This window comes from Panulirus ornatus, chromosome 73 (genome assembly GCF_036320965.1).
Source record: "Panulirus ornatus isolate Po-2019 chromosome 73, ASM3632096v1, whole genome shotgun sequence".
Taxonomy (NCBI): Eukaryota; Metazoa; Arthropoda; class Malacostraca; order Decapoda; family Palinuridae; genus Panulirus; species Panulirus ornatus.
The window spans coordinates 3026051-3165975 of NC_092296.1; the positions used below are offsets into that span (position 1 = coordinate 3026051).

The 139925-nt window shown below is 38.6% G+C and overlaps 4 protein-coding genes across 13 annotated transcripts in view; all 4 read right to left on the reverse strand.

The window, feature by feature from the left end:
- The window catches only part of LOC139748347 (large ribosomal subunit protein P2-like), a 4892-nt gene extending 2526 nt beyond the window's left edge, over nt 1-2366 (reverse strand). Inside the window, exon 1 of the mRNA XM_071661418.1 lies at nt 2209-2366. The gene's annotated coding sequence lies outside the window, so the exon portion shown is untranslated. The remainder of the gene's footprint in view (nt 1-2208) is intronic.
- A 3285-nt stretch (nt 2367-5651) lies between these two features.
- Nucleotides 5652-26239, reverse strand: bigmax (helix-loop-helix-leucine zipper transcription factor bigmax). Of its 6 annotated transcripts, none has more exons than XM_071661416.1 (8): nt 26082-26239; nt 25890-25956; nt 23293-23369; nt 15431-15520; nt 10654-10874; nt 9697-9753; nt 8115-8231; nt 5652-6557 (listed from the first exon to the last, which is right to left on the reverse strand). In XM_071661416.1, the coding sequence occupies exons 3-8, from the start codon at nt 23312-23314 to the stop codon at nt 6489-6491; spliced, it is 576 nt and encodes a 191-aa protein (XP_071517517.1). In that variant the 5' UTR covers nt 23315-23369; nt 25890-25956; nt 26082-26239; the 3' UTR covers nt 5652-6488. The 6 variants fall into 6 exon arrangements, with proteins under 6 accessions (XP_071517517.1, XP_071517514.1, XP_071517512.1 ...); XM_071661413.1 differs by having other exon boundaries at nt 9586-9753; nt 10654-10865; nt 26082-26233; XM_071661411.1 differs by having other exon boundaries at nt 9586-9753; nt 26082-26225.
- A 4049-nt stretch (nt 26240-30288) lies between these two features.
- Nucleotides 30289-100084, reverse strand: gem (transcription factor CP2 like gemini). 5 transcript variants are annotated; one of them, XM_071661224.1, is made up of 17 exons: nt 99735-100084; nt 95672-95901; nt 83609-83813; nt 80473-80588; nt 79116-79276; nt 78335-78568; nt 77544-77666; nt 76375-76498; nt 70592-70702; nt 69603-69674; nt 69348-69422; nt 64935-65045; nt 64595-64707; nt 61553-61637; nt 46902-47098; nt 38432-38624; nt 30289-36421 (listed from the first exon to the last, which is right to left on the reverse strand). In XM_071661224.1, the coding sequence occupies exons 1-17, from the start codon at nt 99754-99756 to the stop codon at nt 36299-36301; spliced, it is 2295 nt and encodes a 764-aa protein (XP_071517325.1). In that variant the 5' UTR covers nt 99757-100084; the 3' UTR covers nt 30289-36298. The 5 variants fall into 5 exon arrangements, with proteins under 5 accessions (XP_071517325.1, XP_071517329.1, XP_071517326.1 ...); XM_071661228.1 differs by lacking the exons at nt 95672-95901; nt 99735-100084 and adding an exon at nt 90892-90971; XM_071661225.1 differs by lacking the exons at nt 95672-95901; nt 99735-100084 and adding an exon at nt 90640-90962.
- A 19927-nt stretch (nt 100085-120011) lies between these two features.
- Nucleotides 120012-137868, reverse strand: CycA (cyclin A). The gene is made up of 8 exons (XM_071661491.1): nt 137523-137868; nt 131369-131628; nt 131099-131279; nt 129822-130045; nt 125817-126021; nt 123429-123527; nt 123170-123318; nt 120012-120768 (listed from the first exon to the last, which is right to left on the reverse strand). Exons 1-8 carry the CDS (start codon nt 137688-137690, stop codon nt 120720-120722), a joined length of 1335 nt encoding a protein of 444 aa, XP_071517592.1. The 5' UTR covers nt 137691-137868; the 3' UTR covers nt 120012-120719.
- Nucleotides 137869-139925: the final 2057 nt, after the last annotated feature.

Genomic DNA, 139925 nt, shown 5'->3' on the forward strand with positions numbered 1-139925 from the left:
ATTTCATATGCACTGCAGTCTCTGTTGGCTGGCAATAAAAGGAACTCGAATAATGTATAACTGGAGCTTCTAGAGGCCTCAGTAACCTGCTTGTGACCACAATGGATGGCCACATGCCTTCGCTTGGGACCTGCTGCGTCTGTAGTGCCCACCATACATACCCCCACCACCCATACTTAAGACGGGCTAATCTGGTAAATAATGTTTTTCACAAAATAGAGAGGCTGAACTCAATTCATGTTAAAAGAAAAAAACTGGTTTGAAAGTTTTGTGTGTACATGGTCATATACATAAAAATTTGCAATTTTATATACAAGAATGGACAATCCACCAAATTTTACCTTAACATGCAATGGTCATCTTAATTCATAAGAAAATAGTTTTCATATACTTTTGACATATATTCATTATCAATAAAAAGTAATTTGTTTTTTGCATCATGCAGGAAGGCTAAAAAACCAATTGTGCACAAAAGAGTTAACCCATAGCTATGCAATTCCTCAAATTACCATAAGAAAAAAAATTCTTCCTTAAACACCAACTGAATGTCTATCATATACCAATGAAGCACCAAAAATGTGATACAATTTCCTCTACGATGGTGAGGGAGGGTTTTGAATGGCCCAAAGAAGCACCACATTTAGATCCTCTCAGTCATTTACTTTTCCTTTCCTCACTCATCTTTACCACATGTCCGAGTCAATGTAACAACCCCAGTCTAATCTCTCAATCACACTGTAATTGCTACAATACCTCTCCCTTACACTGTCATCCCTAACATACTTAAACCATCTCACACCACATCACATCAGGTATTGTATATCCATCCTTTTCCTTTCTCCATTAAGAGCCCAAGAGTCAGATCCATACAACATTTCTGATATCATTATATCATCCAACATACCCATCTTTGCACTAATGGACCCTCTTCTTCCTCACACTCCTTTATGCACCAAGGACCTTCACCTACACCTTATATGAACTCTGCAGACTGTAAGGATTCAACTGGTACCAAAAAGGTTACTTTCTAAAACTGTTTTTACAATTTGACCTCATAAATTATAATGCTCCACAAATCACTATATTTTCTAAAGACTACAACAGTACTGCAGAACAAAATGACTAACTTCCGAGTTAGCAGCGATGCGGAACTAATCTCATATATTACCAGAATTCATTCTTCAATAACCATGCCCTCCTACTCATTTTCTTCTGTAAACACTAAACTATCTATATGCAAAGCAAAACTGCAAATCCTGTGGTAGAAAACCACTCATTCTGCAAATCAAAAGCAATCACTCTACAAACATAAACCAATCATTCTGCAAAGCAAAAACACTCATTCTGCAAAGCAAAACCATTCCGCAAAGCAAAACCAATCATTCCACGGAGCAACCTCACTTATTCTACAAAGCAAAACCAATCTTTCCGCAAAGCAAAAACACTCATTCTGCAAAGCAAAACCATTCCGCAAAGCAAAACCAATCATTCCACGGAGCAAAATCACTCATTCTACAAAGCAAAACCAATCATTCCACGGAGCAAAATCACTCATTCTACAAAGCAAAACCAATCATTCCACAAAGCAAAACCACTCTCATTCTGCAAAGCAAAACCAGTCATTCCACGGAGCAAAATCACTCATTCTGTAGAACAAACCCAATCACTCAGCAGTGCACAACCACTCACTCTGGAGCTATTTCTCTGGTGCGAACAAACTGGTTCCTTACATTACCTATCAACCACTACAACCTATCTACAGGAATGCACTATTAAATTCTTTCCCTGTACTATATCACTGGGTGATTCCAGTTATGGGGAACTACATTAGAATATCTATTTATCAACTAGAACGTGGGAGCCAGATTCTTGTATGTCATAAGCAGAGCTGATTGTGAAGGCCTTCGGACTGATCAGGGAAACACACTGGGTAATTTATGTTACCATTTTGAATATCTGGAGACTGTGGTTTAAACAAGCATACTGCACTCACCTTTATTACAATATATAATCAAAACAAAAATGGAATTCCGGAGTGCAACATCCGTCCAAAACAATGACGAGATGTACAAGTTTCGGGATATTTCTCGTCACTTCTTTGGCACGACTTCAACAATATTTACAAATACATACCACAACGTTACACTCAACTGCATACAAGTAAAAGTAAACACCCTAATATTACCGATACTGTAGGTTGCGACCTACCTGGGGTATTTTGTTGTTACGGCACGTGTAAGATCGTGGCCATCAACTTGGAGAAGAACTCTGAGTTCGTCAGTTTCTTTATTGCTGTACGAAAAGCCAATCACAACACCGGGATTCTAGATTCAGAAACAAACCAGGTTTGGATTGGCTAAATCTGAAAGGCAACTGTACATCTGAGATATGAGGTATATAAAAGAAATCTTATGTATTGCCATTATGTCTTCACAGTTTTGACCAAAACTTTGTTGGAAAGGTAATCATTATCTGTAGTAGAGTAAAAGTCTACCATTAACCGGCTATAGTTTTAATTATATTTAGATATCTGACGCCTGGTGTTATCAAAGAAACAATTTCGTTCTTTTAAAAATGTATTTCAATCAGATAATACAACACCACATATACTCTACTGACTAAAGTTCATTATCAACTTAACATCTAAAAGGATTTACACATTTATTAGACTGGTTAAGGGACTATTTGCGCCACGTCTGCATTAGTCTTACATCGTAATCATTTATTTGCATTATTGTTTTATTCATGCAAATTACTGTAATCTAGAAATTTACAAATTAATGATACTGTTGGTTCCATTGTTTTGTAGAAAAACAAATCATGTTCATGCTCAAATTATTGTTTAATAAAACTGCAGTTTACCACTTGGCTAATAAAACTATATACTCATACTGAATAAGAATGTAATTACTGTTACGGGCGATGACCTTTATACTCGTATTGCCCCGTCGCTTAACCTTGTACGAAACCATGTATGACCCTCCAAGTTAGGATTGCTGGTCTTAATTTTTCTGATCAAAACGGAAATACCGGGCCAGTCATGCCATCTTCTTAAAATGACTATACACCTACTTAGACCCAGTTATTCTTCATATAAATTCTCTTGCCATTTCCTATGTGCACAGTAGTAGTACTGGCCTCTCCCACGGCCTTTCCCTGTCTGATAGACCTAAATCTCCAGTTACCTCTCTTCTGCAGAACATCATCAAACTAGAACCTCTCATGATATCTTACTTCTTCCTTGGACCCATTTGTATAATGATGTTCATACTAGTCCCTTTTCATATCAAACTATAATCTCCAATCACAAGTCCAGTTCAAAGGTGTTGTCTGTGCTTATTCCAACCTCAATATACCTGTTGCAGGTGCAGGGAAGGGCAGAAACAATTTTTCCTTAAGGCAAGGAAACTGACCTACAGTAAAAAGATGATATCCATCGAAGTATCAACTTTTAAAGAGGCAAGGATGAGGAAGAGATATTATTGCAACATGAAACTGGCCACTGTATCATAATATATATTCTTTTATATTCAATTGCCTATCCTACTTTAGCAAGGTAGCATATGAAACAAATATCTAATACATTCAGTTTCTAGCTGTCACGTATAATGTACCAAGATTTGAAACTACCATCCACAGCCAAATCCCACAGACTACTCCATGATTTCTCTGACTGCTTGATGTGCTTATTTCAGCCCATACCCGCACACTGTTATCCATATGCCACATCAGTCTGTCTTTATCCTCTGGAATCTCCTAAGGCTCATATTACTACTGAAGAACACAAAATAATATATGAATTTTTCAGACATTGTAGTTTGAGCAGGAGAGTTCTGATTTTGAGTTTAAATCTGATATCAAAGTAAGCCAATCGCATTTTCAACACTGGCAATTGCAATCTATTGCTAAATGAGGTCATAAAATCTTTGATTTCATGTGCTGATGTCAAGTAATTTTCACTATTGTTATAGAATATCTAATTAGTGTTCTCATATTTTGATACTGACATCTAAACAGCAAATATCATATAATTCTCCTGATTCATATATGATTGAACAAAAGCAATTCTGCTCTGCTAACACTATGACAAGAAATTAGAAATGCACCAGAATGCCCCATGTAGGTGTGCTAACCCATGTTGGTAAAATGTAAGTTCAAAGATAGATAGCAAATTCAGAAATAGTAAATCTTGTAAATTTTTTTAGTTACATGTATTGGATTCCCTAAGGAAGACAACAGGATTATGAATGTGTGAACTATTAGTATTGGAATAGAGAGCAGATAGGGAAAATTCTTCTCTTCTTTGGTAGTTCCCCCATGGTAATGCTTCCAAGGAAAGTTGGAACCATGTGGTACACAGAAAGCTGGAAATTTACCCAGTTTTGAGAAAACTGCTAAAATAATTCTAGTTTTTGTCTGTATACTGCCAACACATTTTGAATTATTCTTTTAAAATCTTTGGTGGCTATATAGTCAGCATGTTTTATGATTATACATTTAACCAGTATGCCACATTTTCCCTCTTCCAAATGTAAACACACAGATGTACATGTGTGGGTGTGTGTATTTAGTTTTTACTGTATGGCACATTAGGCTTACAAAAACTCTCCTTCCTCTGACTCCCATTAAGCATTTATCATTGTCTATAATAACTGCAAGTATGTTACCTGTTCTTTATTCAAAGAAATGCTATATACTCTCTTCATCGTCCACTGATAAGTCTTTCTAATCTTTAACTAAGGGCATAGCTAAAAACTTTTGTCCCTCTTTCCTTTATTTCCATTCTTGTGGTACCATAACTGTCTCTTCCATAGACAAAGCAACTCTCTTTGGTTCCCATTTCTCCTCTTACTCTACCTTGGATGGCCCTAACATTCCTTTACCCCCTGATGTTCCTCTTAATAATTCTATGCCCCTTCCTGTAATCTCTTTTTGAACTGTCTGAAAAGGACTTTTCTCTCTGGACAAGAGCAAGGATAATAGTCCTGATTACATCCATCCCTGTGTACTGAAAGAGTGTGCCTCTGAACTTGCACCTGTGCTTGCTTGCTCCATCAGCTTACAGTTATGTCATAAGTGAAAAAGTCATCTTTGGCAAGGATATATTGTCAACTGATGAGGTATTACAGTCTCATTGAAGGGCTTCTCACTCCAAAGGAGTCCATTACTTTCCTCCTTCTGATTGTAGTGCCTTACAAAAAGGATCCTGAGGTTATGTATGATAATAACAATAGCTCTTGCTGCTTCCTTAAAACCAGAGTCAAAGTTTCATGCATTCAAAACAATAAATTTTTTTTTATTTTCATGATGCATAATCACTTTTTCCTACATTAACAAGGTAGCGCCAGGAAACAGAGGAAGAATGGCCAATCCACTCATATACGCAAAATATACATAAACTCCCAAGTGCATACATATACATATCAACATATAAATACACACATACAGACATATACATATATATGCATGTACATATTCATGCTTGCCTTCATCCATTCCTGACACAACCCCGCCACACAAAAAACAGCATCGCTACCCCCCCCAGTTCAGTATAAAAACATGAAAACTCTCCTCTACTAAAAATACAGTAAATTGGTGCTTACACAGAGAATTTTGATATCCATATAGAAGGTAAGAAATATATCCTTGGATTCTTTTTATCTTTATATTTTTGGGCCAAAAACCCACTTTTATTGACCCAGTATAATCACATTTCATATTTTGAAGACTGAGTGTATTTATTACTGAAAATCATGGAAACAACCTATTAGGCATATACTTTATAAAAACTGGGACTGTGTTGGTCAGATATCAACATGGATTACAAGTGTGAAACAAAAGTTTGGAAAAAAATTTATGTTTTTTACCCAGGGTGCTATGTTAAGATACTTATCACTATAGAGGCAACTATATTTGAACATCAGTACATATTGAATACAAGTTATTGTTTTCCTATATCTCTAACTGAGGCAATGCTTCCTAACACACACTTTAAATGTCAGTGAAGTGTGAGAATATGTATAAACTAATTTTTTTTTAGATACTTTTATATTCTCAATTCAATAATAAAAATGATTAGATAATCAATAACCTTAACAACTAGGCCTGATGCTATATATCAATTTGGTATGACTACTTAAAAATCTGCTTGGCATTATGCCATGGCACATAAGACTAACATATTGCACAGGTACACAAAAATATACATTTGCTTATTTCCATATTTTTTACAAATTTCACCATATACCTAATGTTAAAACCAAATGACACTAATCTGCTATGAATATCTCCAATTCTACCTTATTGAAAACTTCAGCAGCTATTTTCAATTACAAAATAAATCCAGTACAATTACTAACTATACAGAACAGGAAAATCTGCTCTAAGCATTCATCAATCTAGTTTCTATGAATTATAATTCAAAATACATATTTTTATACAAAATCTATGCAACTAACCAATGTTGGTATACATCAGCAGAATATTAACTATGACATAAAAGATGTATCTTGTCTTCCCAACTGTTGTAGAACTCCACACATAATTTCCCGTAAAATCTGGAATTTAAAAGTCATTTCATCATTCAAGAACACCACTAACATAACCAGATATAAACTCTTTCTGATGTTCTGTGGGTGATTTAGAAGTGTGATATTTTTTCCAACTGTGGTTTTAGGCTGCTAGTGTCATTTATGGATAACTGGTGGAAGCAAATGTCAGCTGAGATTTTAAAGAGACAGAAAGATTTAAACTGTCATGAGACAATGAAAGCAGTCCTATAAAGGGTGTCAGATAATAAAGGAAGAGGACTGAAAGTTACAAATTGTAGCACAGTAACAGAATACCGATATAATAAAGAAATGGACACTACCAGAAAAATAAGTTCCCTCACCATGGGGAAAACTGAAGCATAGTCAATAAACTCTGCCAAAGATAGAAAAAAGTATAGAAGTGGGTGTATATGTTGTAAGTGAAATGCTTGAGAACAGTATATGGTGTGAGGAGGGTTGACTGATTTTCAGTGAAAGGTTAAGAGAGATGCACAGTAATAGGAGAAGTATGGTTGAGAAAGCTGAATAGGTCGTGTTTTGTGCTGAAATGTTTTGAACATAGAGAGGGGATGAGTACGAGAAACTGACAAAGAAGCTATATTTGTCAGAACAGGAGGAACCAAACAGACAGGGAGACCCAACTGGAGATGGATGGATGGCACGAAGACACTGAGTAATCAAGGTCTGCACACGCAGAAGCATGTGAGGTGAACATGGAAGAGAGCGAACTGGAACAGTGGTATACATAGGAAAGCATGATGTAAATGGATTGAACCAGTGCAAATGATGTGGTTACTGGAAAAACCACAGGAAGGTCTGTGGGGCTTGGCAGTGGATATGGGGTTCTGGTCTTGACACATTAGACACGACAGATAATGAGTGCATGAGAGCAAATGAAGCCAGTATTCATCTATTCCTAGTGCAACAACGAGGCCAGTCATCATCTGTTCTTTGTGCTATCCTGCTATGTTCCTGGTGTTATCTTGCTACATGGGAAATAGAAGACAAGTTTGAAACTCTTCCCCCATTTTATCAACAAATTACTTTCTTCAGCAAATAACCTAATGAATCATACACTAATGACTCAGCTCTACATTTTCCTCATCTTTCAAACCTTCTCATCCTCTACATCATGTTTCATCACATTTACCTTATTAAACAAGATTTGGAGAGGATCTCCCAGTTGGGTAGATGTTACCTAGGTAAGTATCATTCCCATTAAAACATATTTCTTCCCATTTCTATTATTTCAAAAAAGTAACTAAGTCTTCCTCTATGAAACTAGAAGCTGTTGTTAATGTCAGATTCCCAAAACTCTTACCATTCAAACAAATGTTCCCATTACAGAAGGACTGAATCATACTTGCATGGAGACCTGGCTCTCACATATGAGACTGATTTACCTCTCCATGCTTACTTGGAAAAGCTGAAACTAAAGGATTCTGACTTTTTTATTTTGTTTTCTTCACCACAGACAACTTAGTGGATGCAATGACATCTGGCAAATGACTAACAGCAACCAAGAATAAAGGAGAAAATAATGCAACATAAATTTCACCATACCTGAGGTTTGCAGTGTTCTTCTACCCATGATATCACAGAACCAGATATCTCAGCAAAATTATTTGTAGCTACACATTGCTCAAATGACTGGTAGAGAGAGTCCATTACCGCTCGAAACTGTAAGATGATATTAGTTTTGTAAGACAACTTGACTGATTTAACAGACACATATGACAAAACCAACTGGAAATACTGCTAAAAAAAAAGATGAAAAAACAAAACTGTGTATAACTCATTTCATAATGTATTCTTTACAGGTACACCACCAAATTTCCAGCAACTGTTGGTTTGGCACCTCCTTTTGTCCGGACAAAATTTTGTGAGGGAACTTAAAATTACCACGGCCACCAGACTAGTTTAATGGGCAGCCACAGATGGCACTGTGTGTAGGGTGTGCTTACTTACATTCTTTACACAGCACTTGTTGGTGGTGATACCCCAATTCTGTGAGATTCTTAGCTTATTTTGCTTAAATTCAACCCTAGCTATGGCTTCTAAGAGATATGAAAGTGTCAGTTGTGGTGTCAAACGTAAACACCAGTTCAAATCGATCCAGATAAAGTAGAACTGTTGAAAAAAAAAATGGACCATGGTGTTTCAGTGAGTAAGCTGTGTGACATCTAAAGTATTGGTTCATCAACTGTTTATGATATACACAAGCAAAGGGAGAAAATATTGAAATCCTATGCAGACAGCGATTCCAAGAAGCAAATGATGATTAGAAAAACTATGAAAGATACTAAGAGTACTGAGCACGATTGAGTGATGATGGAATGGTTTCAACAGTGTCGGAGTGGAGTGGGCTTGTTAGGCAGCATGATAACGGACCAGGCTACGTTGTTCCACGAAGAACTTAAATTACAACATGAGTGTGACTATAGTGAAGGATGGCTTCAAAGATTCAAGAAGCGTTATGGAATTTCCATGAAGAAAGTGTGTGGAGAAAAGTAGTCTGCAAACCACGAAGGAGCTGCCGAGCATGGGGACGAAGTTACGAAACTCACAGCTGACAAGCACCTCAGTCCTTAGCAGGTGTATAAGAACCTGTATTTCATTTATTTATTCAATTTACATTTAAATTTTTTTTATTTGAATATCTAGCAGTCCATGGTATGCTTAAGACACATGGGAGATGTATAATTAGTGGATTAAAGGTGTGTAAATGAATTATTATTACATGACCACGGTTGGTCCAGCAAAATGATTAATCCAGCAAGGCTATGGAACCAAGAGTGCCAGAAAATCGATCGGTGGTGTACCTGTATCACTTTTTAAGTGCACAATAAAACAGGAGAAACTGAATTCTAAAGAGTATTTTGAGGGAAGACATACAAGAAAAAAAATATGGGTAAAAATCACATATTTCTGATAAGTCTATCTTTAAAATGCAGTATCATGGTATGCAGGAAGCAGCAGAATCAAACTTTCATAAAAACATTCTAAACGGTGAAAACAAAAAAGTATAGCATACCACTTGAAATTTAACATCATCAGAAATCTGCTTGTTGAGCTGACCAGGCTGACTCTGGTGAGCAGACACAATTTGTTCATAATTCAGTTTCATTATGGTTAAGGCTACTACCTCCTTTTGTAAAGCTGCTACTTCCTCCTCTTGCTTGCTTTTTTCTTTCTTGAGAAACTGTGGATAACATTAAATGACTTAATTTACCATTCTTCAATAAATGGTTAACAGTGCTTATCTTTTTATGTTATCATAACCATTTTTAAATAACCCCTGGAACCCTTTTCCAGGGGGTTCTACAGCTTCAAGGCCACACTATAATCATTAACAGGGAAAAAAGGTCTCCTTTGGAGCAATAAATTCTTTGACAAGATTATATCCCAATGATACTTCAATGAAGGTGCCTTTCACTGTAATCACACCAGAGTAAGTCTAGCAACACCACCTTTCTATGTACTGCATGCGTACATGCACATAAAATTTGAAAAATTATAAAAGACGATTGAAGAAAATTTGTAAGTAATCTCCAAATACAATTCAATTCTCCTCTCCCTGACTGATAACATAGATGCCACTTCCCTCAATCACAGGAGGATAATTCAGGTAAAGACAAAAAGTTCCCAGACATTTAGTTCAGTACATATCTTCACCATACATTTCAAATGATTAATAATCAGTAAACTTGACCTAAAACATTTGAAAAAATCTGAAAGTTAGCAGTTTTTCATGTATCTGAAGCAGCAATTATCCCTATGCCTACTTGAAAAAAAATTCAGTTAATGTGGAAAGATTGAGATATATAAGCAATAAATGTCCAATAAACATAAGGGACAAAGTAAAAGCTGGCAAATATGCATTATTTGGTAGATGTAAGACATACCATACATATAGCTTACAATGGTTTCATAGGTTCTTCTACTAAACTGCTCAGTCTCAAACCATGTTAATGAATTGTCTCTTTATCCTAGAAGGCTGCTATAGACCCCAGCCCATAGGCCAACATAACCATCACACAGGTCTTCTTGCTCTAAATTGATGCGGGTATACAATGTAATTAGTAATAAATCTAAGAATTACCTGGATATAATCAATGCTTTTCTGAAGAACTGTGGCTTTGGACATCTTGTAAGCTTGTCCCGGCTCTGCATTCTGACATGTAGGAACAAGGTCTTGCAAAGAATCATAACCTTTGTTAATGGCATTACGACGTTTCTGCTCAGCTTGTGTGTGTGCTTCACGTCGACGTTCCTTATAACTCATCTGACTACCACGGTCACTGTCTTCATCATCTGTAACATCTGATGTTCAAATTTTTTGAGAATTTATGCTTTATATTATACTAGCAATATTTTTTTCATAACTAAAGAAATATACCACCTGGTAACAAAAAATAATATAAAATGGTAAAACCTATACAGCTGTACATAATAAAACCCAGGGACAAACACTACCATAAGGCCTTAAGTTATGATATGACTAGCCACAACTTTCCAAACTTATGATGCTTCAGAATTAGTCATAATTGCATCAACTTCTGACACAGTGCTTTAACCTGTAACACATTAGAAAACAAAAGTTTTTTCCTTATACATTTTTAAGGTATAAAAGAATGTCCTTTTATTCATAAATATCACCATAAAGTGAGGGTTTTGTTTATTCATCATGCATATTCTATATTACAGCAAAATACATTCAATTGTGTTCACAGATACCCTATTATTTGCATCATCCACAGTAAGCAAAGACATTTTAGTATGAAAGTAAGGTTAGATACCCATGGGAGTACAAGAAATAAGGTTATCCCTTATGAGGTTAAATCAGACTTGCTTAAGAGGCTTGGTAATGATTCCTTGAACTCAGTGCCTTCAGCATAACTGAGAATGACTGATGCTAATTATTACATGAAAATTAGGAGGTAAGTGCCAAAAAAAAGACGATAGACCTCAAAATCACATAACATACATAAGAGATGAAAGAAATACTTTGATAACAACAAAAGATACAAATCCCAGGGAGACAAAAAAAAATTTCTTTAGGTTCAAGGGATGACAAGTGAGTGACACACGTCAGCATTTACAGAAAATGAAGCATGATGATGTAAGGAATGCATGAAGATAAAAAAGCGTTTCGTCACCTGTCCTGAATTAAGAAACTGGAGAAAGGGTGTGGAAAAGGACCATGTGGCATATAGATTTTCTCAATATATATTTATGTGCTACCAAGCTGAAGCATGGGGTAGCGATACTGCTTCCTGTGGGGCAGGGTAGCGCCAGGAAAGGATGAAGGCAAGCAAGTATGAATATGTATATGTGTATATATATGTATATGTCTGTGTATGTGTATGTAAGTATACTGCATGTATATATATTTTATTTAATATACTTTGTCGCTGTCTCCTGTGTTAGCGAGGTAGCGCAAGGAAACAGACGAAAGAATGGCCCAACCCACCCACATACACATGTTTATACATACACGTCCACACATGCACATATACATACCAATACATTTCAACGTATACATATATATATACAAACACAGACTTATACATATATACACATGTACATAATTCATACTGTCTGCCTTTATTCATTCCTGTTGCCATCCCGCCACACATGAAATAACAACCTCCTGCCCCCCACATGTGCGCAAGGTAGCACTAGGAAAAGACAACAAAGGCCACATTCGTTCACACTCAGTCTCTAGCTGTCATGTATAATGCACCGAAACCACAGCTCCCTCTCCACATCCAGGCCCCACAAAACTTTCCATGGTTTACCACAGAGGCTTCACATGCCCTGGTTCAATCCATTGACAGCATGTCGACCCTGGTATACCACATCGTTCCAATTCACTCTATTCCGAGCACGTCTTTCACCCTCCTGCATGTTCAGGCCCCGATCACTCAAAATCTTTTTCACTCCATCTTTCCTTCCCCAATTTGGTTTCCTACTTCTCCTCATTCCCTCCGCCTCTGACACATATATCCTCTTTGTCAATCTTTCCTTACTCATTCTCTCCATGTGCCCAAACCATTTCAAAACACCCTCTTCTGCTCTCTCAACTACACTCTTTTTGTTACCACACATATATCTTACGCTTTCATTACTTAATCAAACCACCTCACACCACATATTGTCCTTAAACATCTCATTTCCAACACATCCAACCTCCTCTGCACCACTCTATCTATAGCCCATGCCTCGCAACCATATAACATTGTTGGAACCACTATTCCTTCAAACATACCCATTTTTGCTTTCCATGATAACGTTCTCAACTTCCATACATTTTTCAACGCTCCCAGAACTTTCACCCCCTCCCCCACCCTATGATTCACTTATGCTTCCACTTTTCCATCTACAGCCAGATCCACTCCCAGATATCTAAAACACTTCACTTCCTTTAGTTTTTCTCCATTCAAACTTACCTCCCAACTGACTTGTCCCTCAACCCTACAGTACCTAATAACCTTGCTCTTATTCACAGTTATTCTCAGCTCTCTTCTTTCACACACTTTACCAAACTCAGTCACCAGCTTCTGCAATTTCTACCTGAATCAGCCACCAGCGCTGTATTATCAGCGAACAACAACTGACTCACTTCCCAAGCTCTCTCATCCACAACAGACTGCATACTTGCCCCTGTTTCCAAAACTCTTGCATTCACCTCTCTAACAACCCCATCCATAAACAAATTAAACAACCATGGAGACATCACGCACCCCTGCCACAATCCAACATTCACTGAGAACTAATCACTTTCCTCTCTTCCTACTCGTACACATGCCTTACATCCTCGATAAAAACTTTTCACTGCTTCTAACAACTTGCCTCCCACACCATATATTCTTAATACCTTCCGCAGAGCATTTCTATCAACTCTATCATATGCCTTCTCCAGATCCATAAATGCTACAAACAAATCCATTTACTTTTCTAAGTATTTCTCACATATATTCTTCAAAGCAAACACCTGACTCACACATCCTCTACCACTTCTGAAACCATACTGCTCTTCCCCAATCTGATGCTCTGTACATGCCTTCACCCTCTCAATCAATACCCTCCCATATGATTTACCTGGAATACTCAACAAACTTATACCTCTGAAATTTGAGCACTCACTTTTATCCCCTTTGCCTTTGTACAGTGGCACTATGCAAGTATTTTGCCAATCCTCAGGCACCTTACCATGAGTCATACATACATTAAATAACCTTACCAACCAGTCAACAATACAGTCACCCCTTTTTTAATAAATTCCACTGCAATATCATCCAAACCCACTGCCTTGCTGGCTTTCATCTTCTGCAAAGCTTTTACTACCTCTTCTCTGTTTACCAAATCATTCTCCCTAACCCTCTCACTTTGCACACCACCTCGACCAAAACACCCTATATCTGCCACTCTATCATCAACCACATTCAACAAACCTTCAAAATACTCACTCCATCTTCTCACATCACCACTACTTGTTATCACCTCCCCATTAGCCCCCTTCACTGATGTTCCTATTTGTTCCCTTGTCTTTACGCACTTTATTTACCTCCTTCCAAAACATCTTTTTATTCTCCTTAAAATTTACTGATACTCTCTCACTCCAACTCTCATTTGCCCTCTTTTTCACCTCTTGCACCCTTCTCTCGACCTCCTGCCTCTTTCTTTTATACCTCTCCCAGTCATTTGCATTATTTCCCTGAGTGTATATATAATTTATTTATTTATGTAAATGTAATACATATATACACACACACACACATATATATATATATGTGATGATGTGATTATTACACGAAAGTGCACTTGGGAACTTATCATGTTTCATTTTCCCCGTGGACTCATAGGAATATATATATATGGGTTGGGCCATTCTTTCATCTGTTTCCTTACACTACCTCACTAACGAGGGAGACAGCAACAAAGTATAATGAAATGAATGTATAACAATACATTATCATTATCATCATCTTTATATAGTTATTATACTTATTCACTGTCTATCGTGTTTGCAAGGTAGTGCAAGGAAACAGAATGATCTTCCATTCAGGATTTTAGAACAAGTGTAAAAACTAAAATACGATCTGTTTATGAAGCCTTAGGAAGAATATGGCAACAGGGAAACAGAGAATAACAAGAGCCATCAAAGTCCAATATAAACATAATGCAACAAAAAGCTATAAGGGAATGACATGGTCATACTATAGCTACTATAGCAGAGTAGTGTCAAGATCTATGAGCAAAGTTCAACAAGACTTTACCAACTCTGATTAAAATTCAGCAAGACAGTAAAACCAAAGATAGGATTAGGGACCTATTGGCCTGTGACAAAGTTAGCAGAAGATGAACTTTTTTCTTATTTCATTTCTATCCAGGAATATCTCTGATCCCTTGCTCCCCATGGCTACAAAAGAAAATTCCTACCTAAAATATAATACACATGTATTACATGCCATAAGTAGTAGTACTCTGTCTACCACAAGATGTTGCTCATGTTTGTTTAAAGATTACACCCCCTCTTCCATGTTCCAATAATCCCATTTATGTGGAGCTGTTGTTGTCTCAGTGAAGTCTAAAGATGTGACGCATAATGTACACATGACAATAAAAATAACAAAACGAGAAAACTCAGAATTAGTTCTGCTTTCTTAAATAATTTCATCTTTTCTTATACAATCAATTGCTTTTCCCACCTTAGCAAGGCAGCATGAAGAACAAACGAACAATGGTCTTATTTGCACGCTTTTACTCTCTAGTTGTCATTATCGTAAAGTAATAAAGAACTAGGAGATAAAAAACATAGGAATATGCATTGTTTTACTAGTTAGCATTCTTAAAAAGAATCTATTTTTGCTGACCTGTATTGTTTGCTGAAGAAGTCAAGGTATGGATGGACCCAGTCGAACTGCATCGTGAGAAAGGATACCGCTGATCAGATTCACGTTCTTCTGTGGATGGGTTAGACTACATCTTACTCTGATGTTAAGTGTAGGGCTTTTACAATTACTCCAAATTCTACATAAAACAACCTTCATCATCATACAACATGACAATGTTCAGTTGTAAAACTATACGACAGAGTATCTCAAATCATGAAACGGCCTACAAGGGTTACACGAGCAAATGAAACAATGAAATTCAATTTCTTCTATCATCACTATCTTAATTCCCATTTTCATTGGGTGAATTGAATCTTTCCTTTCCCAACCCTGCAAGCCAGCAAAGGGAAAGGATACCAAATTCAGTGGAGCAGACCTGTTAGTTTGCTCCACTACACACCATATTTGAACAATTAATACAGAAGAATATGTTTGAGTGTATCCATATTCGAAGTTATGCAAAAAATGAATATATTCAATAATATGGTAGAAATAAAAAAAGTAATGCATTGACTTTTTTTTTTTACTTGTTCGTCACTTTCTATGTAAGAGAGGCAGCGCCGGGAAATGACAAAGACTGGCCTCATCTCGGCAATTCACTCTTTATCTGTCATGTATAATGCATCAAAATCATGGCCCTGCCCACAAAAATTTATCTATAACCTGATAATTGAAAAGAATTATCAAATTAAGAATGAGTGAATAATTCGATACAAGTGTGAGAACGTCACGATATTGTGATATCACCATGGTTAATCAGTGCTTCAATGGATGGGGCACTGTGTGAGATGAGTGAGGCCGGATGATTGTGATGTATTCAATCATGGATGTTCTAAGCAAACATCAACCAAAGAGGTGGACTGAATGGGTGTGCCAATTCGATGAGGTAGTCAGAAGGAGGAGGGTAAAAGTAAAAGTGAATTACAGTATGAAGGTAATTTTTGAGGGGAAGGGAGGTCAGACCATAATATCAGTTTGTAAGGTGATGAACTGGAAATTGCAGACAAGGTTAAATATCTTAAAGTAAAAGTTTAGTAATGAAGGTAGTATGAAAACAAATCAAAAGTCAAGTCAGGCAAGGGAGAAAAGTTAAGGGTGTTCCAGAAGCTCTGGTGACTGGGAGAAAATGACCGTACAGTATGAAAAAAGATTGCATGAAGGAGTCATTGTCCTAATGCAGACCTATGGTTATGAAATCTTGGTGTATATAGGTAAAGGTAGGCTAAAAATAATGGAAAGAAGAGACAGATAATTTTGTGAGTATAGTTGGAATCAGGAAGGTAAAGAGAATGAGGATGGAAGGTGAAATGGCTATTTGGTGTGAAAAGGCAAGTAAAAAGGCTCATGGATGAAAACTGTTTATGATGGTATGGTCATGAGGAACATATGGCAATGATAGGCTGATCAAGAAGAGACACAGCAATACAGCAGAAGATACAAACGAGATAAACACTGCAGAAGAAATTAATAGATGTATAGAAAAATATGGTTAATGCAAGGGAAATCTTGGAAGATGTTAAAGAATGAGAAAGGATCATATGCACTGGTGGCAATCTCTGTATGGTGGTAGTAAGGACTGAGACACCAGTCTCAAGTGACCAATCAAGAAATTGCATTACGTGAAAAAGAAACATTTTTATTAGTGAGGAAGTTTACATTTCATTCAAACACACTGAGCATGAGTTGAGGATAAGTGAGTGATGCTAGAAAGGCTGTACACACCTGACCTACCCAATTATATTGAGAATGGAGTACTGATAACAGGTAAACAGAAAGAATGAAGAAAGATTGAATAAGAGGATTCAAGTGTCAAAAGCAGAGGTAGTGAGGAGGAGGGGAGGACAATGCAGGAAATGTTGGGATAAAATAAATGATGCTTTGAGGTATCATGGCCCAAACACTTAGGAGCGTGATTTGAATGAATGTAGTAGTCTAAAGGGGGAGCTATCAAGTGGCAGATGAAGTGGTCGGGGTATATATTCTGTGAGGCTGGGCTTTGGATAGTAGGCTCTGGTTGCAATGAAGGTAGTAGTAGGTACACAGCTAGTGACTAAAGAGGTATATTACCAGTACTACCCAGCTGAGTATCAGCAGAGTTAGTGGCAAATGATTAGTAAGCCAGCACTTTAGTGGTTGTAAAGTTGCCTTCCTCTGATCCAGGTGGCTACCTTTTCTTTCTACCTCACTAACATGTGGACTACTGGCATTCTGTCCACAAACATAAAATCTTTCCTTGTCCTATGTAACATATGACAAAACTTAAATCACACAGCTTATTCTTCATCACTAGATTTTCTTGCAGTGAGCACTATGTGCTAGCCCTACCTTTTAGCAAATTCGTAGGAGCAGTAAGTCGAAGTAGTAGGTAGGAACATTTAGGCAGAAACATTAAGTAGAAGTAATAGGTAGGAACATTAGATAGCAGTAGTCATTAGGAACATTATGTAGGAGACTCTGCAAACACTGTGCTAGAATTGCCCTCTACCAGTGGACTGTTAAGGGTGTGGCACAAAAGGCTAAGGAGCAGCACTGGAGTTCTTTAGTTATGGAGAGTCTGTTGCCTAGGCTGCCCCTCTGAGGGAGTTCCAATTGGAACAGACATCAAAGATACAAATAGAAAGGTTGCAAATCATTATATAAGGAAGCTGAGAACAGATGTGAGCAAATGAGTCCAATGTTTATGTGTTTTGAGTGCTACCTCAATAAGGCTTGAAACGTTGAACAAGAATAAAAAAGTTAGATAAATAGACAACGAGAATAAAAAAGATCAAATAACACATCAGACTCACTTATCATAACAACATTTATCTGGACAAGAATACAGTAAGTGACGAGGGAAAGAGAGTTCGTGTTTGTACAGTTAGTCAAAAAGCAAAAACCACATCAAGCTCTAAGGAATTAAAGTACCACAGAAGGCAAAAAGTTTTCACAAAGCTTATGCCTAAAGTCTATCATAGTGGCCATCTTACATGATGTATGACCAAGAAAAACTTGCATCTTATTTTCTCTAACATACTGTACCACAGCAATATTTGGTCTTCAGGCAACAGAGTTAGTACAAACTTCGGTATATTACTTTTTTGTATGCCTAATTTCTTCTCCTGTCTTAATGAGGTTAAATAAGAAACAGAAAACAACAACCTCATGAACATACATCCACACTCTAACCATTATAAATAATGTACCGAAATCAAAATCTACCATCCACAGCCAAACACCAGAGACTATTCCATGGTTATCTTGATTGCTTCATATGACCTTATTCAGTCCAATGACAGAAAACTGCCCCCACCCCTTCCATCACATTGATCTAATTCATCTTATCTCATGTACATCTCTCATCTTCCTCAGTGCTACACATATATCTTGTGAAGTAAAATTTACACTGTAGTTTCTGAAAAATTTGAACTTTTGTTTTGAAAATAAACATGGGACTATCAATATCTTTAGGTTTACTCACATACATTTTAATTAAGCATTGTTTTAAATTAATGGAAATATAAGATGCTTTTATTGTTAAAAAAAATCAATGTACCTACAAATAAAGGCTTTCTGATAAATTTCAAAATGATCACTATGACTCTTGTCTCAACATAGTTGGTAAGCATGAATGTGAGACAAATTTCCTAAAAATTATGGTAGTACAGGTACACCATTGATTTTCCTGCACTATTGGTTCCAACGCCTTACCGGATTAACTATTTTGCGGGACCAACCGTGGTCACGTAATAATTCATCAACACACCTCTAACCCACTAATCACACATCTCCCATGTGTCTAAAGTACACCATGGACTGTTAAAATTTAAATTAAACAAATTGAGCACCCTAAGATGGTAAGTCTGTCCTTAAATTGTTTGAATCCTATGGGGTCTTCTTCATCTTCTGTTGTTAGTGTTTTCCTAGGTGTGCATCACCAGAATAATAGTTTCGTCTGCATTATACAACTGCTCAGGACTGAAGTGCTCATCAGCTATGAGTTTCACAAAGTCATCCACATACTCGGCAGCTCCTTCGTGGTCTACAGACTGCTTTTCTCTACACACTTTATCCATGGAAATTCCATGATGCTTTTTGAATCTTTGAAGCCATCCTTCACTATAGTCATGCTCATGTTGTAATTTAAGTTCTTCCTGGAACAACTAAACCTGGTCCATTATCATGCTACCTGAAAAGTCCACCCCATCACTCTGACGCTGTCAAAACCATTCCATCATCACTCAATCATGCTCAGTACTCTTACTATCTTTCATAATTTTTCTAATCGTCATTTGCTTCTTGGAATTGCTGTCCGCATAGAATTTCAATATTTTCTCCTTTTGCTTGTTTATATCATAAACAGTTGATGAACCAATACTGTAGATGTCACACAGCTTTCTCAACAAAACACCACGGTCCATTATTTCAACAGTTCTACTTTATCTCGGATCGATATGGACTGGTGCTTACGTTTGATACCACGACTGACACTCTCATATGTCTTAGAAGCCATAGCTAGGGTTAAATCTAAGCAAAATAAGCTAAGAATCTCACAGAATTGCAGTATCACCACCAAGTGCAGTTTAAAGAATGTAAATAAGCACGCCCTACACACAACGCCATCTGTGGCCGACCAGTAAACTAGTCTAGTGACAGCGATAATTTCAAGTTCCCTAACATAATTCTGTCTGGACTAAAGGAGGTGCCAAACCATCAGTTGCCAGAAAATCGGTGGTGTACCTGTACCACCTTCAAGTTATCTGTATCAAAATATGAAATCATTTTAATGTTATTATGGTAAATGACAGGAAACATCTCATGCAATCAACATGTTAGCATAATGTTATGAAAGCAAGGATACTAAAGTGAGTTCAGAATAATGGACATTTCTCAAAATTTTTCATCCTTGGTGGCCTATTGTTTCAAACAAAAAGGGGTAAAGTACTGTTTTAACCATGTGCACAAGAAATAAAAATAATGCATTGATTCTTACGGGATTAAATACCAAAGGATACATTGTGTCCATTTAATTTGTATATGCAACAACTCTGATAAATATCACAATAATATTCTACAACACTTATTTCTATGCTTAAATATTCATGTAATGCTACAACAATATCTAAATACAGTGCTCACATCTTGAAATATAAAATGAGACTGATATCGCAGTAGACATTGCTAAATCTTAATGCAAGACTCAAAGAATGGTGCAACTTCAATCTTGGCACTGGTATCCTGTTTTTCTTTCAATACATTTTCCAGTAGCTCTTGAACCTTTCAGCAATACATGTCACAATTTGGTTTTTAATTACTGTGAAAGGTACACAAGTGGTTGTTCTGATTCCCTGAGCAAAGACCTTAAGAATTCTATGAAGGTAAATCATATTGCAAAAGTGGGCCCTAAAGTGTTAAAGCACATGAAAAAATAATTCTAGTAATTGCAAAGTACAAGAGATAAAATCAGTGGTAATCCTTAAAGCTGATCAGACAATTTCTATTACTGTAAAAACCAACAATCTAGCTTGTGTTTACTAACTAATACTTTGACATCCATCAATTATTCAGTTACTATAAAAATACATTTCCCTAATTAATGACACCTAAATCATTTCAAGCTTAATTCATAGTATGACAAGTGATTCTTGCACTTGAATCCCTGGTGTTGTGAGTGTGCATATATAAAATATACATATATAAACTTTTGTTTATGATTCTTGCACTTGAATCCCTGGTGCTGTGAGTAAGCATATATAAAATAAACATATATAAGCTCTTGTTTATTCAATAAAACTTTCAGAGCCACACATTCTTAAGAAATGAGACTAAGGAATCTGAAAAATACTTCAAACTTTATCCATTACTTAAGCATTAACTATAGTAAAGTTTGCACTGAAAATGCCTACATACTTTACTGATTTGTAAATTCAGTGTCATCAGTTTTTATCTAATACTTTTGTTTTTCAACTACCATGCTTATGTAATGCCTCCATCAACCTGGAGTACAGATGTAACATTCAAAGTAAATGGAAATTCAATGCAGAACAGCAGCCTAACATAAAATGAAAGGTAAATAATGATTTATGAAACCTGTGCATATCAAGATAGTATCTAGAAAGAGTGGTAAGAGTGTACAATGCATCCTATATACGATGACTAAGGTTAATGTAGTGCTATAGTAATGATGCACACTAGATATATATTAGAAGCATAAGCAACATCTAATAAGGGAGGTGCAATGTGGCTTCAGGAGAGGTCAGAAGTGTGTGGACTAAATTTCCCTTGAAGAATTTGTCACAACTGCTTGAAGAAAGAAAATGAATTGTACATGGTATCTATGGGTCTAGAGGAAATGTATGATGAGATTGATAAAGACCTTGAAGGTGTTATGAATATATGAGGGAGCTACTGAATGCTGCATATGAAGGGAAAGTGGTTCTCAACAAAGCTAGGTCTGTGTCAAGGAAGTGATATTACCAAGGTTTTAATCTCCTTAATAGCTGAGGGTAAGACAGAGGCATGCTAGTTCTTCAAGAGCCAAATACAGAGGAAAGTTTATAGAGCATATTGGGTATGGGCAGGCATGGAAGGTAAATCAGCTGCTATTTGCAGATTACATACCTCTGGTGGCAGACTCTAAAGAGAAACTCCAGAAGCTGATGAAAGTTTGAGTGTGAAAAGGGAAACCAAAAGTAAGGTAGTGAGGTGCATCAAGTTGATAAGATAGGATGCCCTAAATAAGATAGGATTGCCTAAGTGTAAACTTATGTGGAGAGGACTTGAAGGGGCTAGAATGCTTTCGGTACCTGAGAGATGATATGACAAAAGAAGCATCCTTGTGGGCTGAAATGAATCACATGGAGGAAAAGAGGGCATAAGATCTTGGCTACATTAAGAAGCATATGAAGGAAGAGGTAAGAATCTTTAAGGGCAAAGGTGGGGTATGTTTGAAGGCACTGTATTCCCAACAATGTTGTGTGGTTGTGTCTTGGGCACTAAATGCAAAAGAAAGGAAAAGGGTGTAAGTGCTGAAAACAAAATGCAGCAGGCTGATCAAGTAAGAAATGATACTCTCAGAGAAAGGTGTGGCAATGGACGTAGTCTAAGAGAGAAGGCCAAACTGCGTATGCTGAAACAGTTTGGATATATGGAAAGGATGACTTGAGAAGGAATACAAAGAGGAAGTATGTGTCAAGAAGAGGAGATAGCAATGGGGAGGGAAAGACTGAGGAGAAAGAACAGAGCGAAGGAGACTCTAAGATATCACAGTATGAAAATTCAGAGGGTTTAGAGGGATGAACTGATTAGAAAGACTTACTTTCAATGCACTTCAGCATGGCATACAAATCAGTAAAAGTAAACCAAGGAATAGTTGGAAGGGTTTGGCTTAGGATGCTAGCTTAAACATGACAAGTGGAAATTGGATGTGTGCAAATCAAACCATTATACCTTTGCTCTTAACACTACCTTGCTATAGCAGAAAAGCCATTAAGAGAGCAAAAAAATTATAAATATGAATACATTTTCTAGTTTACTTATACTCGAAATTAAACAAATTTCTTTAAAGTCTAAATCTGTCCTTTCACTTTGCTTACCTTAAATCTCTTACCAACAGCAAAAAAAAAATCATGTACTATGCTTAGAAATACATACCATCATTCGGAATCCCCACTACATGGAACAGGCATCCATATATATATATATATATATATATATATATATATATATATATATATATATGGAGATACTGAAAATTGTTTTATATTTTATATATATCTCTTAAAATTTGCTTTAAATATCTAAATAGAATTAACTGGGTTCTTGTATTATCAAATAAAAAGACCAAAACCTCTTACACTAACCTTCAATGTTTGCTTCAGCCATGACAAACCCTATAATATGGGAGGGTGTTACTTTTCTATACGACAGCCATTGCAATCTGTTAGAAAAATAACATAAATAACTTCAACTTGTAACAGACAAATATAGCAACACATATGTTTCTTTAAAAAACATAAGACGAAAAAATGGCCCAACCCACCCACATACACATATATATACATACACATCCACATATGCAAATATACATACCTATATATCTCAACGTATACATATATATATACACACACAGACATATACATATATACACATGTACATAATTCATACTGTCTACCTTTATTCATTCCCATTGCCACCCTGCTACACATGAAATAACAACCCCAACCCACTCCACCCACTTATATGCAAGGTAGCGCTAGGAAAAGACAACAAAGGCCACATTCGTTCACACTCAGTCTCTAGCTGTCATGTATAATGCACTGAATCCACAGCTCCCTTTCCACATCCAGGCCCCACACAACTTTCCATGGTTTATCCTAGACGCTTCACATGCCCTAGTTCAATCCATTGACAGCACGTTGACCCCGGTATACCACATTGTTCCAATTCATTCTATTCCTTGCACGTCTTTCACCCTCCTGCATGTTAAGGCCCCGATCACTCAAAATCTTTCTCACTCCGTCTTTCCACCTCCAATTTGGTCTCCCACTTCTCGTTCCCTCCACCTTTGACACATATATCCTCTTGGTCAATCTTTCCTCACTCATTCTCTCTATGTGAATATGCTTTTACTGGGTTAATTTAGGCAGGGTTATGTTGTTGATGTGTACAGATTACAGAGGAGCATCACATACATAATGGTATAGGTATCTCAGAAAAATATTCTTTGACTCATACAGGAGAGTAACTGGTGTAAGGAGTATTTTCTTTGCAGCCGACATCACCCCCCCCCCCACAGGAAACAGCACAAATGCATAAACGAAAAGAAAAATATAACATGTATATTCTCTTCTCTTCCCTCCTCACCAATCACCGCCCCCTGCATCAGCAAGGCAGTGCCAGGAAACATGAAAAAAGGCCACACCAAAAATATACTATACTTCTCAATTTACTCACAAAAACAAGCACCTCAAAAAGGCACAAATACTAATAGGAGAAAGTGATGAATCTGACGGGAAATACTACAGAAACAAAATATGAAATTTTTATTCAGTATTTGTATCATAGTGCATATACCAACAACTACCTGAACCATGTATCTGTGAAAAATTATCCATGTATCTTGAGGTTTAATGTCTTGACAAACTTCTCATCTACAAAACTACGCACTGTACCTTAAATCCACATATTGTATGGTCTGACTGTAATAATCCTGTGTATAACTGAAGTCGGCTGCAAAGATAATAATCCTTGCACCAGTTACTCTCCTGTATGAGTCAAAGAATATTTTTCTGAGATACCTATACCATTATGTATGTGAAGCTCCTATGTAATCTGTACACATCAACAACATAACCCTTCTAACTCTGCATTAAAATTAGTTTCGAGAAATGACTAATTAAGTTTAAAGTGCTTTATATAATTCACTGTGATAACAGAAATGCCTGCAGCGTATGTTCTGTAGCTTCTTATTTCAATGAACAATATTAAACGGCATATTCTAGTCAAAAAACACCAATCACACTCATGATTATGCACCATCAACATGGTGACTCATGTCAACAAACATATGACACAGTAATCAGCCATGCAGAACTTAACAAAAAATATAATGCTGGTACACATTTACTGTCATTTCAGCGACTGAGAGAGTGCTTCACAGGTTCCATAACCATCTTACGAGAATGCTACATACCTTTAAATAACCATGTTTTCCTAGACATACAATCTCTTACCATCTTATATCGCGCAATACAATTGAATGCTCCAAATCATGCTTCACAATTATTTCAGTAACCACAATGAATTAACAAAACCAAACTTGAGAGTAGCCACTCCCTATCACTACATTTAATGTAGAGCTAAAATAGACTTTTATCACTAAACTACGGACTTAATGATGTACTGATGAAAGTTGATATTTCACTCAATACAATACTTGAACACATTAGGGCCCTTTAAATAGGTGTCCTGGTGTAATGATAAATGAAACACTTGAACATATGAGGGTTTTAATTTCAAGTGACAAAGAATATGCACAAGTCCTCAATCTCATGACCACAACTTGGTGACCCTTGGGTATGATGAAACTTGACCTGACCTGTAGAGTCACTTCAAAAGTCAGAGCATCATACCTAACTTGATGGGTCATCCAGCCGTGCTCAAGGGGTTAAACTAAATTAATTATATAACCCTAATACATTGTAAGCTACAGTACAAGACAAACTATACCATTCTTTGTTAACACAAACAACTAATTACATGGAAACATTCGCATTTCACGTCCTCATAACCCAGGCAGGACAATAATTAATTCAATTTAAAAAGCAGTGTTCATGAAATTTACACTTTGTTATATTTTTACGAACCACTGTGACAACTTTAACTATAGCTATCATCTCCTAACACGAATATAATGCATGAAAACATTCCCAAACCATTTATTCTTAAATTTACTCACCACGAAGCTAATGGCCTTGTCTGACGACCTCGTAGTCACTTGGACGATTGTAAACAAACGCAGTTTCCTGATGGTTTATTATCATATGTAAAAAAAAAACGTATACCACAACCAATAAATGAATTATATAATAACGCCAGAACGTTAGAGATTTATTTATGAGCAGTATTATATATTTCATGCAGTAATTACCTCTAGATGTTAACTAGTATGAAAAGTGCAGTGTTATCATGGAGATAGACACAGGGGCGCAAAATTATTTGATGATCTTATGACTTCCAGAAAAGTTCGAACTATTAATATTGCTTAAATGTCTTTAGGACAAAATAGTCACCCATGAGTCCGTTTGTGGGCCACATTCTTGTTGGCAAAATAATTTCGTCACCCTACCCGGGAGAACAGGGTAGGGTGACGAAATTATTAGATTGGAGGAGCTTAGTTGCATATATTTGCATATGACTAAGAGACTTGGATTTTCTACATGTTTTATAATCCATATGCAAAGAAAAATAACTGCAAAACAAAATTCAAATTGTTCAATTCATTAGGTAATTAGCTAATAACCTCATACAAGTTCCTCATATTATCTTGAACTCCGTACCCATCCCCAGGGAATGGATCAAGTGCATGAAGACATACACGCATCTTAAGTGAAAATTAATTCCAGTTGGGACCCTAAGCCAACACGGCAGGCTGGCAAAGGATAGAGACGTATAATTCTTTGGAAGAAGACTTGCTACCCATCTACCCAATGTAATTCTCTCCAAAGTCATTTAATTTAAAACACGTCAATTGCCCAACCCCCAGAGCTGTATATTAATGTGCTCAAAGTCAAACTATAGGTACAACCACCAATCACAATTGTTGAATATCGTCTCTAGTTGTTCAAAACGAATCTTAGACCATATCCACTCTCACTGTGAATATGATCATCGTGTTAAACAAGGTTTCTTTTTGAATATTCATCTCTATGTCCAGGATTCTTATTTCATTTGGAAGCACATTGAATAACCAACCTTCCAACTTTCTTGGTGTTACTGGACTCCGCCTGCATGAGATTACACGCTAGTTTTAAAATATCACCTTTTGCAAAACTGTCAATGGACGAAAAGTAAAAGCTCATCAAAGAACTTTTCAATGAAAAGGGGTCCATCAATTTCCTGCTCCTGGATATAAGCAGCAATGAAGCTGCAGGGGACCTGTTAAAGCAGTCCTTGGGTTACATGGGTGAAATAAAAAAGGTCTTTCTTAATGGATTTGTAAATCTTTATTGATATCTTAAGTGTGTCTCAAGATACTAATGCAGACTTGAGTACTGGATGTAGCGAGCACTGAGACTGCAGCATGGATCCTCATTGAAAGGGTTGCAGGTGTTATAAGATAGTCATTTCTTATTTGATTTGTAAATTATTTTTACTGAATTATTGCTTGCTATGTTCCAAGGCATAAAAGAATCTACTGTCATTTGCTTGTCCTGAGAAATGAGATCTATTTCAAATGAAATGGAAACTGAAAAGAAATAAGAAGGATATGGAAAACTAATTTCTACGGATCATGTAGATTTGGAGAATGTACACATGGACCACCATGTGATGTAATGTGACAGTCAGAGTGTACTAATTCTACTCAGTTTCAAATTAGTGTTACCCTAAGCTTCACTTTCTAACAATTTAATTTCTTTAATTCTTCCATTTATTGTATGTTTTTCTGTTAAAAACAAGTCAGATTCAGTCCTTTACCTTTATTTCTTATCTATGTCTAGGATAATAAGGATTCACTTATATCATAGCTGAAATGCAGAGAAGCACTGTTCTGCAAAGGTTCTAAGGACCACAAATGCATATCTATCAATATTAGGTAGGAATGAAAGCTTTTGGAAAAAAAAACTGTAATGGCAAGCTAGTTTATTTGCAGGAAAATACCCATTCTTTACAGATATCTAGGAAATTCTTTACCTTTGAACTATGTTAAAGATGAAATTGAAATATAAATCTATATATGTGACTCTCACATAACATTCATATGTGTAACCAATCATAGATACTATCTATTTAGCACATAATATTCAGAAATCCTCTTCCTTTATTATAATAATCTTTCATATAACAAAGCAAAAAAGGTAGTGTTACACAGCATAAAAAATACAGAACATAACAGCATTCCCTCAATGTTGTTACTTTTGAACCAACACTAGGCAAGGACCACAGGTAAAGCAACTATTGCAAGATATAAACTTTAAACATTTAAAAAATCATTAACAAAGACTTTGTAAGGTTAGATAAGTTGACAGTAAAAGCAGAGGTGGTAATAACAGCAGGATCTCTGCCTACTGAACCTCTTAAATAAAATGAAAACATGGGTGACTTAGAGTACATATAATGAGATTTTGCAATTAGGCATAGCTAGTACAAAGCACTCATCACATATGAATGTCAAGATAATAATTGTGGCAGTATACACCTGTAATAGTCATCTTACTCTTATATCTATTTTTGTAATAATTTATGGAGCAATATCTTCCTTCTTTGTCAACAATGGTGTTACTTTGCATAATATCATGCCCTGTAACTTCTTCCTTAATCATCAGAGTATATCAAATTATAAAAAACTGAGTCTTCAGATGCTGAAGATTCTCATCTTTCAAGTAGTTACTTTAATTATCTGAAGGACTTCATCCTTGTATGGCACACTATTCTCACATCTAGAGCAGCTATAGTTACATACACATATTCAACAAACTTGAGTCTCAGTCAGTCTGATTTATCAATTCTCCTAGTATGATCCAAAACCCTATCACCTTTCTGTATACCATACTGATCATTCATCTTCCTTTCATAGATACTGCTTCATTCTCAGTCCCAAAAGGTAACTCCTTATATGCCTCTATCTTTACTTAGGGAATCCAATGCTAAGCAAGCTACTACTGCGTGAAATCTCAGTGTCATCAATGGCAAATGAGTGTTGGCTATTGTAATATATATATGTATGTTATCAGTGGACTGATCAAGGGTATGTGAGGCAGCTGAGGGAATCACAGAAAGGTCTGGGAAGATTGATTGTAGATAGGGGAAAAGTGATTTTGGTGCATTACACATGACAGCTAGAGAATAGACGAGTGATAAGGCCATTCCTTTGTTCCTTGTGCTACCTTGTTAAAACAGGAAACAGACATCTGTGGTGCAGCAGCTAGCACTCCTGACCATGATGCATTCACGGGCCTCGCAGGTTTGAGCACATAGGTTCAAATCCGGGTTGCTGCAAATTTACACAAACCATCTGTCAGTGCTTGCAACATCACCTGTCACTATATTACAAATACTAATTCAACTGATCCCAAGACTCTTTATACCTATGATGCATATATCACAAGGGCATTCAGCGCTTACTGCTCAATTATCCCACACAATGTACACACATTAATATACACTTTATAATTTATTATTCTGCTCAGCTTCTGAGCACTGCAAGAGCCCTATATGTTTAGGGATGGGATGGCAAGAGAGGTGCATGAGATTCTTAGAGAAAGCAGAGTTATGTCTGAAATCTGTTAGGGTAGGGGGTGCCTAGGAAGTGAGTCACTTATTGTTAGCTGATGACACATCTTTGATGGAAGATTCAAGGGAGAAACTGTATTAGCTGGTTTCTGAGTTAAAGAGTGTAAGACAGGAAGTAGTTGATATTTATAAATTTGTGATACTTTATAGAGGGTTTAGTAGATGTTGGAATGGCTGGTTCTTTGAGAAGTTCTTTATTCATTTTATCATTGGCAACTTCATTTTGAGAAAGATGAAACAGACAAAAGTCTCCTTTAAAGATGACTGGGGTTACACATTACTTCATCATCTAAAGTGTTCAGAATCACAATTGGTGTTACAATCAGCTTTCTCAATAGGAGGATCGAAAGCAATATTTATAGTATAGTCATCATTTTCAGCCTGCTAATCATGTGTATCACTCAAATGATTATGGATTTTGCTGGGATGAGACTCAGGTTGGTTAGGGTCTGAATAATACTTAATGATGCAATACTCATCAGCCATTGTAAATAAGCATTTTTCTTATTCTATTATTCTTGCTGGTTAACTTTGAGTGATTTGCATGATTTTCTGGCTGAAAGCAATGACTGTATTATCAATATTGCTTTCAATCCTCCTACTGAGCATACTATAATAACAGATTGTGATTTTGATGCATCAGATGATGATGTGATGTGCAAACCCAATCGACTTTGGAGGAGAGTTCATTCATCTGAGTTAGTATCAATTTCTCAAAATGAAGTTGCCAGTGATAGAAGGAAAGATGAATTTCATGAAGATATAGCAATTCATTCAACACCTACAAAACCTCCTGTGAAGTGTTGCAAAATGAGTTTGCAATGGCATCAAAATAAAATGCAGCAAGAGTGATAATATATTTATATAGCTAGTATACAATACAGTAAAAACATACATAACTGTTACAATGCAAGTGAGAAGTCACCTTCGGCAAGACTATCTTAGTCAATGGACAGAAAGGAGTACAATCTTGTCAAGAACCACCTAGCCCCAAAGGAGCCCATCATTCCCCAGCTCCAATATGGAATGCAACCTCACAGCTGCATGAGTCCCATAAAAGGGTCCAGGGTTGGTGTTTATAATAATAATAATAATAATAATAATAATAATAATAATAATAATAATAATAATAGTAGTAATAATAATAATAATCTTTCTTTGCTTTCATACTTGATCACCATTTCCCATATTAGTGAGGTGATAATAATGATATCTGTTTCAATAATAATAAGAACGATAATAATAATAATAATAATAATAATAATAATAATAATAATAATAATAATAATAATAACAATAATAATGATGATAATGATGATTATCTATATTTATTAAACTTAATCGCTATTTCCCACATCAACGAGGTGGTGCCAGGAAACAGACAAAGAATGGCCTATCCACTCATATATATACGTAAATGTCCATACATGCACATACACATACATATACATATACACATCAACATATACACATATACATACATATACATACACAGACATGTACATATATACACGTACATATTCATACTTGCTTGCCTTTATCCATTCTTGGTGCTACCCTGCACCACAGGAAACTGCATCACTATCCCTGTTTCAGCAAGGTAGTGCCAGGAAAACAGAAAAAAAGGCCACATTTACTGAAACTCAGTCTCTAACTGTCATGTGTAATGCACCAAAACCACAGCTCCCTATCCATATCTAGGCCCCACAAACCTATCCATGGTTTACCCCAGATGTATCACATGCCCTGGTTCAGTCCATTGACAGCATGTCGACCCTGGTATACCACATCGTACCAATTCATTCTTCCTTGCATGCCTCTCACCCCCCTGTATGTTCAAGCCCCAATTTCTCAAAATCTTTTTCACTCCATCCTTACACCTCAAATTTAGTCTCCCACTTTTCCTTGTTCCCTCCACCTCTGCCACATATATCCTCTTTGTCAATCTTTCCTCACTCATTCTTTCCATATGTCTAAACAATTTCAACACACCCTCTTCTGCTCTCTCAACCACATTCTTTTATTTCCACACATCTCTCTTAGCCTCTCAATACTTACTTGATCAAACCACTTCACACCACATAATAACAATAATAATAATAAATCATTTTCATACTTGTTTGTAATTTCCCACCTGAAAAAGGAACATGAGAATGAGCCATGTAGGAACAATTTTCACTTGGCTCTTTCTTCTGTTCCTTCTTTTGGAAAGTAACAAAACAGGAGAATAGGATTTCCTAACCCCTACTCCAGCCCCTCTTAGTCGCCTTCTATGACATGAAGGGAATGCATGTGTAGCATTCTTTCTTCCCTATCCCCAAGGATAACAATAATGATACATACATACATATTAATGAACAAGTTTTACCAGACTCTCCATGCAAGTGAGTGCACAGTCTTATCAAAGACGTCACTGCTTCAAAAGAGACCATCATGTCCCTGCTCAATGCTGGGGCCACATAATAACATTAAATAAAATATATGTATGTGTCAATCTATATCAGTGATCAACTTTGTCCCTCTGTTGCTTACACTCATTAGTCTTCTAAACTTGTCAAACACTTGCCCTGTATATGTAGTGAAGTCATGTTCCATTTTGCTTTCCTCTTTGAAAGCATCAAGATCATTGTATGATATTTCACCCATAAACCCCATTAAGAACAAATCATGGTCAAAAATAAAGATATTCAAACTATGTAACAATGTACAAAAACTACAAGTACTTAAATCCAATTATATTAGGGAGAAAAACCTATTCATCAATACAGTAATCAAAGCACCAGATAAGAGGGAACTTTAAAACTTACTTTCAACAAGAACCTTTTAGAATATACCCAGAGAGGAGATTGCACCTACACACACCTCACCTCACCTGATTCCCAGAACAGTATCAATGACAAATCCAACCTAAACATGGCCCCTCAACCCATTATAAAAGCCTAGCCATCACTTTGTCATCGTTTTATTTCAAGGTTTCAAGCGCTAGACTTACGAGTGTTAAACTTCCATACTATGTTTTCAAGTTATTCTGATTCACTTGATGATGTCCAATACATACATGACATGCAATGTTAAAGCAAATAATTCGGCAGTAAAAGTAAAAAATGAAAGTGGAAATTTGATATACCCCCTTGCTAGTAATGTTATGCCCACCATAAGGAAAACCAAAAAGACCATAAAAGGTAAGTAAATTGTAAGTATACTGCCGTCAAAATAAAATGGTAAATATGTCGTGTTCATCAACAAAACACATCTGAATGAAAATATCCAGCTTCCATACAACAATATAGTATTTTCCTTTATACATGTTCCCCATTTCTTGAGTTAAAAAGGTAGTGCTATAAACAGAAAAAGAAATGGCCTCATTCACTTATGTACACCCACTCTCTAGCAGCCATGTATAATGCACCAAAACCTGAGCCCCCCATCCATAATCATGCCCCACGGACCTTTCCTTGATTTCTCCTGCCTGTTTAACATAACTTGGTTCAACCTACTGACAAAATGTTGCCTCCTGTATACCACATTGCTCCAGTCTACTCTATTTCCTGCACACTTTACACCCTCCTGCAGGTTCAGGCCCCAAACACTCAAAGCATCTTTCTCTCCATCCTTCCATCTTCTTGGTGTTCTCTTTTTCACTGTTCCCTCCATATCTGACATGTATACTCTCTAAGTCATCCTCTCCACATATCTCTTCAGTTCTCCCATACATACCAATCTTCCTACAAAATGTCTCTCTTACCCTATCACTTCTTACTCGTTCAACCCTCCTTACCTCACATATTGTCCTCAAACGTTTCCTTTCTAACACAAACATACATGTTCATAGCCCAAACAAGGCCAAAACTAGAATGTCTCCCAAGTTCAGTCAATGAACCTAAGAAGCACAAAGAGCCAATATAGAAGGTCCAGAGGAGGGGGAAAAAGTACCAGAATGAAGAGAGCCAAGTTAAAGGAAAAGATTAGAGGCTTTAAATCTGCCCACCTTGAAAGAGAGTGAAGTGAAAGGTGATGTGATCACATCCTTTAAGTCGTCTCCAAAGTGAAAACATACACCATAGCCACAGTCCCTTCACCTAAAACCACTCATCCTCCTCTCTACTTACTTGCACACATGCCTTACTCTCTTGATAAAAATAACACCTACCACAAAGTTTCTATCAACCATATCATATGCTTCCTCCAAATTCATAAATGTAAAATACAAATCCTTGTTCCTCTAAATGCTTCTCACACACTTCCTTCATAGAAAACACCTGATACCCACATCCTTTACCACCCCTGAGACAACACTGTTCTTCCCAAGTCTACTGCTCTCTGTATGCTACCACCGTCTCAATTACTAACTGTCCAAACTAAATTCCAGATAAACTCAACAAGCTTATTACTCAGTAACTGAACAATCACATCTGTCCCTCTTATCTTTATACAATGGCATTAAACAGACATTTCACCAATTCCCAGACATCTCACCATGATCCATACATATAATAAAAATTTTAAGTTACCAATCAACAACACAATCAACCCTTTACTCAAGAAATTCAACTACAATACCGTCTACATTTCATTTCACAAAAAGCTTTCACCACCTCTTCTTATCTCACAAAACGACTTGCCATGACTCTCATTTCACAAAGATCCCCTGCCTAAACACCAAACATCTATTCTATCATCAAACACATTCAACAATCTTTCAAAGTACTCACTCCATCTCCTCTTCGCTTTATCTCTGCCAGTTACCACTTCCCCATTTGCCCTTTTCACTGATTTCCCATATGTTCTCTTTGTTTTTTATCACACAGCTACCTTCCTCCAAAAACATTTTCTATCTATCTATGAAGTCTACTGGTACTCACTTACCCTACCTCTCATTTGCCCCCTTTTTGAGCTCCTGCTGCTTTCTCTTGTACATTTCCCAATAATCATGCATACATCTCGCTTTTCTTTCACCAGAAACTTATCTTCATTATCCCACCACTCACTACCCTTCCTCACATTCCCATTTTCCACATGCCACACACTTCTCTCACATGAGGCAGCAATGTTTTCCCTAAGTACCTCACATTCCTCACCCACTCCCCTGACTTCATCTACTATCATCTTTTGCCATTCTACCCTAAATCTCTCCTGTATATCTTCACACAAGCCTCTTTTTCGAAGCTAACTTACTTTCAACACCCTCTTCTTACTCATCTTATTGCCTCTTTCTTGAAAACCTCTGCAAGTCTTCACCCTTACCTCCACCAGGTAATGATCAGACATCGCACCAGCTGCCCCCCTAAGCACATTTAGTAATTAATATCTAAGAGTCTCCCTTTTCATGCCTATCAATCAGTACATACTCCAATAATACCCCCTTATCTTTTGGGAATTCCCTTGAAGGGGTGGCCACGGCAAAAGTCTCCATCAATAGTAAACTCAAGTGCCATTCCTTAGCCTTTCGTGGCTCAGCCTTTGCAGGCCACTGGCAGAGGGCAACTCTAGCACTGTTTTCAGAGGCTCTTACCTAATATTCCCACCAACTGCTATTACCTAATGTGTCTCCTCCACGTATATTTATGTTTGTTGTTTTTTTTAAATTAGGTATTCCCATTCATTAGTTTTTCAAAAAATAATTCCAAAGGATATTCACTATTTCCCTTCACCTTCCTGAATACCCCATGCTCTTTAATCATCCTTCCTACAGTGCCACATTATCCACGTCCACATTCAAATCAGTGATCACTAGTACCTAATCTCTCACATCAAGACAGCTGACAGACTCCCTCAGCTCTTCCCAAAACATTCACCTCTCTTCATTAGTCATCTAATAATCACCCACCTCTAGTATGTAATCCACTTTCATTTTTATCCATATCAATCTGGAGCTCACTTCCTTACATTCCCACAACTGCTTTATTCATGTATTTTTCATGCATGTTTGCCATTCATTATCACTATGATCATTATAGTGCAAGTGTTTTTAATGAGAAAATACTCCTTGGCATCTGCAGATGGTGATACAGCTTCATTAAAAGGTGACTTATTGCTCACAGTGCAACCACTAGCAGGTGGAGTCTGGTAACACCTATACATATAGTATATATTTGATGGGATTACAGAAACAATACCTTCCCAATATTGCAGGAATAATATTGTCCCAAGCAAACCATGCTTCACAAATGTGAAGTAAATTTTGTTTGGTAATACAGTAAATCCTAGCAGATACGATCTCCTTGTAAGAAAAATTTAACGCAGAGATACAGGTATGTTTTTGACTTATGCAAACAAACAATTTGATATAAGATACTCCTACACTCCTAATAACTCTATATAGTCAATGGGAATAACATGATTTTGAATTAGTTATTAAAGAGGACCATCCAATATCAAATCAATGGACACTGTTGTTTTCACTACAAAGGAAACATAGAAGTATCTTCACTAAAAATCTCCAGTATACACTACAGAGCTGAGGTTGTATTTTCAATGAGAGATCTGCACTGGTATTTCTTATTCAGAATACAGTTATCAGGTGGCACCAGAGGATAAAGATGCAGAAACTAGTTACTTTACAATCATTCACAAATTTAGTCCACATCTGAGAGGCTGAGCATGGAAAATTATGTCTACCAGTGTGCAGATACATTATGCAGGTCCATAAAGAATGCTCATCCCCATATCTGTCCATATCTGCAAGGGCTTACCACATTAATGAGGCACTGAGTTTGTCCTGACATGACACTAGATTAACTTTCCATGCACTCAATATTGTACAGTATCAAAAACATTCTGCAGCTGACTTTCTTAATTACTTCCCAAATGGTTATAGTCATAGAGAGTTCATCAGCTGAATTTTATCAACATATACTATGACTTTGAAGCACTGGGAAGATTGGTGTTTATTCTTAATAATAATCTGAACCTTTCCCCAGCAATATCCTGCAGCACCTCAATGGACAACATTGATTCATCTGTGATGTTCTGCACTACCTGTAATAAATAATGACAATGAGTAACGTTTGTTATATGCTCATTCTCTATATATCAAGATTTTTGTATCTAAGACAATGGCTAGAATGGAACTGAATGACTCCTTAGGAGCTGCATGCAGCAATGATAAGAAAAGGGGTACCAAACACAAAAAAGTCTGTCTTTGCAAACTGTATGAACCACATACCAATGCACCTACATGAAATATGGCTGTGGTTAGAAAATAAGGGCATGAAGGACCAATACAATCATAAAAAAAAATAATTATCAATAATGATAATATTTTTCATTATCATTACTATACTTAATCACTGTTTCCTGCATCAGCAAGGTAGCGCAAGGAAACAGACGAAGAATGGCCCAACCACTCATATACAAATATATATACATAGGTGCCCATACACACACATATACATACGTATACATTTCAACGTATAAAGACATATACATATATATACATGTACATATTCATACGTGCTGCCTTCATCCATTCCTGTCGCCACCCCACCACACAGGAAACAGCACTAGGCCCAATTCCTTTGACCACATCTCTGCTGACAAGTAATTTCAAGTTTCTATCTTTAGACTTTGACCAAAGACAGAGCTAATGCAGAAATGTACACACACACATATATGCATGGCAAGACAAATTATGAAACAGGTTGGAAAAGATTTGAATAAGTACTTCTACAGTCATGAACTAATAGGTGGAAGTAATGAGTGAAGATATTTAGATTACAGCCCATTTTCCATTCCCAATTCTTATTGGGTAGGTCAGGTATATACAGCCTCTAAAAATCAGTCACACACAACCTCAATCCAAGTCCAGTGTGCTACAGTAAACATGGACTTACCCAATCATTCTTTACTCTTATGATATGCATACCAAGTTGATTTGTCAGTGGAGGTAATCTCCAACCCTAAAATACTTCCATGGCATCTGCTCCTGAGTAATTTCTCAAGCATTTTCATTTGAAATATCCCTAGTGCCAGGAATACAGACAAAAAGAACAAATTCGTTCATACTCAGTCTCTAGCTACCATGTGTAATGCATCAAAACTGCAGCTCCCTATCCACATCCAGGCCCCACAGGCTTTTTCATGGTTTACCCAAGACGCTTAACATGCCCTGATTCAGTCCACCGACGGCAAGTAGACCCCGTTATACCACATCATTCCAATTCACTCTATTCCTTTCACACCTCTCACCCTCCTGTATGTTCAGGACCCGACTGCTCAAAATCTTTTATTTATCATCATATATATGTGTATTTGTATATCCCCATCTGGTGGATATAGCCAGCTTCCTGTGGGAACCCTAAAGAAGGGGATCATGAGGTAAGAAAGTAAGTGTATATATATATGTAACAATAGGACACACAGATAAGGCAGGTGGGAAGCGATGTAAGCAGAAACCAATCATGGGGTAAGAAAGTAAGCGTGTACATATGTAACAACAGTACACACAGATAAGGCTGGTAGGAAGAGGTGTATGCAGAGACCAAAGATGAAATGAATGATCATAATGAGAGAGCGCATGTACAAGAAGAGATAATGTACACAGAAAGATGACATGAAACATGAATGTAAAGTCTGCATGATATTGTGTGTCAGCCAAGCTACTGTACATAGAAAATATTTTACATATACAAGGGCAAAAAAATAAGAATAAAATCTTTACTGGTCAAAAAAAGGTATAAAAGGCATTTCAGTACAGTGGCAGTGTCCTGCATCCTAAACTCATACAACACATGCTTAAGCCCATCAATAAGCACCTCTGGTTGTGCATGATTTATTATCATCTGTGCAAAGCACATCATCCTGTCACATAAAGGCCAGAGTAGCTAATTTTTTTGTTTGGAAGGTAAAAGCAAGAAACATAAACCACCATAAATGCAGCTTACTTTCAACAACTTTTGACCTTAATAATTTATCAACATAAGGAAAACATTTATATCCAATGAGGTTTAACCTCCACAAAGCACACCAATAATATTTAAGATTACAAACCTCATCAGTCACCACAATGTGGATTCCAGAAGGCCCTTGTAAATATACATCATGGATGCGTTCTGGCGTGATCTGCATTAAAGCTGACAATTTTCTTGTAAATTCTGAGCAGGTGAGGTTTTCCAAGTAAATTGCATGGTACAACTGCTCATGTTCAAGACAAACATATACAGTTAATCTTGGCACCACACTCCTGCAATGGCAAAACAGACAGCTAATAAATGAAACAAATTCATTATGATATAACAAAACTTTAAGCAAATATGAAATTTATACAAATTAGCAACTGAAGGTGAAGTAAATTGCATGAAGACAGTGTACTTCAATATTCATTTATGCTTATTCACTGTCTCCCGTGTCTGCGAGGTAGTGCAAGGAAACAGACGAAAGAATGGCCCAACTCACCCACATACACATGTATATACATAGACGCCCACACACACAGATATACATACCTATACATTTCAACTTATACATACATATACATACACAGACATATACATATATACACATGTACACACTCATACTTGCTGCAACCATCCATTCCTGTTGCCACCCTACCACACATGAAACAGTACCCCCTCCTGCCGCGTGTGCGCGAGGTAGTGCCAGGAAAAGACAACAAAGGCCACATTCGTTCACACTCAGTCTCTAGCTGCCATGTGTAATGAACCGAAACCACAGCTCCCTTTCCACATCCAGGCCCCACAAAACTTTCCATGGTTTACCCCAGATGCTTCACATGCCCTGGTTCATTCCATTGACAGTACATCAACCCCGGTATACCACATCGTTCTAATTCACTCTATTCCTTGCACGCCTTTCACCCTCCTGTATGTTCAAGCCCTGATGGCTCAAAATCTTTTTCACTCCATCCTTCCACCTCCAATTTGGTCTCCCACTTCTCCTCGTTTCCTCCATCTCTGACACATACATCCTCTTTGTCAATCTTTTGTCACTCATTCTCTCCATGTGGCCAAACCATTTCAATACACCCTCTTCTGCTCTCTCAACCACACTCTTTTTATTACCACACATCTCTCTCACCCTTTCATTACTTACTTAATAAAACCACCTCACACCACATATTGTCCTCAAACATATCATTTCCAACACATCCACCCTCCTCCGCACAACCCTATCTATAGCCCATATAACAATGCTGGAACCACTATTCCTTCAAACATAACAAACTTTGCTCTCCGAGATAACATTCTTGCTTCCACACATTCTTCAACGCTCCCAGTACCTTCGCCCCCTCCCCCACCCTGTGACTCACTTCCCCTTCCATGGTTCCATCCGCTGCTAAATCCACTCCCAGATATCTAAAGCACTTCACTTCCTCCTGTTTTTCTCCATTCAAACTCACCTCCCAATTAACTTGTCCCTCAACCCTACTGAACCTAATAACCTTGCTCTTATTCACATAAACTCTCAGCTTTCTTCTTTCACACATTTGACAAAACTCAGTCACCAACTTCTGTAGGTTCTCCCCTGAGTCACCCACCAGCAAACCACAACTGACTCACTTTCCAAGCCCTTCAAATCTGCACTATTACTTCCAGCTAGTCACAACCATCCCTATCCTTCCCTTGAAATGCCAACTCTGTCACTCTGGAAGAGCTCAGTGGTTATCCTTTCACAACTATTATACTGACTTTCCTTGGGACCAGCCAGAATGTCTCCAGCTAGCTGGAGTGGGGTCCTGTATCCCTTTTTCTACTAATTCTTTATTCTCTTCCCATGGTTTCACAGTTCTTGCTCTGAAGTTTTCCACATTTGGAACAAGAGGATATTAGGCATGAAGCTCTTCCTTTTTCCTAAATCTCACTCTGCCTTGTTTTCTGCCAGGAATCATTGCAAAGCCATTATTTGAAGAGTCAAGCATACATTCATAAAGATACTGATTTGACTTCTTCAGGTAAATTTTATTGGTCCTTACCTAAAAGCTTTACCAGCAACTTCTCTCACAAACCTCTCCTGCTTTCTTTTGACATGATCAATCTATAGCTAGCTATCCTAGTCACACAGCCACTCCTCTTGGTTCCATATCTTATTTTTCCCAACACTGCTTTGGACAATTCCATATCTAGTCCTTCTCCACATTCTCCTCCCACTGAATGTACGCCATCTCCAATATTTTTCTTGAGCATTGCTTCTAAGTACCATCCCAGTTACAAATGGGTATGGCATATGGTCTGGATGACAGGGTGGACCTCCAAACTAGCTCCTATCCTTGATAATCTATTTTGTTTTTGTCTTACTTTTCATACTTTCCCTTTCTGAAAGAATGCCATGTGCACTTTATTCCAAGGGAATGAGACCATTCAGTTACCTCAATGCTCTCGCTTATGCTATCTCTGAAGTTTTTGAAATTCTTCTTAACCTTCATGTTCATAAAACAATCAGAATACCAGCTTTCAAGGTGGAAAGTCAACTATTGTTCTTCTCTCTTTTATGCCTCACTTCTAGCTATCCCCTCTCATGGATTTTGGTAAATCTTTTGTCGTAACCCTCAACATCTCCGAGACACATGACAGGACTTGACAGATGTCCTTGCTTTGTAATCTACCTTCCTTGGTTTTACTACTCTTTCTTCTTGAATGTGTAAATCTCTAACAGGACCACTGCAGTAAATACGGATGAAGTCATTTCTCCCTCTTATTCCATCAACAGCTGTGTCCCTCAGTGTCATGTCCTACCACCTACTAACTTTCTTCTCCATTAACAATCTTTCCTCAACTTTTAAACGTTATCCACTCTTACAAAGATGATTCTACTTTCAATAATTCCATTTAGACACCTTCTCCTCCTCACTCTATTATAAAATCTTTTTCTCATGCTGAAAATACCTTCTCTCAAAATTTGGACCAGTGCAACATCTCGGAATTAGGATGCAATAAAGTGGTTAAATCCAAGGCACAAAATACTGATTTCTCCCTGTATCTTTTTAAATATCTATTTCCTACTTTTAACCTTCAAAATATGCCTAGTCCCAGCACAATGATGAACAGTGACATTTCCCACTTACAACAGTTAAGAATTAGGGTACAAGCTCAAACAGTGATGCTTGAGACTCCGTAATTGTGAAAGATTTGAAAAAGAAAATTCTTCATATTTCAATATATGTTTTCCTCTAATATGATCTTATAAGATATGACAAGGTTTATCTATATTCATTATACTTGATTGCCGTTTCCCTCGTCAGCAAGGTAGTGACAGGAGGCATACAAAGAATGGCCCATCCACTCATATACACTTATATATATATACATAAATGCCCATACTTAGAAAAGCAAATGGATTTGTAGGTAGCATTTATGGATCTGGAGAAGGCATATGATAGAGTTGATAGAGATGCTCTGCGGAAGGTATTAAGAATATATGGTGTGGGGGGCAAGTTGTTAGAAGCAGTGAAAAGTTTTTATCGAGGATGTATGGCATGTGTACGTGTAGGAAGAGAGGAAAGTGATTGGTTCTCAGTGAATGTAGGTTTGTGGCAGGGGTGTGTGATGTCTCCATGGTTGTTTAATTTGTTTATGGATGGGGTTGTTAGGGAGGTAAATGCAAGAGTTTTGGAAAGAGGGGCAAGTATGAAGTCTGTTGGGGATGAGAGAGCTTGGGAAGTGAGTCAATTGTTGTTTGCTGATGATACAGTGCTGGTGGCTGATTCATGTGAGAAACTGCAGAAGCTGGTGACTGAGTTTGGTAAACTGTGTGAAAGAAGAAAGTTAAGAGTAAATGTGAATAAGAGCAAGGTTATCAGGTACAGAAGGGTTGAGGGTCAAGTCAATTGGGAGGTAAGTTTGAATGGAGAAAAACTGGAGGAAGTATTTGAATGGAGAAAAACTGGAGGAAGTAAAGTGTTTTAGATATCTGGGAGTGGATCTGGCAGCGGATGGAACCATGGAAGCGGAAGTGGATCATAAGGTGGGGGAGGGGGCAAAAATTCTGGGAGCCTTGAAGTATGTGTGGAAGTCGAGAACATTATCTCGGAAAGCAAAAATGGGTATGTTTGAAGGAATAGTGGTTCCAACAATGTTGTATGGTTGCGAGGCATGGGCTATGGATAGAGTTGTGCGCAGGAGGATGGATGTGCTGGAAATGAGATGTTTGAGGACAATGTGTGGTGTGAGGTGGTTTGATCGAGTAAGTAACGTAAGGGTAAGAGAGATGTGTGGAAATAAAAAGAGCGTGGTTGAGAGAGCAGAAGAGGGTGTTTTGAAATGGTTTGGGCACATGGAGAGAATGAGTGAGGAAAGATTGACCAAGAGGATATATGTGTCGGAGGTGGAGGGAACGAGGAGAAGTGGGAGACCAAATTGGAGGTGGAAAGATGGAGTGAAAAAGATTTTGTGTGATCGGGGCCTGAACATGCAGGAGGGTGAAAGGAGGGCAAGGAATAGAGTGAATTGGATCGATGAGGTATACCGGGGTTGACGTGCTGTCAGTGGATTGAATCAGGGCATGTGAAGCGTCTGGGGTAAACCATGGAAAGCTGTGTAGGTATGTATATTTGCGTGTGTGGACGTATGTATATACATGTGTATGGGGGTGGGTTGGGCCATTTCTTTCGTCTGTTTCCTTGCGCTACCTCACAAATGCGGGAGACAGCGACAAAGCAAAAAAAACAAAATAAATAAATATATAAATGCCCATACACACACATACACATACATTTACATATACATATCAACATGTATACATATACATATACATACATCCACAGACATATACATATTTATACTTGCTTGCTTTCATCCATTCCTGGCACTACCCTGTCCCACAGGAAATAGCATCACTATCGCTTGCTTCAGCGAGGTAGCACCAGGAAAAAAAAAACAAAAAGGCCACATTTGCTCACACTCAGTCTTGGCTCTCATGTGTAATGCACCAAAACTATAGCTTGCAATCCACCCCAGGCCCTACAATCCTTTCGATGGTTTACCCCAGACGTTTCACATGCCCTGGTTCAGTCCACTGACAGCGGGTTGACCCCGATATACCCCGATATACCATATCGTTCTAATTCACTCTATTCCTTGCATGCCTCTTACCCTCCTGTATGTTCAGGCCCCAATTGCTCAAAATCTTTTTCTCTCCATCCTTCCACCTCCAATTTGGTCTCCCACTTCTTGTTCCATCCACCTCTGACACACATATCCTCTTTGTCAATCTTTCCTCACTTATTCTCTCCCTATGTCCAAACCATTTCAATACACGCTCTTCTGCTCTCTCAACCACAATATTTTTCCACACATCTCTCTTACCCTTTATTACTTACTCAATCAAACCACCTCACACCAAATATTGTCCTCAAACATTTCATTTCCAACACATCCACCCTCCTCCGTACAACCCTATCTATAGCCCATGTGTCACAACCATATAATATTGGAACTCCTATTCCTTCAAACATACCCAATTATGGTCTCTACGATAATGTTCTCTCCTTCCACACATTCTTCATCACTCCCAAAACCTACACCCCTCCCCCACCCTGTGTCTCTCCCACTTCCATGGTTCCATTCGCTGCGTAGACCACTCCCAGATATCTAAAACACTTCACTTCCTCTAATTTTTCTCCATTCAAACTTTTATCCCAATTAAATTGTCCCTCAACCCCAGTGAACCTAATAACCTTGCTCTTATTCACATTTACTCTCAACTTTCTCCTTTCACACACTTTTCCAAACTCATTCATCAACTTCTGCAGTTTCTCACTCAAATCAGCCACCAGAGCTGTATCAACAGTGAACAACAACTGACACTTCCTGGGCCCTCTTATCCCCAACAGACAGCATAATTGCCCCTCTCTCCAAAACTCTTGCATTCATCTCCCTAACTACCCCATCCATGAACAAATCAAACAACCACGGGGTCATCACACACCCCTGCTGCACTGGGAACCAATCACTCTCTTCTCTTCCTATTCGAACACATGCCTTACATCCTTGGTAAAAACTTTCCACGGCCTCTAGGAACTTACCTCCCACATCATATACTATCAAGACCCACAAAGCATCTCTATCAACCCTATCATATGCCTTCTCCAGATCCATAAATGCCACATACAACTCCATCTGTTTTATAAGTATTCCTCACGTTCTTCAACGCAAAGACCTGATCCACATATCCTCTACCACCTCTGAAACCACACTGCTCTTCCCCAATTTGATGATCTGTACCTGCCTTCTAAATCAATACCCTCCCATACAACATCCCAGGAATACTCAACAAACTTATGCCTCTGTGGTTTGAACACTCATCTTTATCCCTTTTGCTTTTGTACAATGGCACTATGCATGCATTCTGCTAATCCTCAGGCACTTCACCATGATCCATACATACAATGAATATCCTTACCAACCAATCAACAACACAGTCAACCCCTTTCTCAATAAATTCTACTACAATACCTTCCAAACCTGCTGCCTTGCTGGATTTCATCTTCTGCAAAGCTTTCACTACCTCTTCTCTCTTAACCAAACCATTCTCTCTGACCCTATCACTTTGCACATCACCCTAACCAAAATACCCCACATCAGACTCTATCATCAAACACGAGGCATTATCACTCATTATATGTTTTAAATAATGATGTCATAATTTTCTTTTTTTCACTATTCTATATACAGTTATCTTATCTAAGCCACTATTTATCATATTTTCTAGCTCCTGTTCTCTGTCCACAACTATAAGTTTCTACTTCCATTTCCTTTGTATTTTTTCTATAATGATCATAAATCAAATCACTTCATTCCATTTCCCACATTAATTTAACACAGACTTTAACACTTTATCATTTAATAACTGGAGCTCTTTACCATTTTGCTGCTTGTCCAGTGCTGGGAATATTAGCTATCTTTGACCATCCACAGAGGTCACTACCAAGTTACTGAGGCCTGCAGGCAGCTCCAATGACTTATTCTTTGCTTTGGATGTTATATGTTACCAGCAAGCACAGCTTAAAATGAGCTCAAGTCTCTACATTTCTAAATATATTCATATACCACTAATATTGTGCCTCTGCATGAAATAATGGTGCAGTATAGAGGGAAAACAAATTTATTTGAAAGAAACAAATTTTATCACACCTGTCTTTTATTCACCTCCCCTCTCTTCCTTATCAGAATGTTAAACATATCATCTACACCCTCCTCAGTGACCCTAAGATTCTACATATACTCTGTTACTTCTGAAAGCTGGATGTTGTTGAGGTGGTGGTGGAGGGGGTGGTTGGCAGAGGTGGTAGTTGGTCTTGATAGTAGATGGTAATGATGGTACATGGCAATGGTTGTGGTGATAGCAATGTGATGTGCAATGTGTTCATATCATTCTAGATGACGTGAATAAATAATTTTTCTAATTCCAACTGCTGTGATGCATGCATGATAAGTAATGGCTTACAGAATTCTTTTTCTTTAAGTTAACCTTACTTTTGCATAACTGATTTTTTAAAGTTTTTACATAACTTCAGGAGTAGCATTTGGTACGATATTTGAGCGACTGTTAGTGAACCCTGTATTTACATTGAAAAATCAATGAATTTAAGGTTACTAAACAGAGATCAAGATTTCTTGGTCCTTATCTTTCATATATTTATGACCCTTGCGTACCTATTCCTTTCTTACTGAAAGGTTTTCAAATTCATAATGTTGTCCTTTACCCCTTAAAATTGCTGCCATGCATACATTACCATTTCCAATGAAACTTTCCCACAGATCTATGCAGCCTACCACTTCTGCTGTGTAGAAGCACTCCCCTTTGCCACAAATATCAACCATTCTATTTAGAGAGTCAGTTCCTATTTTGTGCCCAAAAAGAAGGCCCACTATCATAATCTTTCTGTGATGTTATTTAGATTTTCCTATAAGTGATCAAAATTTGTAAAAGTATCTCTTATAATCTCAGTTGTGCCACACTGTTTGTCCCAGCCTGAACGACAACTATACAGTCATCATCAATGTTTCTGTCCTGAAACTTATGAATTCCTGTAATAACATAACTTTGTGTATATTTTCAGTTACTTCTGAAAGCTAGTCTATTATTTCAAAAAGGATTCCCCCAATGTAAGCTGGAACTTCTGGACCATGCCTGCTCTTTAGGAATTAAGCTATGAATACCACTGACCCTATATTTTTGTTTAAACAAGGGGTTGAAATATACTCACAAAAAGCATTACATTCTTCACTTGGAGGTAATGTGATGTAATTGTTTACATATTCATAGGGCTTCACTCATTAGAGTAATGAACTTGATCTACTTCTTTCAAATACATCTCAGCCCTGATTCATCCAAAATTCTAAATGACATATAGCTACAAAGAAAAATTTGTAGAAACAATGTGTCCTAATTCAAGAAGCACTGGACTGTTTAAGGCACAATAAAAGCAGTATAATAAAGTGCTTACTTAGAAAAATACTTGCTGACTAGTACTAAGTACATAAAATTAATACTCTACACTTACTTGGCATGCAGAGAATAGAAGAGTCTAAGACCATCAGCCATGCCACACATTTCTATTAGGTCTGAGCGAGACAATCTTAGGATATCAGTACCCGTGAAGTTTGAAAACATGCTGCTATACTTATTGAAGCGATTAGCCATCAGCCAAGCCATGGTCTGAGCTATGCTGCTTCCAGTGTGTATGACAGGTCCATGGTACTGATGGTGATAATAAGGAGGAGAATTATAATTATTACAAAAACTAAGAATCATGGATATAATATCAGAGCAAAACAGCAGATTACATGACACATTTATTTTAGTGTAATGCAACTATTTCTAGAATTACATACAAACACATGGCAGGGAAAACCCTTATAAAAAAGATCGAACTACTCCATACAAATTTCCCCTCTGTAACCTTGCAAAACACTCAGGGAAGTAAGATCATAACAATGGTTAATGCAACACTGGTATTAACATTCACAAATTCTTATTGGGCTATACATGATGATGTAAACACAAACTACAGTACATACAGAGCTAATATTGGAATAAAAATGTGTCTTGAAGAATAATACACCATATCTTTACCAAAGTGAGAATCCAGTGAGTATCTGAGAAAGCACTTGCTTGGTGGGGAGTTAAAACCATTTTACCCCTTTGAATAGAGGCTATTCATGAAAATTCGTCCTACTTCAATCATTATAAGACATTTTAAGTCAGTAGATGCTTGTTCAAAAGACAAAAACCATACAGGCCTATGATGACAGAGGATTGAGGTGAGGTAGGGTCAAGCAACCTCTCCTTACATTCATTCTCTGACTGCTGGTGACTGCTTTAATCCTGTTACTATCTGGAATCAAGAATGCATCTAGAAAAGTAGTACTAGATGGTCAAACATTCTGTTTCCAACTAGTTTCTTTTTTTATTTTTTCATTTTAGATGAGATGGCAGGACCAACTGAATGCAATAATCAAGGTATGAGGTGGTTTGATCAATTAAGGACTGAAAGGGTAAGAAAGGAGTGGAAATAAAAAGACTGTGGTTGACATAGCAGAAGAGGGTGTGTTGAAATGGTTTGGACATATGGAGAGAATGAGTGAGAAAAGACTGACAAAAAGGATACATGTTTCAGAACTGGATGCAACAAAGACAAGCAGGTGACCAAATTGGAGGTGGAAGGATGGAGTGAAAAAGATTTTGAGCAATTGGGGCTTGAATATAGAGGAAAGTGAGAGGCATGCAAGGAATAGAGTTAATTGGAACGATGTGGTATACTGGGGTCGACATGCTGTCAATGGACTGAGCCAGGGCATGTGAAACACCTGGGGTAAACCATGGAAAGGTCTGTGGGGCCTGGATGTGGACAAGGAGCTGTGGTTTCGGTGTATTACACATGATAGCTAGAACTGGATGTGAACAAATGTGGCCTTTTTTGTTTGTTTTCTTGTAGCTACCTTGCTGAAGCGGGGGCAGTGATGCTGTTTCCTGTGAGGCAGGGTAGTGACAAGAATGGATGAAGGTAATCAAGTATGAATATGTATATATGTATATATGTATACATCTGTGTATGTGTATGTATATGTATGTATATGTTGATATGTATATGTGCATATATGGGCATTTATGTATATATATGTGTATGAGTGGATGGGTCATTCTTCATCTGTTTCCTGGGGCTACCTCACTGAAACAAGAAACAGCAATTATGTATAATAAATAAATAATGAATACATATATGAATAAAATATATCCTAGCCTAAGAAACCCTAAGGAAGGATTAAATGCTGAGATGAAAGTAGACTGACTGCCACAATTGAGATTTGAACCTATGTACTCAAACCTGAACAGCCCCATGAATGGCGATGCTAACCGTTACTACCTAACCCTTGTTACTTTCCTATGCACCATCTATAAGTTATAGTGAAGATGAATTGTTTGAATGTTTTAACCCTACACTTTACCTAAACTTCAAACATACGTGCGTATGAGCTTTTCTGTGACCTCAGTAGATATGGTATATTAAAAATTGATCCTTTTGCTCATCAGAAGTGATATTTGTATGAACACTGATACTTATAAAAGCTTTCTGTTCATCAGAAGCTGATAAATCCAGTCATGAATTATAATAGAAAAAAGAAATAAACTAGTTGGTAACATAATACTTCACCAACAAGTACCAACAAATCAACAAAATAATCACTACATGTTTGAAAAAAAAAAAACAGACAGGAAGAAAATGGAAAATGTATGGCTATTCATATGGCTCTGCCTATAGTATAAAGACAGTTTTCTATCCTTCAAAACATACATTTTTCATCAACGGACAGAATCTTATGAACATATGAGAGCTTACCCACATGAAAAAAAAGAGGGACCTCAGAAAAAAGGCTTACACAGACTATATGAATGACCTACAAGAAAAAATCTAATAACTAAATAAAGGACCTACTCTTTATGATAACTGACACCCATTTTGGACCAACCTCTTCAAATGAAGCACACTCCATGCCATCCAAGGCAGACCCACCAGAAATAAACAGAGGTAGCTACAGACTGTAATGAACCCTTCTGCAATTTTCAGTCAATAAGAGGTATTTGCTAATTTGGTCTTAATTTTCCTATATTCATTTGAAAGAACAAATGCTTCACTTACACATATAGCTGTCACAAGTTACACACAACTTTAATTAGTTTGCTCAAGCCTCAGTTCCCTATTGACTACAATGATTAGAAGACACAGCACATTCCCACTCGTACTCTGCCTTACTGCTACACATATCAGAACACATATGATCTATGATGGTGGAGAGGGGTGAATCCTCATGAATATGCCTCACTTTTTGGGATAAAACTGTGTTTTAAACCCTAACCAAGCAAGTAATTTCTTAGATACTCACAGGACTCAGTCCGCAGGTGGAAAAAAATGTCTGTGTAAAGCCCAGAGAAAGGTATTAGAATTTGCTTTCCACTAAGTAGATGAAAATGTCCATGGATATGATGACTGAACAGGCAAAGTAAAAAACAAAGTTAAGGTGACTGACCATAGTGGAAGAGTGTGTATGTAAGTATAAGATGGCAGTTTAAAGCAGTGTCCATAAATATGCAGTGACAAGTATTATGAAGATAATTTTCATCAGCAGCATATGGTGGAGACACTACAGATACTTGAGGTAAGTCAAGTCAATGCAGGCGCATGGAGAGAATGTCATATTACTGGTTGTTCCATGTGCATTTATACACACATACAGGCACAAACAAACCGACAGGTACAGACATACATGAGAAACTAAATGAAATGTTCAAGTGTACTCACATTGGAGAACATTACAGCCCTAATACCACAAAGATGGGAAGGGAAAGACGACTTGAAAAGCATTAACATTGTTAGAAAAGACACAAGCAGACTCCTAAAGGATCTTGACCCACATAAAGGGTCATGGTTGTGATGAAATCTCTCTAAATGTGCTACAGCAGTGTGCTGAAAATTTGACAGGCCTCCTGAAAATTCTTCAAAAAAAAAAAAAAAAAAAAAAAGAAATGCTGGAAAAGGGTGCAATGCAAAGAAAGTGGAAGAGAGCAAATGTTGTGCCTATCATTAAGAAAGGAGACTGGGATATTGCACTGAACTACAGACCAGTATATCTGAGGATCATAGTTTGTAAAACACTGATAAAACAGAAAGCAAATGATAATCATTTGCAAAGTAGAAGCTACAGAATAGGGGTCATGCACATCAAATCTCTGTGGCTTCTATGAGCTAATGAACTCCACTTCAGACAAGAAAGATGAATGGGTGGATGTGTGCGTTCCTGGACTGTCAGAAGGTGTTTGACACGTGAATCTAGTTACGAAACTAGATTTTTAGGCAGGCATATGGGATAGACTCCTTCAATGGGTAAAATATCATCTCAGTGAAAAGGAATAAAGAATGCATGTCAGAGGAGCATTCTTAAAACGGGTTGGGTTACCAGCAGTGTGCCATAGATTTTGGTCTTGGGACCATTTTTCTTCAAGATCTATATGAATGACTTGCCAGTAGAATTTGATTCATACCTGAATATGTTCGTGGATGATGCTAAGGTCATGAAGAAACTTAGACAAGCTCCAAACTTGGTCTGATACATGGATGATGAAATTCAACCTGGGTAAATGCAAAGTAATGAGGATGGAATACAACTGAAAAAGGCCTCTATATGAAAAATAATCTGATAGGGAACTAAGCTACAAGAAACTAAATGTAAGAGGATATTGAAAGTCAACACTGTACCTAAACTGTTACTATAACAGCACCTCAGGAGATTTCTAAGAGACAAACTGTCTGTAGGTATACATCAAAATTGCATTTTAGTACAAAGATACAGAAATGTTCAACATGCTATTCATGATGTGTAGCTGCACTTGAAGAAGCACAAAGAAATGGCACAGATGGTCCAGAGGAAGGCAACAAAGATGGTACCTGAAATATGAACCGAGTTATAGTGAAAGAGAAGAATACAAGGAGACTTGATCATAACATTCAAGTTTCTAAGCCAGTTTGATGATGTTAACAAAGAATAGTCCTCCAAAAGACGACAAGATTGAATAACTAGGGGGCTATAACATGAAATTAAGAAACTTGTTTGAAAAGAAGTAAGAAGTGCTTTTACAGTATCAAAAGAAAGCCTGAATGGCAAAAGTGATGAAACGGTGAAAGATGACAATAGACTAAAGTTTAAAAAGCTGTACAATCATCAAGAAAGTTTGAGAGATGGGGTCCCATATGTGTACAACTTCCTATACATACTGCAAAGATAATTACACACACAAACAAAGGTAATCTAATCACAACCCATAAGGTTTTAAAACAGACTGTTGATAAATATGTAAAGAGGTACTTTTATAGTTTAAGAGCAGTGGATGAAAGGAAAGGAATGATTGAGGATATGGTTAATGCAACAGTATATATAAATTGAAAAAGTTTTAGGATAGCATAGAATGTTCAAGAGATGGGGCCCTATAAGTGCAAAAGTCCCTTCCCATACAGTTCAAATAATTAGTTACAAGCAGGATATCATACATAAGAGATAGGGCCCCATGAGTGTAAAACCCACTCCCTTTATAGTACAGATAAGTAATCCTAAACACACATACACACAAGGTATGGACTCCAACCAGAATATGTTTGCAAAAGTCATGAGGAAAGCAAAAATGTGGAGAATTACACCAACTTACATGGGAACCTTGTCAGACTAAAGTTCGTCTGGTACATGGATGATGAAGTTCAACCCAAGTGTTTGTAATGTAATGTGAATGGGTCACAGCAAAAAATGGCCTTGATACCATTATCACCTAGTTGGAAATAAGCTGCACAGGAATCTATGTGTGCAAGACACTGGGAAGGAGATACTGTCCCTACTGTGTCACCAGAGTGCCATTTGAGAGAAAAGTTAAGGAATCCAATTGTCAGCAAGAAAATATTAGAATTGCATTCAAGTTAATGCATAAGCAAATATTCAACAAGGTGTTCACATCATACATAATAGAATATGAATGAAATTTAGGAAGCTGAGTTACAGGAAAAGCTAGAGGCCTTAAATACGCCTACCTTGGAAAAGAGAAGGGTGAGGCATGATTTGACCAATTCCTCTCCTGCCTCAGAATGGAGAAGGGTGAGGCATGGTCTGACCACTACATCTAAGTTTTCAAGAAAGATTGATGAAAACAGTAAAAATTCTTCAAAGGATGTAGGGATAGAACAACCAAAGAACATAAACATAAAATTAAGCAAGAAACTTGCTGTGAAAGATGTGAAAAAAACACTTTATAGAAAAAAAAAGGTAGGTGAATGAAAAAGAATGATTGAAGACAGAGGAAAAATCCCATACAGTATATGTGGGTACTTATGAAAAGGTCATTACCCATATACACACCCTTCACACAATGAAGTCATCAACAGCAAACAGTTCTTGATGAGATGCAATAAAAGAGTAACCTTAGGCTGAAACAAGAAACCAGGCAAGGTGTGTGTTAGAAAGGTTGTGAAGAAGTGCTGTTTTAGTGTAAGAGTGGCTGGAACAGACTAAGCAGTGAAACTGAATATTGGCAGAACACAAATGATTAAAAAGCTCTTCGTTGGTAAAGAAAGCTCAAGACATGGGACCCCACAAGTACAAAACTCTCTACCCATTTTTTACAAATAGATAACTATACACACACAAACACAAACAGAATTAGACACACACACATATGCATACACACAAACAAAGAAAATGCAAAATACAGGCAACAACTGGTAGTGTGAGAGGTGGAAACTTTTTATATAAGCTTACTAGGTATTGTAAAACTGAAGGTGACCTCTGATGAATATGTGCATCACTAACTATGTTATCTCACCAATGGACTTTGTGATGATTTTCTATGCAAAAAACATTTAATAATTAACCACCATTCAGCAACTACTTTTAATATTTGACACATACCGCATGATAACGGATCAATCTAAGAATGAAAATCCCATCACTGTTTCCTAACCTCACTACTATCATGTCATTTGTTTCATTTCAAAGGTCCAATAGTGATATTAGAAACATACTGTAATCCATAAAAGACTGCAATTTTCATAAACCTCTCCATGGAAATGAAGAAAATGGGTTAAAAAGAATGTAAAGACACATAATTCACATGAAAACTGTTCATGAAGTTACTTCAATCTGACAATAATTGCATTCCAAAATTTTTGCAGGTGCTTTTTTTATAATATTCACTGAAATTGAAAAATCAAGGAAAGAAACCAGTTAGTTATTACTCTAAAAATAGTGTAAAAAAATGGAGAAATATACAAGTAAGATGAAAAGTCAGGTTCAGAAAATATTCAGAGGTCTAAAATCTTAAGAATAAAAAGTATGCTTATTGTATCATATACCAGTCTACAACACTTTCTTGTGATAAAAAGAATATATCCCTTTCTTATTCTTATATGACAAACATTTCAAATCTAACTGAGATATTCCAATGATCCCCAAACCAAAATCAGCTATATCTGTATTTTCTTCAAAATTGTTTACCTTTTCCAGCATTAGTAAAGGTACACCAGGAACAGATAAAGAAGTGGCCTCATTCACTGGCATGCACTCTCCAGTGGTCATGTATGTCAAATGCTTTTCCTACACATGTAAACACTGCTTCCCAAAATACCTTCTATTCCTTACACCCTCCTCTTTTTTGTTTACTCTCACCTTTTGCTATCCTTCATCTAATCTCTTCAGATGTCTTTTATTTTCTTTTTTATGTTAGATGAGATGGCACAGACAACTGAGGCTCTAATCAAAATCCATCTCATGAATGCTCGGGTGATGCTATTTTGTGTGTGGCAGGGTGGTGATGGGAATGGATTATGGCAGTAAGTATGGATATATACATGTGTATACATGTATATGTCTGTGTATGTATATGTATGTATACGTAGAAATGTATATGTATGTATATGTGCGTGTGTGGGCGTTTATGTATATACATGTGTATGTGGGTGGGTTGGGCCATTCCTCGTCAGTTTCCTTGCACTACCTCGCTAACGCAGGAGACGGCCGTTAACTATAATACATTATATATAGTCTTTCTTCCTTTCGTACTATTCACCATTTCCTGCATTAGCGAGGTAGCGTTTAGAACAGAGGACTTGGCCTTAAAGGGAATATCCTCACCTGGCCCCCTTCTCTGTTCCTTCTTTTGGAAAATCATACTTATACTTAATTATACTTAATTATACTTATACTTAATCGCCACTTCCCGGGTCAACAAAGTAGCACAAGAAAACAGAAGAATGGCCCAACCACTCATACACACATAAATATAAATGAATGCCCATACAAGCACATATAAATATCAACGAATACTTAGAAAAGCAAATGGATTTGTATGTAGCTTTTATGGATCTGGAGAAGGCATATGATAGAGTTGATAGAGATGCTCTGTGGAAGGTATTAAGAATATATGGTGTGGGAGGAAAGTTGTTAGAAGCAGTGAAAGTTTTTATCGAGGATGTAAGACATGTATACGTGTAGAAAGAGAGGAAAGTGATTGGTTCCCAGTGAATGTAGGTTTGCGGCAGGGGTGTGTGATGTCTCCATGGGTGTTTAATTTGTTTATGGATGGGGTTGTTAGGGAGGTGAATGCAAGAGTTTTGGAAAGAGGGGCAAGTATGCATTCTGTTGTGGATGAGAGAGCTTAGGAAGTGAGTCAGTTGTTGTTCGCTGATGATAAAGCGCTAGTGGCTGATTTGTGTGAGAAACTGCAGAAGCTGGTGAGTGAGTTTGGTAAAGTGTGTCAAAGAAGAAAGCTGAGAGTAAATGTGAATAAGAGCAAGGTTATTAGGTACAGCAGTGTTGAGGGACAAGTCAATTGGGAGGTAAGTTTGAATGGAGAAAAACTGGAGGAAGTGAAGTGTTTTGGCTATCTGGGAGTGGATTTGGCAGCGGATGGAACCATGGAAGCGGAAGTGAATCATAGGATGGGGGAGGGGGTGAAAGTTCTCAGAGCGTTGAAGAATGTGTGGAAGTCGAGAACATTATCTCAGAGAGCAAAAATGGGTATGTTTGAAGGAATAGTGGTTCCAACAATGTTATATGGTTGCAAGGCATGGGCGGAGGAGGGTGGATGTGCTGGAAATGAGATGTTTGAGGACAATATGTGGTGTGAGGTGGTTTGATTGAGTAAGTAATAATAGGGTAAGAGAGATGTGTGGTAATTAAAAGAGTGTAGTTGAGAGAGCAGAAGAGGGTGTTTTGAAATGGTTTGGTCACATGGAGAGAATGAGTGAGGAAAGATTGACCAAGAGGATATATGTGTCAGAGGTGGAGGGAACGAGGAGAAGTGGGAGACCAAATTGGAGGTGGAAAGATGGAGTGAAAAAGATTTTGAGAGATTGGGGCCTGAACATGCAGGAGGGTGAAAGGCATGCAAGGAATAGAGTAAACTGGAACGATGTGGTATACCGGGGTCAACGTGCTGTCAATGGATTGAACCAGGGCATGGGAAGCGTCTGGGGTAAACCATGGAAAGTTCTGTGGGGCCTGGATGTGGAAAGGGAGCTGTGGTTTCGGTGCATTAGTACATGACAGCTAGAGACTGAGTGTGAACGAATGTGGCCTTTGTCGTCTTTTCCTAGTGCTACCGCGAACACATGAGAGGGGAGGGGGTTTTTATTTCATGTGTGGTGGTGTGGCGATGGGAATGAATAAAGGTAAACAGTGTGAATTATGTACATGCGTATATATGTATATGTCTGTGAGTGTATATATACATGTATACATTGAGATGTATAGGTATGTATATTTGCATCTGTGGACGTATATGTATAAATATGTGTATGAGGGTGGGTTGGGCCATTCTTTTGTCTGTTTCCTTATGCTACCTCGCTAACGCGGGAGACAGCGACAAAGCAAAATAAAATAAATAAATGAAATAAAATAAACATACATATACATACACAGACATATACATATATACAAATGTACATATTCATACTTGCTGCCTCCATCCATTCCTGTCGCTAACCGGCCACACAGGAAATAGCATCACTCCCCTTAGCCTGAACTAGGTCACACTTTATCAACCAAACCCAAAGGGTGGATGAACAGTTGGGTTGACTGCAAACTGACAGCTGCAACCAGGCTTCAAACCTATGTGACCAATTCTGAACCTAAGCAGCCCATGAATGCATCATGATCAGAAATGGTAACCATTACACCACAGACAAAAGTCTTCACACAGGCCTTTTTTCCAAGTTCACTCACTTCCAACACTCTCTTCCCACCCATGTCATTTCCTCACCGTGGACAGAAGTCTTCACACAGGCCTCTTTTCCAAGATCACTCACTTTCAACACCCTCTTCCCACCCATGTCATTTCCTCTCTTCTCAAAACCTCTTCAAAACACCATATTCACCTCCATCAAGATGTGATCAGGTATCCCATCGGCACATTTACATGTGTCTCTTCTTAGCTTACCTAACAATTACTACATAATCTAATAAGGCCCACTCTCCATTAACCAACTCACCCATAGGTATCAATATATTCCCCTTTTTTACAACAGGTGCTCCCAGTCACCAATCATTCCTCAGAACACAACTCCACAAGCTATTCATCATTCTTATTCAACCTGATTATCACATGCCCCCAATTATATCCTCAACTGCCACATCATCCAATCCTGCATTCAAATTACCCATCACTAATAATTGATCTCTCACATTAAATTGCTGAGTGCAATTCCTCATATATTCCTAAAACACTCATCTCTCTTCCTCACTTCTTTCAAAAGCAGGTGTGTATGCATTAACATATGCATTAACTCACTTTTCAATACCACTTTCATTTTCACTCGTACTTTCTTACACTCTGTCACATATTCCCACAACTCTACCTTCAGCAGAAGTGCCAATCCCTCTATTGCTCTCGCCTTCACACTAATCTCTAGGCTATTCCTATCTATTCCTCATCCTTCCCCCTTAGCTTAGTTCCATGCTGAGCAAGAACATCTAAATTCCTCTTCAAAATACTGATTAAGTAAACAGAGAAATACTGCATATAATATATATAAATATACATTAGTCTAAATCACATAACAGGTACATACAAGAAGTGTGAAATATGCCAGGAAAAATCATAAAGTGTGTAATCTATTTCTGTGGGTGCAGAAAAAATCACATCTGGAAAAACCCAAAACTGACTTACTGTCTTACAAAATAAGGCCAACCAAGGCCCACACCAATACATAGGAAATAATACTATCTTTTTGAGTGTTTTCTTCAATAACATACAAACACATTTGCGTGGGAAATTCTTTCAATATTTTCTTTCATACACTCTGGGGAACATCATGTCAAATGAAATGCCCATTCTCCGGTTTAGGTATAATCCATCCATTCACATACGTAAATTCTGCACGTGTTGTAAAATTTATTGGCTGGCCTTAGAGGCTACCCAAATTAAAAATGAGTCATTGGAACAACTCAGATGCTTTGCAAACCTCTCAATAGTATGGCGAATAATTGTGCACCTTTTTTCATACTCATCCTGTCTGAGAATTTATGTATTTACTTGCCTCCAACATATTACTCTCACCTGCTGCTGGCATTCTATATTCTAGAAATTCCCATACTTTGGAATGTGCCCACTGTCACACTCAACTGTAAGTCTTTTTTGTGACAATTCAGTCTTGAACCAGATGAGAGTTAAGGTACAGGGTCAAATTACAATATGTATATGTTTGTACTTGAAACAGATTTCACTAAAAAAGTCTAATGTATCTTTAATGTACAAAATACTATTTTCCTTTAAAAACAAAATACATCTGGGTATTTCAGGGTATTTATGTACTCATCATGCATTTTGTAATTATTTTTTTTCATATTTGTTCACCATATTGTGATTAGCAAGGTTGTGCCAGGAATAGAGCACAAAAAGCTTAATTTGGTCACATCCATTCTCTAGCCATCATGAGTACTGCAAAAAAAACCACAGCCCCCTATCTTTGAAGGCCCTACAGACCTTCCTGAAGTTTTCCCAAGATGCTTTATGTGCCCTGGTTCAATCCACTGACAGCACATCACAATACTCCAATTCTCTACATCCTATGAAAGCCTTTCATCCATCTGCATGTTCAGGCTCTGACCATTCAAAATATCTATCGTTCCATCCTTCCATCCCCAATTTGGTCTTCCCTTCTTATTCCCTCCACTTCTGACACATATATCCTCTATATCAACCTCTCCTCACTCATTCTCTTTGTATGTCCAAACCATTTCAGCACAGCTTCTTCAGCTCTCTCAAGCACAATCTTCTTATTAGCACACCTCTCTCTCTTACCTCTAATTAATCAATTGATCAAACCACCTCACACAACATATTGTTCTCAAACATTTAATTTCCAACTCATAAACCCTCCTCTGGACATCCTTATCTACAGCCTATGCCTCACATCCATAGAAAATTGTTGGGATTTCTATACCTTCAAATATACTAATTTATGCCCTCCCATATAATAATCTCTTTCCTCACATTCCTCATTGCTCCCATAACCTCCCCCTCACCCATCCATGATTCATCTCAACCTTCATGGGTACATTCACTGCCATATCCACTCCCACGCATCTAAAAGACTTTACTTCCTCCAAATTTTCTCCATTCAAACTTATACCCCAACTAACCAGTCCCTCTGCCCTACTAAACCTAATAACTTTACTCTTATTCACATTTACCCTCAACTTCCTCTTTTCACAAATTCTTCCAAACTAAGACAACAATTGCAGTTTCTCACTCAAATCTGCCTCCAGTGCTGCCAACTTGTAAACAGAGACGCTGGTGACTGAACACTCATTCTTACCATTCATCTCAACTTTTACCAATCATTTCTTGTGTACACAGAGAAAATTATTAATGAAAGAGGCTTTACACCACAAAAATCATTTAGTGTGGCTGAGACTGGCTTACTTTGGAAAACAATGCCACTCAGGTCATTCAGAAGCAAGGAAGAAAAGACTGCTCCAAGGTTTAAGGCTTCCAAAGATGAAGTGACACTTAAAACTAGGAGGGAATGATGAAGGAATTTAAAGATTAATCCCTTACTAGAGTTTCATTGAGAAGATCCCAGGGATATGGACAGGTATGTAAAGTCTGCATCACCTGTGTCAATAGTTGCTGAATCAGATAATTCTGGGAAGTGAGAGGAAGGTAAATTACCAGTGCTACCCACTTGGGTAACAGGAGAGTTAGTGATGACTGCGTAGTGAGCTAGCACTTCACTGGCTCACAAACTGCACTCCTCTAACCCAAGTAGCTGTCTTTTATTTCTGCTTCACCTACACATGGACTGCTGGCATTCTGTCAACATAAATACAATCTTTTCTTGTCCCACATAACATTTTGCTACTCTTTACTCAAACAAAACATTCTTTGTAACTCCAGTTTTCCTGTGGTGAGCACAACGTGCTAGCCCTGCCTTTTGGCAAATTGGTAAGAGCAATATATAAAAGTAGTAGGTAGAAACATTAGGCTGGAGCATTAGGTAGAAACATGAGGTAGAAGTAGTAGGTAAGAACATTAGGTAGGAACATTAGGCAGAAGTAGTAGACTAAAACATTAAGCAGGAACATTAGGTAGCCATATTAAATAGAAGTAGTCAGTAGGATCATTTGGTAGAAACCTCAGGAAACACAGCACTAGAGTTGCCCTCCGAGAGTGGCCTGTTAAGGGTGAGGCACTAAAACATAAGAAGGGGCACTGGAGTTCACCAGTTATGAAGACTTTTGCTGTGGTCACCCGCTTGAGGGAATTCCTGGAAGGAACAGGAATCAGGGATATAGATGGACATGCACAAGTCTAATCCCTCTCCTTCCCAGTGCAATAATCTTTACTTTACTGTATCTCGCTCAATGACCACATCAAGCTCTAACTTTTCATTTTCCGTTAAGTTCTCATTAACACTATAAGCCATATAGGAAAGGTAATATCATTCCCCTATAACTGCATGGGAGGTGGAAGCTGACTTGCTACATCAGTTCTTTCTCCGTTATCTTTGTGAATTTCTAAATGATTATCAGTTCATGAGTAAAGTAATAAATTACAGAGGAAAAATGTTACAGTATTTTTTGGAATATTTTTTCCTTATACTTGATTGCTGATTCCCGCATTGGCAAGGTAGTGCCAGGAACAGACAAAAAAAGGCTGCATCTGCTCACGACCATTCTCTAGTTGTCATGTATAATACACCGAAATCATAGCTCTATATCTATAGCCAAGCCCTACAGACCTTTCCATATTCTTAGATCATAAAAATTAGGAACTAATTCTCTGTCAATATATAAGTTGGTCATCCACTTGCAATATCCCACAAATCAGATATACCCTTCTAAGGACCCTTACCGACAATAGTCCCATGCTGCATGTAAAGATCACTAGTTTGCAGTCCAAACATTGTTATACCAATACTAATATGCCATACGAACAATGGAGTCAAAAAGGTGAAATGTACCTTCACCATCAAGGCAGAGACACCTGTGTCTTTACCATCAAGATTCTGCAAGGAAAATCTGCTAGTAGTATGAACAATGGCTTATGGTTATGAAGTGAAGAAGATATAAGTATACTGGGGTGAGAAACTATGGATAAACACAAAGATTAACATGGCCAATACACTCAGATGTCATAACTCAGTGCAAGTGTCCTACACAGGAAAAAAAATTTCATTGTGATCATTCATTATCTGATGCCCTTCTGGTGTTTACAAAATTATTCAAAAAGGAAAAGACATGTAAGCCATAAAAACTGCTATCGCCAGGTGTGTGCATAGTTTCCAGTAAAAATAAAGCAAAGTATGGAGAAAAATGAAGGCAGGAACAGTAAGAAGAGGTGATTGGGATAGGTATCATCCATTACACCTCGTCATTTTCTATGAGATCTAAACCCGCAACTCACTGATGCTACACCTCCTGTTTTAAATACTTTTTCTTTGTGTAATCAAATCTTGAACAGAAATTAACAACAAACATTTAATCACAGTAAAAATGCAAATAATTACCACATGTACATAAAATAAAGATGTTCCAGCAAGATATATTTACTTTGTGAGATTCTAATTCAGTTCCCCCTGAGCAAGAGGCCACTTGGAATTTGACAGATCTTGCTTACCGGATTAACTTTGTCTTCCTCTGGCTCATATGGACTACCGTTTTCTACAGTTTTTTGTGATTCAGGAGTTGCTGCCTCATTTTTCCTGGAAGAAAATAATATGAAACTCAAGATACAACTACTATATTTGAGAATGTATCAATCTGGATAAAAAATGTGAAAGCTATGGACAAAACTAATGCACTGTAAATAAGAGTGGTCAAAACAGAATTTTAAAAATGTTCTCTATATAGTTACTAAAACATAAAAGTTATCAAACAAAACCTGAAAGGTTTACAGACAAAATCATAGGGACATATTATAATAGCTGGACAAACAAGGACACATCCATTCACACTCAGTCTCTAGCAGTCAGGTGCATTACATATGACAGCTAGAGACCGAGTGTGAACGAGTGTGGCATTTTCTGTCTGTTTTTCTGGTATTACATTGCTGATGCAGGGGATAGCACTGGGAATGGATGAAGGCAAGCAAGTATGAATATTTACATGTGTATATGTGCATATGTTTGTGTAAGTGTATGTATATGTATGTTTATGGGCCCTCATGTACATATATGTATATATGAGTGAATGGGCAGTTCTTCATGTTTCCTGATGCTACATCACTGATGGGGGAAATGGCGATCAAGTATAAGAAATAAATAAATATCTTATCTTTATCATAATTGCTGTTTCCTGCATCAGCGAGGTAGCACAGGAAACAGACGAAGAATGGCCCAACCACTCATATGCACATATATATATATACATAAATGCCCATACACGCATATATACCTAAATATACATATCAACACATACATATTCATACATACACAGACATATACATATATAAACATGTACATATTCATACTTGCTTACCTTCATCCATTCTTGTCACTACCCCGCCCCACAAGGTAGTGCCAGGAAAAGACAAAAAAGGCCACATTCGTTCACACTCGGTCTCTAGTTGTCATGTGTAATGCACCAAAACCACAGGTCCCTATCCACATCCAGGTCCCACAGACCTTTCCATGGTTTATCCCAGACACATTACATGCCCTGATTCAGTCCACTGACAGCACATCAACCCAGGTATACCACATTGTTCCAATTCACTCTATTCCTTGCTTACCTCTCACTCTCCCGTATGTTCAGGCCACGATTGCTCAAAGTCTTTTTCACTCCATCCTTCCACCTCCAATATGGTCTCCCACTTCCTTGTTCCCTCCACCTCTGACACATATATCCTCTTTGTCAATCTTCCCTCACTCATTCTCTCCATATGTCCAAACCATTTCAACACACCCTTTTCAGCTCTCTCAACCACACTTTTATTTTCACACATCTTTCTTACCCTTTCATTACTTACTCAATCAAACTACCTCACACCACATATTCTTCTCCTATGTACAACCCTATCTATACCCCATACCTCAAAACCATATAACATTATTGGAACTACTATTCCTTCAAACATACCCATTTTTGCTCTCCGAGATAATGTTCTCTCCTTCCACATATTCTTCATTTCTCCCAAAACCTTTGCCCCCTCCTCCATCCTGTGACTCACTTCAGCTTCAATGGTTCCATATGCTGGTATGTCCACTCCCAGACATCTAAAACACTCCACTTCCTCCAATTTTCCTCCATTCAAACTCACATCCCAATTAACTTGTACCTCAACCCTACTGAACCTAATAACCTTGCTCTTATTCACATGTACTCTCAACTTTCTCCTTTCACAAACTTTCCCAAACTCAGTTACCAACTTGGCAGTTTCTCATACGAATCAGCCGCCAGAGCTGTAACATCGGCAAATAACAACTGACTCACATTCCAGGCCCTCCTCTCATCCCCAGCAGACAGCATACTCACCCCTCTCTCCAAAACTCTTGCATTTACCTCCCTAACCACCCCGTCCATAAACAAATCAAACAACCATGGGGACATCACACACCCCTACCGCAAACTAACATTCACTGGGAACCAATCGCTCTCCTCTCTTCCTACTCGTACACATGCCTTACATCCTTGGTAAAAACTTTTCACTGATTCTAGCACCATATACTACTAAGACCTTCCACAAAGCATCTCTATCAACCCTATCATCTGCCTTCTCCAGATCCATAAATGTTACATACAAATCCATTTGTTTTCATTAGTATTTCTCACATACATTCATCAAAGCAAATACCTGATCCACACATCCTCTACCACTTCTAAACCACACTGCTCTTCCCCAATCTGATAATCTGTAAGTGACTTCACCCTCTCAATCAATACCCTCCCATATAATTTCCAAGGAATATCCAACAAACTTATGCCTCAGTAGTTTGAAAACTCACCTTTACCCCCTTTGCCTTTGTACAATGGCACTACCCATGCATTCCGCCAATCCTCTGGCACTTCATCATGGTCCATACATACAATGAATATCCTTACCAACCAATTAACAACACAGTCAACCCCTTTATTAAGATATTCCACTGCAATAATATCCAAACCTGCTAGATTTCATCTTCTGCAAAGCTTTCACTACCTCTTCTCTCTTTACCAAACCATTCTCCCTAACCCTCTCACTTCATACACCACCCCAACCAAAACACCCTACATCTACCACTCTATCACCAAACACATTCAACAAATCTCCCCCACAAGAATCCAACCCTACAGACTGTATACCTGCTCCTCTCTCCAAGAAACTGCTTTTCCCAGATCCATAAATGCCACTCCCAAATCCTCCCGTTTCCTGTATTTTTCACACACATTTTTCAAAGCACACACCTGACATATACATAAAGGTGCTGCTAGATTCTGCCAGCATGAGATTACACCATAAATAAAAAGTCACCTTTGGTAAGGCTCTATCAACATCAGTCAACAAAAGAGAGTACAGTCTCATCAGAGAATGTCATGCTTGAAAGAAGTCCATGTGTCCTTGTTACCAAGTTAAGCACAGCCTTAGCTGCTGTAGCCCTATAAACAGGATTCTGGGATAATTAAATAATCAAAATAAATACCTGTAATCAAATACACGCACACAATGACCAAAATAACTTACAATTCAATTGGTGGACTTGATCCTCTCAATGACAGGCTTTTAACTCCTGCAACAGGTGTTGGTATAGGAGATGAAGACTCTGGTGCAGGTACATACACTGCCTCAGGGGATAACTGTAATGAAGAAAAAAGTGGCTCATCACTTTTGTGAAAATTGCTCTCCTTAAGACTTACTGCCTGTGCCTAGGAATGTACCAATATGCAAATTTAGAGAAAGACTGAAAAATATATTTATTGAAGTAGTTAACAAAATTTAGCTATCCCTACTGTTTTAAAATCAAACTGCACAAAATTTCAACTGTATTTGATATGAAAGAAATGTTTTCATAACTTGCTTTTACCTCAGTTAAAATGGTGCACTCACAAGATGGTTGGTATTTTTCTTGCTCTGAGAGAGATCTCTTCATTATCTTCTCTCTGTCCTGCTTGTGTTTTCTATCTGCTCCTTTCAACTGTTAAGGAAAGGAAATAAATTTAAACCATTTAAAACTATCTCCTTTAAATATGAAAACATAAACTATAAAAAAAATTTTGCTGTACACACTCACCATTCCCGTGGGAGCAAGGTTGCATTAAGAGCAGATGACAAAGCCTTAGAGGGAAAATTCCTCACTCGGCTCCTTCCTCTGTTCCTTTTTTGAAGAGTAATACAGGAAGGAAGGATTTCTAGCCATCTGCTCCTGCCCCTCTCAGTTGCATTCTACATCATGAAGGGAATATGTGGGCAGTATTCTTTCTCCCCTACTCCCACAAACAGAAGAGAGTGAATCTGTACAATGGGATACTGTGAGGTTGATGTGCCATCAATATACTGAACCAGGGCATGTGAAACATCCGTAGTAAACCAAGGAAAGGTCTGTGGGTGAGAGGCATGCAAGGAATAGAATGAACTGGGTCGATGTACTGTCAAAGGACTGAACCAGAGCATGTGAAGCATATGAGGTAAACCATGGAATGGTTTGTGGGGTCTTGATGTGGATAGGAAGCTGTGGTTTTGGTACATTACACATGATACTAAAGACTGATTAAGAATGAATGTGGCCTTTTTTTGTCTGTTTTCCTGCTGCTACCTCACTGAAGTGGGGGATAGTGTTTTAGATATCTGGGAGTGGATTTGGCAGCAGATGGAACCATGGAAGCGGAAGTGAGTCATAGGGTGGGGGAGGGGGCGAAAGTTCTGGGAGCATTGAAAAATGTGAGGAAGGCAAGAACATTATCTCGGAAAGCAAAACTGGGTATGTTTGAAGGAATAGTGGTTCCAACAATGCTATATGCTTGCGAGGCATGGGCTATAGATACAGTTGTGTGGTGGAGGGTGCATGTGCCAGAAATGAGATGTTTGAGGACAATATGTGGTGTGAGGTGGTTTGATCATGTAAGAAATAATAGGGTAAGAGAGATGTGTGGTAATAAAAAGAGTGTGGTTTAGAAAGCAGAAGAGGGTGTTTTGAAATGGTTTGGTCATATAGAGAGAATGAGTGAGGAAAGATTGATAACGGGGATATATGTGTCAGAGGTGGAGGGAACGAGGAGGAGTGGGAGACCAAATTGGAGGTGGAAAGATGGAGTAAAAAAGATTTTGAGTGATTGGGGTCTGAACATGCAGGAGGGTGAAAGGCATGCAAGGAATAGAGTGAATTGGAACGATGTGGTATACCGGGTCGACCTGCGGTCAATGTATTGAACCAGGGCATGTGAAGCGTCTAGGGTAAACCATGGAAAGTTTTGTGGGGCCTGAATGTGGAAAGGGAGCTGTGGTTTTGGTGCATTATACATGGCAGCTACAGAGTGACTGTGAGCGAATGTGGCCTTTGTTGTCTTTTCCTAGCGCTAATTCGCCCACATGCAGGGGGAGGGGGTTATCATTTCATGTGTGGCAGGGTGGCAATGGGAATGAATAAGGGCAGACAGTATGAATTATGTACATGTGTATATATGTATATGTCTGTGTGTGTATATATATGTATACATTGAGATGTATAGGTATGTATATGTGCATCTGTGGACATGTATGTATATATATGTGTATGAGGGTGGGTTGGGCCATTCTTTCGTCTGTTTCCTTGCGCTACCTCACTAACGCGGAAGACAGTGACAAAGTATGATCTCAACTACACAACACATTACCTGTCCCTAGTGCTCTTATTCTTTACCTGTTCTAATTTTTATAAACTTGGATATCACATTCACACCAGAGATGGGGACAAGTACTCCTTCATATAAATTTCTTGCACACACCACATAAAAAATTCTCACTCATCAAAGACTTCAGTGCACCTCTAAGCTATCCCATACATGATTTAGCTTTCTCCTACCATCCCAATGAGCTTTACTCTTATGCACCTAAGCTAATCCACAGCTTATAGTTCTATGCCATCTGATATTAAACAGTAACATCTAAATTCTTTCAAAGACATTTTCTTGCATTCACTCACATGGTCTACCTCCCAACACCATCAAAAAGACACCCATCACCCTATCCAATGTATCCTCTGATTTAGCTAACAGCACACCATCATCTTCATACATCTGTGGTGATTTCTACTGTTTCAACATGATCTAGTCAAGCACCACTATCATACTATCTTGCTCTCATCTCCTTGAATGCCCCATCAAAAATATATCAAACTACAGTGTTGTCACACGTGCCTGAAACACTCCCATACTTATTTCAATTCACTCACTCACACCACCACTGACTCTAAAACATTCACTGCACTTACTACTACCATCTTAAATGTTTTTCATCTAAATACCTAACAGTCAATCAGAACTAATTGCTGTTCTGGTTTCAAACTTAAGGCACTACATCTACACAAAAGAATGATATACATAAACGATAATTGTCCCATAAAACAATACAATAGTCATAAGGGATACTATAAAACAATGATTCATATAAGACAATCTATGACACAGCAGACAACTGACTACAAAACTGCAGAGGTTAATTCACAGTTCAAGAAAAAAGTTTTGTTAAATAAATTCAAATATACCTCCATCTTTTTTACATAATCTTACATGTACAGACAATAAAAATGCATCATGAACTTTGGTTCAATGAAATTCATGAGGAGCAATGTTACTCCAGTTCTTTTGGTTGAATCTGTACTTTTGCTTACTTTTTTACTTCTCGTACCTTCAAAAATCCTTTCTTTATACTATATTCTTTGATTTAAGCCTTTGAAAAAAAAAAAACTTAAAATTACTTGCTCATTGAAAAAATACATGCAATGATAATTTACTTCTTTCGAGATATCTAAAAATCATTCCAGAAGGCTAAAGGGATGAGTTGCCATTTATCAACCACAATGTGGCCATGAAAGAAAATGATAAAAAAGTTAAAGGCTTGACTAACACTGTTAGATAATCTAATAGTTTTGCTGAGGGAAACATTTTACCTGGTAGACAAAAATACACTTATTAAAAGGACATCCTTATTTTCCTTGTGAGGAATTATCAAAGAAATGCATGCTAATTTTCCTTTAACCCCTCTGGTCCTGGTGCATCTTTTCTTATCCACGCTCACACACTGCAAAAATGAAAAAAAAAAAATAAAAACATCTCTCACTAGAATGAGCTCCCAACACTGGGGTGCTTACACTGACAGGAGTCTGCCTGTATCAATATGTCACCAATGCTTACTGTAAGCACGCTTTCCAAAATATAACTTGGGAACAAATCTTCTCAGAAGCACTGCACAAGAGCAGGGAATGCATATTCCCACAATCACTGGAGGGGACATCTACAAGACTCTGGAGCATGAACAATTATAAATATTCAAAAGATGCGAATCTAGATTTGAAACATGTATATTCGAATCAGACTCAAAGTGGTGCAAGGCTGTCACACCCATTCCATCGCAATGTGTAACTGAATAACACTCAGAGCTGTATATGACTGTTGTAGCCATTTCAAAACATGTATAACTGAATGACTCAAAATTGTTTATGGCTGATGCAGCCACTCCATTAATCAACAAGGATTTATTGAGAAAAACAAAAATTGCAATAAGGCTCCACATAAAACACACATACAGTGCAAAATATAAAATAATTATGCTGAAGTACTGTCTATAATGGTTTTGATTTAAAAGCCAAGTTTTAGAACTAAGCCAGATTTTCTGAAGTATATATTTCTTGTAATTAAAAATAACAAAATAATCAGGTAAATTCTATCAACAAAAGATAAGAAAGCTTACAACACAACAGACAGCACACAACAGGAATATAGTAATATTTGATGACTACATTCTGGGATGCAAAATCTCTAAACTGCATCCATAACTTCCTATCATGATAGAGTATCACCAAAGTAAAACAGCAATACAAAAAACATGACGACATCCAAGAGGATATATAAAAAATTTTGGTTGTAGCATTTGGTAACAATTCATGGGATGCCACTACAAGCAACAATGGCAGTATATTTCACCTCAAGGAAGAGGTGGTTGATTAAAAAATTTCAAGTACATACCCACAGGTCATGTGGAAAAAAAAATATGCCACTCTGTACATGAACCAGCCACAGTGAAAAGGTTAACACATGTCAGGTTAAAGTTGTGAAGAAAGTATGCAAAGAACAGACCAAATCTAATCTTCTCCACATCTTACTACTTCATCATATCCCTTCACCCAACAAGCTTACTACTTCATCATATCCCTTCACCCAACAAGAAGACTAAACCATATGAATGAAAACTATGTACTTTTCAAGTTCGTTTTAGAACAAAATAAATGACTAAGGACACTTACCTTGAAAACCTTTATCTGGCAAGCACACACATACAATCTTTCTAGCCCCGAGCTTGTTTGCTGATAGGTCTCCACCTATAACAAGATATACACAATATAGTTTGCCTCATCCTTCACTTTCAAAGCTGTATCTAGAACTGCCTTATCAGATTTAATGCATGAAGAAATAAGGTTCCTTAATTCATATCTGAAATACCATTTTTCTGAAAAATCTTAAAAGGACATATGACTGACATCAGAGATGATGCCTCTTACCTGTATGCGAAAAGGAACACCTTTCTCCCCACCGTGTTTTTTGGGAGTGAATTCTGTGCTGATACAATTGACCTGAGGAATAAATGGTAAAAGAAACTCTTTTGTGATGGAGAGGGATGACAATGATAGGAATTCAAAGAACTCAGATATGCATATACAGTATATATAATACTTTGATTAGTTATAGCATTAAACAAGACTTCAATCTGTCACACAAAACAAATTTCTGATCTCTAAGTGACTTGCAGGGACTGGAATCATACCTGAATGTGTTTACAGATGAAACTTATGTCAAGAGTGAAATCAAAAGTTTGGTATATAAAACTGATATGACATTGATAAAACACTGATATGCTCTAACGAACAACGATACAAAATCATATCGATTTGTACATACAGCATCACATCAACCTTGAACTGAATAAAATTGATACATTGATACCATGTTCACACAACATACTATCAACATTGAAGGCACAATCTTGTATCAAAGATGCATAGCCAACATCAAGATGACCCAATGTACACATACATTTGACAGTGATTCCTGACCTTTTACAACTGATTCAATAGATGCTTGACAGCTGGATTGAAGAAAACATTTTTTACAGTTTAATACAGCTATTAAGCATTCCTGGTGTACTCTTAGGGCCTTTGGCCCATAACCCCAAAACAGCCAGTTTTGGGAACATGCCAAAGTTTGGGTTGCCTACCTGTGTGAAATAAGTCACAAAAAATTTAAAAAGGTTCTCTTCTAGAAACAGAGAGAGGGATGAATGGATCAAAGTAAAAAACTGAGAAAGCATGTGAAAGTAGAATTTAGAATTTTGAACAACAGTTAAAAGATTTTAAGAGGTGGGCCCAAAGTGTGTTAAACTTACTACCCAAAAACTATACATGTAATTAAAGAAGAATAGTACAAATTCCAGCCAGAACATAATATCAACTTAATAAAATGTTATATAAGCATATGCATTATTCATACTCACCTTGATATACACTCCTACTTCCTTTGTCGGGTCCCAGTCAAATTCACACATATTGAGGGATCTTGAATCTTGCTGCACATCGAAAACACCATATGACAATGGAATGTCAACCTGAAAAAGACAGAAACATAAGTAACAAATTCTATTCACTCTTTACAGAAATAAAGGAAAAGCATGGAGGTATACATCATGTTATGAGAGTTATAATTACAGATCAAAAAACATTACACCAAATCCTACTTCCATACAAGGTGGCAGCATCAGGAATGGGGAAGAAAACTGCTTCCTTGTTGCAGAATTTTGGCATTTTATAATTTGTCTGATCCTGATAAATATATTTGGCATGCTCTGCAACTTTCTTTAGTGTTTCCTTTATTATAATCATTATAATTTTTCCTTCTTTTATGCTTGTTCACTGTTTCCCATGTTAGCAAGGTAGAATGATGACAAAAAGTCCTCATTGCCTACATCCAGTCTCTAACCATAATGTGTAATGCACCCAAACCACAACCCTCTATCCACGACCAGGCCCTACAAACCTTTCCATGGTTTTCAATGGCTATTTCATATGCCTTGGTTCAGTCCACTGATAGCACATCACCCTGTATACCACTTCAATCTAATTCACCCTATCTCATGCCAACTTTCATCCTGCTGCATGTTCAGGCCCTTGGCATTCCAAATCTTATTACATCTTTCACCTTGTATTACACCTTCAACCCCCAATTTGCTCTCCCTCTTCTTCTTGTCCCCTACACTTCTAACACAAACATCCTCTCTGTTTGCACCTCACTTATTCTCTACATATGTCCAAAGCATTTCAGCATGCCCTCTTCAGCTCTCTCAACCATATTCTTCTTATTACCCCATCTCTCTCTTTCCCTTTTATGACTTAATCAACCCTCCTCACACCACATACTGTCCTCAAACATTTCATTACCACACACTTACCATCTTCCATACAATTTCATCTATAGCCCATGCCTCACATCCATCTAACCTCAATGTGACTACAATACCTTCAAATATACCAACATTCACACTTCATGATAGTGACCACTTTTTCCAAACATTCTTTAGTGCTCCCAGAATCTTCCTCCATCACCTACCCTATGGCTCATCTTCACTTCCATGGTTTCATTTTTTGCCATGTCCACTCACGAATATCTAAAACATTCCACTTCTCCAAGTTTTTGCCATTCAAACTCACATTCCCAATTAAGCTGTCTCTTTGCACTGCTAAATCTAATAACCTGGCTTTATTTAATAGCTTTTTTATTTTTTCATAGTTGTTCACAGTTTCCAGCATTAGTGAGGTAGCACACGAAACAGATGTGGAAACGCCTCATTTGCTCACATCCATTCCCTAGCTGTCATATGTACAATACCCCACAACCACAGGCCCCTAGCCACAAATACGCCCTACAGACCTTTCCAATGTTTCCCCCAACTGCTTCACATGCCCTCATTCAGTCCACTGATGGCACATTGTCCACTGTATACCAAATCACCCCAATTCACTCTATTCCTGGCACCAATTTCACCCTCCTGCATATTCAAGCCCCATCCATTCATAATTTTTTTTTTACACCATCCTTCCATCTCCAGTTTAGTCTCCCCCTTCTCCTTTTCCCCTCTCCTTCTAACACATACATATATCCTCTTTGACAGCACCTCCTCACTCATTCTCTCCATATGTGCAGACCATTTCAGCAAACCTTCATCAGCTCTCTCAAGCAGACTCTTCTTATTACCATACATCTCTCTTACCCTTTTATTACTTAATCAAACCACCATGCACCACATATTCTCCTTAAACATCTCATTTTCAACACAAGAGGATACGATATGATCAAACACCTGATCCTCCTTTGGGTAAAATGCCTTTGAATTGAGGTCCTTAAGTACTGCAAACAGCATCTTATCCCAAGAAACGCTAAATCATTTTTTGTACCCAGAAAACTGCCACACCACATTTAACTTGGTAATATCATCAATGATATGTATGAAAATGGTATGTCAGCTGTCTCATGATAAAAATTCAAAAACCACATGAATATCTTTTGCAGTTAATGAGTTTCAGCTAATTGCTAACCATAAAATACTGTTAAGCAAACCAAGTAGTCAAGGAGGAAAAGAACTGGAAGTGCAATAATTGCTGTTGTGAATGGGAAGAATTTAGGTGCAGTGTATGCAAGAACTCTGCATAATGGGAAGAATGTCCTGATTCTGATGATTACACTTGAAAACTTAGCTTTTCAACATCAAAATATGTTCTGAATAAGAAAAGCAAAAATGAGTAACTTGCAAAGGATGGTGGAATTAGGCTAGTCAACACAGTAAAGGATAGAGATAACAGAATGACATGGTGTCAGAAGGAAACTGGTTAAAAGACACGTGGTTGTACAGTTCATAACAGGCCATTAGAGTATATATGGTAGATCTGATGAGAGTACAGATGAAGACCAAAGATGTGACAGACAGATGTATTAGGTAAAATATTCATCGTTTCTGGATGCAGGAAAAACTATTTCTGATTATGTGCAATGAAGTCATTTTGTGTGAAGGGTTAGGGCATGGATTTTCCAAATGAAACAATGTGCAACATGAATAATTTGGAGGTGCTTGTATCATTTTCACCTTAGCATAGTGGACATGATCTGAGGATGTGGGACCTGAGAGGGTGTATTCACTAAACCCATCCCATACGAAATAAAATGGAGTTACGATAACAGACAGAAATAAAGAAATCTATCATAATGTGAAAGATTGGTTACACTTAGTACTTTTAAAATTCTTCTTGCCATGTTAATGATATTCTGGAAGATGTTACAAGAATATCATTACCAATGTAAAAAAATGATAAGATACCTTCATCATTTAAAAATTTCTTACTATTTCAAAAATGCAAAATCTATCTAATCTCACTTTAAACACTTATGAACTCTCATTATCTGGATTTTTCATTAAATACTTACAATCCACTAGTGCCCCAATTATCTGCAAAAATCAGAGTGCGAGTAGTCAGGTGGCAGCTGCATACTGTGGAAGAGGAAAATCTGTTTTTGATGAGAAATTTCTCCTCTCTTTTACTTTAATTAATAGGCTGATGTGCATTCGTGTGCACTACCACAGACTATGGGGTATGGCTTGAAATGCAAACAAGCCAAAAATACAGTTTCAAAGTAAGCTTCCTGGATGTATCACACCCATATCAATCTTTCCTTGAAAAAACTGAGTTACTGATATGTATTCCACAGGAAAACTGATCCATGTGACCAAATACTTCATTGAAACACCCAAATAAACAGATCAGACACTGTATTTTCCATGTCGTCAGAGCAAAGAAACTAATTTCAAGGTTGCAGCCACAAATGACACTACTGAAGACAAACTACAATCTGTCTGTCACCTCTAAACCACATGCCAGTCCTGTGAGTTATGAAGATTTTGTCTACTCCAAAGTACCAAAGTGGATCAAAATCATTAAAGACATATGAAGCTTGTATTCCTATCCTTAATACATAACATTTGCAGAACTAGCTTCAAGAATTCTGGGTTAAAAGTTTCAATAATTTCTGGCACTTCAGTGGCCAGATACAGTCCATACAAAACACTTCATCCATTATGCAACAACAAACCCCTGCACAGCCTTCCCAGCAAAACCAAAGTTCCAATCAAATTGTATCCCAGCACAATTTATCAAAGTCTCAGAGAAGCTTAATCAACAGCACAGGGTAGTGTTTTACTCACTATAAAGAGCCAGGTACACAACCAAAGCCCAACAGAAATACATCCCAAGACACCCTATGCAATGACCTGTCACCCTCATCTAACATGGTAAATCACTCTATACTGCATGCAACTACAAGTCTCCAAATGTTCTATAAGGAATATCCCCTTAAGACAACTGTTATGAGTCTCTATGGGAAGGCACTTTCCAACTTGGACAAAAGCAATAACATGGGAGACTTAGGCCTCAGGATCTGTCCTTATCTCTCCTATCAAAGACACATGGTTAGGGGATAAGCTCAAACTAAGTGATCAGAAGGCTTGTCCAATGCCAAGAATTATAGGTTTTGAAGTAAAAAAAAAAAAGAATCTACAATAAGCAGAGCCCCATAGATATTCTAAATATCAAAGAGAAAATAAAAATAATTTTAGTAAAATGTTTTATTCCAAAAACAAAAAGCAGCTCTTTTGATTCATTTATCTATTTATATTCATTATACTTTGTCGCTGTCTCCCGCGTTAGCGGGGTAGCACAAGGAAACAGACGAAAGAATGGCCCAACCCACATACATACACATGTATATATATATATATATATATATACATGTGTAGGTATGTATATTTGCGTGTGTGGACGTATGTATATCCATGTGTATGGGGGGGTTGGGCCATTTCTTTCGTCTGTTTCCTTGCGCTACCTCGCAAACGCAGGAGACAGCGACAAAGTATACAAAAAAAAAAAAAATATATATATATATATATATATATATATATATATATGTATATATATATATATATATATATATATATATATATATATATATATATATATATATATATATATACGTCCACACACACACACACATAAATATAACTATACATTTCAATGTATACATACATATACATACACAGTCATATACATATAAACACATATACATAATTCATACTTGCTGCCTTTATTCATTCCTATCTCCACCCTGCCACACATGAAATGACAACCCCTCCCCCTGCATGTGCGCGAGGTAGTGCTAGGAAAAGACAACAAAGGCCACATTCATTCACACTCAGTCTCTAGCTGTCATGTATAATGCACCGAAACCACAGCTCCCTTTCCACATCTAGGCCCCACAAAACTTTCCATGGTTTACCCCAGATGCTTCACATGCCCTGGTGTAATCCATTGACAGCACGTTGACCCCAGTATACCATATCATTCCAATTCACTCTATTCCTTGCATGCCTTTCACCCTCCTGCATGTTCAGGCCCCAATCGCTCGAAATCTTTTTCACTCCATCCTTCCACCTCCAATTTGGTCTCCTACTTCTCCTCGTTCCCTCCACCTGTGACACCTCTTTGTCAATCTTTCCTCACACTCTGTTTATTACCACACATCTCTCTTACCCTTTCATTACTTACTCGATCAACCACCTCACACCACATATTGTCCTCAAACATCTCATTTCCAGCACATCCACCCTCCTCTGCACAACCCTATCTATAGCCCACATCTCACAACCATATAATATTGTTGGAACCACTATTCCTTCAAACATACCCTTTTTGCTTTCTGAGATAATGTTCTTGCCTTCCCCACATTTAATACATGCCTAAAATCACCAATGTACTGTGTTGGTTGGCACTGATGGTTTCTCCAGCGGCACTAGTTCTACACAAAAAAAACAACATGCTGCCCTAACATCTCTTTAGGCCAGAGCTGAAGGTGAAGAAGTCATGGTCAATGATATACTCTAAGTAAGTTGGAGCAAGTGAATAATTATGGTGGTTGGTCACTTAGCACTACATGACCTCTGTGCCATGGTGTCTTAGTTATGGAAGGGATACTGCACAGTGTTTCAACGAACAAAGCATCATAAGTATTATGATTTCTGAAGATGGTGATTCCTTATGAATATGTTTTATGAATATAATATGTTTAAGGGGTGAAATATACTTCAAACCCCAGCCATGCAAATGCAAGAGTTCAAAGAGCTTGTCCACATGTGAGAAATTGGTTTTAAATATACAAACCCTTGTGTCCAATTACACTCACTTCTAAAATTCTCTCTCCTGGTCTCATCTGTCGCCAACTCTCAAGTTGTTGCTTCTCCATGTATTGTAAACGTCGCTCATGAAAACACACTCGAATAACACTATGGTAGAGCTTTCCCTTACAGCTGTAAGTAAATAAATCCAAATTTTCATTATAACATTCATATATCAAATTTCAAAAATATACAGGGCTAAATGAACATAAAACATTCTTCTTTTCAAAAATTCACACACAGAAATTCTAACCTTCTGACAATTCATCATTTCTATCAGTCTGATCAAAGTATCATTTTTGCTTGTCAACTTCCTGCAATCAAAATGGTACTACAGCAAACACTTCCCCCAAACTCCATGGCTCAACATCTCTTTCCAATTCTGTACTCTCTTGCAAATGTTCTTTTTAATTCTGTCCTTTTATCTTATGCTTTTCAAAATAATTCTACACAAACACAATTTCCAATCATCTTATTCAATTCCGATTCATTCTAAGGTATCCATATCAAAGATTTATCAAGTATATCTCTCACAATTACATTTGAATGAGTTCCTGATACCAATACAGTAAGTTTACCAGCATTCTCTGCTTTTTCCTATCATAACAGACAAAATTCAGATGCAACTTAACATACAACAAACCACTGAAGCAACTATGATAATCCCAAAATTTCTTATGCTTCTGCAAACTCATACTTCTCATTACCTTCTTCGTCTTACAATGAAACTTCCTGCCTTCCAGCACTAAATTTACACTTCATCTCTTCATTCTTTATCATATGATCATATGTCAGTTTCCAGCTCTTTCATTATACAATAATAAAAAACTTGATGAAACAATTTACTCACCCTAATACATCTACATGTAGGGGAAAAATGCAATGTGTGTTCTAAGGTACTCATAGTGGTTGTAAATCATATTCTGTCAAAAGCTCATTTTAGGTTTCTGTTGCAAGATCTATGCCTTTTACCTTCTAACCATGGAAAAAGTTACCAAAATGATGCAAAACATACAGTGGAATATCTTACTCCAATATCTGGATTAACTTGATACCACATGTTAAACTATATATCCCATTCTGAAATTCACAACAAACAAACATTATAAAATCTTTCCAATTAATTCAAACAATCAACACTACAATCTAAAACACAAAGAAAACAAAAAAGGCTTACCTTGTGAGATCACCTAGTTTTTTTATTTTGATTTCGTAAGACTGGCCTTGATTCAGGTACGATAAACTTTCTTCATTCACCTTTGTTGCTACAGATGTTGCAGCACCCAATATGTACTGGAATCTGAAATTTTTTTTTACAGAACTATGAACAACAGACTCACGGCCATCTTTTCTTATTTGAATCATGCTACATTTTCCTTCATTCAAAGCAAGATGCTGTGAGTAATCAACCTCAAATACCTTAGATACTGACCATCTGCACACTCAATTCTACTGGTAGGTACGGCCATCTCATACAAATAATTCTCACTAGCACTAAGTTGGAGAATGATGTAAACACATTGTTTGAGCTGGTAAAATCATAGCAAACTATGGAGGGTTGTACTACCTGTTGCTTAATATCATAATGAATCAATACAACTTCATATGCAACAGCTATTATCCTGGAGAAGAAAAAAAAACACCTTTCAGATTATGAGAACTTAATATTACAAGAGAGAGAGAGAGAGAGAGAGAGAGAGAGAGAGAGAGAGAGAGAGAGAGAGAGAGAGAGAGAGAGAGAGAGAGAGAGAGAGGGGGGGGGGGGGGGAATCTATAAAATGACACTACTCCCTGCATGAAAATGGATTAATGAGGATCAGAGGTAATAATACTGTCCAGGTATTCCCTGCATGTTGCAGAAGGCAGGCAACTAAGAAGGGTGGGATTGGGTGATTGGAAATCCTCCCTTCCTGTGTTACCTTCCATATACATCTCAGAAGAAATATACAATAATATCAATATCCTTACCTACTGTCTTCATAAGACAAATTTCGTGAGGAGATTGAGACTGGGTCTTGTGAGGCTTCTGTACTTGAAGAACAAATGGAAGAGAAAGCAGCATGATGGCAGTTAACAAAATTTGTAGTCGTGGCTGCTGGGTGTGGATGTGTTGCCTGGTTGGCTCCAGGTGCCAGGTGTTGCTGGAGTAGTTGATGAATGGTTGGTGGTGGACCTTCAGATACACCATCATTGGTCAAAAGCCTACAGAACAAGGAAGGGCTTATACAGTAAATAAATACACAGCAAAAGTGAAAGCATAACAAGAGTACACTTTTGCAGCTTCTTCTCTATTTGCATCTGTCATTTATGTCTTTATGCTACCACTTGGTTAGAATAAAAACTTTAAAAAGTTTTCATGATTCAGTCATGCATTCAATAGAATTTTCCTTTGTTATTTCACTACACTTCACTTATTTACTTATTCAAAGCTACAATGAATCCTTATCCAAAGCTAAATATCTAAATATGGAATCAGATATCTTCATAGAAATAAATACAACACAGTTCATAAACATGAAAATATTTGATTATCTAGGGGTTTGAATTAGTGCCCCATACACCTGAGTGTAGCATCTATCAACTATTGAGTATTGCATGAACAAGTTGGCCATAAGTGCAGAGGTGTCTCAGGTGCCTTGAAGAGATCCAAACATACAGAAAGATAGCATGAATTATTATTGCTATCAAGCTATCACACTGTGAGGAATTTATGATGCATACAGATGGACAGGCATCAAATCATACTCACTTGAAAAGTCTATCAGTTGTATTGCTCTGTGAAGATTCATCAAATGTTGCTGGAGTGGATGATGTAACACTCAATTTATCTTGGTTTGGTGAAGCTGCTTCCTCTTTGAACTGCGACACAGTAGGTAGAGCCAATAAAGCTTCACTCATGTTGTAAGATGCCTGTTGGGAAAGATAATGAAAACTAAAATTAAGGTTTAGAGGCATGTTTTCTGACATTATTGCTAAATAACTGAGGAAACTAAATTTTGAACATAACTTTATGATGCCTTCTTTCACACAGCATGGTCAATGTAAAAATTCTAACAGAAAGCCTATGGCCTGGAATTACAGGCAGTGTAGTGGTTAGTGTTCCTGACCATGATACATTCATGGGCCGCCCATGGTCAAACGCATAGGTTACAGCAGTTGGTCCACACTCAACCCAGATGTTCATCCACCCCTGGGGGGTTAATCAATAAAATGGGTACTTGGCTCAGGCTAGGGTATATATATACTTCTCACGTATTCCCTGCACGTCATAGAAGACAAGCAAAAGGGGAGAGAGTGGGAGGCTGAAAATCCTCCCCTTCCATTTTAAATTTTCCAAAAGAAGGAAGAGAAAAGGGGTCCAAGTGAAGATATTCCCTCTAAGGCTCAGTCCTCTGTTCTTAATGCTACCTTCTAATGGAGGAAATGGGGAATATGTATGAAAAAAAATTATCAATCGTTCATTTCATAATACTTGATTGCCATCTCCCGCATCAGTAAGGTAGCGCCAGGGAAAAGACAAAGAATGGCCCATCCACTCACACAGGCATATATATGTATATAAACAACCATACATGCACATATACATACATGTGTGTGTATGTACATCTACCAATTTCTTTCAAAACCTACCACGACACCTTGTACCATCTATTGCACTATGTACTTTTTTGACCAACCTACCATCAGCCATACATTCTGCATGGCCATACCATTTGAAAACTGAACTTTTTTACACAACAATATCCTCACATCTTCATTCTTTATTCCATATGTCCTACTAATTCCAACTGCACTGCACATGTTATCCATCTCTACTGGTCCTATCTTTTGAACTTATCCTGACCTATATAAACCTGAGTTTCATATACATAATAATCTATGATGGCAAAAGGAAATAAGCTTCACGATTCCGTGTTAGAAGTATGAGGAAGTTGCACTGTCCTTTGCCTGTAGCCAGAGTCTCACATTACAAAAACTGTTAAGGAAAGTATCTGACATACGAATTATTGTAATTCTGCATCACTGATGTTACAGTGTGGGAAATGGAAAATTATATATCTGGCAACTAACAAGCAATGTATAAGCAAATGTGCAATATCACTCACTGTGCTAATGTCAACACCTAATCCTGACAAGGAGTCATCAAAATCATCTGCAAGACCTTGATCAATGTCTTCTGATTCCCAATGTCGCTGGTGGCTTCCCTCCATGGTGATAAAACCTGAAATAAATATGATGTATAGCTAAGAAAAAAAAAAAAACTGTTGAATTCATTATAATTCATTCATGCTATAAAACTCACCAATGAACCAACATTTCTAAATACACCCTTATTCATTTATTCTATTCCTTGGGATAGGGGAGAAAGAATACTACCTAAACATCTACATATCGCATGATACAACTAAAAAGGGTGCTGGGATCCTCCCCACTGATATTCCCACCTTCTCAAAACAGGAATAGAATGTCTTCTGTTCCTAGTGCTACCTTATAAAGCTGTGCATGGCAAGCAGTAGGAAAGTCATGGTAAATGTTATTGTAAAAAGAGAAGGGGCAGAGAGAACCTTGCACAAGATGCAGCGTGGCAAAACAGCAAGGGTGGATGGGATTATATGCAAGTTTCTAGAGAAAGAATGTGATAGTGCAGTTGAATGGTTAATCAAACCATTTGATGTTTGTCTGGACTAAGGTGAGGTGCCAGTGGATTGGTAAAATGCATATAAAAAGCCCTTGTATAAGGACAAAGGGGATAAAACTGAATTTCTAAATTATAGAGACTGTCTGCTAAGTAAGTATCCTGGCAAGGTGCATGGGATACTGGTGACTGAAAAGGTACGGGCATACACAGATCATCTAACTAGTGATGTACAGCATGTGTGAATATGTATTTGCTTTAAAAGATTTGTGCGAGGAATGACAGGAGAAACAAAAGGGTTTGTACTGTACCTAACGTCTCAGGATCTAGGTAAAGCATAAGAAAGTTTGGGAGATACCTTAGAAAAGGAGCTTGACAGGGATATCTTGAGAAAGGAACTACAGAATAGGAAGACACTAAATGTAGTGAGAAGTTCTGAACAGGAGAGTAAGGCATGTTCTAGTGGAAAGGGAGGAGGGGTATTGGCTCTCAGTGAAGGCATGTCTGGTTCTAGGATTTATGATGTCTTCACAGTTCAGCAGTGGCAGCAGCAAAAGTGAATCAAAGGCTGCTTATGGATAAGATAGTCTGGTGGCAGGTTCCATACAGAAACTCAACAAGACGGTGCCAAAGTTTGGAAGAATGTGTAAAAGAAGAAATGAGAGGTACTGCAAACAAAATCAAGGTAAAGATGCAGCAGAGGAGTGAGAAAGGTTAGTTTGAATGTAAGTTTAAATGGGGAGGATACGGGGGAGATGGACAAGATGATGGATGAAGAAATGGGGGGTGAAATGAGTCACAAAATGGAAGGGGTTAAGGTTTTGGATGGAGTAAGGAGCATGTCTTTAAGGGCAAAGAAGGATATGTTTAAGGGTATGGTACAGTAGTCCCAATATGGATGTATACATAGGAGTCTTGGGTCCTGAATACAAAGGAAAGGAGGATGGGTGAATTAGAAATGTAATGTGTAAAGATGATACGTACAGTGTGTCAGACTGATCATGTAAAGAATGACAGGGTTAGAGAGAGGTGTGGTAGTAAGTTTACCCCAAGAGGGCCAAGTAGGGTATGGTGAACTAGTTAAGACATATGCAAAAGGATAGGGAATGAAAGACTGACTAAGATCTTTGCATTAAAAGTGGAGGGAGTATGGGGAATTAAGGAGATGGAAGGATGGAGTGGAGGCCTGGATAATCAAGTGGGCGAGAGGCGTGCAAATTATAGAATGAATTGGACTCATGTTGTATTTGGAGTATATGATGTCAATAAAGTAGTAAAGTTACATCACAAAATGATCTGTGAGGCTTGGCTGTTGATGGATGGCTCTGGTTTCAGTGCATGCACAACAGATAGGAGTGGATGTAAACAAGTGAGGTCACTGTTCTGTTCCTCAGGCTAACTCACTATGGCAGGAAAGGCAATTAGGTATGAACAAAATATCATCATTATTATTATCATTTCCGTTATCATAACTACTACTATCATTACTACAAAAATGATGAATTATACTGTGCTGAAGTCCACACCAACACAGGCTGAAACATAAGCATCATAAATGTTATACCTCTACATCTGTAGGGAAGGCAAGTGTAGACCTTAAAGCACTATGGACCAAAGGATCATCTTCCTCTGTCACTGAGGTACAATACATACCCACAGCCTTGCTCCTAATTAGTTTAGACTTTAAAGAGCTACCCTGTAAGCTTGGACTTCCTGTTTCATTATTCATCTTTATGTTTACAACAGAGCATAAAAACCCTCATAAGGAAAATAGAGAAATATGGCAACATTCTCCAGTCATACTAAAAATAGCAGAGCAGATAGATCATTTACAAAAATACATGGAAAACAATAAAAGATTAATAATGAAACTACGAATACTCAAGATTGGATTCTTATCATACTGAAATATACCCATTAAATCATCAAAAAAAAAATACGATACAGGCTTAAGCAAAGCAGCACCAAATGCAGCAGGTTACATGTTCTATACACTAAAAGAAATATTCTAGTTCATTCATCATATATGATTTATCATGATCGTATATATGAGATGAAAGTGTGAATATCAAAATTACAGTGAGACCCTGGAACAAAAACCCCTTATCCCATGAGAAAATAGGTCACCATGTTGCAGATGTCTGGTACAACATTTCCTCTAAATACATACTCTATGCATTTCAGAATGAAATATTCAGAAATGCTTCTTTAAGTGTAAAATTCCATGTTTCACCTTAAAACATCAGGAATGAGTCAAAGAAATGCATGAGTGATGCTGCTGTGGTGGTACATAACTGTTATACCTAATCAAATTGGGTTGGAGTAATGATAACAGACATATATAAACAGAGAGAGAAAGAGTTTTCCTATGCAAAGTGTGGGAAAGGTGCACAGCACCAGTGCTCAAGGAAAAGTTTGCAGAGCACATCTACTCTCCTGTAATAACCCTTCACTCTATCTAGCTTTACGAAAAAAAATCAATTTAGAAACTTGTTTAACATAATTTTCATAACTAAAAAGAAAACACCACTTACAGAAATTATCATTACATCTAAACACCATTAATATCCTGTTTTCTACACATGCAACAGTCACACACGCCCTACCTTTCTTGTTTGGCACTCCTATATTTTTCATAGTTTCTTGCCATTCAGTGAACACACCAAGACGGCGAGTGCTGTTGTCATCTTCATGGGCTTCCAGGGGGTCTAGGATACGTTTGCGAGTCCGGCCACCGCAAACTTCTCCTGATCTGGTTCCCCCAGAGCCTGGGTCACCCATGCCACTCTCTATCTGATAACTATCAAAATTCTGAAAAAGAAAATAAAATGAGGAAAGAAAGTGGGTGCTTTAGGATGAAATGAAATCATCATATTACAATTCAAACACTGAAAAATAAGCGATTCCATTTCTGGCTGAAGTTGAAGAGAATAATAGGATAAAAAAGTTAGAATACATTTGGAATTAGTAGGGTTGACCTATAACTCTGTACAGAAGCTATTCCAGTAGGAGAGTGGATTTTTCTTTTTTTAAACATAGGTCCAGCACCATCTACCTCTCACTTCTTCCCCTTAAGGGACATAACTTGGAAGAACTTTTTTCAAAAATGCCATGCAGGTTGATATCAGGTTCTAAGCCTGCCATACTGAATGGGCTAAAAAGAAAAGTACAATACCAACATTGCAACAATGACAATTCAAAAATGATTTTTTTCTAGTTTTGCCATTTCCTTCATTTTCCCTGATTTTCATAGCCCTCTTAGTCTACTGCAACAAAGTAAAAAAAAAATAGTAAAAATTAAAACCTGTTGTCTAATTTTATTCTAAATCCTGTAAAAATATAGAAAAAAAATCTAGTCTAAATTCCGGCACCCTTACAATTAATAATTACCAAAAATTTAAGTTAACTACGACTTCGCTGGAGTGTTAAACATATTCAAGAATCTTACCTATATTAAGTTGCTATTTCACAAGACAACAAAATCTAAGAGGACTACTGTAGGTTTGATGAAACACACCCATAATTCTGCAGGAGACCCAGCAGCCAGCTTAAGAAAATCACGTTCATAATAGTATTTCTGCATTAAAATGGGTTAAGTTGGTCTGGTTTGGTTAGGTTAGGTTGAAAAGTACATACCACCACACAGTGGGATATACAGGATCACATCATCAGGATGGATAGCACAGAATAAAATCATAAAAATACAATCAGAAAAGCAATAAACTGCTAAGTTACACATATATTTCATTAGTTGTCTGGGTGTCTTACCCTACCATAACCTACCATATCACATGCGTATTGTACTGACCATAATGCAACCCTCTTGGATTTTGAGGGATCTCACTGTATACACAGACCCATTCTGTTGTAAATCCCAGCATAATCATAGACCCAAAACCCAACATAAGTTAGGTCACGATTTTCTTCTTTTCGTAGTCTAACCATGAGGTTCACACTGGAAGTCAGTTCTGTTACACTTATTCCTACAGTAAGGAAAGCGAGTTCTACACTTGTGGGGCACAATCCCTTGAATGTGATGTCCTCTTCATGGGTTTACATACTCAGTAGACGTACATGTATAAAATTCTCCTCTTTCAGTGAGAACCAATTTGAAAACACTCAAGAGCTTTGAAATACTTTCAAATAATCTTCAGTGATCGTCAATACACTTTGTGTTATGAATAAATATATGATTTTTTTTGTGAGCCATCATAAATTTTCACTCATAATCCAGGTCCTGCCCACCTTTGTGAACTTTTTCGTCTCTGAATAACTGATAAAGGATAACAGTAACTATGTAATAAAAACCCACTCTTTTATATCAAAAAATTATTTTTTCCAAAAAAGACAAGCAAAATTGCACGTCAGAAAGGTTAACAACTACCCTAATTAGTGCCAAGATATATCAATTCTGCCTAATCATATTCTAAAGAATAGTCTTGCATTTTGCAAATATATTTGAAAAAGTCTAGCTATTTTCACTTATGACAGTAACTAATACAGAGGTTAACTAGCCCAAAGTAATTCAGCAACCTTTATTGATCTAATAATTAGATGTAAGTAATATACTCACTACGTCAACATTTGTGGGTAAAGAAACCCTTGGCCTCGCCCATAACTCGTGTTATCATGCCCTTCTGCGTACTCATTACCAAGAAAGCAAGCAGACTAAGTACGTCTCATGTCTGCCCTCAACCCACCAAACCCCTCAGGACTGACTCAGTCAGACTGACATACTCAGCCAACATCGTACAAACCTTCTTCCACTTCCATAATTATTAAAATAAGATGGCATCATAACATTGTGTCTCACCTTCCCTAAATCCTAAATACACACAAATTCACGCTGTATTCCCTGGTCACTCGGGAAATACACTAATGCAATGTTCCTAAAATATAAAAAAAATGCCATTCTTAAAAACGAAAGTCAATATCAAGTAAATGTCTTAGTATTGTTTAATCAAAATCTTGTAACATGTCCTATGATAATATATAAATACATGTTCTCGGAAATTTTACTGATAATTATTGATGAAATGATTTTTAAAAGACCTAGTGTTCTCAGTCAAGGTCCTGGGAATAACAACTACATGTTTAGTTGGACATTCAAAAGATTTTGGTGTTTTAAAGTGAAAAAATCTTTTTGACAACATTATATTAGAATAAACTATTAAATATGAATTTACATGGAAAAAAAGTGGCTGTCATAATTCATGCTGAATTTGCAAAATTATATATATCGTCTGTGACACATCCTAATTTAAATTTACACCGTTCCGAATCAACTTTACCGCTGCTTGAAAATAGATTTGTTGGCAATAAATAATACATTATTGCCGCAAGAAAAATTGTTTCGTTGAAATTATGAATCAAAGTCAAGGGAATCCTTTACTAATACAGTCCTCTGGAACCTGTCATGCAGCAGATCGTATGTGGGTAAAAAAAGAAGAATTGTAGAAATGAATTTGATCTGGGACGCATTAAATTTGATTAGATGATGTCTACCCCCATCAAGAGATGTGTCTGTGTCCAAATTTATGGCGAGCAAAGTGAGACACGATATTACCTGCATGAGAGACTGGAATTTTCCCTAATTCTCATAACTTTCCCATCTCCTCTGACGGCTCTGTAATCGCTCCACTAAATGACTGCAGTATCTAATCTCTCTCAGAAACGACACATAAATGCAATAGCTTGGGCTACCACTTGCATTCTAGGAACCGAGTTCATATGCCGTAAGTTCTCCCCTGAACACTTCCTGTGATTATAGGAAAGATTGATTCGTCCTTGTATGGAGCACTGTTCTCACACCTGGCTACCTCTGAGTTCTACGTACCTGTTTGACAGAGTCGACTCCAAAGTCGTCTAGTTTGTCAACTCTGCCAGGCTGACCTCAAAACTTGACCCACTTACCCTACGCCACACTGTTGCTTCTCTCTCCATCTTTCCTCAGTGGCTACCCCTCAGCCTTCTACCCCACAAGACCTGGGTGCTTGCATCTATTTCTCCGCCGTGTAGCACTGGGCAAGCTAACGCCTTGCGGGATGACTGTGTGGCCGCTGGTTACTCAAAGGTTGGCTGTTGTGATGTTTGAATCCTTACACTATCAAGATTTGCAGCTATACTCTTGCATGTCTTACTTCACAGGTAGGATCTGACCTCTCTGAAATACCAAGTTTTCCACTTTCTCCAAACTCCTATGTTACTTTTCCTCTCCTCTTCTGGCCAGACTATCTTTTTAGCTCTTCTTATATTTCCCTCTATGGCCTTGATGAGGACGAACCCAGGTCCGGAGCCTCTCACATTAGGTTAATAGTTCAGAGATCAAGAGAGACGAAGATCAAGCGACACATATCAGACGCTTGAGGAGCACCAGTGTTGCTCCTAAGGTCGTCACTGATTCACATTCACAGTAATGGACTCCTTTTTCACGCCAAGGACTACGACGGTCACGGCCTGCAATCCTTACCAAGGTCAGACCTTCAGTAAATATAAGGAAGGAAGCACAAGAAAGAAAAAAAAGAATGAAAAAGAATTAAGGTGTGAAAGCAGGTGATCGGTGTGAGGGACGAGTCAGAACCTAAGACGAGAGGAGTGAGGTGGTCCCGGCATCACTTTAACAGGACTACTGCACCCTCCATCCTGACGTGGCTTCTGTCTACCTCCTGATCAGAGGGAAAATGACATATGAATTTACTAAGCATGGGGGGAACGCGGAGCCATGTGTATCTTCAAACTTTCACGTCTGACCCCTCAAAGACTTGGCGTATATCAATGCCTTGAGGCAACGGATCCCTCTGAGGTTCACAGATGAGGAGGACCAACTACAGCAGATGAGAAATACAAATACTTCATCCTGCTTCCTGAACATCATTCTAGTGACTATTAGTGCGTGAGGGTAAAGCGAGGAGAGACCCGAAAGACTTTTCAGATGAGAAAACTCCCGAGTAACGAGATGATGGTGAGAAGGATCAAAGCCGTCTCCCTCCAGCGAACTGGATGGAAGATTTTAAGGAGGAAGAATTGTGGTCTTGTGGCAGATGAGAGATGCACGGCCAAGCACGGGTGAAAGCTCAGATACCACACGATCTCAGCGCGTTTAAATAGTCTCTTTGCATTTTGCGATAAGGGATTCTAGGAGGAATTTCTGAATGAGAGATTATGTGGTAAATCTTGAGGGAAAGGAATCAATCTTTACTGAATGAAGGGTAAAGAACTACCCGAGGAATGTAGCGTTATCAGCAAGATAGTGTTATCAGGATGGAAATGAAGAGAAAGATACGCTTGCAGACGCTGTCCGAAATGATCTCAGCTCCAGCCCAAATATATATGTTTAAGTGGGAGAACTAAGAGTGGTCAGCACATTTTTCTCCACCTAAAGGAAAGTTAGACATCATAGTTACTGTTGATGTTCATTGTTTCCTAACATAAGCAAAGATTAACTCAGATAAAAGGGATTATTTCCGTGATCGATTGCTGGTCTATGATTAACAAGGGTTGAGAACAGAGAAGATAAGGTGGATGAGTTCATGGTCACAGCAATGGTATTTGCTGGGAGTTCTTCGTAGAAAGAGAGGCATTACGTTACAAGCTCAAGTCATTTCAGGAATAAGCATAGCAAAGAAAATCCCTTAAATTGTTCCCATGTACCTCCTTACGTAACTATGTCCAGAGAGGATACAGAAGGTGTTGAAACACAGGAGACAGTTCTAACAACGTGATCAGATGTCATTAAAGCTACAACTGTGGCTGTGTAGTGAAGAGGGCGACATCTGACGAAGAGATCGAGAATTTCGTGGATATGATTGTGGGAAACGCCATGAAGATTCCTCTCTTGGCTATGCTAGATAACTGAGAATGAAGTTAGGCCTCACTTGGGCCGAAATCACTCCCCTTCCTCATTGTTAGAAACGTAAAGGAAGTATGCAATAGTTTCAGTAGAATCAAAACAGAGGATAAGATGAAAATACAAGCCAGATATGTTGTGCCGAATCAAGTTAGTTTAGAACCATGAAATGCACAAGAGATGCTATCATGTTACATTATACATATCCTCTACACATGAAAGCGAAACGGCAAGTCAGATTACAAATAATGGAGATGAAACAAAAAAATGTAATTGGCCACTGAATACCTGGAGGCCCGAACATTCGAAATACCTTAGGACGCCGGGCAACACTGCACAATGTCGGGTTCCTTGACTATATCAGTCATGGCTTCGGGTACTGGCAGCAATATCAACACCATGACACCAAATTTAGGAAGATTACGTCAACAGTGCAACAGCCGGACCTGAACGTAGCCATTCGACAATGAGGGAGACACAGAGGTAGGGTAATGCGTCTGAGATACACTGGCCAGGGATGGATATGGTCATTACGAATTAGATAAACTTTTGGTGTAAATTAAGGGGAGGATGTGAAGAAAGTATCTGTGAACTTAGATATGTCCGCTTAATGTACAACACCAAACCATTACTTGATACACGTCCTAAGCAGCACTAAACACATGCAGCCATGCGTAAAAGAAGGAAAATGATGGGTTCACGAACAGAACGGCCGTGTTTAACCTCATTTCCATCTACGTGAAGAGGCATTAAAGTTTCTTCTATTTCTTTTTGGCTTATGACGCCATCCAGTTGATAGGCCGAAAGTCGGAACGTAGCCGACTCGAGTGTCCCAACTTTTCCTTAAGATTTACGGAAGCGAGAGAAGTGCTTTCCATTTGGCGACAATATCTGTAACCCAACTCTGAACGTAAAACAGTCGGCATATGAAAGTAAAGGTATAAATAACTTATTGTAATGGACGCTATTAACATATTTTTTAGATTGTATATATATATATATATATATATATATATATATATATATATATATATATATATATATATATATATATATAAGGGGGGACCCAGATTATTAGCATAGATTAGGATACCGAAGACAGCAGAAGACGAGGTCGGCAGCTGCTGACGCAGGCGCTGAAGAAGGACTGATATGTTCCCCCTAAAGATTGAAGCAGAAAGCCTACATGACAGGAAAAAAGGCAACAAATTCCTATATCCATGATATTCATATCTATCACTTTGTTATGTGATCAAGAATCTTACTTTGTCTGTTATGTGATCAAGAATCTACGTTTTTAAATTTCATCCCCACTCCTCCAGGCCCTGCCACAGAGAGGCAAAGTTAGACATGATGCATGAATTCAGTTTTTCTATGAATTAGCAAATTTACAATTCACTTGAAATCTTCCATATCTTAAACCTAGTTTAACAACCTATTCCTATATGAACAATAATTCTGCGTTGGTCTAGGGGCGAAGTAGGTTGGACTATATCATGCTAGGCCGCCAAACACAAGGTGAAGTGCTTTTGGAATCAAATGAAATTGAATCATCTGACTGGTGTTGTTCAGTTGAAGTGCTGGCAAACCGAAAACTAAAATAAACTCTAAACTTGCTAACTTTATGGACACCCCTCAGAACCTACACTAAAATATTGTTTGTTAATACAAATTAAGTGAAACATTTCTTTGTTAGGTTAGTAGGCAGGTTAGCATTTGGTTTATTAAACCCTTTGTCTGTGAAGACAAAGATATTTATTTTCAAATAACTCAAGCAGACCTCAGTCTTACCTTAGAAAGTCTCATGGAATCAACGTAAAATCGATTTATTCTTTTAGATTAAGAGACGTAGTGACGTAAACATATAAGCATATGCCTATTTTTTTTTTTTTTAGGCGTTTTATCGTACACTGAACAGCACAATTAATTTATCTGTATTTGCCAATTTTCTTGGCTTGACAGGTTCGTGTCGGACTGACGGTCCGTTTTCAGTTTTGTTTGTATAACTTTATCATTACTATTTGCTGCATTAATGTTACATACATTTGTGGTCACTTCTATCGTCGTTACAATAATTTGCACTTCAGGTAGTGTAAGTAAGAATGAAAGTGATCCTCTGGAATCTCCTGTTGCACTTGGGTTTATGGACTTGTTGTACCATAGAGCGTTGGTGGAACGCTGCCAACATGCCGCGACATGTTGTCGTACAGCATACGATACACACACACACAACAAACAATACACAAAATAAAAAAGTAAAAAAAAATGTGAGATATCAATTTCAGGTCTAAATGATATCTCGCTTACCTAAATTTTCATAAAGCAACCCGCAGGTCAAAGTTTAAAGGTTTCCTTAAATGTCGGACACTCAGGTCAAACCTAAGGAATGGCAACTTCGAAGCATTGTCCATATGTTCTTAATATTTCATGGTATCTAGAGGTCATACGAAGAGGTGAGAGACGATACGCAATGAAATGATATACATTGCATAAGGACAGAGGCCACGAACTCTACCTAGTGCACAGTACGCGTCGCAGAAGTGAGAAAAAGGACTAATGAAAAAGGACTACGCAGTACCCTCAGGTATTTGCAAGCATGGCTGATGCAGCACTGAACAAGATTCTTAGGTCAACGTTATGGCAGCGGCTCTCGTCATTGGGTCTCCAATGCTCTCTTGCTCTTATCTCGACATTGACCTGATACCTAGCCGGCTCGAAAATTTAATCAGATTCAAATAACATCACCAAGAGTAAAAAATGTGCGGCTATGCCATAGTCCACTAGGTTGCATCATTCCGCGACCCATTATTCCGTGCATGTAACAGTTAACACAGGCGAAGAAACTAAGTGAAAGCCCTTACCATCAACCAAGCCAAGCCAAGGTATATAAAAACTTGAAGTACAAGCACACCTGATGTTAAATTAGCGCTCTAAAGCCTAGAATTAATGCATGACAATACATCTCCCTGCACATGCTCAATTAGCGGTGTTTTATTATGATGTGCGTGGCCCGACCGAACTCATCCAGCGTATAAATGAGATTATGAACACTGCGTTGCAGGTAGTTCAGGTGTGTATGCACACTACACAATATATGAGTTACATGACTTGGCTAAGTCCTCTGTTGAGAATATCCGAATTATAGTTTACCAACAAAGGAGGGTGGTGGGTGGGGGTTCATTCGCGCGTCGTTTGAACTATCGTGCACGCACATCTAACAAAAAACGTTTTCCTTTTTAGTTTTGCCTTATAATATGATTTCAATTGGTCATGTTTCTTTCCACATAATGGTAATCTATATGATGCTGATTATGACACATTTGTAAATGGAGAGTGATTTCCTCAGTCAAAAAAGGCATTAATCCTACCTCAATCCCAAAGGTGTAAATGCACCTCAGGAAGGACCTAAGAGAGGAGAAAAACAATTGGATGGCTATAATAAATCATTGGTAATTCATCAGTTCGTAGATGCGCGTTTTCTAAATCTGGGACCTTCGTTCTGTTCTAATGGATTCCACGTATTCTGTATGAATAATGGTGGCGGCATCCTTAATAAGTTTTAAGATGAGAATATTGAGCAAACAAGAGTGTTTTAAGGGGATCGGATCTTATGAATACAGATGGGTACCTTTTGGATAGAATCTGACACCTCTAATTTCTGTATATACTCGTGTATAAGTCTACCTCGTAGATAGGTCGACCCTTGATTTTTGCCAAGAAATCTTTAATTCATGATACGACTCGTGTACGTACGTCAACCCAAGTTTTTAAGGGTAATGGAACAACAAATTAAGGTAATAAAGCACCATATCTAATGGCAATAAAACTCATTTCAGAAAACACTTGCCAAAAAAAAAACACTACGTCTTATAAACTGAGGTTCACTGAGCCTGAAACACCGAGCGCCGAAGGCAATTTGTTTACCATTTATCATTACGGCACTTTACACAGAAACGCAGGTAGTGCCAGTAAAAATGTATATTTCCATTCAAGTCAATTAGGATAGAATATTATTGTAATACAACAGTTTCTTTTAATTGAAAATCATTCGAAAAGCGATATGGTAAAAATTTTTGAACAACGAAAGAACGAGAAAGTCGATTGTTTTCGTTATGATTTTATCCCATTTTCCACTGTAATACATAAGTCATTTCAGCAAGAATATTACATTTCCGTAAATGTATTGTATCAGGCACAATATGAATAGGATATCATTGTAATGTGACATTATTTTAACCGAAAACTATTGAAAAAACGAGTAACATCCCTTGAACATCGGAAGGTTAGGGAAAGTCTTTAGTTTTTGTCATGTATTTTATCATATTTTACATTGAAATACATCACGTTTCAGCAAGACTACTATTTATCTTTAAGAATATATTCATTCAGGCACAGTTAAGGTAAAATATATTTGTGATGTAACATTTTTTTTTTAACTGAAAACGATTCGAAAAACACGTACCATCTAGGCTGGCACTGCAGAACCCTGGTCGTGATGGCTTTGCCTTTACATCGGCCCTTCCTAAGCAGCCTTTGATATTACTATACGTTGAAACTGTGTTTATACCCTTATTGTCTTGTTTCTTATTTTCCAGAAATATGAAAAGTCTGTATATAATACAATGTCACGGCACTTTTGATTTAGACGTATCAATCTTTAAAAAAAAAAAAACATGACAAAAACAAAAAAACAAAGATAGTAAGGGTATTTGCGTGACTCTCCCCCCCCCCCCCAAAAAAAAAGATCGAAAGTGATTAACCCATATTCTTTTCAGCATGGATTCAAGAAGAAACAAGTTCACAGCAAAGTTCAAGCTCCGAATAACTGAATATGCAGAACAGACTAACTAGTGTGCAGCAGCAAGGGAATTTAAGGTATCCGGGAAAAAAAAAAAATGTTAGAGTGGAGAAAGCTCTCTGCACAACTTAAGCATGTGCTAACAGAGGAAAGTGGAACAAGTGGCCACAGTTGGAAGTTGAAGTGGCAAAGTATGTCAGTGAAAACCGACAGAATGGATTTGGTGTTTCTCGAGGATCAATTCGAATCTTTGCCTTGAAACTAGCAAGGAAATTAGGCATCACAGATTTTAAGATGAGCCATGGTTGGTGCACAAGATTGATGAACAAGTGATTTTGTACTGAGACGGAGAAGGAAAATACCACAGCGTCTTCCACAAAAACTTGATAAAGTTACTGACTTTCATAGGTTAAGTGTGAAATATCAAAAAGGTTTATATTTCCGGTATTTTGTGTAGCTCTCTGGGTACTATGATACCGTATATGACTTCGACATAAACTACTGAGAGCACTTTGTAATAGTAGGTTAGTCTATTGTAAGTTAATATGCTTCAGCTGCTGAAGACGCTGCACGGCTAATTGGTACATATCCTACGTTTCTGTTGTTTACTGACTGTAACTGGTGAATATTTTTCATGTCTGAGGCTAAAAGTTAGTTCTTGCTCTATCTATCATGCACGGATTTCAACCTATCAAAATTATTACCCATGTATAAGTCAACCCCGCAATTTTTGCCTAAAAATTTGGTCCTAAAAACTCGAACGCCAGGTGGATACATGTCTTCGTATGCCCGCAAGACGAGCCTTCGGAAATGATATGTAACGCCATCAGCGTCTCCTTTCCTCTAGTGGATAGGTTTTTAAGAAAGTGGTAGTGTTCTGTTCCTTACATTCTGAACTGGTGGCACTGATGGTTTCACTCCACAATTTCCCTATAATTCAAAACTGCCCACTTGATAAAGACAGTCGTGTGGGTTTCCACGTAAAAACCCACAGTCCATAACGAGTCTAGAGAGTGTGAGGGATCCGCTGGTATCCCTTTTTGTCAAAATCTATCATCAACTACAACACGCGCGTCCGCATCCTGAGAAAGTACACAAATTTTGTAGTAATGACAAATATACCTAACGTAATCTAGGGAAGCCTGCTGCTTAGGTATGTAACGTTAGGCTTTAGCTAGACTGGGTTAAGTTAAACTATTTCTTTACCATATTCCGGTGGCCTAAGATATGCAGTGGCATGAGAGATGTCGCGTAATATTTGTGCAGATTGAGGAAAATGCTTTTTTGGATGGTGACGCTTGCAAATTTCCGCTCGAAGCATTTGAACAGCGAAAGCATTGGGAAGGTATCAAGTTGTGGGCCACAATTCTTGTCGTATGTAGTACCAAAATTGATGACTTTGTGATACAGTTTTCTGTATGATGTGGAACATGTGAAGGGGAACTTTACATGTTCTCGTATTTCACAGATGCCTGTGAGGGGATGATGGCCAATAGATTAATGATAATAAAAAAAAAAGCTAATTACATCCAGTGAATATTCCTGCAACCCATAAGTGGAACACGGCATGTGCAAAGCACTCGAAACCTGAGGAATTTATCTTACGCGTATTTACGTCAAGAAAATCAAAACTAAAATCAAGATGACAAATGCCAATCAAATCACCACAAAATAAACAGATGCATATGTCAAAAATCTTTACAGAACCGTTAAAATATGGTTTATGTCCTCATCATTGTAGCAAAACAAGGACGAACAGGTGTCGATCGACAGATAACTTGCGCGTCAAATTTTTCAGTAATAGTTCCATTTTTGTATTCTGTATTTGTATTCTGTTCCTCATACTCTTGACATACGCAATGAATTAATCCGAGCTAGGAAAGTGAACTAATATATAAGTAGTAGAAGTAGATTATTGCTGCTGCTGACGTAGTATTCATCAAATATAAGTTGTATCTGCCAACAAGTGTAAGGTATATGTACTGTAGCATCAGGAGGTCCAACAATCAAGGAACTGATTCATACCGTCCAGCAACAGGCGCCGGAGAAGATGGTGTAGGGCAACACGACTTTCTGTAGGTCTTGGCTGATGGAGGGACATACAACAAACTGTTGGTCCTGGAGGGCCTCGCCCTGAGGACTGCTCGTGTCTTCGCTGGTGCTGTCGACGAAGTCCACGGACTCCTCCGTCATGGAGAAGCACTGAGACGTCTCCACTTCCATTGTCTTGTTGATCTGTCTGCTCGCGTTAAGATCTGCAGAGGACAGACAGCTGATTCCTTAACACAAGTGACGAGGCTTGAAAGGTCTAAGGTCATTTGTTGTCTTAGTTATAAAAAATATATATACAATATTATACTGGACATAATGAAGCTACTGTGACAGTCACAACAATGCTAATAATGCTGAGTTGGACAAAATAATCCAGCCTGCAATACTAAGTAGGATAAAACAATACCTCTAGGACTGACAAAACAAAGCTTAGATGTGATTAAAAAGAGTCTTATTGTGACAAAATACTGCTCAGCATGACAAAAATAGCCTCTTTTCATCTGACAGACAAAAATACGCTCATAATTCTGGGCTGGACAGAATGCCCATATATTCATGTATCAAACAAGACTTAAAAACGTTCGCAAGAATCATCCAATTCTGCTGAAAATAGCATTGACAGGTGTGGGGCAAAGCTACATATATATATATATATATATATATATATATATATATATATATATATATATATATATATATATATATATATATATATATATATATATAAAGATATAGAATTTATATCATATATGAAGAGGGGAAATAATGGACGATAAGAACATCTGCCTCTGCTGTGGCCACTACAGGTGTTCGCAAAGACCAGACACTTGTCATCTATTTCCGTTAGTGACAGATGAATGGTGAAACACCTGATGGTGGCAGAGGTAATAATGTGGTGACGCTGGTGATATTAGTGGCGGTGCGGGTGGAGGTGGTAGTGATGATAGGGATCCTCGTATGGTGGTGAGGATAATGGCGGAGGATAATGGTGGTGACAATGGTTGTTAGGAATGAAGATGGTGATGATCGTCCCAGTCCATCTAATATATAGATGTGGAAACCTCGAAGAAAAGATTGAGAAGAGCAGTACAAAACGGATGATCTATGCAGAACAGAGAGAGAATCTGTGGTTGGCCGTGAAGATAAAGAGATATGGTGAGTTTTATCGAGGACAAGTGTTCATACGAGTATGCCAAATGGAGTATTCGTTGGTTGTAAGTTGAGTGAGTCTGTGGGAGGTTTCGCGAGGTCTCGAGGAGGCGGGTGAACGAACTACAAGCCGGAGGCGAGAGAGGTTTAGATTTGAAATAAAATTCCGTAAACCCGAGGAAAGTACAGAGATAATACGAGGAGATACAGTGGACAGAACAACCAGGAGGTATTTGAGGGCGTGTCAGGAAAGCTTCGATTTCAACTTGCTAGCAACGACGGTATGTCTGCATATGGTTAGATGTAATGACAGTCGACTGCTAAATAGTCATAATAGAGTCAAAGCAATATCCTTGGTTTGCATGAGACCTGTTCCTTAGTTTAATTACTTCCCTCGAACACATCACATTGACAGCCAGCTCTCACCTATCAAAGATCAATGAGTTTTAATCGAACTCGTTAGACATCGTACCTGGGATTTTCTAAACTTTATCATATATATATATATATATATATATATATATATATATATATATATATATATATATATATATATATATATATATATATATATTACTATACTTACTTTGAGGTGTAGCCAGGAAAGGGATCCGATGGTGGTGGGTCTGAGATAGGCTTCTCACACCGGCGTAATGCCCAGTTCGGCCACAACTGATCCCGTGTCCCACAACAAGTGACGAGGAACACTAGTACGAGTCACTTGCGTCAGTAGCCACGACAGGTGTGTATGGCAAGGAGTGTTACGCCTACACCACAAGGACTGTGTGGCCGGGAAACTGTGGCAATACTGTCCAGTACACTGACACAAGATATAGTGACTTTATCTTGAGTCTGCTGGTACCAGTTCCATAATGAAAATAATTGGAAGGTATATTGACTTGATGATCATATCAGGCTACTGGTTGGGTATGTAGAATCATCCTGGAACCATCGACCAAGAACCAACGGATAAATGTAAATACGTTGACAGGTCAGCTTATGACAGTCACCAGAAAGGAGAGGAATATCTACACCTGCAGGACTTTATCTCTTCAACTTTACCGTCATGAAAACTTCAAAATCCACATTCTTATATTGTCAGCATTTATAACTTTCACTTAGCTTACCCCGTTCACCCACTTTGCTTTTACTACCAATGTTAGCTATATATTCACACTTTCTCCATACTGTCTTCCCATGTCATCTCACTGATCTTTCTTTGTGAGCTTTTAAGACCAACTCAGGTTCAACTTTGTCAAATTGATCAGTATCGTAAGAGTAATCATGTCTCCCTTTTGCCTCTATCTTTTGACGTGGGTTAGTCTGTGGTAACCCTCCCTCACTAAAGATAAAAGCTTTATTACCCATTATTGGAACTTCCCTGAGTGTTATAGATGGAGAAATCTCACTGACTGGAAGACCTCATAATCATTTCTCAGCACCAAAGTCAACAAAAGCGTAGAGTCTCACTGAGTCACGACACATGGCCATCATTCTGACCCCTAACTTTGTTAAGTTTTGTACTGACTGGTCTTACGTAGACGGTGCAAGTTCCAAAAACCCTCAGCAATTTGGTACAAAGAAGACCTGAACAATCCATGGCCTCGTCAGCTTCCAAGACTTCATCTAACGCAACTACGAGAAAACGCAAAGACCTCTGCGGCTCTCAACTTCGATGACTTCACCAAAGCTTCCCACAACTACATTATCATCAACAGAGCCATTAGCTGGCAAGAATGAACGTCGTGAGACTGTATGCTTCCCAGGGGCCACCTCTGCTCTCAAGTCCCCCACCTGTGGCGTCCCTCTCAATGAAAATGTAGTCCCCTCCTTGACTACCCTGCATCTGCTGTATGTGTTAGACTTCATGTGTTTTTATCTACTAAAGAGATGGCTGACGGAGGGAATATCGTATTTTCCACAAAGAAGAACGCAGTCTCGAAGACCCAGCCATACTCGAAGAACGTAGGGTGTGTTCCCAAGGTGTGGGTCATCTCCTCACACACCACTTGGCTGACAATATGACTTTTCTTCGAATTCAAACCAGCTCGAAGAACATCCTACGCTAACGTTAGCTGTTTGAAGTAACTTTTGGGTGAATTCAAGAAATTTTTCCTCGTGGTCGATCTTGGCACAGCGCGAGCACCCTTGGGAGTGTGTTAAGGCTGTTGGTTCTGGTGTAACTGGGGGAGGAAGCTAGGGACTTACATCAGGAGGATAGAATGTCTGGGTTCGAAGGAGTGGGGTAGATTCGAATAACCTCGAGGGATCAACCTACGCCAGAGATGTGTGGCAATTTCATTTTTTTTCTTGCAAGGTTCTCCCAGAAACTGTTAACTAATGCATCAACATGCAGGCATACATCCTGGAAGTTAGGTGGAAGCAGTGGACTCATGGAACCCACTAAGCCAGGAGGAGAGGTGTACACGTAAGACCCCACTGAAAATTTGAAAACCAATAAAACAACAATGAAAGAAGAAGACACAGGTCCCCCCCACGAGTGTCAAACTCGCTCCCCATACGCATGAATAGGTATTCACATATTCTGACGAGAGAAGGGTACGTCTTCATCAGAGTACTTCGAAGAAAAAAGAAGAGAAATTTCTATAGATACTACAAGAATAGTTTAAGGGCTCTGCACTGTACTGTAGCTTATTAGTAGAAAAGTAATGTTACAATCAACGTCTGACCCAACACTTGATGATTTACGCAAGGTAAGTAAGGGGGGGTTCATCTGCTGTGAATACAAATGAGCGAACAAGGATATCCTGTGGACACTTGATTCAACATCAACGTAATTTTTGAACACTTAAAAAAAAAAAAAAGCACGTAAAAGAGAATACGAAAATCAATATAATTTGAGGACGTGAAACAAAATAATGATTACCTTTGAGCTCGTGAGGCAACATGACTTGTGATCACATCCCTCACGGCAACACCCTGGAGGGAAGGTCGGTCTTGACAGGTATATCATCCTGACAGAAAGACATCCTGTCCAGTTTTGACAACAAAACATCCTGTCCAGTCTTGACAGGATTTTGACAGGACTTCCATCATCTCAGGGTCATGTAGACACACGCCAGGTCCCTGAAGACCCAAGCCAGGACCGTGTAGATAGACCCACGTCCTCAGCCCCAGGTAGCAGGGGCAGTGTTGGAGGGGCGTGTCCAGGGGGCGCACTTCACTACACCAATAAAACCTGTTATTTGATATTTTGTGTAAAATTCATAGAAGACTTTCACGTATCGCTGCACGAGGCGTCCCACATCTTAGTGCTGCGCTAAAGAAAGATCTTCATGTAGCTTTCAAAGCAATGTACATATATCTAGGAATGTTTAACTAGTTGGAGAGACACACAATTCACTGTAGACGTTATATTCATTACTGATATCCGTCCACGTCCGACGCAACAACTTTATTACATTCTTATCTAAACACATTTTCTTTTACAGTTGTATTAGAAAACAGAAAGATTCGTGCTGGTGTTTTCTTATCTCGTAAAGTTTTTCACTATACAGATCTGGTCAGTCACTCACCATGCCACATCTCACCAGATATTCTCAACACAGCCTGGAACTGGCCAGTGATGAGTTCCAAACCGTAAGGTAGTCTGAGGTCAATTCACTTATGGGTACAACTGAACATACAATGGAGGGCGACAGTAAAGGGATCCCGTCCTTTTCTTATAGCTTCATCGGAACAAGAAAAGGAGGGAATGTCTTTGGCCCCACTCACGCATCTACCACTCAACAATTCGCCGCGGTCTCCTGCAGGAAGGTCGTAACCGCTCAGGTCAGCGGGAGACGGAGGAGGAGGAGGAGGAGGTTATCAGTCGCAAGTCGTGTAGCGGGAACTAAGCAGGGCTGCTGAGCTGGACAAGGTCGCCTCCGTCAGGCTCCGGTATGGTCCGGATACCTCCGACCTTACGCCACACTCCCGCCCTGCTAAAGTACCTCAAGTCACACAACCAGAACAGACCGATCGCATCAAGTGTGGACAGCCAGAGACGGCGGGGCGCTGAGGGTTTCCCATGGCCAGAGCTGAGCCAGACACGATTCAGCGGACGTCCCTGGGCTCGATGGGCTGCCACCATCATGAGCAGCTGGACCAAAACCTTCCCAGGAACTATATTATTGAAAAATCGAAGGAAACTTGAAAAAGAACTGAATATTGTTATGAAAGGATTGATGATGAAGCGAGTTGTGCCTGATCTTTGAGTTCTTTCTTTCCCTCCACCAACACAAGGAAAGGTTCTCCCTCCTCACCCTCCACCAACACAAGGAAAGGTTCTCCTTCCTGACCCTCCACCAACACAAGGAAAGGTTCTCCCTCCTCACCCTCCACCAACACAAGGAAAGGTTCCCCCTCCTCTCCCTCCTGACCTGAGCACTGACCTGCGATCATGTCAACCATCAGGATCAGCCAGTGATGTACGAGGTTAGTCTTGCTTACAACTTCATTCATACAGAAATGGTGACTATAATGATGATATCTCCAGAGATCACCTTAGTTTCATAACACCATTTTATCATCCACTAAAGAAAATTTCCTTTTATTTACTATGAAAAATGATGTTGTGGTGCAGCCTTAACACCGGTACTAAGGAGCCTGTGAGGCAGTGTTGCCACACACTGAAGATTCAAGGATGGCAGGCGTATAACAATCTGTGGTTGGTGTGTGGTGGTACTATGTGCTTCCACCTGTACTATGTGGATTACCCGCATCATGTGCTTCCACCTGTACTATGTGGATTACCCGCATCATGTGCTTCCACCTGTACTATGTGGATTACCTGCGCTCATTACTGCTGTTGTCGTGTGCTTCAATGGTTCGAGCCATTGTTATGTCTTGCCATTACGTGTCAATGCCCGCTGGACCCACGTCAACGTTAGATCTATCCGATTTACTTTCAATAATTTCCCTTAGAACCTGTATCTGTCTAGTGAGTGAGTTCCACTATTGTACAACATAATGATACACAATATCTCCATCAGCATTTATTTATGTATTTTCATCACTGTCAAACAATTTGATATCGTGTGTTTACTGTCTATTGTTTTCTGTGATTCAACGCCTTATTATTCTGTCATTTCTCAATGGCGGGTTCTTTACGAAACCTGATAATGTTATTCTGTGTCTAGTTGAGATAACCATCAGTGATGACCTTATCCCAGAAACGCATTCAACCTTTCATTTGTTATCACATCACACTTTTGCTGAAGTCTGGGGAACGGAGTCAATGCACTCGTGTGTGTGTGTGTGTGTGTGTGTGTGTGTGTGGTGAGTCAAGTGGTACTGGAAGCCTGGGTATTGTATTCACAGCCCTAAACTCATTCCTATGATTCGCATGTCCACAATACTCATCAAGCCAACATCTATCTACCACCAGGGCCGGCCCTTTTTATACGGCCTAAGGGCTCATAGTATAGGGCCCCTACTGACAAGGGCCGGACTCCTAGTCCATACTGTTATGAGACAGCCTCCAGGGAGCAGGAAATGTTCTTCTACACATTCTAAATCTCAATTTTTCCGGGTGGCGTACATCCCTCCACCCACCCAACCCTCTGGCCCTGCCACACCTCATGATCTGAAGGGTGGAAGGGGCCCCCTCTAGAGAGACTCAGCTTAGGGCCCCGCTAAACCCTGGTACTGGACCACTCTACCACACCTACAGGTCAGGACGACGAACACCCCATCACTCGCAACCTCACACAAGACAATCGCAGAAAAGTCACAGCTAAAAAGCTGCCCCCCCCCCCCCCCTGTCCTGTGACCCCGGGTCACCTTTTGGCTGGACAGTGTTATTCCCGCTGCTGCGACAGGTGTTGGAGAAAGGGGGGGGGGCTATTGTAACACTCGGGCGGGGCGGGCGGGCCCAGCTGGAGTCGCACCTGCGCACATCAGCTGGTGGGTGATCCTGCCCCTCCTCATAACCTCGCTACTCTGCCTCCTCCTAGTGGTCAACTCTCCTCCTGCAGGATCCGGCTACGTCGTCTCCTTCGCCTCGGCAGCTTTAGGATATGTAGGCCACGGGAGGATGTGCCTTATCAGGTCATGAGGCGGGGAGGGAAGACTCGTGTCACCGGGGAGGGAAGACTCGTGTCACCGGGGAGGGAAGAGTCGTGTCACCGGGGACGGAAGACTCGTGTCACTGTACCTGGGGTCAGAGAGAAGGTTAGACAGGTAAGTGTTGCGCGTCGTGATCCTCAGTCCTCACTCGTCACAAAACAGTGATGTTACGTTTACTCCGGTCTGGGGTGATGATGGATAATGGGGGAGATAGTAGTGAGTATGGGGGGAGGGGACAGTGATGGATACTGATATTAATGGTGAGGTCATGGTGAAAAATAATGATGGTGATGATAGAATACCTGATGAACGTGGAACCATTCTCCGCTCAAGGGGTCGTACCGTCGCGCTCAAGGGTCGTACCGTCGCGCTCAAGGGTCGTACCGTCGTGCTCAAGGATCGTACCGTCGCGCTCAAAGGGTCGTGTGCACGTGCTGTAGGGTCGTACCACTATACACGCTCGTGAGGTTTAGTACTATAATGACTCTGGAAGTCAACTCAGTGACTTCTTGTTCGATACTTCAGCAGTTGGTCAGTTTTGCTTCAGCAGGGTTCAATCATTTCACTGTGTTAGGACACGTCAAGCACACAGGTTTAACCACTTCACTACATCATGCACATTGAATGTAACAACTTCAGTAACACATAAGGCACATCGGATTAACAGTATCACCGCTTCAGTCACAGTGGGTGTAACAGCTTCAGGACATTCAGGCACACCGGGTGAGTAGCTTCACTTCAGGCGTACGTGGTCAGGTAACGTGTCCTGAAAGGTGTTGCCTCTCACCACTACTTATTCCCAGTGTCCAGCAGAAGTATCTGGCTGTAGGAGGAAGGATATGAAAGCAGCGTCTGAGAAGAAGAAACAGTAGCAGAGGGTCCTGCTGAAGCCTTAGAATATTCTTAATCTTTAGAAAACTCTTGAGTTTATCCTGTGATTGAGGTGAACGGACAGAAGTGAATTGATGGCACCTGTCTACTGTAGTGTGTGCCATGCCTCCGCTGCTCCATTTCATCAACTCCAACTGGTCAGGTCTCGTTTCAAATGAACGTTTGAAGCGCAGCGGTACGACCCTTCATCACGACGGTACGACCCTTAGGTATGAGGACCAAGCCTCTGACCTTAAAAACCACGTCATGATACCTAGTGGTCGTAACGTAGTGCTTAAGGGTCGTTACGGCCTGTTAGAAGGGGTTGTAACGTCGCGTCACAAGATCGTTCTGTTACGCCCCGGTGTGCTGTAGGAGTTACCGGCACTGAGAGAGAGGAGCGCCCATTATCCTGTCACACACACACACACACACACACACACACACACACACACACACACACACACGTCGTGAACAGCAGCCTACGTCAACGCCAGGGGACACAGCAGCGTCACACGATTGAAAAACCACACCACAGATGCAGCCAGTGAGGGATGGGGTCTGATATACTTAGAGTGTTGGAGAAAGAACTGGAGAGGAATATGGTTAGAGAGCGGTGACCGTGGCACATTCAAGGGCCGCCCAGGGTCGACTGCATAGGTTCGAATCCTGATTGCGCCAGTCGGCCCACAGTTAATCCAGCTGTTAATCCTCCCTTAAAATTTGTTTACTATTTTGGGTATCTGGTTTAGCCTAGGGTATATATATATATATATATATATATATATATATATATATATATATATATATATATATATATATATATATATGACCTTGATTCGAGTATCTTGTTGTGCATGACGTCTCGGCTCACATAGAAAAAATAATTTACCTAAATTTCTTTAAGATAAAAAGCAAAGCCGAGACGATTGACCGTAGTGAAGAAAGATCGATTCGTGGAGACGTCTGGAGGTGAGATGTGAGATGTGAGCAACTGGAGACGTGTCTCATGGTGATATATCCCCCCCGCCCCCGTCTACTTATCTACACCGGGGGTAGAAGGGGTCTACCCACATCCTAAACTACAACGAGAGTTTGCTACAACCTCAAGGGGTATAAGGGAGAGAGAGAGAGAGAGAGAGAGAGAGAGAGAGAGAGAGAGAGAGAGAGAGAGAGAGAGAGTCTGAGTGGGATAATTCCTACAGACTGGAGAGGATGGCCACAGCTGCCATACCTTAAAAATCTATAAACACACACACACACACACTACTGGTAACGATGATAAAATCAATAAAAGCAATTATCTGTTTTGAAATACATGTATCATAATCATAAATATATGTAACTGTGCATAATTATGAATACATTTATCTTTATCAAATGATAAACAAATATGAATACAAACACTTCAATATGCAGAATCGTAATGTACTTGAGTGCGAGATGATGGCATCAAAGTCCTTGATTCCATCAACCATCCTGAATAGGTGTTTTCATTATCAAGACAATTTAGAGGAAAATAACCCGAATTAAGATGAACACACACACACAGAGAGAGAAGTGATTCAGTCTTTCTGAAGGGCTGATCATATTCTTAGCTAACCACCTGGTGGAAATGAACCGAACTGCGAACAAGTTTGAAACTTAAGAAACACAGCGGGGGGAAGGGAAGGAAAAAAAAGAAAATATCTGCAATTCACGCACTTATAAAAACAGATGACTCCCACACTGCCCAACACAACGGTAACTCACAGAGTGCTTGCAACATCCACTCTCTCATGTGATCCCACGAGGCTCACTTCTGGCTCATAGTGCGAAACGTAGTGTACATAAAGTTCAGAACAGCATCGATGGCTTCCTCAAAACTCAAGCATTTTTGACAAACAAAATACCCACTATAATACTCTTCCTGTCTACAAAACTCAAAATATGCTGTTGCATAGAATACTCATCCCACATTCATGCCTTACACAATACTCACCCCCACATTTATGCCTTACAACATCTCTTTCATACAAAATACTCACATTTTTTTTTTTTTTACTTATACAATGCTCACAATGATATTCAAGTCTTGCACAATATTCACATCAACAATCTTGACTTACAAAATACTCACACAACAGTATTCTTCTACAATATTCACCATAGTATTTCCATCTTCACACAATACTCACAACCACGTTCTTGTCTTACACAATACTCGCTATTAAACCTAACTTACGCATTTCTTTCACACCGGTGATGCCTTTCGCAATGTTCCAAAACGGCCGCTGCAACATGTGTGTCTGCATTATGATTGATACGCAATAAATAATACCTACTGCACCTGTACACATGAACAACTCCAGTGTTGATGACAGTGAAAGATGGGAAAAGGATATATAAAAAAACAAATATTGCAGGCGATCTACACGAGTGTTGCAAGCAACTCCTGCTTGGAATTTCCTGATCCAGTCATGGTCAGGGGGATAGTACGATTGCAAGACTGGTTTCCTCTTAAAATCGTTTCCGTCTCGACTGTTAAAGGGAATTCTTCGATGACGTAACTGGAAACAATGAATATTTTGAGGATTATTAGTCTTTCGGTTCACATTTTGGGTCTTTGCTATCATGATATCGAAGCAAATTTGAGCATAATTCTTACTTTGAAACACATGATTGGAGAATCTGAAGTCACGTGCGTTGTATTGGTAACACTGATGAAGGTCAACCGCCGGCGGCACGACGGAAAAAAAAAAAAAAAAAAGATACGAGGGCGACTCCCAGGCCCCGTCCCCGCGGACGCCACACCGCGCTACCCAACAAAGTACGGCACTGAGCCTAGTGGACAGGATGCTGTTGGATCTTTTGTACATGAAAGATGTTTTCAAGAGTAACTCTTTAATGAAATGTTTATCCAAAAGGTAATTATTCTGTGGAGGTACTAATTTTCGATGTTCATGGGTATAATGCTCATGAGTACAATGTACACAAGTGATTTCTTCTTGGACAGACTGTTCGTACATAGATGTATGGCTATCATTGGTATTAACAGACAACTATTTCCTGGAAGATGGTCATGGGATGAGACAGTTATAAGGCAATCATGAATTATACATCCCAAAGTTACCAAGAAACGGAATATTTTCGAGTGGAGTTACCCTTGACCTGTACATCATCCTCATATCGTCCGGGTAGGTCAGCACTGGAGAGAAACCCAGTGGGCGGTAGAGGTGGTTTGTTATGGCGGTCGCGTTGCCTCCAATACGGAGTTCATACCAATAGTTAGCAGCATCTAAACCCACGCTCGGGTAGATAACTGCGTGTATATAGTGACACTAAACGTCGATGTACATACCACTTCATGGTAAAACATCATTCCATCTCACCTTCCCAAAACAGGACGAAACATTAATACATTTTCGAAGTAATTATGGCAACAAGTAACGAGTTGATGAACGGAATAATGAAGCGCATATACAGCTGGTGTCTGAATTGATGGTCCAGACAGTCATTTATCGTTAGTACGTTTCCAAGAATCATTGCCTTAAAGATAACAGATCAGGGACCCGCTCGGGTCAGTCAACTTAGTTCCCCCATCCGTACCTGACGTGCATGGTACGACACAAAGGGAAAGCCAATAACAAGAAGTGATCTTCGAGTTTCTCTAACTCTTAAGGCATCTAATTGTCTATGTTAGTCTACTGTACCTACTATCAACTCGTCTCGTCTTTTGCATGACAGTTTATTGTGTTAAAGGATGTATATGTCTGCTATATGTTTAATGTATCTGCTCGTCTACTGTAGCTGTTCATGTAACTATCTCCAGGACTGGGTAGCCTACCTATTTCTCTTCCTCGAACCATACAATGTTATCCTTCATCAGGCTCAGAATGGCGAGCCGTGGATAGGGTTAACTCTCCGTAACCCATCTCTTCATAATCTCAGTAAGAGGAGCCAAGAGATACATACACTTGAAGCCTTCCTATACATTGACGCAAATCATGCAGTTAACTCATCAATAAATACACATTCCATGTCTGCTTAATGTGCTTCTGCTGATCATGTTCATAATGCAAAGCTGTGCATCGGTGTTTAGTAAGCTGCTCCAAAACGGCCACCTGCTATGACTTACGGAGTCCTGAATTAAAATAATCGTTCAAGGTCAACCGTCTTTGTTACTAATGCCTATGTCGAAACGTAATTACGGCACTGCAACGATGAGCCCTCCACTTATTCCCTTTGCTTTTAATAGCCCAAGATGAAATTATTAATTCAACTCAGTACGTCCACGCGGCCATGGCTCCCCAGTTTGAGTTTCACAGCAGCCTGGCTTCTGACATGGCAGGTTTAACACCTCCCTACTACAATTACACCGTAAAAGTGCAATGTACAAGTGGGGAAACTGCGTGCTGTTTGATGAACACATTTCTCGTAAAATAGTATTCCCATTTAATTTAAAAGATAGAAAATCGCTGCATTAATCATAGCAGTTGGTATAATAGTCACGTCTCCTGTCCTTGGTGACCTTCATTTGGGAGGACAGGAGGGCACTCGCTGAATAAACTCATCTGGATCAGCATTTGTACCAAAGGTGACTGTAACTATGTATCCAAGACCTATCCCCCCCCCCCCTCTGGCAGCGCACTGTCTGGTCCATCACTGACGAGTTAACCTCGCCGGGGAAACTTACACCGCCCATGACCATATCTACTTCCATCGCTGTGCAAGTCTTCTATATGATAAAGGCTCCAGCCACAGGTAAAAGGCCTCATCCACGTGGGTTTCTCATATATTTTTCTTTCCGTATACAGAAATGAAGGAAATCGTACTTCGTCAGCAGTCTCCATCCAGCGAACATCTATGGAATCACCCATCTATAACTTCCCCAGTCCGCAATGCAGTTATGTTTTTGTTTGATATTGTTTTTGGCAGTGAACTGGGTAAAGAAGTTGCATTCAAAACCATGATAAACCAGTGGGCCTGGACGTCAGTCGCCTATACAAACAGCACTAATGCCTACGCTGATCAGCTTGCTGGTACCAATATTGTAAAGGAAAATTCGTGGTAATAACCGACTGATTTATGCAAAATTTTTTGAAGGGGAATATTCAGTGACAGCCCGTCTCTCAGTTGATGCAAAAGGTATTTAGATGTATTTCTTTTTATGCCAGACTATTACGTTGAGTGGATGCCCTTAGACTCTAACTTCGGGACAAATGTATGAACAACGAGGAGGAAAGGGTCTCTTGGATAGAGACGTGCCTTTATATGCCGAATGTTTGGCAACTCTACATGGAATCAAAGTTCAGCTACAGAAAAGGGATAAAAATACGGCTGTCGACATGGTGTGTAAAAAAAAAAAAAAAGGAAAGTAGAGGTGTATGGTACATGCAAGGAAAAAGTACTGATCTAGTTCGAAATCTTAGCTTTATCGAGGCAAAAAGCGAGACCAGGAAGTCTGTCATGGCTGGTGAACGATGGTTCCGGACGCGATTACATCATCCTTATCCATACAATGACTTGTTTTCATGCATTACTGCCCGAACTTTTTGCAGATGAAAAGCATCTTCGCTGGTTTCGTTTTATGGAAATCACTATGGACCTTTTTTTTTATGATGGTAACCCCCAGTAAATTAGTAGATTCAAACAAGTAGTCTGTCTTCCTGTAGACATGTGGCTCACAATGCATTCATGCACTGTCTGCAGCCTATCGTCATTTACGCAAGAGGACATTATATCTTAACTGGGCCAAGTGGATGTAAACTTCCAAGTAGATGCATGTTACTGTACATTCCACCAAAATGTGATGGTGGTCATGTGTTGCCAGCTCCATGTAGCGCGTAGATAGAGTGCCACTGGGAGTCGTTTGAGAGTTTTTCTCAAAAGAACAAGTTTTTCATATTTCTTGAATTGTATAATACAGTCGAAGGAAAACAAATTGAGTTGGTGTTTGTTTATATCAAACCCGTAGCACTTGGTAGTTCCTACAATCTTCTTGCGACGCAGAGGTGACTGTCGTAACTTGTGACGCTATCACTTCCTCTGATACGGTGAAATGCGATCCACTGCTAACTCGCTCATTAGACAAGACTATATTCAAGTTAGATACATTGTTCTATTTAGATTTAGTTTATTACAAATCATCTCATACATTAACCAGGGATACACACTCCTGTTTCCACACAACCATCCCCCCCCCCCCCCCCCCGGTTTTTTATTCTTACTACCATTTAGTGAAATAAACGTAGATCATCTACTTATCCTTTCAAAGGAAAAAGAATTTAAAAGTGCGCAGTGCAGATAATGTAATTAACGCTTTTAAGAAATAACAGATAGCCTTCACCAGATGGGAGGCGGACGGATCAGATATGCTGATATACTGGCACATGGGTGTGTATGTGCAAGAGATGAGGCGTGTCCTCGCAGGTGCATTGTGGCAAAATTTGTTTTTTGGGTCTAATTGGACTTGCAACATGTGGTCTGGTGGAAGCGTTGTGTGGTACCATTGCACAATGGGTTTAGCAATGCAATGGTTTGAAGATACCATGTGTACAGCGAGTTTAGCGAAATGACGGTTTTAAGGTGGGTATGTATGATGGGTGTGGCATATATAGAGCTGGTCTATACAAGGCAACGTGGTGTGTGGAGTAGAGAAACGTACAGGTCTATGGGTAAATCTTAAATCTGGTGGAGAGCGGTTTTGTATAGCGAGTGTAGAGCCCTATGTCTTTATGCGTAGGGATCTTTAGTCTGTGGTTGGTGTTCAAGGCTCTATGACGTAGTGCAGTAGGTGGGCTGGTGTCGCCATGTTGTCATAGGAGGCGCGATTGTCTGTTCTGTCCGACTGGGATGACCATAATACGAGTATTGGGGAAGCGTCTGGCTAATGCAGTGTGCATACAGTTCCTGAGATGGGTATTCTATGTAGCTGTTGGCTTAGATGGTCATTTGTGGGAAGAATATGAATCGAGTACTGCAACTTAATGATTGCTAAAGCCAGATTGTAAGCACTAGAAGCATATATGAAAATCAAAACCTCAAAAAAAAAAGAAAAAAAATACAAGGTTTGGCTTTCATTAAAACATACCCCAGACTTACAACTATACATATGAAATAGTCTTGGGAGTATCCGACTCGACTCTGCTTTTATAGTCCCTGTTTCCATCACATAAATGACTCGTCTTTTTTCAAAGACACCCACGATACGTCCACTGACTCACTCACATCTTGTTTACCTACGTAGCGCCCTTGGTTTCTGGCAGCCATTGTCATGCACAGTGGAGCATTACCACGCCGCACCCTTCCACCTGCCCTGCATGCTAAAGTCCCCCCCTCTCCTAATGACGCCTGGACAGTTGACCCTTCCGGAGCACAGCATGACCAATGACGGTCCACGACCACCACACTTACATAAAGCTACGCCATTACACAAGTTTACACCACTAAACAAGTTTACACGACGCTATCACAGGCACCTCACATTAGATCAAACGTACACAATCAAAAGCCAGACTAACTAATCAACCACAGTGACCCTCTTCATCGAGAAACAACTGCAATCCCATCAACTCCAACTTTGTCACACTTCATAGCTTAGGATTTCACCACACTTTTCGCATACCACCATGTCTAACACCCTACACCCCGTCATTTAACAGATTCAACAGTCCCTCATATCTTTATTTCTTTCACCATTTTTTTGCCCATTACTACGTCCTTATCCGATTCCAAATTGTCGCTTTCCACCAGCTGCCCCTCTTAGTGCATGCATATCCAACAACTTTAAACACCTGTCGGTATAAATGGAAGGACACACAAGTGAATGCTCGAATTACAATGCCACAGGTCTGAGTGTACATTTGGTAAATTGTGTGACTGAGTGATGAAATGCACAAAACAAACTGGGGAGGAGCAACTTGGTTTCAGGAAAGGTAGTAGATGTGTAAACCAGGTGTTTGCATTGTAAAATCAGTATGAAAAACACTTGGAAAATGAGAAATATATATGTGGCATTTATGGACAAGAAGTGAGTGTTGACAGATGCTTTGTGGAAGATGTAATGAATACATGGAATTAGAAGAAAGCTACCATTTGCAGTATAGTTTTCATCAGGAGGATAAGACATGTGCATGTCAGAGAATGGGGTTCCAGTGAGGGTGGGTCTGCGTAGAGGATATGTCATCGCCAGCTGTTTCATGTTCATGAACAGGAGAGTGAAAGAAATGAATGCACAGGTCGTTGAGGGAGGGGTTGCAGGTATTTTTTTTTTTTTTTTGGGTGGGGGTGGGGGAGATGAGGGCTGTAATATTTATCCACAACTGCCTCTCCCACCTCAACTAGAAAGTGTCAAGAAGACAAGCAATGCCATCATTTGCACACACACACACCCACTGTCATGCGTAATGCACCGATATCAGAGTTTACCATCAACAGCTAATTCCCAGAGATTATAGCATAGTATACCTTGACCACTTCATTTCCCCTCGTTCGACCCACTGACAATGTCCTTCCCCATATACTACCTCAATTCAGTTCATTCTGTCTCATGCATGTCTCTCATCTTCCAGTGTGTTGTCCCCCAATACCCAAAAGCTCCCTTTTCTCCATCCTTACGTCTCTTTCTTGGTCTCGCCATTCCCTTTTTCTGCTTCTGACACGTATATTCTTTTCATTTTGCTTCACTCGTCCTCTTCCTGTGCCTGAACCATATAAGCACACCCTTGTAAGCTCTTAGTGCTAAGCACACCTCTCTGCACTGTCAACCTATCTCGCACCACACTGTCCTCTCTTTCATTTCCAGCAGGTCCACCTTTTTCCAAACTTTGCATTTTGGGCCAAAAGCTTGCAACCACACAACACTGCTACTCCTTCAAACATACCAATCTTCACCATAATTGTTGGCGATAGCTTCTCGGACTATTGAGGAATGTGTGAAAAGAGGCTATCCGAAAGGACAAAAATGGGTATTATCTTGAAGGTATAATAGACTTGTATCAGCCCAAAGGATCTCATCCATTGCCACATTCATTTCCAGGTACACTTCTTCCAACATCTAGCAGCCAAATCTCCATGCCAGTATTGATACTTTAATAGCAATTGGACTAAATTGATAATTTGTACTTACCATGGGAAGAATACTGCTTTGTCTCTTGTGATCATATGGCAAAGGTTTAAGCACATATCATAACTTCCTTCAAATTATTTTCTAATCCATGGTTCAACCATTCCCGTTCTAATGCCACTTTGACAAAGGACTGGCATTTCTGACCTGAAAAACTCTCCTTACCGACACTCAGATTGCATATACGACTAAAATCTTCACGAACGTTATACAGCAAAGCATTCCTTAACATATCCAGATAAATCATTCTGATATTTAGCCAAAACTACTTTCAACACCTCCCATAATACTTAATCCGCTTTTCCATTCAGATGACACCAAAGCAGTCTCTTCTGGTAACAAAGCATTTTGTTTTCCTCTTCTCTACCTCAACCATGGATAAATGCCATTCCCACATGCCTTGGCTCCTCTTACTACTACTACTCCCCTTTTTAATATTTCTTTATTCAATCCTCCCTCTAGATATAAGAAAGTCATATGGTGCACATGGCATTTCTCCTTGTATGTTGAAAGGACATACTTTCTTCTTAATTTGAGACTATGCTTGATCTTTTCTGTCTCTGTTTAAAAGGCAAATCTTAAATCTTGGAAGCATCCACTGATAAAGCCTAACCATAAGGATAACTATTCTAACCCTTCAAACAATTTTGACTTTTACTGATCATCGGTAAGGCTTTCACAAAGATCTCTTGGTAATCATTTTCATATTTCCTTTATTATTCTTTGTCGCCGTCTCCCGTGTTAGCGAGGTAGCGCAAGGAAACAGACGAAAGAGTGGCTAAACCCACCCACATACACATGAATATACATACACGTCCACACACGCACACACACACATATATATATATATATATATATATATATATATATATATATATATATATATATATTTTCTTTCTCCCCTATCCCCAGGGAATATTCCCTGCGTGTCGTAGAAGGCGACTAAAAGGGAAGGGAGTGGGGGGCTGGAAATCCTCCCCTCTCGTTTTTTTTTTTAATTTTCCAAAAGAAAGAACAGAGAAGAGGGCCAGGTGAGGATATTCCCTCAAAGGCCCAGTCCTCTGTTCTTAATGCTACCTCACTATTGCGGGAAATGGTGAATAGTATGAAAAAAAAAAATATATATATATATATATATTTTTAATCAGGTGTTTGTGCTTTGAAGAATGTATGTGAGAAATACTTAGAAAAGCGAATGGATTTGTATGTAGCATTTATGGATCTGGAGAAGGCATATGATAGAGTTGATAGAGATGCTCTGTGGAAGGTATTAAGAATATATGGTGTGGGAGGCAAGTTGTTAGAAGCAGTGAAAAGTTTTTATCGAGGATGTAAGGCATGTGTATGTGTAGGAAGAGAGGAAAGTGATTGGTTTTCAGTGAATGTAGGTTTGCGGCAGGGGTGTGTGATGTCTCCATGGTTGTTTAATTTGTTTATGGATGGCGTTGTTAGGGAGGTGAATGCAAGAGTTTTGGAAAGAGGGGCAAGTATGAAGTCTGTTGGGGATGAGAGAGCTTGGGAAGTTGAGTCAGTTGTTGTTCGCTGATGATACAGCGCTGGTGGCTGATTCATGTGAGAAACTGCAGAAGCTGGTGACTGAGTTTGGTAAAGTGTGTGAAAGAAGAAAGTTAAGAGTAAATGTGAATAAGAGCAAGGTAATTAGGTACAGTAGGGTTGAGGGTCAAGTCAATTGGGAGGTAAGTTTGAATGGAGAATAACTGGAGGAAGTAAAGTGTTTTAGATATCTGGGAGTGGATCTGGCAGCGGATGGAACCATGGAAGTGGATCATAGGGTGGGGGAGGGGGCGAAAATCCTGGGAGCCTTGAAGAATGTGTGGAAGTCGAGAACATTATCTTGGAAAGCAAAAATGGCTATGTTTGAAGGAATAGTGGTTCCAACAATGTTGTATGGTTGCGAGGCGTGGGCTATGGATAGAGTTGTGTGCAGGAGGATGGATGTGCTGGAAATGAGATGTTTGAGGACAATGTGTGGTGTGAGGTGGTTTGATCGAGTAAGCAACGTAAGGGTAAAAGAGATGTGTGGAAATAAAAAGAGCGTGGTTGAGAGAGCAGAAGAGGGTGTTTTGAAATGGTTTGGGCACATGGAGAGAATGAGTGAGGAAAGATTGACCAAGAGGATATATGTGTCGGAGGTGGAGGGAACGAGAAGTGGGAGACCAAATTGGAGGTGGAAAGATGGAGTGAAAAAGATTTTGTGTGATCGGGGCCTGAACATGCAGGAAGGTGAAAGGAGGGCAAGGAATAGAGTGAATTGGATCGATGTGGTATACCGGGGTTGACGTGCTGTCAGTGGATTGAATCAAGGCATGTGAAGCGTCTGGGGTAAACCATGGAAAGCTGTGTAGGTATGTATATTTGCGTGTGTGGATGTATGTATATACATGTGTATGGGGGTGGGTTGGGCCATTTCTTTCGTCTGTTTCCTTGCGCTACCTCGCAAACACGGGAGAGAGCGGGAAAAAAAAAAAAAATTAATCATACTTTGTCGCTGTCTCCTGTCTCAGCGGGGTATATATACACATATGTGGGTGGGTTGGGCCATTCTTTCGTCTGTTTCCTTGCGCTACCTCGCTAAAGCGGGAGACAGCGACAAAGTATAATAATAATAACATATATATATACATACACAGACATATACATATATACACATGTAGATAATTCATACTTGCTGCCATTATTCATTCCCATCGCCACCCCACCACACATGAAATAACAACCCCCTCCCAACAGCATGTGCGCGAGCTAGCGCTAGGAAAAACAAAGGCCACATTCGTTCACACTCATTCTCTAGCTGTCATGTATAATGCACCAAAACCACAGCTCCCTTACCACATCCAGGCCCCACAAAACTTTCCATCTCCAGATGCTTCACATGCCATGGTTCAATCCACTAACAGCACATCGACCCCGGTATACCACTTCGTTTCACCCTCCTGCATGTTCAGGCTCCGATCGCTCAAAATCTTTTCACTCCATCTTTCCACCTTCAATTTGGTCTCCCACTTCTCCTCATTCCCTCCACCTCTGACACACATATCCTCTTGGTCAATCTTTCCTCACTCATTCTCTCCATGTGACCAAACCATTTCAAAACACCCTCTTTTGCTCTCTCAGCCAAACTCTTTTCATTACCACACATCTCTCTTATCCTTACATTACTTACTCGATCAAACCACCTCACCACATATTGTCCTCAAACATCTCATTTCCAGCACATCCACCCTCCTCTGCACAACTCTATCTATAACCCATGCCTCGCAACCATACAACATTGTTGGAACCACTATTCCTTCAAACATACCCATTTTTGCTTTCCGAGATAATGTTTTCAACTTCCACACATTCTTCAAAGCTCCCAGAACTTTCGCCCCCTCCCCAACCCTATGATTCACTTCTGCTTCCATCCGCTGCCAAATCCACTCCCAGATATCTAAAACACTTCACTTCCTCCAGTTCTCCTCCATTCAAACTTGCCTCCCAATTCATTTGTCCCTCAACCCTACTGTACCTAATAACCTTGCTCTTATTCACATTTACTCTCAGCTCTCTTCTTTCACACACTTTACCAAACGCAGTCACCAGCTTCTGCAGTTTCTCACACGAATCAGCCACCAGCGCTGTATCATCAGTGAACAACAACTGACTCACTTCCCAAGCTCTCTCATCCACAACAGACTGCATACTTGCCCCTTTCCAAAACTCTTGCAATCACCTCCCTAACAACCCCATCCGTAAACAAATTAAACATCCATGGAGACATCACACACCCTTGCCACAAACCAACATTAACCGAGAACCAATCACTTTCCTCTCTTACTACACGCACACATGCCTTACATCCTCGATAAAAACTTTTCATTGCTTTTAACAACTTGCCCCCACACCATATATTCTTATTACCTTCCACAGAGCATCTCTATCAACTCTATCATATGCCTTCTCCACATCCATAAATGCTACATACAAATCCATTTACTTTTATAAGCATTTCTCACATACATTCTTCAAAGCAAACACCTGATCCTCACATCCTCTACCACTTCTGAAACCACACAGCTGTTTCCCAATCTGATGCTCTGTACATGCCTCCACCCTCTCAATCAACACCCTCCCATATAATTTCCCAGGAATACTCAACAAACTTGTACCTCTGTAATATGAGCACTCACTTTTATCCCCTTTGCCTTTGTACAATGGCACTCTGCAAGCATTCCGCCAATCCTCACACACCTCACCACGAGTCATACATACATTAAATAACCTTACCAACCAGTCAACAATACATCCACCCCCTTTTTTAATAAATTCCACTGCAATACCATCCAAACCCACTGCCTTGCTGGCTTTCATCTTCCACAAAGCTTAAATTTACTACCTCTTTTCTGTTTACCACATCATTCTCCCTAACCCTCTCACTCTGCACAAAACCTCGACCAAAACACCCTATATCTGCCACTATATCATCAAACACATTCAACAAACCTTCAAAATACTCACTCCATCTCCTTCTCACATCACCACTACTTGTTATCATCCCCCCATTAGCCTCCTTCACTGAAGTTCCCATTTGTTCCCTTGTCTTACGCACTTTATTTACCTCCTTCCAACATTTTTTTTTTTTTTTTACCTTATGTATATCTCTCTTTTTAAACAGGTATTCCCAATCACCAGTCTTTTTTTCAGCACACAGATCTACAAGCTCTTCATTTCCATTTACAACACTAAACACCCCATATACACCAATTATTACCTCAGCTGCCACATTACTCACCTTTGCATTCAAATCACCCATCACTATAACCCGGTCTCTTGCATCAAAACTACAAACACATTCATTCAGCTGCTCCCAAAACACTTGCCTCTCATGATCTTTCTTCTCATGCCCAGGTGCATAGGCACCAATAATCAACCATCTCTCTCCATCCACTTTCAGTTTTACCCATATCACTCTAGAGTTTACTTTCTTAGACTATCACATACTCCAACAATTCCTGTTTCAGTAGTAGTGCTACTCCTTCCCTAGCTCTTGTCCTCTCACCAACCCCTGACTTTACTCCCAAAAACATTCCCAAACCACTCTTCCTCTTTACCCTTGAGTTTCGTTTCACTCGGAGCCAAAACATCCATATTCCTTTCCTCAAATGTACTACCTATCTCTTTTTTCTCATCTTGGTTACATCCACACACATTTAGACACCCCAATCTGAGCCTTTGAGGAGGATGAGCACTCCCCTAGTGACCCCTCCTTCTGTTTCCCCTTTTAGAAAGTTGAAGTACAAGGAGGGGAGGGTTTCTAGCCCCTCACTGCCGTCCCCTTTAGTCAAGTTCTACGACATGTGAAGAATGCTTGGGAAGTATTCTTTCTCCCCTACCCCTAGGGATATCTCTTGGGTAATATCTTTATCCAATTACTTTGTGTCTGGCCTTGCTCTGAGGGACTTTGGGGAATGTCTGCTTGTAGCTTTTTATAAACTGAATTTTCAAAAATGGCATAAGAGGCTTGTCTCTAAGCTCCCCTCTTTTGCCTTTTCTTCCTATTACTCTCATATTCAGATTCTACTCCAGTCAGTCTGTCTTAATTCAGTCTCTCTATATCAATGGTAATGTCTCGCAGGGTTCTTTTGTCTTCTGTTCTCTTGCTTTTTTTAACGGATTTTTTTACCCTACTTGTTCAGTTTCCTAAAATAGCAAGGGAGTACTGAGATCAGAAAAAGAGCAGCCTCATTCATTCCTGTTGACTATCATGTATAAGGCACCAAAACCCAAGCCCCAAATCCACAGACCTGTCTGTGGTTTCCCCTGATCACTTCTTATGCCCTGATTCAGCCCACACAGTTGGGTGTCACCTGTATACCATGTTGCCCCAATATACCCTATCCCATGCTAACCTCACACACTCATGCATATTCACTACCAATGCTCAGTGCTTATTTCATTCCATTCTTCCACCTCCTTGGTTTGTCCATTTTCTTTGTTCCTTTCACTTTAAAAGACAAACAACTGCACTCATACACTGATAACTCAATACTGAATTCCTCCACTTATTAAATATCCACTACCTCAATCTACATTTTCATCTCAACACAACTGCCCTTACAATCCAAATTGGGTCAGTATTTCCCAGCAAGGCAGTCACAACCAATTAAGTTCAATGCCTCCTAATTCTTCCTTCCTACCCTTCACATTTTTACTATTTTCTTTCATAACTGAGCTTCAACACAAATATATTTGGTATCCTACCATCTATCTTGGAAATTGCATCTTATACAAATAGCAAAGATTGTCTAAATGAGACTGGGAAGCCTGCTCACATGCTGAGAATTTTCGTTTAAGAAATTGCTCCTATAAAGAACAGGATTAATTCATCCTATTATGGAAAATGCTCACTAATTTGGAGAGAACTACATTATCTTACCTTAAAAATTTTACCTGTGCCACACACCAGTATTGGTCTTCTTTCCCCAATATAGATATTGCTCCGCTTTCTGCTACAATGGACAAGCTTCTTGTGTGGCCCTTCCATTAACTAGACCATTGCATCACATGATTACTATCTGGCTGTTGAAAACAAGGGTAAATCATTGCACTGCCCATTTCTTTTCCACCACCACTAGGTTTTGGAAGCCTGCTTTCCCAAATCTTTTCTAATAGTTATGACCTACTGTTCTTTCTTAAAGGCAAAGTTTTAGCTTCCTCCAAAACTCTGACCTTTTTCCCTTTCTTTCCAGTAAAGGCCTGGCCTTGAGGGATTTTTCTGACCAGACTCTTAAGAAATAAATAAAAATGGGTGGTCTCTGAAATGGAATGGTTATCAAGATACAAAAATGGTACATGAAGTATAAAAAAACATGGAAAATTAAATACGCAAGAAGAGCATGTGGTTACAAGGGATTCAATATAATTGTGTAATACCACCTACAGCAAGTACAGATATGGAAAGGGCTTGCAGTGAAAAAATTTGTCATTCTTGCAGCAATAGGTTCATTTTCTGGTATACCCAATGGAAAAGAATACTAAACACTATTTTGTAAAGCATTATATTAAAACATACTGACCTTACCTTCAAAACAAATTTCAGGATCTCAATCAAAACAAGCATTTCTGATAGTTTTATTCCATAAGGCTGTATAATCTTTGGAATGGAGAGTGGTTGAATTTGTAAAGACATACCTAAAGGATAGAGAGTTGAAGAGAAGTTTGAGATATTGGAACAAGTCATTCCCACTAAAATATCAAAGGATGATGATCCTTCAAAGTTTTCTAAATTACATATATACAGACATTTGTACATGTCTTTCTAAACACTGATATGTTTTCACTGCAGCAGAAGTTAAACCTAATGAAGGTAAACCAATGCATGCAAAATACTGAATGTTATACACAGACAAACCCCTAATGTCATGTAGAGAAATGGCAAAAAGCTGGTCTCAATTTGTGATAAAAACTTATATGCATGACAGGTCTCGTTAAAGCTTGTGATTTCTTGCATAAAATTACAAAGATTTAAAACAAATAAAAATCTAGTAAGACATCCTACACTGCATAAAAAAAATCTTCTTTGAAGACCTGCATGCAACCGTCCAATATCCACCAAGCACCTGACAACTGGCATTTTGATACAAGTTTCTGTCATGAACTTTCAAAAGCCACTGTATCTCACTCATGATCTAGAGTTCTGCCACGTATACAAAAAATATAAAAAAAAGTCAAAAATTTCATTCAGTCACAGGAGAAACAACCACACAAATTTACAAACCAAACACCTGAGCACACAGTTAGCAGCATCCTTTACACACACTTGCATCATCACCATGGGAAGGTCTGACGAGGACTCAGCTGAGACACTCCATGCCATCTGCAAGAAGTTAAAGTTGTTAACTTGTGCTCAACAGTTTACTTGTGTAAGTAGTAAGGTATATAGAAGGACTGCAGCAAATGGATTACTTAACTCTTGCAGCTGAAAAACAGTGAATTCAGGCAAGAAAGACTGGGAATACATTGCAGGAAGTTCAACTTACTAATGAACCTGTACATTCAATCATATGATGCAGTTTTCTTCATCCGTTTCCAACTCGCTTCCCAGGCCCTTTCATCCCCCACAGACTGCATTTTCGCCCCTCTCTCAAACTCTTGCATTTACCTCCCTCACACCTAATCCATAAACAAATGACCATGGTGAAATCACACACCCCTGCAGCAGACCAACCTCCACTTGGAACCATTCACTCTCCTCTTTTCCCACTCATACATACACCTTACACCTTTGATAAAAACTTCACTTCTACCAGTGTAACTCGCACATCATACACCTTAAGACCTTCCACAACAAATCTATTTGAACCCCATCATATGCCCTCTCCAGATCCATAAACGACACATACAAATCCACCTATTTTCCAAGTATTTCTCACATATTCTTAAAATCAAACACCTCATCCACACAGTCTCTACCACTACTGAAACCACACTGCTCTTCCCCTTCTGTTGCTTTGTATATGCCTTCATCCTTTCAATCATTGCCCTCCCATATAGAGTATGCTCAACAAACATACAACTCTCTAGTTTGAACACTCGCCTTCATCCCCGTCTTTATACAACGGTACTAGAAATGCATCCTGCCACTCCTCAAGCACCTTACAATGATCTATACATATGGACAATATTCTTACCATCCAATCAACAACAGTGTCACCCCCTTTCATAACAAATTCAATTGCAATACCATCCACACCACCCACCTTGTCACATTCCATCTTAAGCAAGGTTTTCAACACAAAATCTCTTCACTTAACCACTCTCCATGACTCATTTCCCATACCACCCCAACGAAAACATCCTGCATCTACCATTCTATCATCAAACACATTTAACAATCCTTTAAAATATTCACTTCATCTCTTCACTTTATCACCACCTGTTATCACTTCCCCTTTTGCACCCTTCACCGATGTTAACATCTGTTCTCTTGTCTTTCGCCTATCATTTACCTCTCTCCAAAACATCTTTTTATTCTCCCCTAAAGTTTAATGATACTCTCACCCCAACTCTCATTTGCCCCCTTTTTTTTTTTCAATCCTTACACCTTCCTCCTGACCTCCAGCCACTTTCTCATACATCTCCCAATCATTCCCAGTAGGTACTGCCCCAGTGCCTCTTTTCTCCTTGCTCTCTGCCAGCAGCCTGTAAAGGGTAGGGCACTTAAGGCTAAGAAGCAGCAGCAGAGTCCTTTAGTTATGGAGACTATGTCATTATGGCTACCCCTTTGAGGGAGTTCCAATTGGAACAGGTGTCAGATGTAAATAGACATAGCACGGGTTGATGATGTATGAATGATTTTGATGCCATTTGTGCGTTCCACCCCATAAAACTGGGAAACAGATTAATGGTACATATGCAAGCCATCAAGGGCTAAGTAGTATCAATATATAACAGTGCAAGAGAGTAATTCAGTTTAAATTGAAATTCTTAGAAATGACAAAGAATATGAACATACAATTTCAGTGCAAGGAGTTTCAAAATGAAGGAGTGTGCCAAAGTCTATAGGGATATAACCCCCCCCCCCCCCCAAAAAAAAAACCTGCAATATACCAGAAAGAAAACAGAAAAGTAATTTACCATATACTAGCTAGAATGAGGAGAAGTGGGAGACCAAATTGGAGGTGGAAAGATGGAGTGAAAAAGATTTTGTGTGATCGGGGCCTGAACATGCAGGAGGGTGAAAGGAGGGCAAGGAATAGAGTGAATTGGATCGATGTGGTATACCGGGGTTGACGTGCTGTCAGTGGATTGAATCAGGGCATGTGAAGCGTCTGGGGTAAACCATGGAAAGTTGTGTGGGGCCTGGATGTGGAAAGGGAGCTGTGGTTTCAGGCATTATTGCATGACAGCTAGAGACTGAGTGTGAACGAATGAGGCCTTTGTTGTCTTTTCCTAGTGCTACCTTGCACACATGAGGGGGGAGGGGGATGGTATTCCATGTGTGGCGAGGTGGCGGTGGGAATGAATAAAGGCAGACAGTGTGAATTGTGTGCATGGGTATATATGTATGTGTCTGTGTGTGTATATATATGTGTACATTGAGATGTATTGGTATGTATATTTGCGTGTGTGGACGTGTATGTATATACATTGTGTATGGGGTGGGTTGGGCCATTTCTTTCGTCTGTTTCCTTGCGCTACCTCGCAAACGTGGGAGACAGCGACAAAGCAAAATAAAAAAAAAAATAATACTAGCTAGAAAATCTGCTAAGACTTACTTTGAACTTCTGTACTTGTCTCTTATTGCATGTTGCTGAGGTTCATGTACTCTGGAGAAGGCACGATACAAATTAACATAACATTCCCTCAGATCCTCAAGGGTGTATCCTGTAGACTCCTTCATGTGAGATGGCCAGGCAACACGACCCTATGTATTAAATATAATGAAATTAAAGATCTTCAAACAGTAAAGTTTACAACAACAATATCTAAGTTACAACTTTACAATAAAACTATTTTCTTTTGATTTCTCTTTACCTGTGTATGATTGGCTAAAGCAACAGCAGAGGCAGCTATCAGCGAAGGTAGGAACCTCAGGAATGGATCACAGTCTAACATTGTCACCTCTGCCAGGAACTGGAAAAATTATGATAAAAGTGCATTGGTTGAAAATGCTCATTACAGTTTACAAGCAGCACTTATATTGTATTAATGAATACAATATTTAAGAAAACCAATCCTGAGCAAATACAAGAAATAAACCCACGAAAAACTATATAAAAGTTATGAAACCAGCAGGTTAAAGAACTAGTCATGCTAACAATGAAGCAAAGTCCCTTTTGCCCATCACACACCTGTCCAACAGAAGCAGGCACATCCATGCCCTACTGCCTATGCCTTTTTTTTAACACAAGGTTCAGATTCACTTCATTTTTGAAGAGTTAGCATTTGTATAAAATTTCTGAAACACTAGTAAAAAAAAATATAAGTACATTTCATGCAAACTAACAACACAACATTAAAGCATTCCTTCATAAACTCCCATACACTTCTAAAGTACACACCACTACCACAAAGTATCCAATTTTTTAGTTTTTAATGAAATCTGCATCGAATTGCAGTTTCTAAAACTAGCTATTTCAGTTTCATTTACTAAGGATTGATTCATATTTTCATCGCATGAGAAGCAACCAGTAGTACTACTACTTAGGAGCCCAAAGCTGGCTAATGCTAATTGCACATGTTTACCTTTATCCCTATCTAGTTCAATTGCAAAGTGATCACTTTTGAACAAATGAGCATCTAGAAAATGTTTTTCCATTTCATCTACCTGCCATTAGAATATCTTCATATCTTTCAAACAAAAGTGTTTGCAATTTAATGGAAGAAAAAATCTGAATATACATAATGAATCCATCTTGGACTGCACCACATACAAGTTTTAAGCTTTCTGCCAACATCATGTTCACATAATGCACCAATTACATTTTTCTTCATACATATTTGCCATTTCCCATGCCAGCGAGGTAGCACTAAGAACAGAGCACTGAGCCTTTGAGGGAATATCCTCACTTGGCCCCCTTCTCTGTTCCTTCTTTTGGAAAATTAAAAACAAGAGGGGAGGATTTCCAGCCCCCGCCCCCCCTTTTAGTCACCTTTTACGACAAATACAGTACTTAAATTTTATAAAATCTTCCAGTCATTCTCCCTACACATCAACAGTTTTATCACTTTCACACTTTAAGGCATTACAAAATCCATACTTTCCTTCCATATAATATCTGCATATAATAGTAATCCTGCCAAGTCCAATACTGTTTGCACCGTTTCATCTTACCTCACAATCATTTCATGGTTTCCTCTCATTCATGGAAATTACATGACTGTGCATATTCTGATTACCTAAGCTATGTAACAAGCTATAATACTATTTGCTCATTGCCAGGTTTGGGTAGCTTCCAATTCAGCACTTACAAGAGCTGATATGTTGGTTTAATTCATCAAATATCAAAAGGCTATCAAACAAAACAATTGTTTCTGCAAAACACCATCTGCTGTTGATGGGTTAACGAGTCTCCTGACCTAATTGTCACCAGTCATTCCTTAATTGAAGTGCTAGTTCACATGCACTTAAGCAACTGTATGGAAATGCTGTGATCAAGTTTAAAGGTCATCAACCCTTACTCTACATATCATAGCTAGGGAACTTGCTCATCAAACTACCTGCTCAGGAATGCCAAACTTGTATTCATTCACTTGGACAAGTGTTATCTACTGCTTGCCAGGAAAAATGCATTTACTTACTTGCTTTGGTAATAATTTTCTTTAGATTGTCAATTACTATCAATGTTCAGTCATTTGCAGTTGCTACACTGACACCATGAAATGAGCTTTGAGCACCTTTAAATAACCTGTCACCTATAACAAAACCTGGACATAAGCTTCAACCATGTTCCCATTTCACATATTCAAGTTATTAACTTGGTGGGCTAAACATCTACAAAACTTCACTATAGGTTTCCATCTATGGTACCATAATCTCAAGCAAACATATGAAATAGGTCAACAAACTATTTACCACTACTGCCATGCAGACAGCATAGGAATTGGATAATGCTGAAAATAATGTTCATAAGTTTCATGATGTGCTTTCTCCATGCAATGTCAGGAGACAATAAAGTAATGCTATGAATTCATATATCTATCCCTTATGACTTAGCACTGGAATCTTCAGAATATCATTATTAAGAATATAAAATCATTATCAATAAATCAAAAATACATACATCATGCATTAACTTAAGATTGCTGCAACTACTACTTGTTTACCATATGCACTTCAGCCACAGCCAAAAGCATCCATAAGCATACCCACCACTTTCAAGCTAGGTCTAAACAATTATAAAATAGTGCAATTATACCTACCAGAGCTAAATGCAAGGTCTCTTCATTATTCTTGCACATTCTAGAAAATTTATTCACAAACAGGTGTGCAGTTGGTACTGCCATATCAAAGCTTAGAACTTTTAATATGAGGTGCTCCATGCGCAGGATCTGACCAACTTTGTATGTATTATCCGTTATATAGGCAAACTGTCCTACATCAGGTGGGTAGATTTCTTCATATTTTCTGAAATATAATTATGCTCGTATTATCTGCTTAATCATAATCTCATGCATATCAAAATTTTCAAAAGCAAATTTGAAATCTATGAACAAACTGATAATCCATTTCCTATTACACATCAGGGAGCTCATGCAGTCTCCTACATTCTCATACTGCAAATTCCTCCACACCTACACCCTAATCAAATCCCCTTGATAAAAATGTCACTTTTGTATGAACTCATCTCCAACTTACCCTACCCTAAACTTCTTAAGATTAGTTTCATGGACTTACAATGACAATAAAAAACATGGTTGAAGATCACCAGTTAATAATTCTCCTTTATATCTTAGTTATTAATCCAACCCCACATAAACTCCCGATAACTTCATTCTCTATTTTCTACTCACCTGTAATAGACTATATACCTTAAAATTTCTAAATAAATAATTTTGGGTTTATAAAGAGCAGATGTGCCCAAATTTTTTTTGTAAATCTGTCAATAACAGGTTACCTCAGAATGAATGAAGTTCATTAACCCTTAAAAAGAAAAATAGGCTAAAGAAAAAGAATAAAGTACACATAAAATAATAGTACTACTTGAGTCAGCCTAGCAGGGTTTGGCTAAAAAGGATGGAGTGTGGCTTGAAGTCTGACAATTGGGATAAGAGGGGTAGACAGGTCTTTCTTTCTCTTGAACTTTATAGCACACACAACAATCACCTCTTAAAAATGCACAGCAATAGTGACGAATAACATTAAATATATTTAGATATTGCACTACAAACTAAAAATAAATGGAAGGAGGGGGATTAGCCAACACATTTCTGGTGATACTTCATGTCCTTCAGAAAAGGACACGGAAGCTCTTTAAGCTCATCACACTACTTTTATCTCTTAAGGGTCACAGAATGGCTGGAAAATACAATAAATATATGCAGAAATTATACAACATACACACTAAAGGATACACATGATAATTTATAAATTATGCTTTGTATTCAAAATAAACTTTTAAATATTCTTGGTTTTTACTATCATCTGTTAGCAAAGTTTTCAATCACCCTAGAATTAAATCTAAGAAAATTTGGTCCATCTGTTACGTAATCCTGGGAACAACAGTCTTCCCACAATCAACCCAACAGTTCATCATCCCCTCAGGGTTTATCAATAAATTGGCAGAAGAATGGCCTGGGAATATCTTTGGGGTAAAATCTGGAGTCAATGTGGGGAGGAAAGTAAAGGAAGGGGAGGCATTCTTACTCAAGATGACGTGGGAATGTGTGATAGTGCAAGGAAATGCCTATGCATCAGGTGATGGGAAGAGTAAGGAAGAGAAGTCTGTTTTGGGAGAAGCAGAGCAAAAGCATCAGAATGGATGGCTGTGGGTTTAATTGTAGGGCAAAGGGAACCCAGTATGAATGAAAATGGCATTCAGCTTGTGGCACTGTGGTGAAAAAGGACGAGTAATGTGAATACATATTTCAAAAAAGGCCAAAATAAAGAGCAAGAGGAAAAAGACGAGAGGGCTTTAATGTTTTACATGTCGATATCCATAATAAAGAGACTTCTGGCTGTAAATCTGATGAAAGGGATAGCCGGTAGGATGTTTAATCACTTCCTGGTGGAAATGTGAAAGCCTATAGAAGCATTAGTCAAGAGAAAATTAGGTGGGTGGGAAGGAAGCGGTCAACAGGAGCGAGCTAGGAAAAATACTGCATAAGAAGGTAAAGGCAAGTTTGGATGAAGAAGGGTTAAAGCTACAAGTAAACTGAAAGGCAAGTGGGTGAGATGTGTTGAGATAAGCATTTGGAATGAAGGCGAGATGAGGACATGTGAAAACGGCTCACCCTGACCAGTTCATATGGTCTGGTTCAATCCTCTAACAGCACATCAACTGTATACCACATTGCTGCAATATGCTTTATCCTGTGAACAACTCGCGCCTACCAGCATCTTCAGGCCGATATCTCAAAAGATATTTTTCACTCCACCCTTCCACCTCCTCAGTTTCCCCAAATTTCCTTGTTCCCCATTTCTGAAATGCGTATTTACCTTCTTAGTCAGCCATTCCTCATCATCCTTCTTATCTATTTATTTATCTAATATACTTAATCGCTGTTTCCTGCGTCAGCAAGGTAGTGCCAGCAAAGAGAAGAAGAATGGCTCAATCACATATACATAAATGCCCATATACACACATATAAATACATATACATAGCAACATATACATATATACACATGTACATATTCATACTTGCTTGCCTTCATTCGTTCCTGTCGCTACCCTGCCACACAGGAAATAGCAACCCCCCCCCCTCACTGAGGTAAAGCCAGGCAGACAAAAAAGGCCACATTTGTTCACACTCAGTCTCTAGCTGTTATGTGTACTGCACCGAAACCACAGCTCCCTATGCACATCCAGGCCCCACAGACCTTTCCATGGTTTACCCCAGATGCTTCACATGCCCTGGTCCAGTCCACTGACAGCAAGTCGACCCCGGTATACCACATCATTCCAATTCACTCTATTCCTTGCAAGCCTTTCATCCTCCTCCATGTTCAGGCCCTGATACCTTAAAATCTTTTTCACTCCATCCTTCCACCTCCAATTTGGTCTACTTCTTGTTCACTCCACCTCTGACACATATATCCTCTTTGTCAATCTTTCCTCACTCATTCTCTCCATATGTATAAGCCATTTCAACACACACTCTTTGCTCTCATAAGTACTATTCTTCCTTCCACACCTCTCTCGCATTCAATTATTTCTTACTCGATCAACCCTCTTCTAACTAAATAATCCTGAAACATTTCATTTCCAACACATTCACACTCTGTACTTTTTCATCCAAGGCAAACACCTCACATCCATAAAACACCATTGGAACTACTATCCCATCAAACATCCCTACCACTGCCCTCAAAAGTACTGACCTCTTTCCAAAGAAACACCTCAATGTGCCCAGGAACTATGGCTCCTCACCCACCCTATGGGTCATTTCGGCTACGATTCCATTCACTGTCATTTACATTTCTTGGTATTCAAAATGCTCTACATCCTCAAAGTTCTCTCCATTCTAACCCACAATGTAAATGACCAGTGTCTTTCCTCTTGAATATTCAATCTGATGAAGCATGATGTGCTGAAAACCCATCCCTAATAGATTATCAGACCCCATACTGGTCTCCCCAGGTCAACCAGACCCAGGGGATGAGTGAAGAAAGGCTGACAAAGGATCCATTTCAGTAGTGGGAGTAGATGGAGTAAAGTAAGCTATGGGGTATTGAGGCCTGAACATTCAAGAAATAAGAATTGGATTGAATGAACTGGACTACAGTAATATGGTATTGTGGGAGCAGCACACTATCAATGGGCTAAAACAGAGTCCAAGCAGCAGTCAAGGCAAACTACAGATTAGTCTGTGGGGCTTATCTAAGGATAGTAGGCAATGCTTTTGGTACAATATGCATAAATGATAATATGCACATACAAGGCTTTGTTCCTGTCACTGCTATCTTAAGGCAAGAAAGGAATTTACATTTAAAAATATTTCAAATGCATCCAATGCACTAAAGATTTTTTTAATTTCATCACAATAGCTGTTAAAGAAGCAGTATATTTTACATGTACTTTTAAGAAGACATCACACACTCCTTAAAACAAATTCCAAGGCAAGCAGATATTATGTATTCTGAAAGTTATTTCATCTTTGTTTTCATTATTTCCCTACAATCTGTTAAAACACAGCAAGTGTGAAGCTACAACAAGCACAAATGATCATGCTCTACAAATTGTACCAAACCAAAACCATTCTACTTACGCAGCTATGAACATGGCAGTTGTACCAACAAGCTGCAATTTGTCTCTCTTGACTGACATATGGGATAGAAATCTGTCTATGTAAGAGACTGCCAAATATAACGTTTCAGTGTGAAGACTGTATTCTTCTGCTACTTCCACAAGCCAGTCAACAAGAATCCACCTCATGCTTGCCGTTATATCAGTTTGCTTTGACATGTAGTTTGCACGAGGCTTGTGGCACACCTGAATTAGAAGGGTAACATTAAAGATTCTTAAATTCAAAGAATGAAAGTTAAACTAAGGTTAGTTACTCTACATCAACCATAAACAATCAAAGCAATATGCAAAATTCAAGCATTTATACAAACTTTAAACTCTTTAATCGTAGGTTAACATGACAAATTTAGCACTTCAAGTTTATAGATATATAAATTAAAGCTTAAAGCTGAAAATTAAGTCTAAAGGAAAAACATAGCATACACAGTGAATGTACTCTAATCTCATGCACTGCAACTGTATGTCAGAAAATCAACATGGAAGAACTTAACATTAAGTTGACAAATGTGAAATACAACTAACAGAAATTAAGAATACACAATTCTAAATTAGATTTTTATTCAAGGCTAATACAATGGTGTCGCAGATCTCGAATACCTCTTAAATTTAGCCAGACATCACTAGTTTTCCACTTTAATTATTTATTTACCTTTGGCAGAGGAATTCGAGAAAAGGATAGTTTTCAAATATGAAAGGGGTTAACAGGTACAACATGCATTTCCAAAGGAAAAAAACAAGTATAATGACTACAAATCTTCAACAAATAATAAACCGAATGCAATACTACACTGCAAATGATGTTGTTGCCTCATTAAATCTTGGAGAAAAACTGATCCCAGCAATTAATATCTTAAAGTAAACATTCCCTCCCTCTTTTTTTTTTTACTTTCAGAATAAAATAAAAAACAAACATGCAACCAGTAGATCCAGGACAGCACTCAAGACAGTGTATGAATTTTGGAGACAAAAGAAGTAGGAATCAAAAACCAAGGGCATACTAAGATGAAAGCAAAAAAGTACAGTATTATGCAATGCTTTAAGGAAGGAGTCAATGTAGTAAAACTTGTAGCATGATGTTCAAAGGTCTGAAAAACTAGAGGCAATGTAAAATGTGTGTTACAGATGAAACGTCTTTCTGATCAGTGTCATTTGCAGAAAACCTCATGAATAACCTACCAATAAGTGTTGGTTAAACTATCTTAAAAACTAATGGTATCATTTTCCTATGTAGTACATTACCTCTGCTTCTCTAAGGTACTGATATATATCAGCCGCATACTCTGGTACATCATATATGTCGTCATTTCTACTTTGCAGGACATCTTCTCGGGGCGTAGTTTCCATTACCATCAGGTCATCTTCACATACACTCATTTCCATTACATCAGTTGACGTAGTTGTACCATCTATATCGGACGACCTTCAAAGAAGACACACATTAAATACACTTCCCCATGTACATCAATTGTTATGACAAGGACTCGCACAATAATAAAAAAGTGTACTTACTTCTGTAACCCTGTTATTGAAGGGTCAAGATCTGGAATACTTTCCGATTCATTGTCTTGATTGCACAACCTCTCTCTTAAAGGTAAAGACAATGAACTACTTGAATTTGTGGTGTGGATACTAAAGGTGGATCCCATGGGTAAACATGATGGTGAATCTTCATGTATTGAGAAAGACGGTTGGCTTGATGACGACGATATGTGGGCAGGGCACACATTTTCATCACACTGTTGTGGAACTCCCGTTTCATAATTAATACCCTAAAAAGAAATAAACATGCGAATAAAACCTATTATCATTAGAATGAGTAGCAACATGTACTGTACCTTAAAAGCTGTTCATTCATGCTTTGTCAAATACACAGCAAAGCAATCATCAGGATATATTGCAAGGATACCTACTGATAACTCGGAATCACTACCTATCAAAAATTATGGATTACATTACTCAAGCAAGCAAGCAAGCAAGCATATCAACATTTGCTTTGGGCTTATATCAACAACGTATAACTTGTGGGTATGGAGTTAACTGCAAAGTTGCTCATACTCTTACAGTTGAAACTGATTAAATTAACAATTACAATCAATATATCAAAAATTCAACTTTTTTTAAAAACCCTATCAACTATAAATCTTTCAAGTTGTGCTCTGCCTATTCTAGTCCAAACTGCATTAATGACCTATAAACAAATACTTTATATAATTTTGCAATTTACTCATACCATAACTTTCTAAAGCAATTGTTGTAATAAAATCAGAATGCAATTTGCACATAAAAAACTTAATGTCTTATTCTACGTATACAGTTTAAGCACAATTGAAGTGACATCTAAATATATGCTATACATGTTTATAGAAACAAGTTCCCCTTTTCTTGAGCTATGCAAACATCATTAATGTCATTCTATAATGATCTAACCAGTCGAACCGCCTCCACTTGGAGCCTGTACTGTACATCCCGATTACTTTATTCTTGCACCTTTCCAGTGACAGAACCATTTCTTTTTCTTCATTGTAAGAAATGAACTACAGAACCTTGGACACCAAAAGCTGTTTAATTATTCATACCAACGCTCATATGGCACTCCTTTCGTGTGGTACTACAGTAACATAGTATCTCACACCACTCCCAAAACAATGTACTTGAACATCAATAAGGAATAACATTTCAATGGCAGGTTTGAGGGCCGAGTCACTTCCAAAACAATGTACTTCAACGTTGAAAAGGAATAAGATTTTAATAGATTGAGGGCCAAGCCCTCCACTTACCTACATGTAAATTTCTAACAAAACTGTACTTTAAAAGAGGGAAGTCCAAGCAATTTCTTGTACTTGAACAGCATTACTGCATCCAAGTGGACCCATTCAAATTTACAATCTAAGCGTAAGCATACATGAACTAAAAAGTATATAGTTCAAGCCTCCTGAAGAGTACATGCTAGGTCATTACTTCAGAAAAGCACTAGAGAATACAAGCGGTAAGTATTGTTCCTCACGTTCGTTTCATGCTGGTCACAAGTCCTATACGCAGTACACCTACTGCCACTTCATTTGCATGCCGACTTATATATATATATATATATATATATATATATATATATATATATATATATATGGAGCGTGTTAGAGGACTCCGCCTGCTACACGTTACACCGTAAGTTGAAGTCTCATCTATCGAGGGTTTATCATCGTCGGTTGATTTAAACAATCGACTTATGAAAGAACTCGCTTCAAAAGAGTCCATGCTTTCCCTGCTACGGAACGCAGCGCGGACTGGAAGATGCAGGAGCCCCTGGAATAAGGGTCCTTGGGTTATATGATAGATTTACTAAAGCTTTACTGGTGTTACGCCGCGGGTAAAAAGCAACCAAAGGCAGGGATTTGTCATTCTTGTCGAGTTTTTCGCCGCAAATGAGACCATAATTTTCAAGTTAATGATGGCATCGCAGACTTCGAGCTGCAGGAGCTCCTATGGTTACACACATATACTTTCGATTGATTACATGAGAGATTGCTAGAGTGTGGATGTGAGCGAATGAGGCCATTTAATAACGCGGGATAACTGCAAACATGAATATACGTATTTCATGAATATATTCATACTTACACAGGTCTTTTACGTAGCAGTACAGCAGGATAGTGGGATAGAAAAGCCTCGAGGAATCATTCACAAATAAAGTAATCACCTATTTGGAGGACGATGTTCTACAGTCGTGGGTCCAAAATCCTCAACCATGTCCTTACGTATGACGAAATTGAGCCATTAAGTAGGAGTAAGGTGTAACCCTCTGCAAGAAAATTTTTAATCGAGACCAGTTCCATGTCTTTCAGATGGAGTGTGTTTGAGGACGAAATGCCAGCAATTTAGGTGAATGAGGAGGAAAGAAAGAAAGCCATCTGGGCCTTCTCAGGAAGGTGACTTTAAAACCCGCCGTAGCCGATTCTGCGACGTGTCAATTAAGCAAGGGTGAAGATTGGAGCGTATACGAAGTGCATCTACGAATACGAAATATTAGAAGGCATAATTTCTAATACTCTTTTGCAATAACTAACTTCTAGCATGACGGGAAGAGACAAGTATTGGACCAGAAATTTCATCGAGGGCGATAATATTAAAAACAATGACCTAGAACATCCTGGTCCCCAAGACTATTCAATATAATGTCTGGAGCCATCAGAAACACTTGAGCGCACAGTGCCAAAAATAAAAAGACCCTGTGTGTAAATTTACTACTACAACAACCAGGATGTAATAGTTACGTGGGCCTGTGAGCAGCAGCTTCCGACTGTTTGTTCAACCAACGACCCAACTTAAGGTTGTCCTCAAGTCCTCCGTCTGTCTGGCAGGTATTGGGAAGCCACTGAGCAGGGAGGTGTATTTCTCATGGTATCCGCTTGGATATCGTTAGTGACGACTAAGCAAAGAACAAGCACTTCCTTGATAGTCGTGCAACTCCTGTGACCTTGAGTTTCATATTTCTGCCACTTCTAAACGTGGGCTGCTTATATCTGTCTACAAAGTCTCTCAAGTTTACTCTCGGGATCAAACACGTAACTCGTTCTTGACAGCTATATTTTCTTACTGCGAGTGATGGCCATGCCTTTTGACGAAATTTCTTGTAAACACTCATAAACACTTTCCTACATATTGGACAGGTTTAGTAGCCTTTTACCTCTTGTAATTCAGGTACCATTCTAGTTGCTTTCCTCTAGACCCTCTCAAACAGCAATTCATTATTTCTCTTTTTCGGGCTTAATTTAATCTTGGTCCGATTCTGTGTCGTAAAAATAATAACACTGGCTCATGTTGTACCATATTCGCATTTTGTAACATTAGTTTATATTGTGAAGAACCTCTAATTCACTTGCCCGTGTAGTTACCAAGACTCAAATCAAGCACGAAGTTTCACTTCCCTGTGTAGTAATACTAGCTACATCACGTGGAGCCAATGATTCGCAACACTATGTGGTGACACTGGCCTATAGCAGCATGAAAGACAAATGCTTACTTCAGCCCAATGGAGTAACACAAACTCATTACATAGGACCAATGTAGTAACACTGATTCGTATAACAGCTGACATCGTTATTACAACCGGCTTACACTTTGTAAAGAGACATCAAATGTAGTACCTGGCGTGCACCAAGGGAACTCGCTTCATCCTGAAACAGTGATTCACATCATCTATAAGAATGCTCGTATTCACCCCTTAGAAATACTCACGAACCTTTGTTCATCATACATTAGTTGAATAGGAAAGCACATTAAGGACCCTAACTATGGGAAACCTGCCGCCTGTCAGTCTTCAACCTAATTTGCTAAACAGCTCGGCGCTCACCTCTACCCATTACATCTAAACTCAGCAAGCAAACCGCCTTGTAGCCTTGTACGACTGAACGGTCCACACTCGGGTCCAACACGTTTACAAAGAAAATCCAAATTCTTACGACTGCCAGTGGATGGACTCGGAAATAGAACCATACCACAACCCTTCCTCCCATGCAGCTACACACCACGGTACTCCAAAAACACCGGACACAGCAAGGCACATACCACTTTGTTACCCACAACGAATGCTCAAGTGCTTGAAATCCAAAAGTTTTCCTTCTGAAGTATGCACGGAAACAGCCCATCCTAAAATGAGGCGAAGTGCCCTTTCTTTAACAAGATAAACATATGGGGATTGCTTTACCTGCTAGACTAGTTCAAAACAGTATCATGTATACGTTTAAGCATAAGCCTGATTAATATCTCACATCAAATGCACGACTGACATTTGCACCTCCTTCGCTACAAGCTTACAGACATTTCCCTTTAAAAAAAAAAATCGTTTTCTCCATCTCCTATCACGTCAGTCGATAAGTTTTTGTTTTTTCCGCTATCACAAACAGTCTAGTAATGACCCAGCGATCTGCTGCCGTTTGAATACAGCTGCAAAATTATAACAAGACATGTAAAAGATTCGAAATAATTTTCCGTCTTAACGTCTTGGGAGCCACTATCAAAAGAGCAGATTTTGCGATTTGAGTTTTTGCACGTGAAGAATATTCTTACATGAAAGATCATGAAAGGAAAATAAACCAATCACGTAAATGATGGATGCCTTACCTTGCCCAAAGAGAATCAAAGCGTTTGATAAGCGCGTACTGAGACCATTTAGCGGAAGTCTGATGTTGACACGTCTTGCAAGGCAGCAATTCATTCTTTTTTAGCAAAAATCCACTTGCTACTGATGCCTCATGTGGCTTTTGTTACACAAGCGTTCATGGCTAAAAATGTGCACAGTTTAATTATGACATTTATCATGTGGCTTTTGGTATCCGTTCTTTAAGGGTACCCAACCTTTACATAGTGTGTCTGCATGAAATCAATCCATCTACAGTTTATGCCATTTTCTCATGCTAGTCATTAAATGCCCTCAAGATATCTCACTTCTGAAGTTTCGAACACATGTGCGAAGTCTTGTAAAATTCAAATAACACGGCACCGTAAACCAGTTTTATGTGAACTGTCACAAATGATAAGCGTAAAATCGATAAACCTACGTATTCAGCAAATGGGTTCAATAAACTACACGCACTCAAAGTTCGTTAAATACAAAAATATAAAATCTCTAATAAACTTGTCACGCTTGCCGACCCTCAAGTGACCAAGAAAGTTTCAATACTTTACAGAAACTTGTCAGAATAAAAAGAAGTTTGTACTGAAGCACCACAAAACAGATTGGCATTCAATGCAAGCAGTAAAACATTTCCACAGTGAAAGTAAACTAGTACATCAGTTCTCGTTTGTGTCACCTGACTTTGCAGCCAATTGTAACTGGTGTAAACATTCTTCAGCAAAACATGGCCAGCATCAATCTGACACCAGTAGCAGACTGCAATAATGGCACGATCGAAAAACATTTGAAAAAAAAATCCCTTTAATTTGCGCCATGCGCGACCTAACGTTGATCATGGGCGCCATTACCTATTTGTTTACTTTTTGCAAAACGTCCGAGTAACTACAACAAAAATTGACTTTGGCAATGTTAAAAAAAATGAACGCAAGACGCTGACAGGTAATCTCACATGAACACACACACACACCAACACAACAAAAATGAGAACGTGTCCATAGTACCTATATCAATACAGTTACCTCAACTTTAATCCCAAACTGACAATCATGAATCTGATGGGAATTTGCAAAGCTTCACATAATCCCACACAGAACTAAGAAACTAAAAGAAATTGTACTTTCGGTACGTACAATATAACTAAAATTTTACATTCACCATAATTAGAACTCTTTCTTCCTGGGGTGGTAAATGCAGTGTTCCCTTTAAACTACAGTAAATATTCAACCTTCAGTAAATTATCTTGCAAGACATTACAAATCTTAATTTCCTCCACATGCCTCTTGCTCACAAGGACGTAAAGACAACCTCGAAAAATCTCGTAACTCTTACCTGAAACACAGGAATCTAACCTTAATGGTAGTAAATAATACAATTTTATACCATGAAAGGTAAAGACTACATCTTCTTCGAGTAGGATATTTAAATTTCAATTTTTATTTGCAATGAACTTCCGAGAATCTATGTAAACAAAACTGTTCGACTCGATCTCTCTCGATGATCGTCTGAAACATACTTTTAAACTCCTCCTCTTACCTGTTTGGCTGCTCTAGTTGGTTGTTTTCGTAAATTGGTGTTAATAGTTCCGAGCACAGGTCGTCTGCTTGCCTGCACATTGTTACTAGTTCTTGGATCTACTTGCTTTACTCTTCGTTGGGCCGGAATTCTATTTTCTTGGTCTTCATATATTTGTGATGAAGACATAATGACACCAAAGGTACAAAGCCAGGATATTCAACTCCAATTTGGTCCAGTTTTATGGCCCAACGAAGCCGATTTATACTAAAAACACCACATGAGAAATAATCCAACTGATCTGTTAAACGGAACACGAATTTGAAGCTGCTGCGAGTGACCAGCTGAGCAGACGTCCAAGTCCGCCGCCCGGGTTTGAAGCAACCAATCAGCGCTGGGAGGGTCGTATGACGTCACTGCGCACGCATACCTGACGAGCCCCACCAACAAACGACAGTATGTAAATATTAGCTGTTTGAGGCTTAGATGATCAATGTGTACGCTTATTCCTGCATATTTCCGTGCAATGATATATCTCACTTGAACGTGTGTATTTCTGAAAGACACACACTCATCCGTTGCTTGGTATTCTAGATCTCATCATGAATACCCAAAAGGCGACTCAATAACCTTTGGACATTTAAACAGCGTGCGGGAAATATGAAAGACTACTTGCTCTCACTAACATGCATTTTACTTAATATACTTTTAGGAAAAATATATTTGTTTCTTGATATCTAAAGATTTATCCCTTTCTTCTTGATGAGCTTTTGAATTACTATGAAGTAGAAACGAACACAACTTATGAATTCATGGGAACATATAATGCAATGATAACTAAATAATGTAATGCTTATCAATGAAATGATTTTCAATAGAGCTAAGTATTTAAACGAGACTAATTTTTAGACGTTCTGGGTTATAAAAACCTATATATTTATGGAGTACAAATATCCCATTATGAGATTAAATTCTTAACCGAGCAAATGCTCAAATCCATATGACAACTTGTAAAGCAACTCGTGTAGCTTTCAGATATTGTGACAAAAGTAAATGTTTTGATTATACTAGGTTTTTCATTATATTGAATTTTAATATACAGTTTAATGTTGCATATACGTCATTTACTTTATCGATATGAAAGCTACAATATACCAAATATTAATATCTTATATTCCCTATAAGCTTGGTTGACAAAAAGGATTCCAAATGAAAAGAAATTAAGAATTTTCCGTAAAACATAGAAAATTAATTCTTTTATTTTCAAATTTAAAGCCTGTATGCACAATCCTTTGGTTTCCCAGCGTAGATACCAGTTACCTTATTAATTTTGGCATTTTAATTCCCTGCATCTGTAAGCATTTTCTTGATCTGCAGCCTAGAAATAACTTTATAACTATAGTGTGTAACTTGCATCATCAGGAGGCATCAGACAACTCCGTCTTGGTGCTTCTGTAATAAGGATGCCATTTTGTGGATGTGGAATTTCGAGAGAGGAGGTGAGAGACGGGAGTACGTCCGGGGAACTTCCCTCGAGGTACAAAATTCTGCTTTACTGTTCGTTGTCTAACTGATGAATAACTAGCACATTGTTGAATAAGAAATAATTAGTTATATTTTCTGCGGTGTAGATCTCAAATATTTGTAGTCTATTTAGAGTGTAGCAAACTATTGCCGTCAGTAATGACGGTTTTTCATTGGCGTGTTGATTGACCTACAGAGTAGACCAATATTATATGCCGACTATTCCTTGCCCCAGAAATAGCAAAATTCATATTCCTCCAACATGAGCACGATTTTTAATTCACCTACATGAATACAAAAATATCCTTAAAGAATAAAATGCATAAAAGTGCTTCACAAACCCATAAAACAATGTAATCAAATGGCAGCCTTAAGGAATATGAAATGTGGAATCTGTAAATAAATTTACTATTACAAGAAATATAACGTAAGATCTCAAATATCTTTTATGCGAAAATGATGTAAAATGTACGTTAACACGTGCCCTAAAGTCTCATCAGATCAACATTGTAAAAATCCATTCGTTATACCCTATTAAACTAACTTCATTTTCATGTTATTCGCCTTTAAACCAAATTCATTTCACATAGCACCTTGAGTCATGTATCTATCTTTACCGTATATTCCATATCTTTTCTTAAAGATGCCTTTTTTTTCACTGCAGATCCATAGTTTGCATGCTAGCATCACGATCATTCAAATGGTTCTCTCTCTCTCTCTCTCTTCTCTCTCTCTCTCTCTCTCTCTCTCTCTCTCTCTCTCTGAAAACACTACTAGTATTATTACTGACTACAGCCCACTACCATATTATGATCATAATGATGGTCATCATAAGTCATCATTATCATATCCTTATCATCATTCGTATTATTATCATTAGTCCCAGTTCAATTTAAGATC

What these genes read in the sequence shown, in the direction of transcription:
- bigmax (XM_071661411.1), bottom strand. Translation starts at nt 23,314, where the DNA reads ATGGCTGAAGCAAACATTGAAG. An exon ending in AAAGCATTGATTATATCCAG is followed by an intron (nt 9,754 to 10,653) that starts GTAATTCTTAGA and finishes TGTTATCCACAG; the next exon opens with TTTCTCAAGAAAGAAAAAAG. An exon ending in AAGAACACTGCAAACCTCAG is followed by an intron (nt 6,558 to 8,114) that starts GTATGGTGAAAT and finishes TTTAAATTCCAG; the next exon opens with ATTTTACGGGAAATTATGTG.
- gem (XM_071661224.1), bottom strand. Translation starts at nt 99,756, where the DNA reads ATGTTGCCTCACGAGCTCAAAG. An exon ending in TAGGTGTTGACATTAGCACA is followed by an intron (nt 79,277 to 80,472) that starts GTGAGTGATATT and finishes CTTTCCCAACAG; the next exon opens with GCATCTTACAACATGAGTGA. An exon ending in ACAACTGATAGACTTTTCAA is followed by an intron (nt 78,569 to 79,115) that starts GTGAGTATGATT and finishes CTTGTTCTGTAG; the next exon opens with GCTTTTGACCAATGATGGTG.
- CycA (XM_071661491.1), bottom strand. Translation starts at nt 137,690, where the DNA reads ATGTCTTCATCACAAATATATGAAGACCAAGAAAATAGAATTCCGGCC. An exon ending in CTTTAGCCAATCATACACAG is followed by an intron (nt 123,319 to 123,428) that starts GTAAAGAGAAAT and finishes TTTAATACATAG; the next exon opens with GGTCGTGTTGCCTGGCCATC. An exon ending in GACAAGTACAGAAGTTCAAA is followed by an intron (nt 120,769 to 123,169) that starts GTAAGTCTTAGC and finishes AACTTCTTGCAG; the next exon opens with ATGGCATGGAGTGTCTCAGC.